Source organism: Nerophis ophidion, linkage group LG11 (assembly GCF_033978795.1).
Source record: "Nerophis ophidion isolate RoL-2023_Sa linkage group LG11, RoL_Noph_v1.0, whole genome shotgun sequence".
NCBI lineage: Eukaryota > Metazoa > Chordata > Actinopteri > Syngnathiformes > Syngnathidae > Nerophis > Nerophis ophidion.
The window spans coordinates 37,567,509-37,690,174 of NC_084621.1; the positions used below are offsets into that span (position 1 = coordinate 37,567,509).

General features: G+C 40.2%; 1 protein-coding gene and 2 long non-coding RNA genes across 4 annotated transcripts; 1 reads left to right on the plus strand and 2 right to left on the minus strand.

Moving 5' to 3' along the window:
- Window positions 1-3,231: 3,231 nt before the first annotated feature.
- On the minus strand, window positions 3,232-112,249 carry osbpl3b (oxysterol binding protein-like 3b). 2 transcript variants are annotated; one of them, XM_061915821.1, is made up of 23 exons: window positions 112,068-112,249; window positions 66,783-66,915; window positions 64,338-64,454; window positions 61,611-61,664; window positions 61,353-61,466; window positions 60,996-61,160; window positions 60,771-60,882; window positions 55,127-55,230; window positions 54,939-55,031; window positions 52,365-52,524; window positions 49,477-49,607; window positions 39,571-39,672; window positions 38,703-38,840; window positions 30,971-31,064; window positions 30,654-30,898; window positions 8,852-8,989; window positions 8,703-8,766; window positions 8,551-8,629; window positions 8,339-8,483; window positions 7,758-7,899; window positions 7,558-7,684; window positions 4,050-4,172; window positions 3,232-3,923 (listed from the first exon to the last, which is right to left on the minus strand). In XM_061915821.1, exons 2-23 carry the CDS (start codon window positions 66,876-66,878, stop codon window positions 3,827-3,829), a joined length of 2,640 nt encoding a protein of 879 aa, XP_061771805.1. In that variant the 5' UTR covers window positions 66,879-66,915; window positions 112,068-112,249; the 3' UTR covers window positions 3,232-3,826. The 2 variants fall into 2 exon arrangements, with proteins under 2 accessions (XP_061771805.1, XP_061771807.1); XM_061915823.1 differs by lacking the exon at window positions 39,571-39,672 and having other exon boundaries at window positions 38,703-38,834.
- Window positions 9,897-19,676, minus strand: LOC133562026 (uncharacterized). Its single transcript, XR_009808819.1, has 8 exons — window positions 19,283-19,676; window positions 15,717-15,792; window positions 14,723-14,800; window positions 14,112-14,189; window positions 13,502-13,579; window positions 12,892-12,969; window positions 10,307-10,336; window positions 9,897-10,148 (listed from the first exon to the last, which is right to left on the minus strand). It is a non-coding gene; the product is annotated as an uncharacterized LOC133562026 (long non-coding RNA).
- On the plus strand, window positions 49,220-51,533 carry LOC133562028 (uncharacterized). Its single transcript, XR_009808820.1, has 2 exons — window positions 49,220-49,516; window positions 51,352-51,533. It is a non-coding gene; the product is annotated as an uncharacterized LOC133562028 (long non-coding RNA).
- Window positions 112,250-122,666: the final 10,417 nt, after the last annotated feature.

Genomic DNA, 122,666 nt, shown 5'->3' on the forward strand with positions numbered 1-122,666 from the left:
TTTGGAATATGTTAAAGGGGTGATATTGGGGCGCGACGGTGCGGAAGAATAATAATAAAGAATAATAATAATAATTAAAGCTGCAAGCAGCGTTGGTCGGGTCCGCCGTTGGCCGCCGCCGCCGCCGCCGTGTCCCGAGTCCCGATCTTAGTCAGACCAACATAGAGGTCTTTGTTTCATGTCTCTACGACATTCCTAACAGAAGTTACAAGCAGTTTTGTCTGGAAAAAGGTGACGGCTTTTTACAAAACTTTTATTTTGAAGGGGTAATTGCCAACTTCCTGTTGATTTTAACCGAAAGATGCCACCTATCAAAATGTAGGTCTAAGTGAGACCTACACAGAGGTTTTTGTTTCATGTCTGTCCGACGTTCCTACCAGAAGTTACAAGCAGTTTTATCCGTTTCCTCTTCCTAGGAGCAGTTTTTCTGTGTTTTTTTCAAAAATTGCAATAGAGCGCAATTTTGAGTTTTAAGGTTTGGTTTTTTCACTAGATCGCAATTTCTGCCAGTCCTGATGTGTGTGCCAAGTTTGGTGAGTTTTGAAGCATTTTAAGGGGGTCACATTAAAGCTCAAAGAGGCAAAAATAGCGTTTTTTGCGAAAATGTTGCTTTGAAAGAGTTTTTGCAAAATTTCTGTTGATTTTGGGTATAGACCTTTTTAATTGGAAATGTAGGTCTTAGTCAGACCTACACAGAGGTTTTTGTTTCATGTCTCTACGACATTCCTAACGGAAGTTACAAGCAGTCTGTTTTTTGTCTCTTCCTATGGGGCGCTAGCTTGCAATTTTAATTTTTGGGGTTTGGTTGCTTAATAAGTTGGTCTGCCGCTCCATACCGATGTGTGTGTCAATTTTGGTGAGTTTTGAAGCATGTTAAGGGGGTCAAATTAGGGTGCGAAGGTGCGAGCGCGCCTTGGGTTGCTGTCCCCGAGCCCCACGGCAGGAGAAGCCTTGCTGCCACTATTTAATGCATTGTGAAAGTAATGCAGTTGTTGTATTGAAGTGAAAATATCAAGCTTCCTGTTGATTTTTGCCAAAGTATGTTAATTATTCAAATGTAGGTCTAGGTCAGACCTACATAGTGGTTTTTGTTTCATGTCTCTACGACATTCCTACCGGAAGTTACAAGCAGTTTTGTCTTTGTTTTCTTCCTAGGAGTAGTTTGTCTGTGTTGTATTCCTAGGGGGCGCTAGAGCACAATTGTGAGTTTTGGGGTTTGGTTTTTTCACTAGGTCGCAATTGTTGCCAGTCCTGATGTGTGTGCCAAGTTTGGTGTGTTTGGAAGCATTTTAAGGGGGTCAAATTACAGCTCAAATAGGCAAAAATGACATTTTTTCGGAAAATTTGCGCAGGGGTTCTTTGAAGGCGCATAAAATCAAAACCATAAAACTTATCACAACTTTGTCCGACCACTTTTTTTAAAAGGGTTCAATCTCTCTCCTGTGCGAGTTTGAAGCCGAAACGACAAACGCACTGGGAGGAGTTTCGATTTGAAAAAGGTGACGTGTTTTTACAAAACTTTTATTTTGAAGGGGTAATTGCCAACTTCCTGTTGATTATTTCTGCTAGCTGTCAATTACTAAAATGTAGGTCTTAATGAGACCTACATAGAAGTTTTTGTTTCATGTCTTTCCGGCATTCCTACCCGAAGTTACAAGCAGTTTTGTCTGTGGTTTCTTCCTGGAAGCAGTTTTTTCTGTGTTTTATTGAAAAATTGCGCTAGAGCACAATTTTGAGAATTTTTTTTTTTTTTTTTCATTAGATCACAATTTCTGCCAGTCCTGATGTGTGTGCCAAGTTTGGTGAGTTTTGAAGCATTTTAAGGGGGTCAAATTGCAGCTCAAAGAGGCAAAAATAGCGTTTTTTGGCGAAAATTTTGCTTTGAAAGGGTTTTGCAAAATTTCTGTTGGTTTTAGGTATAGGAGTTTCTGATGGGGAATTTAGGTCTAGGTCAGTTCTACATAGAGGATTTTGTTTCATGTCTCTACGACATTCCTACCGGAAGTTACAAGCAGTCTGTTTTTTTTTTTTCGTAGGGGGCGCTAGCGCGCATTTTTCATTTTTGGGGTTTGGTTGCTTAATACGTGTTTTTGGCAAGCCTTACCGATGTGTGTGCCAAATTTGGTGAGTTTTGGAGCATGGTCAGTGGGTCAAATTAGGGTTCAAAGTTGCGGAAAAATAATAATAATAATAATAAGAAAACGTTACAGATTCAATAGGGTCCTTGCATGGCAAAGGACATGGATGTCCTTTGCCATTGCAGGGCGGACCCTAATAATAATAAAACGCTACAGATTCAATAGGGTCCTTGCATGGCAAAGGACATGGATGTCCTTTGCCATTGCAGGGCGGACCCTAATAATAAAACACAGCAGATTCAATAGGGTCCTTGCCATGGCAAAGGACAGAGTCCTTTGCTGGCAGTGCGGACCCTAATTAAGCTTAGGACCACTCTAATTGGTATAGATTGGAAAATAGGTATGATTAAATATGCCTTGCTTCTTCCTACTCCTTTTCGAACATGTGAGGAGAAATGTCAATATGTATATTACATGATGTATCATATTGTTTCTGTATGCATGTTCGAAATAAACTTCAACCATAACCATAACCATAACACTGAAAAGCAAAAAAAGTACTTAACTATAGTACACATGCAGGTCATTGTGCAATGATATTTTTTCAAGCTATTACGCAACCTGTGGCATCATGTACACGGCATAACATGCAAAGCTACGCTGTTGTTGCTATTGGAACTTCAATTTCTCAAAGGGCACACACCCTCGATACCAAAGTTCTACCTCATTTTATCTAATCTAATCTAGGAATGATGTTGTTTGGATTTTGGCACAAAGCCAAACAGCCAAACATTTCATATACTGTATTTGACATTTTACAGACTGTGATGAGGTAGCGACTTGTCCAGGGTCTACCGCGCCTTCCGGCTGAATGTAGCTGAGATAGGCTCCAGCGACCCCCCCGCAACCCCAAAAGGGACAAGCGGTAGGAAGTGGATGGATGGATGAACATTTTACAGACATTACACTTGAACAGTCCCCTTTTAAACACTATACAGATTTCTTTATCTATAAATTATTGGATTGTTTGTAGCGTGTTCATTAAGAATGTAAAAGACAAAGAACATCAAAGATTTATGTGTTAAGACATCAGTCCTAAATGTAATACTATTCTTGAGGCTAATTTGAGCAGACACAAGACTCCACCAGAGGGAAGCATTGCAGCATTTATTTGAACTGAGGGAGCACAGTCTGAACCATGATGCACCATTATGCAGGTGTAAACAAGGGTACACCAGATGAGGTGGAAAACAAAAGAATATTTAGCTCCTCATGTTTGCATTATTCACATTGAAAAAAACATATCATTATCATTGGTGTTATAAAATGAAACAAAAAAAGTAACATTCAGCAAGATTTACTTGATGTTCGGATCTCCTTACAAATTATACATCAAAATATGCAACAAATGAATGATGACAGTACACTTGATAAGGCATCAGGTATGTGCAGAATAAAACACTGAATGTTAATCAATGGCATATCAAGGCTACTATATATATCTCTGAGGTAGAGATTGTCTATAAGAAGATGATCTCCCACTTAATATTTATTTTCAATAATGCCAGTTATGAGTTGGACTGGCCACCTTTTTCACATTTCTCCAAATATGAGCTTAAATACAGCAACATTCTCATGGTGCATAACATGTTCACACAACTTCTAGAATAATTTGTTGTTAAGGCAATAGAAATACAAAAAGTCGGCGTTGAATGTGGATTTTTCAGCTGCAAATGCTGTCGGTCATGTCACCACAAAGTAGGGAAATCAATGTGGGCAAAGCCTGGCTCTCTCCTCAAGTCCCAGTATGTGTTGTTGCTCACCCACGTATCATCTTTTGATTTTCTGAAAGGATGCAACAAGAAAAAAACAACAACATCACAAATCAAAGGAAGACATTTTATACAGGTCTTTGTACTGTTACTTATTTTTAAGATCCTAACAATCGCCCATACAACCAAACTAGGCTACCTAAAGAATTTTGGTTGATGTGTGATGCTGCTCTCCTCGAGGACTCGCCGTCTCTCTCTCTGCAGCTGTTCAATCCTTTGCTTCTGCTCCTCAGCAGCCTCTAACTTCCCCTCCTCCAGCAGTCTGTATGTGCAGCACGGACAAAGAAAACATTGGCGCAAATGTCAAAGGTCCAATACAGTATAGAACTTCAGATCAAATCTGCTGAAAGCTGAGCATTGCTTTTTCCTATAGGGAGTTTACATGCACAACAAATTCAAATGATATATTTTTTGGGGTTTGTATGTTGCATTGGATTAGTAATGAACTACCATAATAGAAAACACACTGCTGTCTTAACATTTTATTATTAACACAGTTGTCTTTCCTGAATCTTCACAGGATTAAAATAGACATTCTATTTTAGTCTGGCCTAAATTTTTACTATTCAATGTACAAACCTTAGAAAATTAGCTTCAAGAAATGTACTGAAGCGACTCGTGCAGGTAGAAAATTGATGGATGGAAATCATTAAAACTCTTATGTACTGTACCAGTAAATGTTTTCAGTAAAATTCTCTCAGCTGTTATGCAAGTTTGAAAGTGTACCCCGTCTTCCGCCCGAATGCAGCTGGGATAGGCTCCAGCAGCCCCGCGACCCTGAGCGGGACAAGCGGTAAAAAAATGAATGGATAATAAATGATAAATGGGTTGTACTTGTATAGCGCCTTTCTACCTTCAAGGTACTCAAAGCGCTTTGACACTACTTCCACATTTACCCATTCACACACACACTGATGGAGGGAGCTGCCATGCAAGGCGCCAACCAGCACCTATCAGGAGCAAGGGTGAAGTGTCTTGCTCAGGACACAACGGACGTGACGAGGTTGGTACTAGGTGGGATTTGAACCAGGGGCCCTCGGGTTGCGCACGGCCACTATCCCACTGCGCCACGCCATCCCTGAATGAATAACATCCTTTAAACCCCTAGGGCCTAAATCAGGTAATACCTGTGTTCCTTATTATGATATATTTGTTCAGTTTAAAGGTTAGTGGTCAGAAATTTTAAATTGAGGTTAAGAGGAGGGAGTTTAAAAAAACGTTTTTTTCGATAATTGCAATTTTGATTTTAACATTGTTGGAATAAACATCAAGTATACACACTTTCTCTTAAAGGGTAACATTATCACCAGACCTATGTATGTAAGCGTCAATATATACCTTGATGTTGCAGAAAAAAGACCATATATTTTTTTTACCGATTTACTAACTCTAAATGGGTGAATTTTGGCGAATTAAACGCCTTTCTATTATTCGCTCTCAGAGCGATGAGGTCACAACGTGACGTCACCCAGGTAGTCAATCCGCCATTTTCTCAAACACATTACAAACATCGAGTCTAATCAGCTCTGTTATTTTCAGTTTTTTCGACTGTTTTCCGTACCTTGGAGACATCATACCTTGTTGGTGTGTTGTCGGAGGGTGTAACAACATGATCAGGGACGGATTCAAGTTGACTTACGTGGAGTGTGCATCGATTAGCACGGCATGCTAATCGATGCTAGCATGCTATTTAGGCTAGCTGTATGTACTTTTTTTTTGGTAGATTTGCATCCAGCCTTTCTCTCCACCCACATTTAATGCCAAACAAACACTTCCCAATCGACGGATTTAAGTTGCTCCAGTGTCACAAGATGCGAAAGTCACGATCGTTTGGTCTGCACATTTTACCGGCGATGCTAAGGCAGGATATCCTTGCAGATGCATTTCCAACGATAAAGTCAAAGAAATCACAAAGGTGAGTTTTGTTGATGTTATTGACTTATGTGCTAATCAGACATATTTGGTCACGGCATGACTGCCAGCTAATCGATTCTAACATGCTATTTAGGCTAGCTGTATGTACATTTGTAGCTATATTTGCAACCCCAGCCTTTCTCTCCACCCACATTTAATGCCAAACAAACACTTACCAATCGACAGATTTAAGTTGCTCCAGTGTCACAAGATGCGAAAGTCCCGATCGTTTGGTCTGCACATTTTACCGGCGATGCTAAGGCAGACATGGCACAAAGATGTATGGATATCCTGCAACACTCAATCGAAGGCGATCGCCGAATAGCGTCAATAGCTATTCGCTCAATAGCTTCAGTTTCTTCTTCAATTTTGTTTTCGCTATCTGCCTCCATACTCCAACCATCCGTTTCAATACATGCGTAATCTGTTGAATCGCTTAAGCCGCTGAAATCCGAGTCTGAATCCGAGCTAATGTCGCTATATCTTGCTGTGCTATCCGCCATGTTGGCATCACTAAATGACGTCACAGGAAAATGGACGATGGATTTAAAGATAGCGAAAATCAGGCACTTTAAAGCCTGTATTCGGGATATTCCATGATGGGTAAAATTTTGAAAAAAAATTGAAAAATAAAATAGGCCACTGGGAACTGATTTTTATTGGTTTTAACCCTTCTGAAATTGTGAAAATGTTCCCCTTTAAAAAATTTTTCTTCCCAGTTGACAATATTAAATACTATAACCGCTCGTTTTAAACAGTCTGTAATCTTGGCATATTAATTTTTTTTTTCCATGAAAATCAAATAAATCTCATTCTTGCCAAATGAAAAACAAGAAAATGTTGCTTTGATGTAATTGCGCTTCTTAACCACTAACTGGCACTAAAAAATCCATCCATCCATCCATCTTTCTACCGCTTATTCCCTTTGGGGTCGCGGGGGGCGCTGGTGCCTATCTCAGCTACAGTTGGGCGGAAGGCAGAGTACACCCTGGACAAGTCGCCACCTCATCGCAGGGCCAACACAGATAGACAGACAACATTCACATTCACATTCACACACTAGGGCCATTTTACTGTTGCCAATAAACCTATCCCCAGGTGCATGTCTTTGGACGTGGGAGGAAGCCAGAGTACCCACGCATTCACGGGGAGGACATGCAAACACCACACAGAAAGATCCCGATCCCGAGATTGAACCTAGGACTACTCAGGACCTTCGTATTGTGAGGCAGACGCACTAACCCCTCTGCCACCGTGAAGCCCCACTAGAAAATCAGGAGCATAATTCTCAAAGCTTTGATGAGTGTAAATGAGAATAACTGGCATTTAGCCACTGAAATGCAATGGAAATGTTCTTGGGCAATCAAAATACAACACAGCAGCTATATATAAAATATTTGTGAGAACTCAATAAACTGCATGCCTTTTCTTTTATAGCTAAGTAGGCACTCTAAAAATATGATGTTTTTGTCTACCCTATCTAAATCAACATTATCAATGTATTCAAGGCCATAAAACATACAAAAAACACCCGGGATAATAAAAACTCTATATCAATAAATAAATCTGAAGGTATTAAAATATTTTAAGCGTTGAAAGTAAAATTAAAACAACTAATTAATTGCTGATCCATGACATGAGTGTGTCCCTTTTAGATCCTAAGAGTAAGTATTTATTGTCAATCTTAAGCTTTTGCAAGGGTTAAGGCCAAGTGGTGTGTTTTAGTCTCTCACCTTTGGTCCACACGCAGTCTGGTGTCAGTGGGCGGTAGCAGCGGTTTTAGGGACGTGTCCAGCTCATTGAGCTCGATTGCAAACTTGGTGAAACCATAGTACTGCTCGTGGTCGAGTGGTATTGCATCTGCATATACAAGCATCACATATGGTAACTAATTATGCAAGACATGTTTTGAAATAAAAGAAAGTGGTCATACTTGCTCTCCACACGCATGTGGCTGATGGCGGGTCCCCACAGTAAACCGCCTCGTGCCACTTCCCAAAAAGCCTGTGCACGACGTTACCCTTCTGATCCGTGATGGTTCCTTCAACTTCGTTGACACCTGAGTTCCATTTAGCCTGTGACAAAGATTGAACAACATCCATCAATAGGACATCATTTGGATTCATTCATCATTACTCATATGTTTTTTTTATATTGGTTCCTCTTGCTTGGATGATGTGTTCAATGTGAGGTGAAGAATGATAAATCACCTTTTCCTTGACTCTCACACCGGCTTCAAGGAACCTTTCAAAGGAGAACTCTTAAAGCAATTAACCTTCTCTGCATGCTCAGGAAAGGCTTCCATACATCAAACCTTGAGAACATCCTACTGGCTTCTTACCGGCGTGCAGGTGAAGAACACCTACTGTGTGTAAATGTCATGCAGTCATAAACACACTAATATGGAAGTCTTCAGGTTGGTATGTAGTTCGTAGCAAAGGTCTATTTTGACCTTTTCACAGCACTTATTTCTCATACAGTGAAAAGTGTGAGTAATGTGCAGGCCTGGCCCACCTTAACAAAAGTAATCTTGCAATGGCAAGCGTCGCTGTTTGAGTTTCTGATGGAGATCTCGCCATAGTGCTCGATCCAGCGTTGTCCGCTCAGGATGTTGTGAATGCACGACGTCACCTTGTTCCACTCATAGTGGTCTCCGAACCTGCAGATGTTAAAAAACCCATTGTAAAAAAAGAGTTTTTCGTGCGACACTTTAGTGTGACGCTTACCCAGGCAGAGTTAGGTGTGTGCTGCCTACAGGAACAATCTCCATCGACCTCCCCCAAAACTTGTTCTTGCACCTCACGTCTGTATAATTAAATTAATCAAAATGGACTATTTTCACTTCAAACCACATACAGGTTTATGCTGTGTCACCCACCTTGCCAGAAGATGAAATTTTTAGACTCTGCATGACAAGCTGAGACTGGTGGATGATGGCTAACCTGCAGTAAATAAAAGCATTGCAAAATGGTTTAATTGCATTTTCGTGCAATATGTCGTGAATAAACTTGCTTGATATAACCATACCTGCTCTGCTACAAACCGGAAGCCTTTATCTGGTCGTTCACATTCATACGTTTCTCCTAAGAGTGGGTTGAAAGGTTTCCCACCAGTTCTGCAGTAGCTCGATGCGTAACCTGATACCACAAATGTAGCGATGTAGACCTACGCACACACACACACACACACACACACGCACGCACGCACGCACGCACGCACGCACACACACACACACACACACATACGTGTTTGGGTGACATATGAGGACTTATGACAAAAACGTGACATATGGGGACATGCCTTTCCAATGGTCCTGCAGGCCTGGGAATCAGACGGTTAGTGAACCAGAATTTTAGAAACACAGTGGTCTATTGAGATTTTTGCAACTCTTTTGTTTTTTTCTGAACCTGATTTTTATGGTACATATGAGGACTTGTCAGGTTTAGGTGCCATATGAAGACCAGAGTGTTTAAGATTTCAAGTTTATGTGACATATGACGACCATGACGTCACAGAGTGTTTAAGATTTCAGGTTCATGTGACATATGATGACCATGACATCACAGAGTGTTTAAGATTTCAAGTTTATGTGACATATGACGACCATGACGTCACAGAGTGTTTAAGATTTCAAGTTTATGTGACATATGACGACCATGACGTCACAGAGTGTTTAAGATTTCAGGTTCATGTGACATATGATGACCATGACATCACAGAGTGTTTAAGATTTCAAGTTTATGTGACATATGACGACCATGACGTCACAGAGTGTTTAAGATTTCAAGTTTATGTGACATGTGATGACCATGACGTCACAGAGTGTTAAAGATTTCAGGTTCATGTGACATATGAGGCTAATGACATCAGAGACTTAACAAAACCACCTGAGTTGGTTTAGTTGATGTGTTGTCATTTTAAAAAATCCCAATCCCATGCTACTGTAATCTAAAACCAAGAAGAGTTTAAAAGAAACATGGGTATAAATGTAATTGTCGACTAAGTGTAACTGAATTGTTTTTGTGGATTTTGTCGCTAAGAATTATCTGGAATAAATACAAAACGCTTGCTGTTTATTTTGCTTTTTTAATTGCTGGTAACATACTCAAACTACCACAGAAGATGTGGGAAAACATTTTTTTCCCCTTTTTTTAATATAATTCTGTTATGGATGTAGTACTTGATGGCAAGCCAATCTCTGTCCTGTAGAGCTACTAGTTCTTTATGGAGGCAGGCTTCACAATCTTTTTTACCTGGTACTTTGTTGCCAGTTACAAAATGCAACATGTGTCATTCAACTGCTTCCACTTCTTCCCCTTTGCAGCTGTCATAAAGGAGACAAAATACAATTTCTTACTGAAGGAAAAATGACTATAACACAGTGAAAAGGTGCAAAACGTAATATAATATTCTAGTAAATGATGTGGATTATTTATTTACCCCGCTTTGGAATGGACCAAGTGGAAGAAGCTTGAGACATACCTACTTCCAGCGATTTGTCCTGCTGTCAATCTGAAGGGAAGAATTAGAAAACTGTAAAAGTAAACATTTAACATATTGTGCTTTGTGAAGCAGCGGAGTATATGTGTTGTCTGTCTATTTATCAATAATGCAGACGAGGAGTGTTGGCTGAGTTCTTAACATTTGCTTTCAGAGCCTGCATATCACAACATACAAGATGCCGTCATGGCGACAACCTATACATGCTCCTCACTCCTGTTGCATGCTGGGTAGGGTAGTTCTTTTTTCCCCTGGCTCATAACATTACAATATAGTACCATGTATATGCGTTCAGTTTATCAAAGCACCAAGCAAACAGATATGGTCATAATTATTTTAAGTCCACTACGCAGAATAAACACAACATTATTAATATTGCTACTAAGGATAATTTGATCAAAAATTCCCTAAAACAGCGCACTACCTATAATATAAGTTTTTTAAACATAAGATCCCTGATAAAAAAAAAAATGTTTCTGCTGTTACCTCAGAAATTGCCTGTTCGGATGTTATGATTGTGGCTCAGAGATCTGTATGTAGATTATATTTATTTTCCATAACAAACAAGATAACTTAAATACCCTGGCAGTGGCAATAAGCTTAAATGTTTGTATTTACCTTTTTTGAGTTGATTTTCATAAAATTTGCTATTTAACTGCTACTGTTTAACAAGGACTGATTTAAATTGTGTTTGCACAACAAATGTTTTGGCGCTTTTTTTCATGTGGGACAATATTCCAATAAAGGTGCACTACACACTACTTTTGAATTCATTATTGGGCTTTGCGTATACAATGCAGTTAATCGCGATTAATAAGAGAAATAGTGCGATTAACTTCGATTAAAAATGTTAATCATTGCCCAGCACTAATATATATACAAACCCCGTTTCCATAAAAGTTGGGAAATTGTGTTAGATGTAAATATAAACTGAATACAATGATTTGCAAATCCTTTTCAACCCATATTCAATTGAAAGCATTACAAAGACAACATATTTGATGTTCAAACTCAAACTTTTTTTTTTTTGCAAATAATAATTAACTTTGAATTTCATGGCTGCAATACGTGCCAAAGTAGTTGGGAAAGGGCATGTTCACCACTGTGTTACATCACATTTTCTTTTAACAACACTCAATAAACGTTTGGGAACTGAGGAAACTAATTGTTGAAGCTTTGAAAGTGGAATTCTTTACCATTCTTGCTTGATGTAAAGCTTAAGTTGTCGTGTTTTACGCTTCATAATGCGCTACACATTTTCGATGGGAGACATGTCTGGACTGCAGGCGGGCCAGGAAAGTACCCGCACTCTTTTACTACGAAGACACGCTGTTGTAACACGTGGCTTGGCATTGTTTTGCTGAAATAAGCAGGGGCGCCCATGATAATGTTGCTTGGATGACAACATATGTTGCTCCAAAACCTGTATGGACCATTCAGCATTAATGGTGCCTTCTCAGATGTGTAAGTTACCCATGCTTTGGGCACTAATACACCCCCATACCATCACACATGCTGGCTTTTGAACTTTGCGCCGGATGGTTATTTTCCTCTTTGTTCCGGAGAACACCACGTCCACAATTTCCATATATAATTTGAAATGTGGACTCGTCAGACCACAGAACACTTTTCCACTTTGCATCAGTCCATCCTAGATGAGCTCGGGCCCAGCGAAGCCCGCGGCGTTCCTCTGTCTTGTTGATAAATGGCATTTGCTTTGCATAGTAGAGTTTTAACTTGCATTTACAGATGTAGCGACCAACTGTAGTAACTGACAGTGGTTTTCTGAAGTATTTCTGAGCCCATGTGGTGATATCTTTTACACACTGATGTCGGTTTTTAATGCAGTACATCGCTTACGTGCAGTGATTTCTCCAGATCCTCTGAACCTTTTGATAATTTTACGGACCGTAGATGGTAAAATCCCTAAATTCTTTGCAAAAAAAATGTTTAGCAGTTTTAACATCAAATATGTTGTCTTTGTAGCATATTCAACAGAATTGGGGTTGAAAATTATTTGCAAATCATTGTATCCTGTTTATATGTACATCTAACACAATTTCCCAACTCATATGGAAACGGGGTTTGAATGTATTTATATAAATATAGCCTATTATTTGCGCACTATTTACAAGTTATGTACCAAAAACACGACCACCGAAAAAATACTTTGATCAATGAAAACAGCGCTGCAAAAACCGGCTGTAAACAAGAGGCACTGCATTTTCTGAATTGAAACACTCATTTTAAAGCTTTGACATTAACATTTTAACACACACTAATCTGGTTCAGAAAATATGAGGACCTTATATGAAACACACTTTCTTGGTTCAAACAATATGAGGACATGACGAGTGCTCACATGTAGAATTTATGTTGTTGACTTGTAACATCTCCTGTTTTGCTAAACATGAGTTCCAAACTCCCTACTGACTAACATGGATGTACCCTTACGAAAATGTTGTCATATAAACTGATCTGTGAGAGATTAAAATTAATAAATGTCTTTCAAAATATAGGTTGGGTCAAATTTAGAGCAGATATAGTAAAAATAGACATGTAATAACCTGTTGGAGGGATGAAGTCGGTTTATGGCTGTCATCTGAATCTAGAGAATGTTGAGATAGAACCTCAACAGTTGGTTTCTGCAACAAAACACAAAAATATAATGTCATAACTAATTAATTATAACATTCTCACCACTTTTTGTTGATAAAAATCTGAGCATACAATGCCAGGTAAAGGGTAAAGATTATTACAGAGTTTCAGCTCTTAGACAATTCATTAAGAATGTAAAACACACAAAAATCTGGTTCAGAAAATATGAGGACCTGAATTGAGACACACATTTTAAAGCTTGGACATTAACATTGTAACACACATTTTCTGGTTCAGAAAATATGAGGACCTTATATGAAACACACCTAAGTCTTTCTTGCTTCAAACAATATAAGGACATGACGAGTGCTCACATGTAGAATTTATGTTGTTGACTTGTAACATCTCCTGTTTTGCTAAAAAGGGGTTCTAAACTTTCTACTGACTAACATGGATGTACCCTTGCGAAAAAGTTGTCATATAAACTGATCTGTGAGAGATTAAAATAAATAAATGTCTTTCAAAATATAGGTTGGGTCAAATTTAGAGCAGATATAGTAAAAATAGACATGTAATAACCTGTTGGAGGGATGAAGTCAGTTAATGGCTCACATCTGAATCTGGAGAATGTTGAGATGGAACCTCAACAGTTGGTTTCTGCAACAAAACACAAAAATATAATGTCAGAACTAATTAATTATAACATTATCAGCACTTTTTGTGGATAAAACTCTGAGCATACAATGCCAGATAAATAGTAAAGATTATTACAGAGTTTCAGCTCTTAGACAATTAATTAAGAATATAAAACACACTAAAATCTGGTTCAGAAAATATGAGGACCTGAATTGAGACACACATTTTAAAGCTTGGACATTAACATTGTAACACACACTAATCTGGTTTAGAAAATATGAGGACCTTATATGAAACACACCTAAGTCTTTCTTGGTTCAAACAATATAAGGACATGACGAGGGGTCACATGTAGAATGTATGTTGTTGACTTGTAACATCTCCTGTTTTGCTAAACATGAGTTCCAAACGCCTTACTGACTAACATGGATGTACTCTTACGAAAATGTTGTCATATAAACGATCTGTGAGAGATTAAAATTAATAAATGTCTTTCAAAATATAGGTTGGGTCACATTTAGAGCAGATATAGTAAAAATAGACTTGTAATAACCTGTTGGAGGGATGAAGTCGGTTTATCGCTCACATCTGAATCTGGAGAATGTTGAGATAGAACCCCAACAGTTGGTGTCTGCAACAAAACACAAAAATATAATGTCAGAACTAATTAATTATAACATTAACAACCACTTTTGGTTGATAATATTCTGAGCATATAATTCTACATAAACAGTAAAGATTATTATAGCGTTTTAGCTCTTAGACAATTAATTAAGAATATAAAACACACTAAAATCTGGTTCAGAAAATATGAGGACCTGAATTGAGACACACATTTTAAAGCTTGGACATTAACATTGTAACACACACTAATCTGGTTTAGAAAATATGAGGACCTTATATGAAACACACCTAAGTCTTTCTTGGTTCAAACAATATAAGGACATGACGAGGGGTCACATGTAGAATGTATGTTGTTGACTTGTAACATCTCCTGTTTTGCTAAACATGAGTTCCAAACTCCTTACTGACTAACATGGATGTACTCTTACGAAAATGTTGTCATATAAACGATCTGTGAGAGATTAAAATTAATAAATGTCTTTCAAAATATAGGTTGGGTCACATTTAGAGCAGATATAGTAAAAATAGACTTGTAATAACCTGTTGGAGGGATGAAGTCGGTTTATCGCTCACATCTGAATCTGGAGAATGTTGAGATAGAACCCCAACAGTTGGTGTCTGCAACAAAACACAAAAATATAATGTCAGAACTAATTAATTATAACATTAACAACCACTTTTGGTTGATAATATTCTGAGCATATAATTCTACATAAACAGTAAAGATTATTATAGCGTTTTAGCTCTTAGACTATTATTTAAGAATGTAACATTCACTAAAATGTGGTTCAGAAAATATGAGGACCTGGATTGAAACACTCATTTTAAAGCTTTGAATTAAACATTGTAACACACACTAATGTGGTTCAGAAAAATATGAGGACCTTATATGAAACACACTGAAGTCTTTTTTAGTTCCAACAATATGAGTACATGACAAGTGATCACATATTGAATTCATGTTGCTGACCTGTAACATCTCCTGTTTTGCTAAACATGAGTTGTAAATTCCACAGACTAACATGGATGTACGCTTAAAAAATGTTGTCATATAAACTGATCTGTGAGAGGTTAAAAGGATTAAATGTCTTTTGAAGTATAGGTTGTGTCAAGTTTTTAGCAGATATAGGGCAGCACGGTGGAACAGGGGTAAGTGCATGTGCGTCACAAATCAAAGGTCCTGAGTAGTCCTGAGTTAAATCCTGGGCTCGTGATCTTTCTGTGTGGAGTTTGCATGTTCTCCCCGTGACTGCGTGGGTTCCCTCCGGGTACTCCGGCTTCATCTTACCTCCAAAGACATGCACCTGGGGATAGGTTGATTGGCAACACTAAATTGGCCCTAGTGTGTGAATGTGAGTGTAAATGTTGTCTATTTGTGTTGGCCGTGTAATGAGGTGGCGACTTGTCCAGGGTGTACTCCGCCTTCCGCCCGAATGCAGCTCAGATAGGCTCAAGCACACCCCGCCAACCCAAAAAAGGGACAGGTAGTAGAAAATGGATTGATGGATGGATAGTAAAATAGTCAAGTAATAACCTGTTGGAGGGATGAAGTCGGTTTATCGGTCACATGAGTCTGGAGAATGTTGAGATAGAACATCAACAGTTGGTGTCTGCAACAAAACACATAAAAATAATGTTAGAACTTATTAATTATAACATTATCAGCACTTTTTGTTGTTAACATTATGAGCATATAATGCCAGATAAATAGTAAAGATATTTATAGAGGGTTTCTGTCTCTTGTCCCGCTCATGTCTTGAGATGAACTTCCCTCGGTACTCGACCACAAAAGAACCTTTTTCAATTGATGCAAGAGCAAATACACCATATCCTGATAAAACAGTTTATCAATTAACAATGTTTGGAATATCTGTTTTAAAAAGCAATAATAATAGTCGTTACAAACAGAATTACTCTTTCATAAATGTAAATAATTATTAAATTAAGTACAAACCCCGTTTCCATATGAGTTGGGAAATTGTGTTAGATGTAAATATAAACAGAATACAATGATTTGCAAATCATTTTCAACCCATATTCAGTTGAATATGCTACAAAGACAACATATGTTTGCCTGTGTATCGGCTGGGGACATCTCTGCGATGCTGATCCGCCTCCGCTTGGGATGGTTTCCTGCTGGCTCCGCTGTGAACGGGACTCTCGCTGCTGTGTTGGATCCGCTTTGGACTGGACTCTCGCGACTGTGTTGGATCCATTATGGATTGAACTTTCACAGTATCATGTTAGACCCGCTCGACATCCATTGCTTTCCTCCTCTCTAAGGTTCTCATAGTCATCATTGTCACCGACGTCCCACTGGGTGTGAGTTTTCCTTGCCCTTATGTGGGCCTACCGAGGATGTCGTAGTGGTTTGTGCAGCCCTTTGAGACACTAGTGATTTAGGGCTATATAAGTAAACATTGATTGATTGATTGATATTTGATGTTCAAACTGATAAACATTTTTTTGGTGCAAATAATCATTAACTTTAGAAATTGATGCCAGCAACATGCAACAAACAAGTTGGGAAAGGTGGCAATAAATACTGATAAAGTTAAGAAACGCTCAGCAAACACTTATTTGGGACATCCCACAGGTGTGAAGGCTAATTTGGAACAGGTGGGTGCCATGATTGGCTATAAAAACAGCTTCCCAAAAAATGCTCAGTCTTTCACAGGAAAGGATGGGGCGAGGTACACCCCTTTGTCCACAACTGCGTGAGCAAATAGTCAAACAGTTTAAGAACAACCTTTCTCAAAGTGCAATTGCAAGAAATTTAGGGATTTCAACATCTACGCTCCATGATATCATCAAAAGGTTCAGAGAATCCGGAGAAATCACTCCACGTAAGCAGCATGGCCGGAAACCAACATTGAATAACTGTGACCTTCGATCCCTCAGACGGCACTGTATCAAAAACCGACATCAATCTCTAAAGGATATCACCACATGAGTTCAGGAACACTTCAGAAAACCACTGTCACTAAATACAGTGTGTTGCTATATCTGTAAGTGCAAGTTAAAGCTCTATTATGCAAAGCGAAAGCCAATTATCAACATCCAGAAACGCCGCCGGCTTCTCTGGGCCCAAGATCATCTAAGATGGGCTGATGCAAAGTCGAAAGGTGTTCTGTGGTCTGACGAGCCCACATTTCAAATTATTTTTGGAAATATTGGACACCGTTTCATCCGGACCAAAGGGGAAGCGAACCATCCAGAATGTTATCGACGCAAAGTTCAAAAGCCAGCATCTGTGATGGTATGGGGGTGCATTAGTGCCCAAGGCATGGGTAACTTACACATCTGTAAGTTACCCATCTGTTTGGAACAACATTTGCTGCCATTTAAGCGCCGACTTTTTCATGTACGCCCCTGCTTATTTCAGCAAGACAATGCCAAGCCACATTCAGCACGTGTTCAGCTTCATAAAAAAAGAGTGCAGGTACTTTCCTGGCCGGCCTGCAGTCCTATCAAAAATGTGTGGTGCATTATGAAGCGTAAAATACGACAGAGGAGACTGAAGCTCTACATAAAACAAGAATGGGAAAGAATTCCACCTTCCAAGCTTCAACAATTAGTTTCCTCAGTTCCCAAACGGTTATTGAGTGTTGTTGAAAGAAAAGGTGATGTAACACAGTGGTGAACATGCCCTTTCCCAACTACTTTGGCACGTATTGCAGCCATGAAATTCTAAGTTAATTATTATTTGTAAAAAAAATTATTCCGTTTGGATTTACATCTAACACAATTTCCCAACTCATATGGAAACGGGGTTTGTAATTAATGTGTTACTTGAAAAAGAAAAGTTTTAAATATCTAGCATATGCAGTTGAGAGACATTTCATGAGAGCAGAGTGTGTGTGTGCCTTTAAAAAGCTGTGCCTTTTGCCAAGTGACGTGGGACTTCAGCGCCCAGACACAGCAGAATAGTTCAGCTGTATTTTTTAGCTTAGCAGTGGCAGTTAAGATAGTTCTGTTGAATGTTTTTGTTTGTGTGTGGATGAGGCCTCTTTCTATTTGATATCGTGTTCGTAATTACTTCCGGGGGTTGCTTTCATTAGTAAAAAGATATTACCTGCACTAACCCTTTTGTGCTTCTAACGCTGTCTTGTTGACATACAATCACATCAAAAGTAGCATGCCACATTACATAAAACGCATCGTAACAGCGTTGTAGCGTACATAAAAGTTATTAGCTTACTCGTTACCGGTAAAAGTAACAGCATTAGTAACATCGTTTTCATATACCGCTGTTATACCATCCATCCATCCATCCATCATCTTCCGCTTTTCCGAGGTGGGGTCGCGGTGGCAGCAGCCTAAGCAGGGAAGCCCAGACTTCCCTCTCCCCAGCCACTTCGTCTAGCTCTTCCCGAGGGATCCCGAGGCGTTCCCAGGCCAGCCGGGAGACATAGTTTTCCCAACGTGTCCTGGGTCTTCCCCGTGGCCTCCTACCGGTTGGACGTGCCCTAAACACCTCCCTAGGGAGGCGTTCGGGTGGCATCCTGACCAGATGCCCGAACCACCTCATCTGGCTCCTCTCCATGTGGAGGAGCAGCGGCTTTACTTTGAGTTCCTCCCGGATGGCAGAGCTTCTCACCCTATCTCTAAGGGAGAGCACCCCTACCCGGTGGAGGAAACTTATTTGGGCCGCTTGTACCCGTGATCTTATCCTTCCGGTCATGACCCAAAGCTCATGACCATAGGTGAGGATGGGAACGTAGATCGACCGGTAAATTGAGAGCTTTGCCTTCCGGCTCAGCTCCTTCTTCACCACAACGGATCAATACAACGTCCGCATTACCGAAGACCCCACACCGATCCGCCTGTCGATCTCACGATCCACTCTTCCCCCACTCGTGAACAAGACTCCGAGGGGCCATAGAGGTCGGGTGCATTGTGAGCTGGGCGGCAGCCGAAGGCAGGGCACTTGGCGGTCCGATCCTCGGCTACAGAAGCTAGCTCTTGGGACGTGGAACGCTGTTATTCCAAACACTTCTAATTAAAGCCATATAATACAACCTCTATTAGACAGTAAGGAAATGATCCAAATGAGATGTTGATACAGTTACCATTGATATGTTACATAACAAGACATACCTTTCCAATCATTGATCCACTGGGCCTTAAAACAAGACTTGTCACATCCAGATCAAATAAACTCGGTAGCTTCAGCCTCAGGATTACGTCTCGCTCTTCTTTTGGACACGATGTCTATATCATGTGTTGATGCGCCTAACAAATCCACACATAAAAATGAAAAAAGTCAGTGACACAGAAATAAAACAAAGAACCAAACCCTTCAAAAACTGTTAAATTTAGGATCAGTGCAGACATGAAGCTTCTCAAACAAAGAACTAATGTAACAATATCAGTAACATGCCTACTCCACAGTGCTTATCAGCTTGACATATTTGTATTTGAGAAAAAGTATAAACAATTTGAAGAACTCTAGTCTGTCTTGTTTAAAATTAAGAAAAGGTTTACTAGCATAGTGATCAAGGGTAATGGGTCAAATGCAGAGAATAATTTCACCACACCTAGTGTGTGACAATCACTGCTACTTATAATCTTCCATGCAACTTTAAAAAAAAAAAATTAAATGCCTTGGCCTTGGCCCAGAACTGAAATGCTTAATTTGACCTCATAAAATCAAATCTGATTGCAATTAATAACAACAAACATTTAACTGTTGTTTATAATGAACTATTTTCCTATGTTAAAAAACATTGGTCTATTTAATTACGTTAAACTCCATTTTATGCTCACCTGATTCAACCATGCTGCCGAAGACTGTCAAAGATTGTTTGTGGCCAAGATAGATGTCCCCCTCCGGTGATGCAGGTCCCGGAAGTGATGTTCACTGAGCGCTCTGTTGTGCTCAAAATCGTGTGTGAAGTTTTGTATTTCGATTATAAATGGTCCTTTTGGAAAACCCTTTTTATATATATTCAATATTAAGTGTGATACGTGAGCTGTATAATTTCCATGATGAAAATAGTTAACTAGTGATTTAGCCCTCTGTTAGGAGCAGACATCGTCCAGCGGCCAATCAGGCGGCGCCTAACTGAAAATTGGACCAATCAGACGCCGAGACTCTTCAGAGTGGGCGGAAGTAAACATCTTGAACACCATGTAAAGTGAATACCTCCAAAAACAATCCCCATATTAATCCTAAATTTGCCCCAAAGATAAAAATACCCAAATAATGTGCTATTGTAACCATTTGAAAATATTAAATACTGTGTGTAGTTTGAATTGCATTTGAATTATTGCCTTTGTCTCAATCAAGGTTGAAGGTTGTTTTTTTTTATGCAAAAACCTACATTTCAGGCACATTTAAAGCAATTATTGTGCGGCATTGTATTTTAGTCAACAGAATAGCAAAAAGTCCAATACAGTAAAATACTGAATCAAACAAATTAAATCATCACCATAATCCCTTTATTACTAATTGTCTAGCCCAAATCCTCTCCAGATAAACCAAATTAATAGATAAAACTAACACTAAAAAGGATGAGATCATCAGATCAGTTGAAAATGTGTTGTTATTTGATTCAGAATTCAAGAGTATGTTTATTGCTGTAATGGTTAGATGTTTTTCAAAATGTCGGAGTGTGTGAGTTTCTGACCCACATGACATATGAGGACATATGACATATGAGGACAAGTGTGTGTGTGTGTGTGTCATAATAGCAAAGATGGCCACTAGGGGCAAAATCGAAGGTGACCAAAAAAATTAAACACACTTTCACACACTTTTTCTGAAAATTTGACAAATGAAGACTTTAGAGATTTTTGGTCTGGGAACATGCTGGGAGGGTCTAGAACACGATAGCATTGCGGGAAATATGGGGACATGGAAAATGTCCCCATATTTCAACAGGTCCTCATATGTAAGGTGAAATTTCATAAAAATGTCCCCATATGTCACTTTGACAAACGCACACACACACACACACACACACACACACACACACACACACACACACACACACACACACACACACACACACACACACACACACACACACACACACACACACTGTGTCAAAAGTCTTAGTTAAAAAAGTATATTCCTCAATTAGTACAACTTCATTTTGTGACAACGTTGAAAATGAGTCATTAATGATCAAGTGGGTTCGCTCTATTCACAGTTAGGAAGCTTGATTTTTTTGGAATCCACTGTTTTTTATTATATCAAGACTACTGATAAATTAGTTGAGATTGGGCATTTGCTACTTTGCATATTTGTGGAATTAAAAAATCTTGTATATTTTCCCTTTTCCCTCAAATATTAGGCACAGTTGCGCCCTCTTATTCACCCTAAGTCTGGAGTGATTCATAAATGCACCAGATAAATATCTGCGTTTAATAACTTAAAAAAAAAAAAAAAAAAAAGCCACCGTTGGGCCAAAGAAAGTTGCAAGTGCCAGCACTTTGAAAAAGAAGGTGAGAAACACCTTTGAATTAAAAAAAGAACTCATGGCAAAGTATGAAAGTGGAGTCCGTATTGCTCTCTGCTTTTTCTTGTAATCTACTTTAAAAACAACATCTTGCCTGTAGTCTAGATCAGTGTTTTTCAACCACTGTGCCACGACACTACCGTGAGATACAGTCTGGTGGTCCGTGGGAGATTATCTAATTTCACCTATCCATCCATTTCCTACCGCTTGTCCCTTTTGGGGTCGCGGCGGGTGCTGGAGCCTTTCTCAGCTGCATTCGGGCGGAAGGCGGGGTACAACCTGGACAAGTCGCCACCTTATCCCAGGGCCAACACAGATAGACGGACAACATTCACACTCACATTCACACACTAGGGCCAATTTAGCGTTACCAATCAACCTTTCCCCAGGTGCGTGTTCTTGGCGGTGGGAGGAAGCTGGAGTAACCGGAGGGAACCCACGCAGTCACGGGAAGAACATGCAAACTCCTCACAGAAAGATCCTGAGCCCGGGTTTGAGCTCAGGGCTACTCAGGACCTTTGTATTGTGAAGCACATGCACTAAACCCTGTTCCATCGTGCTGTAATTATAGTCTGCAAATTATGTGTCGTTGAGTGTCGGTAATGTCTAGAGCTCGGCAGAGAACCATGTAATACTCTTCCACATCAGTAGGTGGCAGCCGATAGCTAATTCCTTTGTAGATGTGGGAAACAGCAGGAGGCAGGGTGCAGGTAAAAAGGTGTCTAATGCTTAAACCAAAAATAGACAAAAGGTGTGTGCCCCGAAGAAGAAGCATTGAAGTTGAGGGAAGGCTAAGCAGAACGAAATTAAAACTGAACTGGCTACAAAGTCAACACAAACAGAATGTCGGGCGATAGCAAAGACTTACTGTGGAGCAAAGACGGCGTCCACAATGTACATCCGAACATGGAAGGAAGACATGAAACTGCTACAGGAAAGTATAAAAAAAAAGGAAAAAGCCACCAAAATAGGAGCGCAATACAAGAACTAAAATACTACACACAGGAAAACAGCAAAAAACTCAAAATAAGTCACTGTGTGATGTGACAGGTCGTGACAATACACCTACTTTGAGACAAGAGCTATACTGATGCATGGTTGGTTATGGTTTAAAGTTATCCAACAAGTTAACCGAGTTTTGTTTTTCAATGATTTCTGCTGGTGGTGTGCCTCTGGATTTTTCAACGCAAAAAATGTGCCTTGGTTCAAAAAAGGTTGAAAAACACTGGTCTAATAAATATGTATTAGATACTGTTAGAAAAATTGTATGTAAATTATCAAAAAACTTTCCGCTCTCTGAGTTTCCAATGAACAGATGAGAGCTTTCTTTGTTGCACCAAGCAAAGTCTTGGAAGATTCCGCTGTGTACTGTGGAATGACACGGGAGGGGTTATCTATTGTCCTCAAAGACCTGCCGAAGCTGAATCCAGGACGAGCCCAAGCCTGAGGCATCATCTTCTTTTGTCTTCAATGTGACCGAAAACAATGACTGTTTACATACAGTACACCCCATTTCTGTTAAGACATGTGTTGTTGCGTAAACATTGAATATCTAAATAAAAGAGGAGATGTAAACCTTTTTCGTCAGAACGTGGTGCAGGACTGTACAGAGACTACAGTGGCCATGTCTCTCCTCAGATCTGAGTCTAAATTGAATTCTGTCTCTGTTTGATTCCTTGCTTTTTGTCTTGTTTAATATATGTCATCAGTGTTTGAACCTGACAGATACGCTTTGGTGTAAATTGTGTATTAATGTTGCCCCACAGTCACAACCTACATTTTGAGAATGTCTGCAATAGGGCTGCACAATTCTGTGATGAAACCTCTGCGATTTTTCTCTCCAAAATTGCCAGTGCGATTTGCTTTGCTATTTTCATATTTTTGATGTATGACTGTTTTAAACTGAGAAAATAACAAGTAAAGGAAGACATGTGACTATTCAGAATGTGAATCAAGGTGTCACACATTAGAACAATAATTTACTTAAAAAAATATTTGGTTTTATGCAAACAGACTTAAAGCTTTTGTCTACAACAAGCTCTTAAAGTGAGGAAATAACCGATAAAAACTATGCAGTGTTTATAAAGTAATGTAGTTATAACATAAAATAATGCGAGTAACTATTCAAAATTATAAAAAGTTTTATTTTTCATTATTGTAGAATTGGGAATAAGCGGTAGAAAATGGATGGATGGATGGAGTACTGTATTTGGAAGGTAAATAACTTCCATCCATCCATTTTCTACCGCTTATTCCCTTTTGGGGTCGCGGGGGCGCTGGCGCCTATCTCACCTACAATCGGGCGGAAGGTGGCGTACACCCTGGAAAAGTCGCCATGTCATCGCAGAAGTAAATAACTTATTTTTCCTAAATTGATTAACAAAATAAATAAATGGACTCACATCTCTGTAAGGAAAAATGTAACTTAATTAGCCTTTAAACTAAAAAATAGGTTCTCTTTTTTTGTGGTTTGTTTCCATCAAGTGATCACGACATTTCCCTCGTTCGTCCGTGTTGATAGGTGTATATTGCCTATACGGGTTGAAGCGGAAATTTTACCACAACAGGACATTTTACTTTTTGTTTTATTTTCCTCTTTATTTGGTTACCTTGCAGAACTTCTCACTAGTGGGTTGCGAGCGGAGCGACGATGGCCGTGCTTACCACCAAGACAAAGATTGTACAAACCTTGTTTCCATATGAGTTGGGAAATTGTGTTAGATGTAAATATAAACGGAATGCAATGAATTGCAAATCATTTTCAACCCATATTTAATTGAAAATGCTACAAAGACAACATATTTGATGTTCAAACTGATAAAACATTTTTTTTTGCAAATAATCATTAACTTTAGAATTTGATGCCAGCAACACGTGACAAAGAAGTTGGGAAAGGTGGCAATAAATACTGATAAAGTTGAGAAAATCTCATCAAACACTTATTTGGAACATCCCACAGGTGTGGAGGCTAATTGGGAACAGGTGGGTGCCATGATTGGGTATAAAAGCAGCTTCCATTAAATGCTAAGTAATTCCCAAACAAGGATGGGGCGAAGGTCACCACTTTGTGAGCAAATTGTCGAACAGTTTTAGAACAACATTTCTCAACGAGCTATTGCAAGGAATTTAGGGATTTTACCATCTATGGTCCGTAAAATCATCAAAAGGTTCAGAGAATCTGGAGAAATCATTGCACGTAAGCGATGATATTACTGACTGTTGATCCCTCAGGCGGTACTGCATCAAAAACAGACATCAGTGTGTAAAGGATATCACCACATGGGCTCAAGAACACTTCAGAAAACCACTGTCAGTAACTACAGTTGGTTGCTACATCTGTAAGTGCAAGTTAAAACTCTGCTTTGCAAAGCAAAACCCATTTATCAACAACACCAAGGAACGCCGCTGGCTTCTCTGGGCCCGAGCTCATCGAAGATGGACTGATGCAAAGTGGAAAAGTGTTCTGTGGTCTGACGAGTCCACATTTCAAATTATATTTCGAAACTGTGGATGTGGTGTCCTCCGGAACAAAGAGGAAAATAACTATCAGGATTGTCATAGGCGCGAAGTTCAAAAGCCAGGATCTGTGATGGTATGGGGGTGTATTAGTGCCCAAGGCATGGGTAACTTACGCATTTGTGAAGGCACCATTAATGCTGAATGGTCCATATATGTTTTGGAGCAACATAGGTTGTCTTCCAAGCAAAGTTATCATGGACGCCCCTGCTTATTTCAGCAAGACAATGCCAAGCCACGTTTTACAACAGCGTGGTTTCGTAGTAAAAGAGTGCGGATAATTTCCTGGCCCGCCTGCAGTCCACACCTGTCTCCCATCGAACATGTGTGGCGCATTATGAATCGTAAAATACGACAGCGGAGACCCCGGACTGTTGAAAGACTGAAGCTCTACATAAAACAAGAATGGGAAAGAATTCCACTTTCAAAGCTTCAACAATTAGTTTCCTCAGTTCCCAAACGTTTATTGAGTGTTGTTAAAAGAAAAGTTGATGTAACACAGTGGTGAAGATGCCCTTTCCCAACTACTTCGGCACGTGTTGCAGCCATGAAATTCTAATTTAATTATTATTTGCAAAAAAAACAAAGTTTATGAGTTTGAACATCAAATAGCTTGTCTTTCTAGTGCAGTCAACTGAATATACTGTAGGTTGAAAAGGATTTGCAAATCATTGTATTCCGTTTGGTTTTGTATGAGTAGGTCTTCTTTTGACCTTTTGGAATCGATAACAAAAACAAAAACCAAGGTGATGTTGTACAAGCCAGTACTCACTCTTATTTGATAAGTTAAAGGTCACACGTAAAAAAGAGCATGACCACAGGCACATACTTGGGTTTTTATATTCACCCAAGATATGCTGTTTTGACAACTACAAATATTAGAAAATGTGTTTTTTTAACCATATTGGGCCACCTAAGAATTACAGCACTTTCTCATACTGCCGGATATGGATGGGCGATATGGGCTAGAAGGGGTCTCAAACTTACATCAACAAAATAGGAATTAAGAATAAAAAAGTAAATCATTGTTTGGGCTGTGGAATATATTTAAATTCCACTTGAAATCACTGGCATCTTAAGCCAGTGCATGGAAACATCTCTTAGCACAGAGTAGGTAATTTCTGCTATGTGCGTCATTTCCGCTTCTTTGCTTGCTGCGGTCGGAGGATAATAGTTTTTGCGCTCAATGTTCATGTATTTCATGATGATATGAACACCATGGCATTTGTAGATGGTACAAAGTGCTGGGATAGCGAGCGCAAAGAGGAAGACTGCTACCGCAGTGTTTGTTATCTACTGTGCTGTTGTTGTGAACATAGTCATAGAAAAAAAAAAGCTATTTACATCATATAGAAATACAGTATATGTACTATGGTGCTCATCGTGTGAGGCAATGCAAATAGCACGATGCAAAAAAAAAACAATGACCCACAAATAACAGTGCGAACCTATAATTGGTCTGGGTTACCTGGGGACTAGCATTATTGCCGACAGACAGGTGTCGCTACGGGCGTGCAGACTGAATTAGGCTACATTGAGTTCCTTACTTTTCTTTTTCTATGCCGAGTACGCATCACTTATTATCAATATTGATTATAATTATATTCAGACAAATACACAAGATGGTGGTGTTACAATACCAATTAGACAATACAAGTATTTTCTACTATTGGCTCTAATTTGAAGCCTTTGTTTTCCATCCATCCATTTTCTACTACCGCTTGGAGTCTCGGGGATGCTGGAGCCTATCTCAGCTGCATTCGGGCGGAAGGCGGGGTACACTAGTCGCCACCTCATCAAAGGGCCAACACATATAGACAAACAACATTCACACTAACATTCACACACTAGTGTTGCCAATCAACCTATCCCCAGGTGCATGTCTTTGGAGGTGGGAGTAAGCCGTAGTTTCCGGAGGGAACCCACGCAGTCACGGGGAGAACATGCAAACTCCACACAGAAAGATCTCGAGCTTTGTTGACCTCAAAGCCCTTCGATACTCAGGGACTCATTTCCTGAGTTTGTAACCAATAAGTAAATGGTAAACGGGTATACGTGTATAGCGCTTTTCTGCCTTTAAGGTACTCAAAGCGCTTTGACACTATTTCCACCTTCACCCATTCACACACACGCTCGACATCCATTGCTTTCGTCCTCTCCAAGGTTCTCATAGTCATCATTGTCACCGACGTCCCACTGGGTCATCATTGTCACTGACGTCCCACTGGGTGTGAGTTTTCCTTGCCCTTAAGTGGGCCTACCGAGGATGTGGTAGTGGTTTGTGTTGTGGTTTGTGCAGCCCTTTGAGACACTAGTGATTTAGGGTTATATAAGTGAAGATTGATTGATTGATGGCGGGAGCTGCCATGCAAGGCCCTAACCGCAATCCATCAGGAGCAAGGGTGAAGTGCCTTGCTTAAGGACACAATGGACGTGACGAGGTTGGTAGAAGGTGGGGATTGAACCAGGAACCCTCAGGTTGCTGGCACGGCCACTCTCCCAAGCGCGCCACAAAGACAATTACATTTTTTTTAAATAATACACATTTTCAATGTAACCACTATGGCGTTGACCATATATTGATATATTGTTACTGTCAATATTTGTATAATTTTGCCAACTTCTGTTTACATTAAGCTCTAACATGCGGTTAGCAGTTAGATAGACTATCCTCCCAGTGTGTTTAGTGTAGCATGTTTAGCTATTCCTCGCCTCCAGGGATGATATTTGTAAGTAACATAGTTTATTTTCTTCCTTGGAGGAGAGGATTATTGATCTAGAAGTGGCTTTGCACTGTGGTGGGACATTAGTGGCTACCATTAATGCAACATTACGTTTGAGGACGCATTTGTTCGCTTGTCAGCGTCATATTTGCAGGAAACTGGTAGCATGGATTCACCAACTTGTATTGTCATAATAAAACTTTTCAAAAATCGGCAGCCAAATTTATATCAGTTATATTATGTAATGTCTATGTCGCGCAATCTGCTTCATGTAATTTTTCAAACTTCCCTTTTTAAAAAAAAAAAAATCATAAATTACCAAAGAAACTCTTAACTCAAAGTGTCTGTCATACACAACAGAGTAGATCAACAGAATAGCTCAGATTACATTTCCTAGTCAGGCTTGATGCCAAACATATTCAATCATACTCAATCAATTGCTCCATCAAGTAATAAAGAATAATATAATTCCACTCAAGCCAAAAAGCCGCACTTCCTCAGAATGTGCCCTATTTTCCCATGTGCTTAAGTGTATGAGCGCAACTGTACGGATTCTGGTGTCCCGGTATTCTCTCCCTTCATTTAAGTCTGTCAGAGAGCGCCTACATCCAAGATGTGCACTCTGAGTGGATGGACCTTTAAATGTGGGCGTTACCTGTCAAATCTGGCCTTCCGCGTATTCTCCCAATTACTTAAGTACTGTTTCACTCACACGCCTGTTAGGCTGGAATAAGTTTAAATTACCTTGCACTTGAAGTTTGTAGGCAGTGCATACCACACATAATGCCATGTAAAAACAAACTTCCAGAAAACTATCAAATCGCTTCAATTTACTCACCTGAAAAATTCCATTGAGATGAGGATAAAAGTACCATACATCAAAATGCACATTGCTCAGTGCGACCACAGCGGAAGGGGACCGTGCGTATATCTGCCGTGTTTGAACACCATGGTCAATCCAACTATTTCATCTGGACTGTGAACTATGTGACTATTTAATAGGAAATAAATAAATTATGTAGCGTGTATCAATTGATTTCTTAGATTTTTCTCGATAGTTATATCAAACTGTCACAGTCCTAACACACACCTAGAAACACACAAACAGCTGTCAAGCCTCTGATTTGTCACAGCTCGACAAGCATTTGTACTAAACAGAACTGCACTTTTTGTGGAATTTTGCCTTTCTTTCACAATCATTATTAAACAAATGATGACAACAGAATAGCTCAGATTGAAGAATGTTTCATCTATAGATGACATTCAACCAGGGCGAAGAAGCTGTTTTAGCGTTCATACACCCACTAAATTACCATGACAACAATCTTTCACCTGAAATTCACACAGCGTAGAACATATGGCACCACAACAAAGTCCACTTCATTAGTAATGTGCCAGCCTTCATCAACAATTTAAGCAACTTATATGGGGTAGGCATATCTCCACGCTGGATGGGAGTTTACGACTTAGAAGAACGTGTATAACTTCAAGCACATAAATAAACACTTCAGGGCAAACGAGAGCATAGGGTATCCATCCATCTTCTTCCGCTTATCCGAGGTCGAGTCGCGGGGGCAGCAGCCTAAGCAGGGAAGCCCAGACTTCGATTAGGAGGAGCAGCGGCTTTACTTTGAGCTCCCCCCGGATGGCAGAGCTTCTCACCCTATCTCTAAGGGAGAGCCCCGCCACCCAGCGGAGGAAGCTCATTTCGGCCGCTTGTATCTGTTATCTTGTCCTTTCGGTCATAACTCAAAGCTCATGACCATAGGTGAGGATGGGAACGTAGATCGACCTGTAAATTGAGAGCTTTGCCTTCTGGCTCAGCTCCTTCTTCACCACAACGGATCGATACAGCGTCCGCATTACTGAAGACACCGCACCGATAAGTCCTGACAAACTCACGATCCACTCTTCCCTCACTCGTGAACAAGACTCCTAGGTACTTGAACTCCTCCACCTGGGGCACGGTCTCCTCCCCAACCAGGAGATGGCACTCCACCCTTTTCCGGGCGAGAACCATGGACTCCGACTTGGAGGTGCTGATTTTGATTCCGGTCGCTTCACACTCGGCTGCGAACTGATCCAGTGAGAGCTGAAGATCCCGGCCAGATGAAGCCATCAGGACCACATCATCTACAAAAAGCAGAGACCTAATCCTGCGGACACCAAACCGGCACCCCTCAACACCTTGACTGCTCCTAGAAATTCCGTCCAAAAAAGTTATAAACAGAATCGGTGACAAACGGCAGCCTTGGCAGAGTCCAACCCTCACTGGAAACGTGTCCGACTTACTGCCGGCGATGGGGACCAAACTCTGACACTGATCATACAGGGCGCGAATCGCCACAATCAGCCAGTCCGATACCCCATACTCTTTGAGCATTCCCCACAGGACTTCCCGAGGGACACGGTCGAATGCCTTCTCCAAGTCCACAAAGAACATGTAGACTGGTAGGGCAAACTCCCATGCACCCTCAAGGACCCTGCCGAGAGTATAGAGGTGGTCCAAAGTTCAACAACCAAGATGAAAACCACACTGTTCCTCCTGAATCCGAGATTCGACCATCCGGAATAGGGTACTATAAGTATAAGACACATTTGTTTAGAGACATTCATTCCTCAATTGAATGACTACTCTGAATTAAGTGCACATTTAAAAATAAAAAAACTGAATTAGTTGGCTACAGTACAGTATGTAATAGACAGACCATCTTGCAGTTGGAAGCCAACCCACTGAAGCTAGCACTTCACCCAGTAACACCTCACCATACGTTCCAAGGCGTCCTGCGTGTAGGCGGCCCGGTCCAGCAGCTCGCTGTACTCCAGCTCCTCACACAACCTCTGCAGGGTGTTGAGCGGCTCGTTGAGATGCACCGGCATTGCCACTTTGGACAGGTCTTTGCCGATGTTGTTCCTAAGGATGTTCCACAGGCTGATGGTGCTACTGCTGGGGCTGGGAGAGGACAGACGGGATCTTCGCCGACAAATGACAGCGCCGCCCTCTCCAGAATCTGACAACACGACACATGTGGGACTGTAGTTGGTTTCTTGTTAACCGTTTAAAGTGTTTCCACACTTTTTACCTAAGTTTTGTCCTTCACATTCTGTGTCGTTGCCAAAGTTGTTCATGGAATTGTTGTCACTTATGTCGCTGATGTACGAGTCATCCTCGGATACCTAAAAAAAGATACGTCGTGATAAAAGACAGCAGGTACTGTGTCTTTCAACACACTGTCACTTTATTTAGAGATAGATGTCCCTTAGGACCAGCTAACAATATTAAATCTGAGCTCCAGCTGTATTTTTAGATAAAAGTAATTAACTTCCATTTTTACACTGCTTCCCCTACTGCTGCTGCTATCTGATCAGCCACATGAAAAATAAAAGGGAAGAGAATAAAGTGGCAGAGTTCAGGTTTATTTCATGATGCAGCATTTGAAAAGGCTTCAAAAAGCCGTCTGCACTAAAGGAAAGGATTTAGTTGAGTTAAGAATGTGTTTTCGACGTGACAGTAAATTGTCAAAGCGGGTTTAAACGCACTGCGCAACATGATGACAAAGAATAGGATAGTGCAGCTATATATATATTTTTTTTAGGATGATCCTTGCTGCCCCTCACTTCAAATGTTCTATTGAAAATTAGACAACTTAACATTGAGCATAACTTTACCTTCAATTAAATTAATGTATGTATTGTAGCGTCCCGGAAGAGTTAGTGCTGCAAGGGGTTCTGGGTATTTGTTCTGTTGTGTTTATGTTGTGTTGCGGTGCGGATGTTCTGCCGAAATTGTTTGTCATTCTTGTTTGGTGTGGGTTCACAGGGTGGCGCATGTTTGTGACAGAGTTAAAGTTGTTTGTACGGCCACAATCAGTGTGACATGTATGGTTGTTAACCAAGTGTGCCATGCATTCACTTGTGTGTGTGTGTGTGCCTGAAATTTACGTGATCATTAAACTTGTTAAAGATCATACAGTGTGTCAGCATTTCTTGACATCTTCGAGTCAAGACCTTTGTTAACCCACTCCTACGTTACATTATTATGTTATCAATTAATTTATTATAAATTTACATTTATTTTACTACCTCATATTTTGTTACTTTTTGTTTCTGGTATTGCATATCTACTACATATGCTTACAGTATGTAAATATGTGTGTCTTGGACACATGGTGATGAATTGACAATAAAAACTCTCGAATCCTGAACACCATACAACCCTATGAAGCACTAGGAGGATTATAAAAGTAATATATAAGTATTAAGGGAACTACAAGATCCGTTTAATTGAACTACAACTTTTTAAAAAACTTTATATGCTTTTTATTAAAACTGCACTCTTACAAATGTACTTTTACATTCTCAGGGCGTTCAATCGATCGTAACTGGACTGTTTGGTTGGTTTTAACACTAGAACTCCCAGACAGCAGCCATTTAGATTTTCTACCTATAAAACCCACAGGTCAGCCGATCGGCTGGAAGGCCCTCTTTTTGTTATGTAAACGGTTGCAGTCACATGAGCCATTATGGCCACATTGGTCATTAGCATGGCAGTGCTCCTTGAGTTGAGTTGAGTTTGAGTTTATTTCGAACATGCAAGCATACAACACGATACATCACAATTTCCAGTTTCTCTTTTCAACATGTTCGAAAAGGAGTAGGAAGAAGCAGAGCTTATTTAATCCTACCCCTTTTCTTTTAAATAACAGTTGCTAAAACTTTTGTACACTTCTTGTTCTCAATGTATTCACAATATACTCCACAAGTAATCACAATAAAAATAAATAAATAAATAATTGGTGAAGTAAGTTTTAGTCCATACGATGAGATAAGTAAGATTATTTTGAGAATGAAAGAATGAATGGGTGAATAAATTCAGAATGTTTATCATGGTTCTTCTTTTTTGTACTTTGTACACACTTGAAGTTTGAAGAGTTTCTTGAAGGGGATCATGTTAGTACATTGTTTGATTGCTTTGCTTAATCCATTCCATAATTTAATTCCACATACTGATATACCGATGGTCTTAAGTGTTGTACATGCGTAGAAATGTTTTAAATGACATTTTTCTCTAAGATTATATTTCTCCTCTTTTGTTGAGAAGAATTGTTGTATATTCTTGGGAAGCAGGTTATAGTTTGCTTTGTGTATAATTTTAGCTGTTTGCAATTTCACTATGTTGTGGAATTTCAGTATCTTTGATTCAATAAATAAAGGGTTTGTATATTCTCTATATCCAACATTATGTATTATTCTAACTGATATTTTTTGTAACCTTGTTAGTGAATGAAGTGTACTTTTGTAATTATTTCCCCATATTTCTACACAGTAACTCAGATATGGTAACACTAGTGAGCAGAATAGAATATAAAGTGATTTTTGGTCTAGAACATATTTGGCTTTATTCATTATTGACGTGTTTCTTGTTACTTTATGTTGTATATTTTTTACATGAGATTTCCAGTTCAATTTATCATCAATCATTATACCTAGAAATTTGGTTTCATTTACTCTTTCAATTTCTATTCCGTCTATTTGTATTTGTGTTTGACTTTCTCTTCTACTGTTACCAAATAGCATTATTTTAGTTTTACTGAGATTCAATGATATCTGTTTTTGTTTTGTCAAACTATTTTTTTATTTGTTAATTTCTTCTGTTATTATTTGTATTATCTTCTGTGTTCTCTCTTGAACAAAACGCTGTTGTATAATCCGCAAATAATACTAACTTTAAATCTCTTGTAACTTTACAAATGTCATTTATATAGAGATTGAATAGTTTAGGTCCTAGTATTGATCCCTGAGGTATACCAGAGGATATATTTAGCATTGTAGAAGTGTGTTCGCCTAGCTTCACATATTGTTTCCTGTTCGTTAGATAACTTCTTATCCAGTTTAAGACTAACCCTCTGATGCCATATCGTTCTAGTTTTGTGATTAAAATATTGTGATTAATTGTGTCAAATGCTTTAGTTAGATCCATAAACACTGCTGCCGCACATCTTTACTATCTATTGCATTACTAATTTCTTCTGTAATTTCAATTAAAGCCATTGAAGTTGAAACATTAGCTCCGTATCCATGCTGGTTCTCTTAGAGTATTCTATTTTTATTTATGAAACTCTTTAATCTGTTATTGAACAGTTTTTCAATTATTAAGAGCAAAACAGGCAAAAACAATATACCAATTCTAAAATAAAACAAATCAAATATGTTTCTAGTGTATCACAGTTTGAAAAAAATGTTAATTAAAATAAATAATTATCTTGCACTGATATCAACTTGATGAGCAATTCTGTAAATGACACAGATTTCGCGTGGTTTTTTTTTGTGGTTCTGTTCTTCTACTTTTGTACTTTTCCTATGTGTCTGGTGGGGATGTTGGAAGCCCAGTGTTGTGGGGTCCTGATAACTTCTACATCCTTCTACATATATTACATTTTGCTTCAGCTCATACAAACCCCGTTTCCATATGAGTTGGGAAATTGTGTTAGATGTAAATATAAACAGAATACTATAATTTGCAAATCATTTTCAACCCATATTCAGTGGAATATGCTACAAAGACAACATATTTGATGTTCAAACTGATAAACATTTTTTTTTTTGTTGCAAATAATCATTAACTTTAGAATTTGATGCCAGCAACACGTGACAAAGAAGTTGGGAAAGGTGGCAATAAATACTGATAAAGTTGAGGAATGCTCATCAAACACTTATTTGGAACATCCCACAGGTGTGCAGGCTAATTGGGAACTGGTGGGTGCCATGATTGGGTATAAAAACAGCTTCCATGAAATGCTAAGTAATTCACAAACAAGGGTGGGGCGAGGGTCACCACTTTATAAGCAAATTGTTGAACAGTTTTAGAACATTTCTCAACGAGCTATTGCAAGGAATTTAGGGATTTTACCACCTACGGTCCGTAAAATCATCAAAAGGTTCAGACAATCTGGAGAAATCACTGCACGTAAGCGATGATATTACGGACCTTTGATCCCTCAGGTTGTACTGCACCAAAAGCCGACATCAGTGTGTAAAGGATATCACCACATGGGCTCAGGAATACTTCAGAAAACCACTGTCAGTAACTACAGTTGGTCGCTACATCTGTAAGTACAAGTTAAAACTCTACTTTGCAAAGCAAAGCCCATTTATCAACAACACCCAGAACCGCCGCCGGCTTCGCTGGGCCCGAGCTCATCTAAGATGGACTGATGCAAAGTGGAAAAGTGTTCTATGGTCTGACGAGTCCACATTTCAAATTATATGTGGAAACTATGGATGTGGTGTCCTACGGAACAAAGAGGAAAATAACCATCCGGATTGTTATAGGCGCAAAGTTCTAAAGCCAGCATCTGTGATGGTATGGGGTGCACTAGTGCCTAAGGCATGTGTAACTTACACATATGTGAAGGCACCATTAATGCTGAATGGTCCATACAGGTTTTGGAGCAATATATGTTGTCATCCAAGCAACGTTATCATGGACACCCCTGCTTATTTCAGCAAGACAATGCCAAGCCACGTGTTACAACAGCGTGGCTTCGAAGTAAAAGAGTGCGGGTACTTTCTTGGCCCGCCTGCAGTCCAGACCAGTCTCCTATTAATAATGTGTGGCGCATTATGAAGCATAAAATATGACAGCGGAGACCCCGGACTGTTGAACAGCTGACGCTCTACATAAAAAAGTAATGGGAAAGAATTCCACTTTAAAAGCGTTAACAATTAGTTTCCTAAGTTCCCAAATGTTTATTGAGTGTTGTTAAAAGAAAAGGTGAAGTAACACAGTGGTGAACATGCCCTTTCCCAACTACTCTGGCACGTGTTGCAGCCATGATATTCTAAGTTAATTATTATTTGCAAAAAAAAAAAAAGTTTATGAGTTTGAACATCAAATATCTTGTCTTTGTAGTGCATTCAATTGAATATGGGTTGAAAAGGATTTGCAAATCATTGTATTCCGTTTATATTTACATCCAACACAATTTCCCAACTCATATGGAAACGGAGTTTGTATGTTCTGCCCAGGCTGTCACCTTTGGAAACTCGTGAAAGACAATCAGTCAGTTAGCAGTTCGTATCTCCCCCTCCCCCATTCTATGTCAAGGTGTTTTGAGTGAATTGGCCCAGTGATTGGCCGTTTACATAACAAAAGGAAGGTTCACAGGGGGCCTTCTAGCCAATCGGATGCCCTCTGGAGTTTATAGGTAGAGCAAAAAATCCTGGGAGTTCTAGTGTTAAAAGACGTTTTGCCTCTCATCCACGCAGGCTTCATCCGTTGAGACGCAAACAAGCAATCCTAACTGTCAATGCCAACGACAGTCGTTGAAGTGTAATTTCCCCTCGTTAGCATTGAGGTATTGTGGCTGAACGATTGTGTGAGCGTCACCCTCAGTGACTAGAATGTTTTTAACTCCCGTTTTTTTTTTTTAGGCTAAATTGCAGAGTCTTTTAAGAATGGTTGAAAGGACAGGGTTATATGTGAGAGATTGGTGGTGTCGCAGACCACCCCCTCTATTCAGGGATGGGTTTTTTCCCGGTATTGTCATTCCATATGTATCAGGTCTATATGAGAGACTTTTTAACCAACACAACATCCCGATACACTTCAAACCAGGCAACACTTTGAGACAGAGACTAGTGCATCCTGAAGACCGGACACCCCGCACCCACAAAAACAACCTGGTGTATGCTAACCAGTGTAATGATGAATGCACTGACTCATATATTGGGGAAGCAAAACAACCACTGATCCGCCGCATGGCACAGCATAGACGGGGAAACTCTTCAGGCCAAGACTCAGTTGTCGACCTGCACCTCAGGGAGAAACAGCACTCCTTTGAGAACAAAGGAGTGCTCTGAACAAAGAGGACGGATGGTACAAAAGAGGAGTGAGAGAAGCCATCTATGTCAAAGTTGAAAAACCATCCCTGAACAGAGGAGGTGGTCTGCGACACCCCTGTCTCTCACATACAACAATGTCCTTTCAACCATTTCTAAAAGACTCTGCAATGTAGTCTCCAACAAATAACAGGACTTAGAAACATTCTGTTCACAGATGCTCATTTGAGCCAATTGTTAACAACTGAAACGAATGCTAACGAGGGGTTATTCCGGCTACTTTAGGCAGTTATTGGTCGACCCACAGCGATCATTCTGCCACACAATACATCCGTAGGCATTTTACTTTTATATTAAAACCTTTAATGATTAATTTACTTATGTTAACAGCACATTCTTTAGCATTCAATTTCCTACTGTATAGCGTATTAATATGATGCATTAGTGTTTGAATTATGACTTTATTTGCAGTTTATTAATGTTTAAATACACAATGACAATAAAGTACAGGTACTTCTTTACAGTTAAGCCCAAAATAATTTACAGTCTGGCCAGATTTTGAGTTAAAGTGAATTTTTATTTTGTGATAGACTATCTATCTTTCCGCTAGAAGTTGTCAAGACTAGGACTTGGGCTTGGATAGTTTTCCCAAGGTAAAGGAAAGTTGGCAGGGGCAAGATGTGAATGTAAGTATGTATTTTATTTATTAAACTAACAAACTACAAAAAAGGAAGCAAACAAAAGGCGCTCACAATGGAGGTACAAAACTTGGCTGTGTAAACAAAAACTTGCACTGTGGCATAAATAACAAGAAAACTTACTGTGACAAGGGTATGAGAAAAAGCAGCATGGAAATCATGGGTGCAGGAGGTGATGTTGCCAGGATGAACAACAGAAACAGACAGGCTTAAATAATACTGTGGTGATTAGTGAAAACAGGTGTGAGACATGAGGACAGGGTGTGACATGAGGACAAGGTGAAAACTAACGAGTTGTCATGGTAAAAAAACAAACCAGGAAGTGCAAAAACCGGAACTGAGTGTCCAAAAAACAAAACATAATCACACAGACATGACAGAAGTGACAGTAGGAAATTGTATTAGATATATTTTGCATTTTTATATATTTAAAAAATTTGGAAAAATATTAATATCCCTGATTTTGTGTATTCTAAAATGGTTCTGGTCATTTGTACCGCAATATTAAGCACTTTCTTTTAAAGGTGGAAATCTTCCGGGACCTCATGATTCGATTCAATTTTATTTCCTTGGGTGACAATTTCATTCAGAATCGATTCTCCATTCAACTTGTACTATACTAGTCGGTATAAAAATTCAAATAAAACCTTTTCAAAACAGGTTACAAGTCACAAAAACTTATCTTGGCTGCTGACCTGCGACTAATACTGCTGGCATAAAATAGTTTTTCATTTTATGTACAAAAATCAGAGAATGTTAAGCAATCTAATTAAAGAAAATAGAGCAAGTTCAACTTCAAAACAAGCAATCAGCTTTACATACCTAGGATAGAAATTTAGTGATTGAAAAGACATACAAATACAATACTTATTACATACAATACTAAAAAACCCAAAAAAATATTTTAATAAAAGAAAAAGTACCATTCATAATAATATTAATCATAATAATATTACAGATAGTTGTTTAATGGTATTAAGCCAAAATTTAAACATTTTGTTGAAATAAAAAAAACTATTTAATTTTTTTTCCTATATCCATAATGTTTTAGAATCTATTTAGGAATAAATAAAAACCTTTATTTGAATGTGACTAAATTTTTTGGAGCACCTTTACTTTCTTGTGTCATTTGCAACCCAACATACCCAAACACCAAAATAAATCCACTTTACCTCCAGATTTAGCCAGAATATGACTCATTTAGACCTTAACTGCTGATGAAAGTGCCCTAACTGTTAAACTGATCTGTTTTACTGAATGCTGCTTTGAAATGTACCTCATTTTCAGAGGAACTGTTGGACAACAGAACCTCCTGGGCATCAAAGAACTCGGACAGCGACTCTGCGATTGACGCTCTGCTTTCATTGGACACTTGATGCACCAACGGGCGGGATTCAGATGCAGACTCCTGTTTCTAGGAAACACAACATTTACATCTATAAATACACAAGAGGAAAGGGGTCCATTCACCATTGTCAGAGGCGGTGGGGGACAACAATGTTCGTCACAACACTATGCTGATAATTGCCATATGGTGGAAGCTTAAGGTTATATACGAGGGAGTTACAACATGCTGATAACACTAATGAGCAACAGGTGTGACATAAAGGGCAACAAAGTGTATTGTTTTTGATATCCATGGGTCAACAATGTATTTTGTCGAAGGGTAAAAGCATTTGGATTATATTATGAGTTACTTAACTGCCCAGAACTGTCGCAATCAAAACATTTGGATTATTAATTTCCCAGTAGATAATCAGAAGAGGTGCATGAGTGTTGTGTGTTAAGTACATTTCCAAAGACATTATTAGTTTGATCAGCTCACACTCTGTGATTATGTGAGCCAAGAAGCTCCGTGTGGAGATGACCGCGTGGCTGATTGCCGCGTGAACGCGCTAAACACATGGCGGCTGTGCAAATGATTCACAATGCTGTAATCCACAATGTGTTCTTCGTCACGAGCGAGGGGGCGAGAGGAGAGCAAAGTGGCGTGAATGTGGATGACAATTAAATAAATTATAACATATTCATTCTGTGGGAGGCAAATAAAGACGAAGGTAACAACCATAACAATCATCATGCTGGTGTTGGGGAGCATGGGGATGTGGGGGGCTTGTTAGGCGGCGCTGCATTCCCGCACCCACCTGCACAGGGGCAGTGAGATTTAGGAGTGTGGGCTCTACGATGTGCGAGTCAGCATGAATCTTGCACAGACGCTCTCGCAGCTCTGAGTTCTGGGTTAAAGCCTGGAAGAAATAACTGTTGTCAACATTTGAACCAGGGATGTCGAAACTTTTTCCACTAACGGCTACGTATTCAAAAACAAAATCAAAGGATGGTAAAACCGTTTTGTTGTTTCCAATATTGGAAAAGGTGACCGATCAGCCTAAAGTGGATATGTTGAGAAAATCTAAGTCAAAAAGTCACATATTGAGCAATCTCTTTTTTTCTAAAAAGAAAAACAAGTCTTATCTATGCTGTTTATATATATATATATATATATATATATATATATATTGTATGTTATATTAAAAAAGTATATCTAGCTAATTCTTATGAATGTATTTTTGCCAGAAATCCCTTATTTTTTACAACAAGTGGAAATGTTGGTAATTCCTCCACAGCATATAATAAAATTTGTTTAAAATTAAGAATTCAACTTGTTGCCTAACTTTCCAAATTTAGGAACAGACACAAACATAGAAAATATATCTATTAATAACATTAAGTGTAATGTACTGTATGTCTTACATCTATTACGGGGACGGCGTGGCGAAGTTGGTAGAGTGGCTGTGCCAGCAATCTGAGGGTTACTGGTTCAATCCCCACCTTCTACCATCCTAGTCACGTCCGTTGTGTCCTTGGGCAAGACACTTCACCCTTGCTCCTGATGGGTCCTGGTAATCGCCTTGCATTATAATATTTACTATTTTAGGTAAAACAAGTGTATAGGGGTGTTATATCTAACTATAAAAATGCTCCACTTATGAGTAAGAATTTATACAATTTACTTAACGCGGTTTGGTCTAGAACCAATTAAACTGAAAAAAAAAAGGCTGTATATTGAAAGATACCAGTGATGCTTTTGGAGTCGTTGTTTGGTACTTTAAATTCTTGTGCAGTAATCGATACTAACAAAGGTTGCTGGTTAAAAGGGTGGCGTAAAAATGTAGTTTTCAAATACATTTTAATTAATTAAAATGACTTACTGTAAAAAAAAACAAAAAAACATTTCTAGTCTTATTTATTAACATTATAGCTAGAGATCGCCATAACTTTGTTTTCCAACCATAGGCAAGAAGAAAGTGAGTGTGTAGGACAGTGCTTAGAAGAAGCAGATGATACAAATTGAATTAAAGAAACAAATCATCAAAAACATGACCGAACGTAGATTTGACTTGGCGAAGCAATTCGAGCGTTTAACTGTTGGTCTACACCATATTGACGCAGGAGGAGTCGGAATGCCATTTAAGGATGTCAAAATTATTTCTAGATGGCGGAAATGTATCTATGAGAATGTGGATAAGCTGCTGATGGTGTGTTTGACAGAGAAGCAACTCAAGAAGATACCGCAGAAGTCCGCTCTCCAAGGTAAATACTGTAAATAATACGACATTGCTTCATCAAGCTACTGCAGTTGTTAGTAGTGCAATATTTTATCCGTACAATATTCCGTATCTAAAAGTTTTTGTACTTCTTGAAAGGCATATTATGTGTTTAAATTGTGATGTTTTGGTGGGGGCCAAGCACAGATTAAATAGATTTAAATTAATTTTAATGGGCAAGGTTGATTTGAGATAAAAAGTGTTTTGAGTTAAGAGTTCTGTCACAAAACCCATTAAACTTGTAAGTTGTGGTCCTCTTGTACTTTTTATTTATATTATTTATTTAATTTTATAAAATTGAAAGACATTTGTGGTATTTATTTTTTTATTTCAAGCCCCTTTTGCCTATCCTTCTTCGAGGAATCATGTTATGTTGTTGTAAAAGTATGATCACCTTCTGATTTGTCTAAAAGTTCAGTTTGGAGAAGTTTTTGAGCTTGGACATCATTCTCTACCTTGGCAATTCATTCATTCATTCATTTGACCGAAACGTTTAAATATCTTACTTGTGTTTGACTTGTTCCTGATTCATGGAGGAAAATGTGTGTTCCAACCTGCATATGCTGTCTATTGAAATATTTACTGCATCCAGCATAAAAAATTGCATCTCCTGCAGGTGTCTCAATTTTACCTCATCTTCCATGAACCAGATGGACAAACAAACAAACACTAATGTGCCACCATTTTTGTTAAAATTCTGGTGTTAGTCAGACGTTGGTGGTAATTTGCTACATTTACTCTGTTACTTAAGTAACCTTTTGGATAAAATGCAGTTTTACTGCAACATCCATCCATCCATCCATTTTCTACCGCTTGTTCCCTTTTGGGGTCGCGGGGGGCGCTGGCGCCTATCTCAGCTACAATCGGGCGGAAGGCGGGGTACACCCTGGACAAGTCGCCACCTCATCGCAGGGCCAACACAGATAGACAGACAACATTCACACTCACACACTAGGGCCAATTTAGTGTTGCCAATCAACCTATCCCCAGGTGCATGTCTTTGTCTGCAACATACTTATGACTTTTACTTGAGTATTTTTGCAAAGAAGAAACTCTGCATTTAGCATATTGTATTGAGTTTCATTTTGATCGCTATATTTATGTGTATCATCATTATATTGATTCATAAACTATTGATTAGTGCTTGCAAAGATGTATTTATTTGGCTCATTAGAGAGACTTTTTCCAGCGGTCACGGTCACATTGCTGTTTCATCGATCTAAACGTAAGCACTGGGATGTTTGACTCCATTTCACCAATCAAACAGAGCCTGGCAGTCAAATGACCTCACTCGAACTACACACTGTAAAAAGCGGCATGACCTCAGACGAGGCAGCACAACTCTTCGATGTTTACCTACAAACTACGAAAAGGAACATTTATATTATGCACTGTCATCTATATCAGTACAAATGTTTTTTTCCTCCTTTTAGCCTACAAAATTTCACATCCAACTGGAGGAAACAGGTTGTCGTAAGTTCTAGAAGTTTCTTACGTTTTAGCTGTTATGCTAACATTAGCCCTGTTATAACGAGGGATGGACACCAAAACCCGAAAAAAGAAGCTATCGGTGCATTATTCCAGTGTAAATGAATGCAGACTCTAACACCAGCAACAACAACAACACAGTACTTTTTCAGCATTTTGAGCATCAAACACTACAACTCAAGTAAGTTGTTTTTTGCACATGCTCTATGTTCTATATTGCTGCAACAATTGTGCCAATTTGTTGTAGATTGTATTTCTTATTTTTGAATGTACTAGTAAGTTATCATTTAATTTATGTCACTTAAGTATTTAAATTACCAGTCTGTTCAAATTTAATGACACTGACTTCCAAAGACATGCACCTGGGGATAGGTTGTTTGGCAACACTAAATTGGCCCTAGTTTGTGAATGTGCGTGTGAATGTTGTCTGTCTATCTGTGTTGGCCCTGCGATGAGATGTCGACTTGTCCAGGGTGTATCCCACCTTCCGCCCGATTGTAGCTGAGATAGGCACCAGCGACCCCAAAGGGAATAAGCGGTAGAAAATGGATGGATGAATTCCATTACAAGAAAAACATTTTTACAGATATGTGCAAGTTTAAAATTTTTCAAGTACCAGTTGGGCACCGTTTAAGCATCATTTCAAAGTGCCAATATGGTGCTAGTATTGGCTAAAAAGGAAACGATACTCATCCAGTGCTGTACAGTGCTACTTAATGAAAAAAATTAGGAGCACAATTTGTTTTTGTAGCACTGAATTTTTTTTGTAGCAATACGACATGTCTTAAATATCACAATTTCATTATTAACACTCAAACTGCGTACACAAGTGCCGTTTGTGCACTCATACATAAAAACACAATAAGTCTTCCTGTAACACTCAATAAAACACAAATAACATCCCTATACTGTTCTAGCACTGTCGCTAACACGAGTGTAGACCTGGGCAATATGGATCAAAACTTATATCCCAATATAGTTTGGCCCATAAACTGAACCAAAAATGGAAATATTCGTTGACGTAACTAAATATCTCCACCATGCCTTGATTTTAAATTTTGGAACTGATGGGGATCCCAAGTACACAAAAACAGGTACCAACAAGTAAGAAAAGTAGGTTTTGCATAATAAGATCCCTTTTTGAGAAGTGTTTTGAGATAAGAAAAAAGAAAAAGCCTTGTAAATAATATAGAAAAAGTCAAATATAATCTCCAATCTTCTTTCAAAAACATTTAGCTGGGATCAATTCTTCAGCTAACAAAAACACAAACAAAACATTTGAAATAAACTCCCCTGGTTTAAGAGGACATGTTTAAAGGTCAGCAGCAACATGAACATAATTGACCTTTAGCATTGGTGGTTTTAAAGGTAAACGCTATTATAGGACATACAAACAAAGATGTTTGCCAGGAACATCAACCTGGCAACTGTTTCATGATGCTGTGTGACAGGCTGTGTTGTGAAAATTACTTTTAAAAAGTAATTAATTCTAGTTACTTGATACTTTACAAAAAATGTAATTTAATTACTAACAACATTACTCTTTAATAAATGTAATTAGGTCCCAGGGAAATTAATTAATTTGTTACTTAAAGAAAACTACAAATATCTGGCATAATGAAGCTAAGATACGTTTCATATATATATTTTAATTACAGCAAGGTGGTCTTGCTGCCGGGCCTTAGGCCTGTCGCACCTCCACCGGTGCCTGTGGTGGACTGTGCATGGCAGGGGCGTCCTCTTCCCTGAGCCAGGCCTAAGCCTGACCGCATACCAGAAAAGGTTTTGCTGCAGGGTCTTCAGCTGGGGACCACCTCTCATTGATGTTTTGCCCCTTAAGCCAGAACATCTCCCGGTGGGGGGGCAGTGAACAGGGACGTCTCCCTGACACCCCCTGCAGCAAAACCTACTTAGATGTTGCTCCCCAAGCCTTGTCACGTCGTTTCAGCCAGAGCCAGTGGCTAGCTTTCTCTGCTGCTTCTGAAAGCTCCTTGGTGGATCTGCTCAGGGTGGCTCCACGCAGTCCCAAGTCCCTGAGCAGGCGTGGTGTTGTCCTGCCCACAAAGCCTCTGGCTCCCACCTCCACCGGATAGCGCCTCACACTCCATCCACTTTCTCTACACTCTGTGACCAGGTCTGTGTATTTTGCCTTCTTTCTCTCGTAAGCAGCTTCCAGTCCCTCCTCCCATGGCACTGTCAGCTAAATCAGTACAACTGACTTCACAGCTTCAGACCACAGCACCACATCTGGTCTTAAGGTGGTGCTGCATATCTCCTGTGGGAACTGTAGCTGCCTACCAAGGTCCACTTCCATCTTCCACGCTGCCCCTGGTGTTAACAATTTGGCGGGTGGTCTCTTGCTGGAATGTGTCACAGGTTCCCCCTGCCTTTGGAAGTGGATCCTGCATTGGCGTTCTGCTGGACTCTGGTTGTTTGCCTCCTGCCGACTTTTCTCCAGCACCTCTGCCAGCTTTTTGAGTACTTGGTCGTGCTGCCATCTGAGCCGACTCTGTGTCAGAGCCATTTTGCAGCCTGACAGAACATGCTGAAGTGAGGCATTGATGGTCCTGCAGAGGTCGCAGGATTGTTCTGTGCCAAGCCATTGGTGGAGGTTTTTGGGGCTCGGGAGAGTGTCGTATGTTGCCCTGATGAGGAAACTGAGCTGAGCCTGTGGTAGTTTCCAGAAATCTGCCCAGCTGATTACTCGGCTTGAGACACCCTCCCAAGTTGTCCACCTCCCCTGCTGCCCTTGTGCCACAGACCTTACTCTAAGCTCCTCCTGCTCAATCCTGGTGACCTCAGCAACAACAAGGTCCTTCCTCTCCTTCCTGCCTGCCTTGGACCATAGGATTGGTGGATCAGTCCATCCAAGGCCTGCCTGGCCTGTTTGGACCATGCCCACGACTTCTTGATGTTGCAGTCTCCCTATCGCCTTCTGGACCTCCTCCTTGGCCCTCCACTTCCTTCCAGTCTCGACTCTGGCATTTGCATCCGCCACTGCCCTGTCGGAGGAGTCCCTTAACTCCATCACCAGCCTTGCCTTTTCCTGCCTGTAGTCTTAAATATCACAATTTCATTATTAACATTCAAACTGCGTACACAAGTGCCGTTTGTGCACTCATACATACAAACACAATAAGTCTTCCTGTAACACTCAATAAAACACAAATAACATCCCTATACTGTGCTAGCACTGTCGCTAACACGAGTGTAGGGCTGGGCATTATGGATCAAAACTTATATCCCAATATAGTTTGGCCCATAAACTGAACCAAAAATGGAAATATTCGTTGACGTAACTAAATATCTCCACCATGCCTTGATTTTAAATTTCGGAACTGATGGGGATCCCAAATACACAAAAACAGGTACCAACAAGTAAGAGAAGTAGGTTTTGCATAATAGGATCCCATTTTGAGAAGTGTTTTGAGATAAGAAAAAAGAAAAAGCCTTGTAAATAATATAGAAAAAGTCAAATATAATCTCCAATCTTCTTTCAAAAACATTTAGCTGGGATCAATTCTTCAGCTAACAAAAACGCAAACAAAACATTTGAAATAAACTGCCCTGGTTTAAGAGGACATGTTTAAAGGTCAGCAGCAACATGAACATAATTGACCTTTAGCATTGGTGGTTTTAAAGGTAAACGCTATTATAGGACATACAAACAAAGATGTTTGCCAGGAACATCAACCTGGCAACTGTTTCATGATGCTGTGTGACAGGCTGTGTTGTGAAAATTACTTTTAAAAAGTAATTAATTATAGTTACTTGATACTTTACAAAAAATTTAATTGAATTACTAACAACATTATTCTTTAATAAATGTAATTAGGTCCTAGGGAAATTAATTAATTTGTTACTTAAAGAAAACTACAAATATCTGGCATAATGAAGCTAAGATACGTTTCATATATATATATATATATATATATATATATATATATATATATATATATATATATATATATATATATATATATATATATATATATATATATATATATATATATATATATATATAAAATGGATGGATGGATGACAGCAGTCTGTGTGTCTTTTAAAAGGCGGTACCTGCTGCCTAGTGACGTGTGACATCAACGATGGATGGATTTATTTTTAGGAGTAAAATGGAATAAAGGGGTTAAAATCCCTTTTCGCACACGTGCGACAGGTCTTTTTTTGAGAGTCGCAAGGTCTATTTAGGGACCGAATGTCCCTTTGGGACAGAGGACCCTATTGTATTTCTAAGGTTTTATTATTATTCTTTATTATTATTCCGCCGCCTCTTTGAGCTGTAATCTGACCTCCTTAACATGCTTCAAAACTCACCATACTTGACACACACATCAGGACTGGCAAAAATTGCCATCTAATTAAAAAGTCACAAACCCCAAAACTCTAAATTGCGCTCCTGCGCCCCCTAGGAAAAACCACAGACAAAACTGCTTGTAACTTCCGTTAGGAATGTCATAGAGACATGAAACAAAACCCTCTACGTAGGTCTGACTTAGACCTAGATTTCATACATGGACATCCTTCAGCAAAATTCAACAGGAAGTTGGCAAAAACCCCTTCAAAACAAAAGTTTCCTAAAAAAATTAATTTTTGCCTCTTTGAGATGTAATTTGACCCCCTTAAAATGCTTCAAAACTCACCAAACTGGACACACATCAGGACTGGTGAAAATTGCGCTCTAATAAAAAAACAAACTCCAAAACTCAAAATCGTGCTCTAGCGCCCCCTCAGAATAAAACACAGACAAAACTGCTCTTGGGAAGAAAACACAGACAAAACTGCTTGTAACTTCCGGTAGGACTGTTGTAGAGACATGAAACAAAAACCTCTATGTAGGTCTCACTTAGACTATTATTTCATTCATTGACGTCCTTCAGCAAAAATCAACAGGAAGTTGGCAATCACCCCTTCAAAACAAAAGTTTTGTAAAAACCCGTCACCTTTTTTCAAGCATTATCTCCTCCGAGCGCATTTGTTGTGTCGGTTTCAAACTACCACAGGAGAGGGATTGAACCCTTCTGATTAAAAGGTGACGAAAGAGTTTTAATAACTGCAACGGTTTTGATTTTACGAGCCTTCAAAGAACAGCTGCGCTGATGCTGCTGCGCTGCTGCCGTCTCAAGGTGGCCGCTTAAAAGCAGAAAGCACCAACGTGAGCACGCAATGCAGAGAAGGTAGGTACTGTGCGGGTAAAGATATGTTGACTGGGTGAAAGAAGGAGGCACCAGTGTGACCCCAGGATGTAGGGAAGGTAGGGAATGTGAAGGTAAAGATATGTTGAATTGGTAAAGGCAGGAAACACCAGCAAAAGTTGGGCACGTCCATCGTTGCTTGCAGCTTTAATTTTAGTTGCATTTGCAAATTTGTTGCACCGTACACCTCAGCCATCCCTCGTTATAATATCATAAGTTAGTGTAAAATGTGCATCTTTTGTAATATTTTGTAGTAGGGGTTCTCTGTCTCACACACACGCATGCACGCACGCACTTAAACACACACACACTACAGTTGTAGGGCAAGTGCCATTTAAAATCGCTACTATATAAATCAGAAATTACTCACTAGTTGCACAGTGCTTGAGTACTACTTTTTACCTTTACTCGAGTCATATTACTCCTTAACCTTTTTGCTTGAGGCCCAACTTTTCCAGTGCAGTATATATAATTAAGTAACAGTTTATAACATTGTCAAATAATATGAAAACATGTGTCAATCACAGGGATTATTATTTATTTAACACATAAACTTTAGGTTTAGGTAAGGTTAATTAGAAAAAAAAATACTATCCAAATATACTGCATAAGAAGGGACGAAAAATACATTTACATACAATTATGTTGTGCTAAAATAAAACATTGTCAATACAATTAGAATACAAATTAAAATACAGCTTCACAATTTTAGTCATTTTTTTGCACCTAAAGGTGAACTGCACTTTTGTTAGAATTCATTCACAATCATTATGAAAGACATGACGGCTAATGTCTTATAATAACAATATCACTAATAATTGGTTAATATTTAAGTCACAAAATGTAAATGGAGAATTATTGGAATTTTGTAGATGTTTGTTTTGGCCAGACTAGAGGACCCTCCTTTGGCGCCGCTGTCAATGGACTTTTATTTATGTTTATTTACGTTAGAATGTATTAAAAAAATTACATGTCTCTCATAATAATTTTGAATGATAGGCAAAATTTAAAAAGAAAGTGCAGTTCCTCTTTAAGAAACTTCTCTATGACTTTAGCTCAAGACTTCTTCTGTTTGTTTAAGATTGTCATTACTGCCACAAGTGGTGGAAAAGTATATTACAACTGAAAACTGGTGCGGCTTATACAAACCACAGCTGAGAAACAGACATTTTTTGTCGGCCCTCCATAGGCACTCACAGCCCAGCAATGAGCCAAATTGTTAAGAAATACTTTTCCAAAGTAAAAGTAGGCCTACTTGAGTAAATTTTTTAGCTACGCTAACAAACTCTTTTCATTTTTCATACATGACAAAATTCAGTTATAAGCAGAAAGTGGTTCCAAAATGCACTCTCGTGATTTATAATCAAGTTCTATTTTTTATGCTGTACTGTGACACAATTTGTAAATTTGGGGGGAAATCAGTTCTTGCTTTGTGAAAAATGTTATCACCGGAAGCAGAGGAAACCCACGTTATTGGGTCTATTATTTTCCCTCTGTGTGGTCGCGTAGGTAGACTCTGACTCATCAGGAGGAAAAGCTAACAGACAGCAGGCTATTAATGTGACTTGTGTTGGAGTAGCAAATGGAGAAGTTCCACTGTGTCATCGTGACGATCAATGTTAGCGCAGATAAAAGTGGTTTGTAAGTCACTGCTGATCTCAGTCAGGTGGATGTGTGCACTTCAGCTGGTAAATCCCTCCAGAAGAGTGTGAATGTCTCTCATCATAATGGTTCCCACATACTGTACCGTTGTCAGCGCATTCTTCAAACCGACCACCTGCGGCGAGGTAGGGGGGCAAGTGTCGTGGTCCATGCATTGTTTCAATCGCTCCGTCTCTGACGTTAGTGAGCTCAAGGCGTACTTCAGGGTGGTGTGCACTGCATAGGGGAGATTGCAAATTGGAAGCATTTCACAACAACGATGACTTAGCATGGGTGCTTGACAGAAAAGGGTCCACAAGGGGCAATTTTTCTAATTGCTAAAATACTGTGTAAGGGAGAACTAAAACTTTTCACTTAGTAGCAGCTGGGGAAAATGGAGAAACACAGAAACACGTTTATTTTAAATAACAGTGAGCATTGTTGTTCCCTTTGATGTCAGATAGAGAATTGGGCAAATATTAGATCTGTTGCTTTACTAATGCTATATTGACAATACGTAATAATCAATCAATCTGTGTATTCTCTTTTTTGAATAAAAACAGCTTGAATAGTTTGTGTAACCTCTACTTACACATACAATACACCTGCCTCTTCAAAAGAATAGAATCAGTGGACAAATAAAATATGTTCAAGAAGGCTGGCCCAACCTCCAATGTGTTTGTCTCTTGAATATTTGCCATCAGAAATAATATAAATATATATAATACGAGTCAAACCGTTGTATCATGAAACCTTTTTTTTTAAAGTAACATCTTTGCATAACAAACAGTTATTCAAGTGTAAAAAGAAGTTTGCCACTTCAAATGGTGAACCAATAAAACTAGTGATGTATGGATCGATACCGAAATATCAAAAACACTGATACCAGATCTGTGTGCTCTAATATCAATTCTCAAAACAAAAATATCGTTACTTCACTTATTTAAGATAATGCATACCATTAACAATAACTAAATCATTTAGATATTGTCCAAATGAAACACTATTGGTGGGAACTACTTTTTCTTCCGCTTAGGTAACTACGTACTGCACACTCGCAGTGGCACATCATTCAGGCTCAAATTTGTTTATTTAAGAATACTACTGGCAATCAAAATGAGTCATTCAATATCATAAAACCGCAAGCGTATGTATCATTTTATAGTAGACATTAGGAGACAAAACATGAATAGAAAAAAAAAGATAACACATTCAGTGCAGAATAACGCCATCATTTGTTTCGCCCTGTGATTTTATATCGTTTGAATTTGATTCCCCAAGAGCAGCAACACTTGAAATTTACTACTTTTTACATTTTACCAGATATATTTGCACAAAGTATCAGCGCGGTTTCGCCAATACCAGCCTGAATTTGACTCTGTATTGGATCGGAAAGAAAATCAGTAGTACTGCACATCACTGAATAAAACTGTTTTGCTGTGTCTCAAATTAAATACTTCCATCAGTACACTTCATTATGTAGACTATGTACACTTCGGTCTTAGTTCTTGGGCGCCTCTATTTTATGTAGACATCTTCTGGTGTGTTGCTGTACATGCTCACTATTCGGGGCATTTTGAGCGCTACATCTTGGTACTTACCACTAAGAACTCATGCATTCAAGACAAATGGCCTGATCTACTAAAGTTTTACATGTATTAAAACACGGGAAAAATTGACAGCGCAAGAAAAGCAGATCTGCTAAGCGCCTGGCAGAGGATTGTGTCTGGTAACTGATCAAAATAAAGATGGTCTAAAATCTGTATCATGATGTACTGTATATTGAACTAGCGATACACGATCATATTATTTGGCATATAGAATAGAATAATTTTATAACGAGTTACAAAAGCTCTTAATTTCGCTGCTGACATATGCAGTAGCACATTGTGTCATTTCCACTTGTGTTATTTTCTCAAAACTAATATTAACCCACTTGTTAATTTGCTGTTAATATCTGATTGCTTTCTGTTGTCACCAGGATCGACTTAAACTTAGGGGGGGGTGCCCTGAGGCTGGGAGGATTTTTCAACCACCCCAACCTGAAGAACACATCCCACCCCGGCCCGAAAATACAGCTTGAAAAAATATCATAGTTTCATTCAACAGAACAGCAACAACGCAAAAATATCACCTGTTGAAAAAATAAAGTTGTCAAATGTTTCGATCTACACTTCTGTGAAAACGTAATAAACCATTATTCTTGGCGTTAATACTTTACATTAGTTTTGGGCAATACTACAAATTGTGGTAAAGATCCGATACCAAGTAGTTACAGTTACAGTATTAATCAGACCAATGCTGATACTGATACTTCACATTTTCGAGGTCATTGAATGATTTATTTTTATTGTCACAATTATAATCAGACAAAGACACAGAATGGCGGCATAACAATATCAATTAATATTCAAATGATTTCCTACAATTGGCTCTGATTTAAATCCTTTGTTTATTATCTTAAAGCCCTTGACCTGATACTATACTACTTGGTATCGTTACTGTTGAGTGTTGATGTTTGTATCGATCCATCCACCTTTGTTTACATTCAAGAGCCCTGGCTTGTGGTTCGCGGTTTGCATATCCACCTCCTTTTTGTAGTGTAGCATGTTTAGGTAGACTTTCTCCTCTAGTGATAACGGTTTGCAATGTGGAGTGACATTAGCGGCTATCAAAAATGCTACATTGCGTTAAGGATGTGTTTGTTCGCATTTCGGTTTCAAAATTGTGGGATGCAGCTAGAAGTGTCATCATCATGCATTATTACGAGATAACGATGGTATTAAAAGCTCGATGATCAGCCATATTTATATGAATTACATCTTATATCATACTTATCGCGCAACTCTAGTTCAACTGTAATTACGGTTTTACTCCGTCAAAAGAACTTCCCATAGCAAAGCCAAGCTAAAATATCAATTTACAGTTAGCTTTGTGCAGTAGCCTACTGTTTGTGAAATGATGAGAAGAAAGCTTTTGGAATGTTTGACTCACGGTTAGTGGCGACGCGGCAGAATTCCTCCTGCAGCTTGGCCACGTCAAAAGGAGAATCTACAGATTCCTGGTCAACTTTGTCGTTACACAGTGCAGCAGAGGAGAGGTTTGGGTTAGAAGCATGGAGGCGGACAGAAGCCGAGGAAATGCAGCTGGGAACCTGCAGAAATGACAAATTACGGTTGTCTGTTCGACATTTTCCCACTTGAAGCCGAACCACTGCCAGACGATTGAGACCCTGCTGTTTTAATTGGGAATTAAGTCTTCCTTCATTCATTACCAGATCCGCACCATCTTTCTCTCACGGCTACGTTAGCAGCTACCTCACTGCTCTGCGAGGGCGTGTATGTGACGTATGACATGACAGTATGTGACGTATGTAAGAATGTGCGCCTGCTTGTCTGCGAGAAGGAGACACGGAAAAGAGTGAGGAGAGCCTGAAGTGTACGCCTGCAGCTAAAAGTCCTGCGTGAGAAAGTATACTCGAATATTACGATATAGTCATTTTCTATATCGCACAGAGGCAAACCTGCGATATATCGTATATATCAGGGGTCGACAACCCTCGGCTCCGGAGCCGCATGCGGCTCTTTGGCCACTCTGATGTGGCGCAGCTGCAAATGGCTCAGCTGCATAATTGCCGACCCCCCCGATTGTTTCGGGGGGGGGGTTTATAATCTATGTGAACCAGTAGAAGGATTATTACGTCTGCGAAAGGAGAGCTACACCTTCTGGGCAAGGTGGTGCATCACTGCGCTATCGATCAGTTCCTTTACTCCAGCCGGCAAGAGACATGCGATGGCAACTGAAGCAATAAAGTCCGAAGATTTGACTGCGAGGTTGATAGCTAAATCAGACTCCACTGAATCGAATCATGAACTCTTCGACTATTTGAAGGAAAGCCCTGATCATTATCATTTGTTAGTAGTCAATTCTGATACATTTCCTCAATTACAATCTGTTTAATAAGAGTGTGAGGCATATTTCGGGCTTTAACCTGTAGTGTGATTTTTTCTTGTTAGCTTCCGTCACAAATGAACTAGTAATTGAAGAGATAAAATTCTGGAAATGAATCTAATCTTATAATCACAACACTTTTATTGCAAATGTTGACCAAAAATTGGTCAAGCTAGCAGTAGGGTTAGGTAGGTTAGGAAAATAAATATTTTTATGCATTTGCTTACGCAATTTTGTAACTCCAGTGAATAGCGGTAATCTACCATACACTGTAAAAAAAAAATTCTGTAAAAAAACGGTAATCTACTGGCAGCTATGGCTGCCAAACGAAAACCATAAAATTAAAGTAAAACACTGTAAACCAAATAATGATCAAAAACATTATATTTACAGAAATTTTCATTAAACGTTTCATTAAACGTGAAAAGTGGATACACCTTCTTTGAATGACTATACCGACCTGGCAACATACTATGCAATCTTCACGATTGTGACCCTCGCGAAGTGTTGTACTAATATCGACCGGACAACTTCTTATCACATTTGCTCGTCTATCAGACAATGCAGTGAGCCGGCTATGATACATATTGTACAAGGCTTTGAGTGATATACTACACTGGCTGAAAGACATGCTTGATCAACAGCCATACAGATCACACTGACGGTGGCAGTACAAACAAATTTAACACTGTTACAAATATGCGCCACATTGTGAACCCACATCAAAAAAGAAAGACAAACACATTTCGGGAGAATATCTTCACCGTAACACAAAATAAACACAAAAAACAAATACCCAGAATCCCAAGCAGCGCTACTTTTCCGGGCTACACCCCCGCCACCACCCCACATCACCGCCCCCCTCCGTGCGTCAGTTGAGGTGGGCGGGGTTTGGTGGTTGCGGGGGTGCAGCCCGGAAGAGTAGCGCTGCTTGGCATTCTGAGTATTTGTTCTTTTGTGTTTATTTTGTGTTACGGTGAAGATGTTCTCCCGAAATGTGTTTGTCATTATTTTTTGATGTGGGTTCACAATGTGGCGCATATTTGTAACAGTGTTAAATTTGTTTGTATTGCCACCGTCAGTGTGACTTGTGTGGCTGTTGGCTGTGATCAAGTAAGTCTTGCAGTCACCATCATGTGTCAAATTACAGAGAAAAATGTCAAATTGAGAGTATGAGCCTATACCTCTATATAACAGGCAACTAATATTTTTCAACTTGAATAGAAAAATACACATAAATATTAAAAAAATAAGATTTTCCTTAAAATTACATATGAAACTTTTAGATTGTTAGTATGGACATGGACTTTTATATAACATGCTACATATAAAATGAAAGTTAATTACTGTAATTTTACATGAATTTGAAAGTAATTTGAGAAAACAGAAAATGATATGTATTATTAATATGGTATTTTTCTGTAAAAAATACAAATATACATCGTTTGGTATCACTGGCATATTACTTAAAATGACAGGCGGTTTGTTTATTTACAGATAATGTCTTCAATTCTACAGTTTTATAACCTATTTAAAAAAAATAGAAAAATGACAGTAGAAATTTAGAGTAAATTAACCATAAAAATAGGATTTTTTTTTACAGTGTATTGTATTTACCTGAAGTGTTGTTTTTGCGTCTTTGTTGTAGTTCTTTGTGCGCCATTTCCTCTGAAGTCTCTTTTCCTTTTTGGGGCTGTCAAATGTAGATGCCTAGTGATTTGAGCAGAACACGGGCAACTTATATCACAGAGAAGATATGCTTCATTTATAAAGTAAATATGTCTCAATTATGATGGGCAAACTACCTGGAGAGCCTGGATAGATGGGGCAGAATAGGTACGATGGATGACCTCCATACTTTGAAGGAGGTGGCTTAGCTCTAGTAGATGTGCCTCGCAAACCGACAAGTCTAAAGAGAGGAAGGTGACAAAATATGAATTTGAACACATTTGACATTTAACCATCATAGTAGGGACCACATTCTAAAATTATTTGTTAGTGTTTAGTCGCTATATATATAAGTTTGTAATGTTGTTGATTTGCACTTACATAAGTGTTGGAGGAGCTTTGGAGAAAAAAAACATTCAATACAGAGAATTAGGGTTGGATGGCCCCATGACAACATTAGCATTTATTTCATAGTTCTGAAATAAAATATTACATTATTACAGGTAAAATTCCTTCAAAACAGACACACTAGGGATTTTTTTAAGGAAGTTGAGTCCAGTTCTGTGGGTGACGTCACACCTAGAGGGGGCGGCACATCAAGTCTGGCGATGGAAAGGGGGCATTCCGAATACAGTTATGTCTCTTCCGATTACGCAAAAACAAATTCATACTATGGGACGTGCCTCACAGCAAGAAGGTCCTGGGTTCAATTCCCGTGTTTCTTTGTGGAGTTTGCATTGTCTCCCCGTGACTGTGTGGGTTATCTCCTGGTAGACGTGGACCTGGGTATAGGCTGATTGACGACAGTAAATTGGCCAGTGTGTGAATAGTTGTCTGTTTATCTGTGTTGGCCCTGCGACTTGTCAAGGGTGTACTCCGCCTTCTGCCCGAGTGCAGCTCAGAAAGGCTCCAGCAACCCCTGTGACCGCAAGAGGAACAACCAATAGAAAATGGATGGGTGGAAAATGACAGCTAGATTCATCCATTGGGAGCAAAATGCATAAAGTGAACTTGTGAGTGAAATTCCCGTCATCTATGGACACGATGGGTCTTTAAGTCCTGACTAGTGTTGGGAGTACGAACAGCATTATTGTTTTTTAGTAATTATCAGTAATCTAATTCCCACAATTTTAAACAGTGTCAATGATATTAACAGTGATGACGTTACCAACAGAGGTACATTTACAGTATATCAATGATCTCTGGATGTTGCTTCAATCACCACTGTTCATTACTACTACAACAAGCTAATTCGCATTGTTTGGAAAATTACTTTAAAAAAAAAAAAAAAATTCTAATTACTTGTTACTTTGCTAAAGAAGTAACTGAATTAGAACGATAAATACTCTTTAATGAATAAAATGATAAGGAAATAATCCCTCCGTCCATCTTCTTACGCTTTTCCGAGGTCGGGTCGCGGGGGCAGCAGCCTAAGCAGGGAAGCCCAGACTTCCCTCTCCTCAGCCATTTAATCTAGCTCCTCCCGGGGGATCTCGAGGCGTTCCCAGGCCAGCTAGGAGACAAAGTCTTCCCAACGTGTCCTGGGTCTTCCCCGTGGCCTCCTACTGGTCAGATGTGCCCGAAACACCTCCCTAGGAAGGCGTTCGGGTAGCATCCTGACCAGATGCCCAAACCACCTCATCTGACTACCCTCTATGTGGAAGAGCAGCGGCTTTAGTTTGAGCTCCTCCCGGATGACAGAGCTTCTCACCCTATCTCTAAGGGAGAGTCCCGCCACCCCGCGGAGGAGGCTCATATCGGCCGCTTGGCCTTTCGGTCATAACCCAAAGCTCATGACCATAGGTTAGGATGAGAATGTAGATCGACCGTTATATTTAGAGCTTTGCCTTCCCGCTAAGCTCCTTCTTCACTACGATCGATACAGCGTCCGCATTATTGAAGACGCCGCACCGATCCGCCTTTCGACCTCACGATCCACTCTTCCCTCACTCTTGAACAAGACTCTGAGGTACTTGAACTCCTCCACTTGGGGAAAGATCTCCTCCCCAACATGGAGATGGCACTACACGGTTTTCTCGGCAAGATCCATGGACTCGGACTTGGAGGAGCTGATTCTCATCCCAGTTGCTTCACACTCGGCTGCTAACTGATCCAGTGAGAACTGATGATCTTGGCCAGATGAAGCCACATCATCTGCAAAAAGCAGAGACCTAATCCTACAGCCACAAAACCAGATACCCTCAACGCCCTGACTGCGCCTTGAAATTTTGTCCGCAAAAGTTATGAACAGAATCGGTGACTAAGGGCAGCCTTGGCGGAGTCCAACCCTCACTGGAAACTGGTCCGACTTACTGCCGGCAATGCTGAACAAACTCTGACACTGATCATACAGAGAGCGGACCATCACCATTAGACAGTCCGTTACCCCATACTCTCTGAGCACTCCCCACAGGACATCCAAGGGTACACGGTCAAATGCCTTCTCCAAGTCCACAAAGCACATGTAGACTGGTTGGGCAAACTCCCATGCAACCTCAAGGACTCTACCGAGAGTATAGAGCTGGTCCACAGTTCCACGACCAGGACGAAAACCACACTGTTCCTCCTGAATCCGAGGTTCAACTATCCGGTGTAGCCTCCTCTCCAGTACACCTGAATTGACCTTACCGGGAAGGCTGTGGAGTGTGATCCCACGAAAGTTGGAACACAACCTCCGGTTCCCCTTCTCAAAGAGAGGAACCAGCATCCCAGTCTGCCAATCCAGAATTACCGCCCCCGATGTCCACGCAATGTTGCAGCGTGATGTTGCAGAGTCTTGTCAACCAAGACAGCCCCACAGCATCCAGAGCCTTACGGAACTCCGGGCGGATCTCATCCACCCCCGGGGCCATGCAATCGAGGAGCTTTTTAACTACTAACCCCGTTTCCATATGAGTTGGGAAATTGTGTTAGATGTAAATATAAACGGGATACAATGATTTGCAAATAATTTTCAACCCATATTGAGTTGAATATGCTACAAACACAACATATTTGATGTTCAAACTGATAAACATTTTTTTTTTTTTGCAAATAATCATTAACTTTAGAATTTGATGCCAGCAACACGTGACAAAGAAGTTGGGAAAGGTGGCAATAAATACTGATACAGTTGAGGAATGCTCATCAAACACTTATATTGAACATCCCACAGGTGTGCAGGCTAATTGAGAACAGTTGGGTGCCATGATTGGGTATAAAAGCAGCTTCCATGAAATGCTAAGAAATTCACAAACAAGGATGGGGTGAGGGTCACCAATTTGTAAGCAAATTGTCGAACAGTTTTAGGACAACATTCCTCAGAGAGCTATTGCAAGGGATTTAGGGATTTGACCATCTACGGTCCGTAAAATCATCAAAAGGTTCAAAGAATCCGGAGAAATCACTGCACGTAAGCGATGATATTACGGACCGTTACACACTGATGTCAAAAACCGACATCAGTGTGTAAAGGATATCACCACATGTGCCATGTGCTCAGGAACACTTCATAAAACCACTGTCAGTAACTACAGTTGGTCGCTACATCTGTAAGTGCAAGTTAAAACTGTACTATGCAAAGCCAAACCCATTTATCAACAACACTATGAAACGGCGCTGGCTTTGCTGGGCCCGAGATCATCTAGGATGGACTGATGCAAAGTGGAAAAGGGTTCTGTGGTCTGACGAATCCACATTTCAAATTATATTTGGAAACAGAGGATGTGGTATCTTCCAGAACATAGAGGAAAATAACAATTCGGATTGTTATAGGCGCAAAGTTCAAAAGCCAGCATCTGTGATGGTATGGGGGTGGATTAGTGCCCAAGGCATGGGTAACTTACATATCTGTAAAGGCACCATTAATGCTGAAAGGTCCATACAGTTTTGGAGCAACATATGTTGTCATCCAAGCAACGTTATCATGGACGCCCCTGCTTACTTCAGCAAGACAATGCCAAGCCACGTGTTACAACAGCGGGGCTTCGTAGTAAAAGAGTGCGGGTACTTTCCTGGTCCAACTGCAGTCCAGACCTGTCTCCCATCGAAAATGTGTTGAGCATTATAACGCCTAAAATACGACAGCGGAGATCCCGGACTGTTGAACAACTGAAGCTCTACATGAAACAAGAATGGGAAAGAATTCCACTTTCAAAGCTTCAACAATTAGTTTCCTCAGTTGCCTAACGTTTATTGAGTGTTGTTAAAAGAAAAGGTGATGTAACACAGTGGTGAACATGCCCTTTCCCAACTACTTTGGCACGTGTTGCAGCCATGAAATTCTAAGTTAATTATTATTTGCAAAAAAGAATAAAGTTTATGAGTTTGAACATCAAATAACTTGTTTTGTAGTGCATACAATTGAATATGGGTTGAAAAAGGATTTGCAAATCATTGTATTCCGTTTATATTTACATCTAACACAATTTCCCAACTCATATGGAAACGGGGTTTGTATTAACGTTTGTACCTCGGCAACCTCAGCCCTAGAAATAGAAGAGCCCACCACAGAGTCCCCAGGCACTGCTTCCTCATTGGAAGAGGTGTTGGTAGGATGAAGAGGTCTTCGAAGTATTACCTCCACCGATCCATAACATCCGCAGTCGAGGTCAGCAGAACACCCATCCCCACCATACACTGTGTTGACATTGCACTGCTTCCCTTTCCTGAGGTGGCCAATGGTGGTCCAGAATCGCTTCGAAGCCATCTGGAAGTTATTTTCCATGGCTTCCTCAAAAACTCCTCCCATGTCCGAGTTTTTGCCTCCGCGACCGCTGAAGCCGCACATCGCATGGCCTGTCGGTACCTTTTGCTGCCTCTGGAGTCCCATCCAATTTGAATTAAATCGTCACCCCAAGAATCAGAATCGGATTGTATTGTTAGGTGCCCAAAGATACACGCCCTATGACTGTGTATAACTTTTCGTACTACTGTAATCATCTTTATCAGTTTCTCATACATTGCATAGTCTTAGACAATTTTACCACAGCTAAAAATGCATTATTTTTGGCAAAATCAACACTGACAAAAAAACATTTATAGCTTACCTTATTATATAGCACAACCATGTATTTACTCCTTTTGGCAACAGTTGTCTTAAAACGCAAAGCTTAGCTTTGAATAAACAAAAAGCGACGGTATGTAGACTGGTGAGCATCTCATTTGACAACATCCTTGAAATATAACGGCTGTAATATTGTCCAATGAAGATCATGTATAAACAAGCAGTAACATAAATGCTGCTAAAAGCAGCTGTTTTAAGGCAGTCTTTGAATCAATCAGCAAGTGTGCAGGTGTACCTAATGTGGTGAATGAGTAATCAATGTACTGTTTATGCTGTTTATTATTTTTGACTGTCAGAAAAAGAATTAACCAGGACAAATTTTATGTATATATATATATATATATATATATATATATATATATATATATATATATATATATATATATATATATATATATATATATATATATATATATATTTAAACGGTGTACATTTCCATAAGATAAATGATGAAATTTTATGAGAGAGTGGGGTGTGGTTTCATTTGCAATGTGGGAACGCCTCCAGGATCATACATAGTTGGACACAGACTCAAAAAATGGGTTATAAAAGTGACTGTGGCGCAAAATTCCCGCAGATTTTCACTCATTTCCAATACATATTGTCTTGACCATAGCAAATGTTTTAAATGTAAAATAAAATCATCATAGGTCCCACCAATGGCAGGCCGGCTGGCTTGACACAAAAATAAGAAAAAATTCTAAAACCATTTTGGCAATGAGCTGCTGTTTTGTCACCTTTGAAACACTTATCCATGTCGTCAGACGACTGCAGCCAGGCTGCTACCTTGGCTTGACCGTTGCAGCCGAATGCAGAATACACTGTGGACTGCCTGCGTGAAAGCACACACTGCACAAAGATACCAAAAGGCCAGTGCAATAAGAATTACATCTGTATAATTTTCTAATTTAAAAATAAGACAACACAAGAACAAGTCCTGTGATGAATTCAAATATGTATACCTTTCTAACAGAAGCGCCGTCAGCAAAACCTGGAGAGGTGGGGGAGGGGTAGTGGGGAAAGTGGAAGGACTTGTCACTGGGACACATGGCAATCTCATTTTGTCGATATAGCCGATGGTGACGTAACTTGGACACCCATTCATCAAACAGCTCCTGTGACTTGATCTGCCCAAGGCATGAGCACAAGGACAAGTGAGGTGACACAAACAATGCCTTGTCACACATTCACAAAACAAGGACATTCTGAAGACATATAAGTAACATCCAGCAAGGAAAAGAATGTGAATATTGCATGTTCCTGTACCCAATTTCCCATAAATCAGTGGATGGACGCTATTAACTAGCCTAGCAGTTTACCTTCAGGTGATAGATGTTCTCCTCAGCATCGAGATCGATGCACTTGGCTTTCTTCTTAATGGCCATAACAGAGAGGCCCACATCAATGCAGCCATGAAGCTTCCCTTTCTCAATCTGCAAGTCAAAACATGCAGACTACACTAGATCACAGCTTTAAAAATCACTAAATTGTTTGTGTGATTGAAAGGTAAAAACACACTGAGACTTATTCATGAGTAACTGACAAGGCAACGTCATTTTTAGCCGGTAGACACTCACGTCAGCATTGCACTTGCCGTACTTCAGGATGCCCTTGTCCAGGGAAAAATATCTCTATCGGAACACAGAAGGACAATATGGTAGTAAGATACAACCTTATTAGATGTCAACCTCTAACTTAACTCTCTGTCATAACCATTTCCCTCATCAACATCCCCAACATGACTATAAGTGCTGAAGCTTTTACTTGCACATGTGACTAGTGAGTGCACAAGAACAACATGGGCTCAGACTACATGTCAATACTAAATATATACAGCTCAATTAACCAGCGGGCCATCAGTTAATGCATCTGAGAGGAACACCAGGATGCAGCTCTGAGGCGGCGCATCAACAGGTCATATGCGACTCTTTGGCGGCTAGGATCATAAACTGCGTGCAGAAAGCTTCTCCAGTAGTTAAAAGACAATTTGCAGACTTGTTTAAAATTAAAAAGGTTTGTTTACTTAACCAATATTTTCATCCATCCATCATTTCAGGCAGTCTACCACATGCTTTTAAAAGCTGCGTAAAAGTCACATAAGCATAGATATGTAATGATTTAGAATGAAATGATTAAACTAATTATTTTGTTGCTGTTTAGATAAAATGATCAAAAACTGTGATTGATGACTGCACTTTGATAAACTGACAGACTGACTGGCGCTTGATCGCCAACTTAAATGCTAACATTAAGTTAAGTTAAAGTACCATTAAGTTAAGTTAAAGTACCAATGATTTTCCAAAAGGGCTTCACGGTGGCAGAGGGGTTAGTGCGTCTGCCTCACAATACAAAGTTCCTGCAGTCCTGGGTTCAAATCCAGGCTCGGGATCTTTCTGTGTGGAGTTTGCATGTTCTCCCCGTGAATGTGTGGGTTCCCTCCGGGTACTCCGGCTTCCTCCCACCTCCAAAGACATGCACCTGGGGATAGGTTGATTGGCAACACTAAATTGGCCCTAGTGTGTGAATGTGAGTGTGAATGTTGTCTGTCTATCTGTGTTGGCCCTGTGATAAGGTGGCGACTTGTCCAGGGTGTACCCCGCCTTCCGCCCGATTGTAGCTGAGATAGGCGCCAGCGCCCCCCGCGACCCCAAAAGGGAATAAGCGGTAGAAAATGGATGGATTTTCCAAAAGTTAAAGTTAAGTTAAAGTACCAATGATTGTATCACACACTAGGTGTGGTGAATTTGTCCTCTGCATTTGACCCATCCCCTTGATCACCCCCTGGGAAGTGAGGGGAGCAGTGGGCAGCAGCGGTGCCACGCCCGAGAATCATTTATGGTGATTTAACCCCCAATTCCAACCTTTGATGCTGAGTGCCAAGCAGGGAGGTTATGGGTCCCATTTTTTTTTTTTTATACTCCTTGGTATGACTCGGCCAGGGTTTGAACTCACAACCTACCGATCTCAGGACGGACATTCTAACCACTAGGCCACAAAACTTAGAGACATTAACATATTTCCACATTAAAGAAACAACATACAAAGGGATGGGTACCAAAGCTGGTACTTTTTTGGCACCGACCAAATCCCGACGGTTCTACGAGGCATTGATTTACCTAAATTCCAATGACGCCTTGATACAGTACCTGGGTTGTGCGTGACGTTACACCTGGTTGCTGATTCAGAGCCGACTCAACCAAATTACCTCGAGGTAATGTTGCAATTTTTAATACCAACAAACTAACTGACACAAAAAACGCTTTCAACGTAAGTTAAGTAAGGCTCCACTTTTCCAAAAATGCGGTAGCTTCATGCTAATATACATTGGTTTTGCTATTGACACGCTACTAATTAGCATTAGCGATGTTACATGACCATTTCAACAGACTGAACTGACTAGCCAATACAGAAGCTGTACACTGCTGACAATTAAGGTCTTGGACTTTAATTGAATTGAAATTCAGGAATCGTATAAAAAAACAAGATATAAAAACTGGACTGCAGGTAAATAAGCTCATTTTTAAATGTTGCAAAACATTTTTTTATTTTATTATCATTAATCAAATATTTATCAACACATAGAAAGCACCAAAAATTTGTACCAACTGGAATTGATTCTCAGGTACTGGAAATTGGTACGGTATCAATCCAAATTTATACAACACAATACTGTGTGAAGGAACTAAGATATTCAATCATGCACTTTCAACCTACCAGCTGTGCTCTCTTAGAACAAAGTGATAGTATTATACTCGGAGGTGTTTTTAAGGTGCGTTTAGGACTGCTGAACAGAGTAAGTGCAAAAAGCCCTCCAGAAATAGTAAAAACTTAAAACCGATTCTATTTGTTACGCATTTTTGATTTAAATAAATCTTAAAGTGCTACAATACAAAACAATATATAAACAATAAAAGCTTAGCCATTAAAACAGATTAAATACTAAGATTGAAACACAATCAGTAAAGAATAAGAAACACAAAACATGCAAAATAGTGGCGTTTCTAACAGTGTCTATTTATTATATTGTATTATTGTAGTTATTTAGTGTATGTACAAGTACTTATTGAGCACATTCAACACTACTGCAATAATAATGATAAGTTTGATCATTTTGGTCATGATGACAATGGTATGACATTTTAATATTGTTACATCCCGACTTATACACCTACCAAGCAAATTAATTGCTGCATACAGCCACTTTGTTTGATAATAACTAGAGCCTTAAGATATACTCTGAATGCATGGCTACACAGTGGGAAAAGATATATACTGTATTCAAACATCAAACAGGAGGTGGATACCTTATGCCAGCCCTTGAGGGGCCACTTTCTCTTCTTTAGCACATAACCTTCCTGCTTCTGGGGCTCCAGGGCACCACCCAAGCCTCCACGCATACCCTCCACAAATTCCCAGCTGTCCTGTGGGTGAAATGTAAGCAATTTAATGGACAACAGGGATGAAAACTATTATTGTACACAATAGCTGAACCTATATTTGCCATTGTGATACTTAATAATTCATGTAGATAGTGTATATACTCCCCCCCAATTTTTGTATATATTGTTTTTCACATAACCTGACATGTATACTGTGTATATATACATAATTTATCCTTTTGTTTAACCTATTTTTTATATATATGTTACAGGTTATATATATTTTATTATTGAATGTATCAAATGTGATGAATATTTAATGGACCACAATGGAAACAAGCCTTTTGGCTTTTTGTGCCATCCATTTGCCTTTTTAAACCATAACATTGATTAAATTCTTTAAGATGTCAATAAATATCTCAATCAATCAATCAAATACTAATGTAAATCGGGGCAGTGAGGATTCACATGCAAATGATGACATTGTCATGGCTGTGGTTTGGTGGTCCTAAGAACTTATTTTGAAAACCTCCAGTGTACAAAAATCACCATAAGACAGCAAAAATAACCAGTGGGAGGGAATCTGTCTAAAATAAACAATGAAGGAGGAGTAAAAGGAGACGTTTTCTTTTCGTTTGAGGGTTTGTCATATGCCCCCATGGCAGAGTCACATCGTGAGTCACTTGTCTTCCAGGCCGAAAGTGACAGCAGTGACGTAGATTCAAGGAAAATATGCCAAGTTACACATATAGATGTCTCCAGCCTTGCTGAGTAAACACAGAAACATATACAGGTTACATCATGATAGGCCTGCGAGTATTGAGGAGCTAAACCTGCATGAGCACCTTATTTCATGTTGGTGGTATGACTTGTGGGCAAACAGCAGTTACAATATCCTACTACTTGTATTTACAAATGGAAAAGCTTTTGTGTGCTATGAAAAATGAATGACATACGAATTGGCGCAACAACCGTAACAGTTGGCTCGTGGTGCCAAATTCCTCAGAAGTCTGTGGCAGCAAGGGAGGTGAAGCTGACGTTGCAGATTGGAATAGCACTAAAAGAACGATGCAATATAAAACCTAATTGAGTAGATGGTTCAATAGCAGTAGTGGAAAATTCAGTTTGTGGCCATTCAGTCATTCAATCACTGCTTTCTAAAGGAGGAAGTTAGTTGGGGACTATTATATATAAAAAAAAAGTTTATTGGTACAATTACTTTCATTTTCACAAATGAGTGGTTGGTGTCAAAAGACTGCAATGCTTTCAAAAGGTCATGTAGGTGAGGCAAAGGAAAGATTGAGTGGAATGATTTTCAAGGTAAGTAGAAGGAGTTTATCAACATAATTACCTGAACTGAAACAGCTAAGGTGGATGAGGGTTGGGGTGATGACCGTGTCCATAAGTATGCTCAGTATACCAGAGCGCTCTCGTAGTAGTTGACCAAGTTGAGCGAGGGCTAGAATGTAAATTTTCAACAGAAGGAGACCAAGTATAGAGCCTTGTTGCACACCTTGGTTGATGGGAGCAGCAGTCGAACCAGAGTTATGTTTGCTGATAAATTGACATGCTAATATTGAAAGGGTCCTATTATGCAAAACCAACTTGTCCTACCTGTTCGTATCTTTTTTTGTGTATTTGGGATCACAATAAGTCCTGAGAAATTGGAATCAAACCATGAAGGCATAGCAAAGTATATCTATTAAAAAAATATTGTCTTCCAAACTTGCTTCAAACGAGTCGATTGGAATTTGAGACTTTAGTGACGTATTTTGGGGATATCTCTTTATATGGTTGACGTTTACCCGAATAAATTTGTGCGTGTCCGGAATTTTTTATTCAGTTGTAGTCCAAAGTATTACAGTAACCAATAAGCTCCTTATTTTTCTCTATTCTCCTATAATGGGGCAGTCTGGCTTGTACAGGCATTTCCATGCTAAAGGCCACCAATGTAGCGTATCATTTTAACTTATATTTATCAGTAGACTCGATATGGAAGTGCTAACAACTAAAACATAGGCGTTGCAGTTGATTGGCGTCTGGCCTGGAGGAGGACTTTGACACGTAATTAAGGCTAAGTTCACACTGCAGTGTAGGATGTACAATTTTTTGTTTTTTTTTGGTCAAATCTGACCTTGTTATGTAACCGTTCACATTACAAAAAAATGCAACATCTAATGTGAATACAAACTGACCCACATGCAAACATAGCATCATGACGTCACATGAGCTGTAGTGTTAACGGAAGTAAACAGGGCTTCAATGCAAGTACTGTATATACATGACATAAATAAAGAGAAACACAAACTCTGAATGAACACACAAAAAAAAGAAGCTGTGCATTATGGGCACAATCAAGTTTCATATTACCTGTCGGCTGTCAAGTTTTGATGAGGAGCTGCTGTTGCTTCGTGACAAGTTTGAAATCTTCTGCGACATGGCTGAGATGCGCTCTTCTGAGCCCATTTCACTATACACTATGATTGGAATAGCAGCAACATTCCTGTAAGGCGAGTGAGAAAACAGAAGTGGACACGAGGTCATCGGGGGCGAAGGTGGAAGAAAAAAGATGGCTTTAATATTCAGGGCTTCTAAAAGCTTTTCAGCTGAGTCTCACTGAAAAATACATTAGCTTACTTAGAGTGATTTGTTTTTGTGTCTCCAATATGGGGTGCAATGACGGATCCGAAAATGAAATTGACAAACAAGTTCGGTCGTAAAGTGTTCAACTGCAGTTTAAATTATTCATATTGCACACTTACAGAGAGTGCTAAGCGTTAAAAAATCAAAAGGTCTCAGGCTTTTATAATATTCTTTTGTAATTCTCAAGTGTGCAGAAAGCCATAGGTGCATTTTAGTTGAATTTTAGATTTTGTATTCATTATTAATTTATTATGCATTTAAAGATATGTGCATGTATAATTAGTTGCAGTGTTTCTCATACATTCATTTATATAAAGCGGTCTGCCACAAATACATTTGGTGCTGCCGATTGCCCTCGCTCATAAACAACAGATTATAAGTGGACTGTGTGCGATCGTAACTTATCGTTCCAACTCTGTACAGTAAACAACTTATGTGGTCACATCTATAAAAGCTTGCATACCCACAAAACAAGGGTCAAAAAGTTTCATAAGTTGTTTTCCACGCAAAGTATGTGATCTATAATAACACAACCACTCATTGGAATTAATAGTTTTCGTTTTCTGCAGACTTTTAGGCAGTAGTTCTCACAAAGTTTTAAAGATGTGACACCTGGTCTGACAGAGAATGTGTTGCCAACTTAACAAGGATGTTGCTATATTAAACCTTGTGCAAGGTTAAGATTGACTTTACACACTTACTCTTAGGATCCAAATGGAAACCAGTCATTAAAGTGTAATAAGTTTTTACTTTCAAAATTGAAATTTTATAATTTATTTACATTTTTAAACATTTTCTACATTGGGAAATTCAAAATATATGCAATATTTTCAAAATAAGTTACAGAACCGAATATTTGAGGTTGGGTAATTACAGCCTTCAATATGTCAAAAAGTCATGATAAAGTTGACTTTGAGACAGTAGACAAGTAGACAAAAAAAAGCTAGAATGAGAGCGAAAGCAGGTAAGACTTGGTTGTATTTATTGTCCTTTAATACATACATGCCATGTTATATACAGTTTAACTGCCCAATTTGTATTGCATCTCAGCGGTTTAATAGTAGTTAAACTTGTTAATGCTAATCAAGGCTCTGAGAATTATGTTCATGTTTTTTGCCATTAGCTGGTGATTAAAGAGTGCAATTACACCAAAACTATATATTCTTGTTTTTCAATCAGCAGGAATAAGAATAATTTGTTTTTTTATAGTAATTTAAGGTTACAGGTAATTTAATAATAGCAGTTATAATGGGAGTTTTTAAGAAAAAGTGTGTATAGTTTGTTTACATCCTATTCTAACAAGGTTTTGATCAAAACCACAATGCAATTTCATGGAAAAAAAGTATTTGGAAAACTCCCAAGTGAAATTTCAGACTGATAACCTTCAAACTGAAATATCATATCACATTGGTATGTAATGCACGTTTTGGGCCCTCGGGGTGTACAATGTTTAAGCGTGTATAATTCAGCGTTTCCTGTACATAGTGGCACCCCACCAAGCCGCCATACCTTAAAACTGAGTTTTTTTTGCGTGAAAACAAATTGAAGTAATACATTGTATTAATTTGTATGTATATAGCTAATTATTTGCGAACTATTGACTAGTGATACAACGAAAATCGGGCCGCCAAAAAAGACTTTGATCACCGAAATATCGCTGCTGAAACCGGATGTTGTGATCACGTAGGCAAGACTCACACGAATGTCTACAGCGGATGCTGGATGTATGCAATGTGGACGTACTTTAACATATCCGAGATATACCCGCGACACAGATTTACAACATGAGGACAGTGGCGGCTTTTAGGAAGAGAAAGGCTGCAGCAAACCAAGTGTGACGTCAGGCTCGCTGCAGCGCTCGCTGTTTCTTGCAGACATTGAGCGACAGAAGCAAAAAGTCTGTAAACACGAGCCTCCAATAACACCAGAAAAAGATGCTATATTTATTGCTGATCGTTTCAATAATGAAAATGTCACTAAAATAATTGGAGAGGTCTCTACAAACTTGAAAAATTCTCAACAAAGTACATTGTAGTATACCGGTAAGCAGCGACAATTAAAAATAGAGCAAAATGATAAAATATAAGAAATTAACTATGTAAATACTAATTACTAATAAGTTAACACAGATTTGTTTTTAAATGTATGTAGACATTTATTTAAGCTTGTTTAAAGAAAATACATGCGTCAAAACAGATTATGTTAATTATATGATGACATCATATTGACCTCGGTCCTACATCCCCATCGCATGTTGGCAATTTGGGGAAAACCTTGAAAGTAACCCTTGAGAATCTGAGTACTTTTCTGGTGTTACTGGACACTTTAACACGGAAACACTAATTACTTACCCCCAACCTTTCCATCCCCCGCCACACACACACATTTAGCTTGCAGTTTTGTGGAAAACAATAGATTTTATCTGTGCGTATCCAGAAGATAAAGCCCCAACCATCCATTAATGGAAATGGATTGCTTTCACTGTAGCTGATTGACAGTCCCATACAATGCAATAGCTACTACATAGACATGATGTTGAAAACGTTTTTTATTGAACCAACTGAACCTGGTGTAGACATGCAAATATGCATTTATGTACAATAAACAAACTGAGCGATCAAATTATCTCTTTTGGGGGAAATAGGCAGTGTCACAAAACGCTTCTCTGCATCCTCAAACTGGCAAATTGTCACATGTCAGGATGTCGTGAGGCGTGCCATCAACAGTGGAAAACCACATCATCACTTCACCAGAGTGTAAAAATAATTGGGGCCTTTTCAGGAGATGGTAATCTTCAGTTTACTGCTGCACTTCACACACACTCATTAACAGTATGTTTTTGCAAGGCTTACCATGTCAACATATAAAAACCGCATTCGGTTGTTGCCGTCAGTGGCACAGTAGTGGCTTGTTATCGTAAGGAGGACTTATGAACATCCATTCATTTTCTACCGCTTATTCCTTTTGGGACACAGGCACTAATTGGTTGTTACTCTACCCACTGGGGAACTAACAGCTGTTTGGCCCACTGCTGGTTATAGTGATCAGAGCAGGGAGGAGAAACCTAAACAACACAAAGATGTAGGCCCTGTCTACATTAAGCCAGATAACTCCTTAAACAAATAGTTATTTAGCCTAAGCCCCGTGTCAGCCACACTAACCCAATCGTTTAAGGTTCCCCTACTTGGATAATTTTTTACACGGGTAAGTGCGCAGTCTATTTCTTGAATCTGCGGCTCGACTTATTGATCATTTACAAACTGAGTTCAGAGAGGAAGTTACGTCAGAAAGAATTCGCCCCACACAGGAAGTGACGTCAGAAAGCCACAGCCTGCATCATAATAAGCGGTATCGTAACTTGGAGATAACGACTGGAAAGATGGAGGCGAGTCATCCAGACATGCTTGTGTTTCTCCTTCTTCTACATGTACAATGCTTGAGGAAATCCCACATGAATACCTTAAGAGAAAAAAAACGCACGATTGCAGCTATTTCGGATGCAACACAGCAATGTTGAGCGGCGGTTTTGGATAAGCTCTGGAAGAACGTCAGCCTGGTGTGATATGTTTGTCAAAAAGTGTATGTTGTGTCCAGGTCAGCTGTGATTCTGGGGGGGGGGGGTGAAGAAAAAAAAATAGAAGATTAAAATAAAATTAAAAAATCGGTCTTAGCCTAGGCCCTGGAGAGGGGGTGCAGACTGAGGCCAAGGGAAAAAAAAAACTAAAAAAAACAACAACTCATAGCCATAGTACACATCCCTCTTCCATGTGTGTAAGAGGGAAACATCAAACATCAAAGAACACAGAGGACATTAAAGACATTAAAGCAGCAGATACAACCAGACACTTCTACATACAGCTATGAATAAAAAGTAAAAGAAACATATACACTGTGGTGGCCTCTGCGGTGTTCCGCGCCATTGTCCGCTGGGGAGGAGGGAGCATGGCCAGAGACGGGAGCAGACCCATCAAAGCAACCAAGACAGCCGACTCCACTCTCGGCCAGTGTCCAGTCCGCATGGATGAGCGAGGATACGTCCAAGGTGACTGAGGTGTCCGACACCTGCTCACCCAGCCAAGACACCGCAAAGCCTCTCCGTCCCAGTAGCTCAGTGCTAGCTCCACAGTCCTGTCCCCTCATCCGCATCTCCTCCAGTACATCCAAACAGACTCTAGTGTAGCAGAGACCCTGCAGCTGGTCTCCATGGCCAAAAGGCTCCCGGGAGGCAGATCCAGAAGTCCACAAAAAAAGCACCACAGAGGTCACGAAAGTGCCACACCTTGTCACACAGTCCCAAAGGGTCCCGGACCAAAATGCCAAAAAATATAATAACACATGAAAACAAGAGGGAAACACAAAAGGATGACACAAGAGCACAGAGCTCCTGCGTACAGCAGCCACTACAGCAGCGCCATCTTGGAAAAAATGAGATGAGACGTTCATGAACGAATCAAGTCTTTGGAACGGCTCTTTGCGTAAACAATGAAAATGGATTTGCAGAAATCTGCCCTCCAAATTAAATTCTGTACATTATTATTGCATTACTTCATAAAATTACTGCAGTTCTTAGTTGATTTGGTATACAGGTGAAGCTCCAAAAAAATAAATATCATGTTAAAATTGTTGTTTTTTGACAAGGCCAAGCACCGACTAAATTGATTTTATTTCATTTCAGTGGGTGACGCTGTTTTGCAATACAAGTTTTTCGAGGTATGAGTTGCATCAACAAAACGAATTAAAATTGTATCCCGAGGTAGTACGGTAGCATAAGTATTGGATCGATATTAGTATGATAAGATCTGTATTGTACAGTTCTCTTCTAAGTTTAGTTTCGTAAATATCTGTTTTTTTGTTGTTTTGTTTGTTCTGTTACATTTTTACTATTGTGTGTATGTTGTTATATTGTTTACAGAAAGTCATTTGAAAATGGAGGGCTTTCGGTGCAAAAAGGATTCGCAACTACAAACCCCGTTTCCATATGAGTTGGGAAATGATGTTAGATGTAAATATAAACGGAATACAATGATTTGCAAATCATTATCAACCCATATTCAGTTGAATATGCTACAAAGACAACATAATTGATGTTCAAACTGATATATTTTTTTTTTTTTGCAAATAATCATTAACTTTAGAATTTGATGTCAGAAACACATGACATAGAAGTTGGGAAAGGTGGCAATAAGTACTGATAAAATTGAGGAATGCTCATCAAACACTTATTTGGAACATCCCACAGTTGTGCAGGCTAATTGGGAACAGGTGGGTGCCATGATTGTGTATAAAAACAGGTGCCATGATTGTGTATAAAAACAGTTTCCCAAAAAATGCTCAGTCTTTCACAAGAAAGAATGGGGCGAGGTACACTCCTTTGTCCACAACTGCGTGAGCAAAGAGTCAAACAGTTTAAGAACAACGATTCTCAACGTGCAATTGCAAGGAATTTAGGGATTTCAACATCAATGGTCTACAATATCATCAAAAGATTCAGAGAATCTGGAAAAATCACTCCACATAAGCGGCATGGCCGGAAACCAACATTGAATGAGCGTGACCTTCGATCCCTCGGACGGCACTGTATCAAAAACCGACATCAATCTCTAAAGGATAGCACCACACATGGGTTCAGGAACACTTCAGAAAACCACTGTCACTAAATACAGTTTGTCGCTACATCTGTATGTGCAAGTTAAAGCTCTACAATGCAAAGCGAAAACCATTTATCAACAACATCCAGAAACCCCGCCGGCTTCTCTGGGCCCGAGATCATCTAAGATGGACTGATGCAAAGTGGAAAAGTGTTCTGTGGTCTAATGAGTCCACATATCAAATTGTTTTTGGAAATATTTGACATTGTGTCATCCGGACCAAAGGCAAAGCGAACCATCCAGACTGTTATCGACGCAAAATTCAAAATCCCGCATCTGTGATGGTATGTAGGTACATTAGTGCCCAAGGCATGGGTAACTTACACATCTGTGAAGTCACCATTAATGCTGAAAGGTACATACAGGTTTTGGAACAACATATGCTGCCATCTAAGCGCCGTCTATTTCATGCATGCCCCTGCTTATTTCAGCAAGATAATGCCAAGCCACATTTAGCATGTGTTATAACAGCGTGGCTTCATAAAAAAAGAGTGCGGGTACTTTCCTGGCCCACCTGTAGTCCAGACCTGTCTCCCATCGAAAATGTGTGGATCATTATGAAGCGTAAAATACGACAGCGGAGACCCCGGACTGTTGAACGACTGAAGCTCTACATAAATTTTTTAATAATTTCACAGTATCATGTTAGACCCACTCGACATCCATTGCTTTCGGCCCTTAAAGGGTGGGGGGTTGCCCACATATGCGGTCCTCTCCAAGGTTTCTCATAGTCATCATTGTCACCGAAGTCCCACCGGGAGTGAGTTTTCCTTGCCCTTATGTGTGCTCTACCAAGGATGTCCTAGTGGTTTGTGTTGTGGTTTGTGCAGCCGTTTGAGACACTAGTGATTTAGGGCTATATAAATAATCATTGATTGATTGATTGATTGATTGATAAAACAACAATGGGAATTCATTCTACTTTCAAAGCTTCAACAATTAGTTTCCTCAGTTCCCAAACGTTTATTGAGTGTTGTTAAAAGAAAAGTTGATGTAACACAGTGGTGAACATGTCCTTTCTCAACTACTTCGGCATGTGTTGCAGCCATGAAATTCTAAGTTAATTATTATTTGCAAAAAAAAAAAAAGTTTATGAGTTTGAACATCAATTATCTTGTCTTTGTAGTGCATTCAACTGAATATGGGTTGAAAAGAATTTGCAAATTATTGTATTATGTTAATATTTACATCTAACACAATTTCCCAACTCATATGGAAACAGGGTTTGTATTAACAGGAAATGAACAAGTAGATTATTAAGAGTCTCAAGAGGGATAATATCAGTACAACTGTTGGTGTGTTAGCATTATCACGGTCAGTACGTCACACGTAAAACGAGGATAGATTCATATATTGGTGGTGTCTACACCAAGAGTAATATCAGTATGTGATTGAACTAGAGTGATACGATTTTTTTTTCTCTCAAAATATTTGTTGTTGTTGTTGTTTTCTTAATGTTTACAAACTCAGGGAATAATGCCCGGGACACATGAGGACTTTGAGGGCTAAACCCAAATAATTTAAACAAAGTAGTAGATGTTAGTTTTTGATTGTGTTTAATTATTGTGTACTATTGACTCTGTTTTGCTCAAACAATTGTATGTAATAAAAAAAAAAAGGAACTAGTTAAAATATTGTGTTAATATTGGTAAACCGTTGATAGCACTCACCATAAATATACTGAAAATGTACAGTTAATACATGTGATCAATAACGTTATTGGTATTGGCTGATATGACTCATGGACCATCTGAATATGGCAGCATAAAACCCTGATCAGAACATCCCTAGTTTTTGGTCAATGGTATTAAGTTGGTACCAGATTGATACCAATATTAAGTAACCACATGACCTGCTCAGCAATTGCAAGACTTGTGCTGTATGGCCCTATGTGGAACCTCTTTTAAGCCAAGGTCTCACACGGATACAGTATGTAAAGGCACCAATCAGCAACATCTCGACCTATTGTGCTTATCAATGTGGCAGTTCAGCACAGCACTGCCTCCCTTTCTGCTATGATTTATTCATCCACTTTCTATTGATCACGCCAGCGCTGCGCCAGGTCTGTCACACCATCATCCAAGAGGGAGCCCTTTCATCTCATCCAACATTGCCACTTCCTAGGCTTTCATCAGGGTGACGGTCAAATTAGACGTCAGCGTTTTCCACCTCAAGAGCTTTCACTTAAGGACCTGACAATGATGTGTGGTAACTTGGCAAGAACTACGACACCTGCCCTTGAGCCATAAGGATTGGACATTTTCACCAGCTTTGGCCGCCATGGAAACACCAGCAAGGCAGAAAGAGACTGTAAAAACCTTTGACTACAGTCTGTTTCTTTATTCTGAGACCTTTCAGCAGATCGTACCCAGCTAATGATCTCAGCTTAGATGGCGTAATGTCTTTTTAAGCCGCACTAACTAAATTGACAAAAGCTGAAAGCCCTCTATTACATTCTGCACTGGATGTTGGAGATGTTTCTACGTCCTTCCACTAACTCCACCGTCTGCCAAAGGGACTGACAGGCCCAACAGGCTTTTAGGCATCATTAAGATGTGAGTCACAGGACTAAACATCTCATGGATGAGACCCTGCAGTGAGGAAATGGAGTCATGTTTCCAAAAATGACAGCATTTAAGTGACTAGCAGCACCCGCTGCACTATAATTAAGCAAATATACTTTGGTACTGTATAATCATACTTGATTTCCTTATATCAGCCTCTCCCAGACTTCATACAAAATCATAGCTGTGATAGCAGAGAAAGCATGAATTGGCCTGTAACTTGCAAAATGGGCCCCATTCTGTCTTGTTTGTGCCTAATTGTTTTTTTTTGTTTTTTTTTTACACACTTGAGGTTAAGCATGTTTGTCATTCGTATTCTCCAATCTAGCCTGCGAAAAACAGCCACCTCTAAGTTAGGCAAAATTGCTCAAGTTGTGAATGAAGGCAGGCGGACTTATTACTAATGAGGCAGACTATGCCGTGACTATGCAGCGTATGGAGCATGGAGTTTTACTAACACTTGTAAATGTCAGTAAAAAATCATGGAAAAGACAACATTTTAAATTCGAAAAGTCCCTAACAATCCAAACAGTTCTCGTCATGTAAACGTGTATTTTGTTTGTTTGCACTTGAACACAGCTTCTTTTTTTTGCTGAATGGTAAATGAGTTGTACTTGTATTGCGCTTTTCTACCTTTTTTTTTAAGGAACTCAAAGCGCTTTGACACTATTTCCACATTCACCCATTCACACACACACATTGACACATTCAAACACTGATGGCGGGCGCTGCCATGCACGGCGCTAACCAAGACCCATCAGGAGAAAGGGTGAAGTGTCTTGCTCAAGGACACAACAACGTGACTAGGATGGTAGAAGGTGGAGATTGAACTAGTAACCCTCAGATTGCTGGCACGGCCACTCTCCCAACTTCGCCAGTTGGCCATTCCCAACTTGAATGTGAATTATCAATCAATCAATCAATCAATCAATCAATCAATCAATCAATCAATCAATCAATCAATCAATCAATCAATCAAAGTTTAGTTATATAGCCCTAAATCACGAGTGTCTCAAAGGGCTGCACAAGCCACAATGACATCCTCAGCTTAGATTCCACATCATGGTAAGAAAAAACTAAACCCAATGGGATGACAATGAGAAACCTTGGAGGGGACCGCAGATGTGGGGACCCTCCCTACCCCCTAGGCGACCGGTGCAATGGGTGTCGAGTGGATCTATCATAATAGTGTGAGAGTTATTATAATTATAATCCGTAGATTAAACGGGAACTGCATTTTTATTTTTCAATATTGCCTATCATTCGGAACCCCTGTGTAAGACAATAATAGGCGGTATGGCTCGGTTGGTAGAGTGTCCGTGCCAGCAACTTGAGGGCTGCAGGTTCGATTCCCGCTTCCGCCATCCTAGTCACTGCCGTTGTGTCCTTGGGCAAGACACTTTACCCACGTGCTCCCAGTGCCACCCACACTGGTTTAAATGTAACTTAGATATTGTGTTTCACTATGTAAAGCGCTTTGAGTCACTAGAGAAAAGCGCTATATAAATATGATAATTCAATAATTCAAATATTTTTCTTTTTTTATGCATTCTAATATGTAAAACACGGTAACTACAAGTGGCTAACAATATAGCCAATGGGAGTAATCTATTCCACTCATAAAGTCCTCTAAAAAACATCCAAAAACCAACAACAATACTCCATTTATAACTTTTGACCTGGAAATGAACAAATATTAGCAATATTTTAACTATAACTGCTAATACCGAGGAACTACTTTTGATCACAGAGAGGTAACTCGCTTATGCAGCTACAGTATTGAAATAGTAAGCTGCTGCATCGCCTCTGAGTTGGTAAATGTGAATTGTAAATTATAAATCATGCCTCTCACTTAGGGGTGTAACGGTAAATGTATTTGTATTGAACCATTTTGGTACGGCGGTTCCGGTTCAAGTTTCAACACGAACATATGAAGTAGCCGCCTAAGCTAAAGTCTTAACAAGCTGCTCCGCTCCATTCTGCCTCTGTCTCCTACACAGCACGCAGCATTGTCCCACCCACACAACCATCTGATTGGTTACATACATAGCGGTAACAGCCAATCAGCAGTGCGTATTCAGAGCGGTAACAACCAATCAGCAGTGCGTTTTCAGAGCCCATGTAGTCAGCGCTTCAGCGTCGAGCAGATAGGTGTTTAGCAAGTGAGCAGCGGAATCTCCCCAAATTATAATAAACACCTCCCAGTCAACGTTCTAGAAACTGCAGCTCAGCTCGCTCGCAGTCCTGGGTTGAGGTGAAGGCTAATTAACTTTTAGCGTAACGTTAGCTCATTTTGCGGTGTGTGTGTTAGCTCATTGTGCGGTGTGTATGCTATTGATATAATAATGTAACTGCATCACTAAGCCTACATGAACTCCATGGTGTTCAGGGATGAATAGTCTCTCCTATTGCTATTGTGCTATTTTTTTCAGCTATAGTTACATTAATCATTAGTAATGTAGCAGCCTAGTTTGAATGGCAGGGTCCCTGCTATCACATGTTGATAAAAATATAACATTTACATAATAAAAATCAACTACAGGCTTCCCAAATGCTGTAATAAATCAAGCATGATGAGTTGACTTGAAACTGTTAAATGTTGCACTTTTTATATGTAGAAGAAAAGTTTTGTCATTTTATTTAATCTGAGCAACAAGTTGAGGCAGTTTAATGTTGATTAACGCGGGCAGAATTATTCTAGTGTTCCCAATGTTAAAAGGACAAAGCCATTGTTTACAAAATTGGTAAATAAATAACCAAAAAATTAATATTTTGTTGTTTTCTTACTGTACCGAAAATGAACCGAAACGTAACCTCTAAACCTAGGTACGTACCGAACTAAAATTTTTGTGTACCGTTACACCCCAAAACTTTTTTTTATTATATCAACATAAAAAACACAATATACACTTACAATTAGTGCACCAACCACAAAAACCTCCCTTTTCCATGACAAAAACGTACCTTTTTCATGACAAAGAAAAAAAAAAAAAAAAGGACCCCCCCCTGGGCCGCAGGACAAATTATTAAGCGTTGACCGGTTTGCGGATACAAAAAGGTTGGGGACCACTGATGTAGACCACAAGGAAGTGTTTTAAATGTAGAAAAAAAAAAAACATAATATGATGCCTTTAGGGCAGCACGGTGACAGAGGGGTTAGTGCGTCTGTTCACAATACAAAGGGCCTAAATAGTCTTAGGTTCAATTCCTGGCTCGGGATCTTTCTGTGTGGAGTTTGCATGTCCTCCCCGTGACTGCGTGGGTTCCCTCCGGGTACTCCCGCTTCCTCCCACTTCCAGAGACATGCACCTGGAGATAGGTTGATTGGCAACACTAAATTGGCCCTAGTGTGTGAATGTGAGTGTGAATGTTGTCTGTCTATCTGTGTTGGCCCTGCGATGAGGTGGCGACTTGTCCAGGGTGTACTCCGCCTTCCGCCCGATTGTAGCTGAAACAGGCACCAGCGCCCCCCGTGACTCAAAGGGAATAAGCGATAGAAAATGGATGGATGGATGGATGGATGATGCCTGTAAGGCTTTTTACACCCACAGCGTGCAGTTGCGCACCTTTTTTCATGTAAGCACCTGGTAGGATACGGTTCTTAGAGAATCTGATGTGTGGCGACATCAGCAATTCCCAATTGCCATTAAAATAATAAAAAAATAAAAAAAACTTCTGATTTTTGGTATTTTCTACATAGTTAAGGGAATTTTGTGTCCTGTCAATCCCAGTTTAAACAATCTTTGCTCACACTGTGTAAAACCCCTGTGTATTGATTAAAGAATGTCTTTTAATCGGATTACGTTATGAATCCGTACCATGTGCGACATAACAGCTTGAAAGAAAATCAATGGTGATTAAATCATCGCCACACTACTGCTGGAAGCGCAGATGTCTAAAACTTTCAATCGCTTCAACCTTGACGTGAATAAATGTGAGGCAGCGTTGTGTGAACACCTTATCACTGCATGCACAGACCCCGTCTTTGACAGGTCATCTTTCTGCAAACAAAGCTCCCCCTATTGTTGTTAATTGTTGTTCGTCTTCGCCGTGCTGATGGCCACACATTCATCGGGATAAAGTCACAAGCCTCCGCTTAATTTAGTGTGACTTTTCTCTTGCAAGATGTGCCCTAAGGCCAGCTAACAGTGATCCTTCTCGTCGCAATGCAATCTTTAAAAACAGTCTTGCACTCATAGCCACCATGGTAAATTCACTGCATTCAATAAAAGCAACACCTTCTAAGAATAATAGCACAGTGACTTTGAAAGACAATCTATATTTCTCAAAAGGACAGAGATGCAAAAAGACGAGAAAAAGGTATTGACACAGTAATTAGTTTTTTTTCATGACACAACATATTTTAGTTCCACTTTTTTCCCCTTATTGTGTCATATTTTCTTGTTGTGTGCCAGCAAAGCTATATTACAATGCTTTATATCTATTGCTCTTCCTAAGTTCAGATGGTGTAAGAAGCAGATACTCTTCAACCAGAGATAAACGCACTTCATATTACAAAAAGAAAAGGAACAGCTTTAATGAGGTTGCATCTGGGCTGAAGTGTAGCTCAGGGAAACACGGGCGATTTCAAAGGCCGACAAGTAATTCTCATTTTCTCTGTCAAAGGTGAACACAGTGGGCAAATTGCCTTTTCATTAAAACCAGGGCAATTAGGTTGGTCTAAAAAAATATGCATATTTTCAATTCCGCTTTTCAGAGTAAAAGAAAGAATGCCAGCTTAAGTCAACATCGACATATACGGTCGACTGCTTTTCATGACATGAGATTTCAGAGCCAAAGGGGTCCTTTCTATGAAAAACGTATCTGTTTATGTTGAAATGAGTTGTAGAGTCTTTGAGTTTTTACTTGCCCGGATCTGAGTGTAGATTTGGGGATGCCGTTGTGAGTTTGTGAGGCCCTTTGAGACACTAGTTTTTTGGGCTATGCATTAGAAACAAACACTTTTATTCACCAACTTTTCGGTTTATAAACCTTTAGATTGCGCCGAGTATGCCTCAGTGTGTGAACCCCTAATTCATTCATTAATTTGTGTGCCGCTGGAAGCCTTAGGGGGCTCCCATTTTGATGACATCCTTTTCTGCGCAGTACAAAACACACAGGTCACAACCATTTTGCAGAGGCAGGCCACTTCTCAGTGCTTTGGCGTCTCAGTGTTTCTTTTCTCGCCATTTACCAAGTTTTGTCTATTTTGCTTGGTCAATATGGGTTTAAAATGGACACAAACCAACCTGAAAAGGAGGAGGGAATTGCTGTGGACTTAAGAGATAGGAGTGAACCCCTTTAAGAAGACAACTCACTAAAATCCAACCACCATCATTAAAGTTGTATATACATGATGTAAGTATATATGTAATGTAGTAACCGGCACATTTATAATAACATTTATCGTTTACTTATTTAGCTCATTTTAAGTATACACGGCACATTAATTTAAAAAACGCATCACAACGTTGGCTTTTTTCCCAACTTCATCACTAATGACTACTTTTGCAGACTTCATGAGAGCCGACAAACATCATAAAACATGTCTTACTGTACAACGTCTGCTGTCATTAGAATGTAGATTACTAGGATGTTCATATACTCCCATTTATATAAAGAATGACCATAATCTTCACAAAAAGGGGGAGGGGGGGCAAAACGTCTTTTCGTGTCATTCTCGCCATTCCTGGGTCTAAATTGGCCGTCAAAGTGTACCAACTTGTCAGATTATATCCTTGTTCTACGCACTGTCTGCAGGTTAACTATCACAACATCAACGCAACAGTAACTCGGTCAAAGCTAATATTTTAAAATTACTCATACTGTACTGAATTACTGTTACAATTCAAGACGGGAGAACAGGAGCAATACCGCTCACTCTACCACGACTTTTGTTGTAGACCATGGACAAGCTTGTTTTCCAATTTAAATGGCAGAATACCTGTATAATGCACTTTAATCGTTGTCCTGGGCAAACTGATGAGTTAATTGCACAATTTAACAATCCAAAATGCCAGATTTGCCATTTTTTGAGCTATACCACAAAGAAAGACATATATATATATATATATATATATATATATATATATATATATATATATATATATATATATATATATATATATATATATATATATATATAAATGATAAATGGGTTGTACTTGTATAGCGCTTTTCTACATTCAAGGTACTCAAAGTGCTTTGACACTACTTCCACATTTACCCATTCACACACTGATGGAGGGAGCTGCCATGCAAGGCGCCAACCAGCACCCATCAGGAGCAATGGTGAAGTGTCTTGCTCAGGACACAACGGACGTGACGAGGTTGGTACTAGGTGGGATTTGAACCAGGGACCCTCGGGTTGCGCACGGCCACTCTACCACTGCGCCACGCCGTCCAATATATATATATATATATATATATATATATATATATATATGTATATATATATATATATATATATATATATATATATATATATATATATATATATATATACATATATATATACTGTATATTTATATACATATATGTATATAAATATACAGTACATATATATATAAATATACAGTATATATACATATACTGTATATTTATATATTATATATATATATATATATATATATATATATATATATATATATATATATATATATATATACATATATACATACACACACATATATACATACACATATATATATATATATATATATACATATATATATAGTTGTATTAATTATAGCCATGGCCAAAAACTAGAATTACTATATAAATAAATGGGTTGTACTTCTATAGTGCTTTTCTACCTTCAAGGTATTCAAAGCGCTTTGACACTACTTCCACAATTACCCATTCACACACACACATTCACACACTGATGGAGGGAGCTGCCATGCAAGGCGCAAACCATCAACCATCAACCATCAGGAGCAAGTGTGAAGTGTCTTGCTCAGGAAACAACTGACATGATGAGGTTGGTACTAGGTGGGGATTGAACCAGGGACCCTCGGGTTGCGCACGGCCACTCTACCACTGCGCCGCGCCGTCCCTATACATATATATGAATGTCTTTAGTTGGGTACAATTGTTGCAAGGTCATCCTTTAGTATGCATGGTTGTACCTTTAAAGAAAAAGCCATAGAGATGGTAATGCTTGGCCAAGATCTGCTTAAGGCATGGTCGTCTTAGGCTGCCAAAGTCAGTGGGAGAAAATCCAAACAACAGACTTACGCTGCTTAAAATCTTTAGTAATCTTACAATTTCAGCAGTTTAAAATGAGCTTTAAATCACCACCTTAAAGCCTGAACAGCTATGGTGAAAATAAGAAAATATGCTTTCATTCATGCTGTCAGAAATACGAGACACACATGCTTACTTGACATCCTGTTAATTAACCACATCCTCAACCATAGACACACACACACACACACACACACACACACACACACACACACACACACACACACACACACACACACACACACACACACGCACACACACTCGCACACACACACACAAAACACACACACACACACACACACACACACACACACACACACCTTAGTGGCCCTTGTCTCCGTACTATAGTGTGCAGTGGGGGGGAGGGTTGGGGGCGCGTGTATAATATATCCAAGAGTCACGGATGCACGGCATTATGGGTAATCCCTATGCTGCGTTTATAATGTGCCACAGAGCCAATACTCTCCAAAAATGTGTTTGTTATTCTTATTTGGTGTGGGTTCACAGAGTGCGGCGCATATTAATAAGAGTGTTAAAACTGTTTTATATCACAACCATTAGTGTGATCTGTACGGCTGTGGAACAAGAACCCTGGTTTACACATAGTACAGGCAAAAAAAAAACTTCTCCGCCATTTTGAAAATAATGGCAGGGGAAGCGTCACTTGAGACATCACGAATTTGACCCGGTGGTAGAAGTAAGCATGCGCTTATTAATTTGGTGAGCAATTTATGTCCGGCAGTAATTCAAAGAAGGCACATATTACATACCCGGAGGCTATTCAAGGAAATACAGTAAGTATATTTAATGAGTAATACTTTCACAAGATGTGAATGTAAGTTCATAAACTGTCAAAAGAAATGCAACAATGCAATATTCAATGTTGACAGTTAGATTTTTTGTGGACAAGTTCCATAAATATTGATGTTAAAGATTTCTTTTTATGTGAAGAAATATTTAGAATTAAGTTCATGAATCCAGATGGATCTCTATTACAATCCCCAAAGAGGGCACTTTAAGTTAATGATTACTTCTATGTGTGGAAATGTTTATTTATAATTGAATCACTTGTTTATTTTTCAACAAGTTTTTAGTTATTTTTATATCTTTATTTCCAAATAGTTCAAGAAAGACCACTACAAATGAGCAATATTTTGCAATGTTATACAATTTAATAAATCAGAAACTGATGGCATTGTGCTGTATTTTACTTCTTTATCTTTTTTTTTTGCAACCAAAAATGCTTTGGTCTGATTAGGGGGTACTTAGGGGGGGACGGCGTGGCGCAGTGGGGAGAGTGGCCGTGCGCAACCCGAGCGTCCCTGGTTCAATTCCCACCTAGTACCAACCTCGTCACGTCCGTTGTGTCCTGAGCAAGACACTTCACCCTTGCTCCTGATGGGTGCTGGTTGGCGCCTTGCATGGCAGCTCCCTCCATCAGTGTGTGAATGTGTGTGTGAATGGGTAAATGTGGAAGTAGTGTCAAAGCGCTTTGAGTACCTTGAAGGTAGAAAAGCGCTATACAAGTACAACCCATTTATCATTTATTTATTTACTTTAATTAAAAAAATGTTCACTGGAAATAAATTGAGAACCACTGCTATAGTGCATACATGTGGGATTGTAACAGCCTCACAACTCAACAGCAGCTCATTAGAACTCTGAGGAGAGTCAGAACTTTCGTGAGCCGAGAGCAATCAAGAACATGAACGTGCTGAGTTGGTGCAAAGTGCTCTTCATTAAGTGCAAGACTGGAAACGTCACAGAAAGTCGGATTCCATCCAAATACAACAAAACAATAACTGTCGTTTTAATGACGCCTTGCTGTCGTCATCTATTGACATTTTGATAAAAGGGTGTTGAGCGTGAGAAAAGAGGACACAGTCGCTGAATGAGATATGATAGGAGAATGTTAAGTCATTTCCTTGGCCTTGAATTGTAGACACAACTGTCAACCACAACGTTAGGTACACCATACAGCACTGATCTAAGCAAGTACCGGTAACTACAGTATGTACAAACCCTGTTTCCAAATGAGTTGGGAAATTTTGTTAATTGTAAATATAAACGGAATACAAAGAATTGCAAATCGTTTTCAACCCATATTCAGTTGAATGCACTACAAAGACAAGATGTTTGATGTTCAAACTCATAAACTTCATATTTTTTTTCCAAATAATAATTAATTTAGAATTTCATGGCTGCAACACGTGCCAAAGTAGTTGGGAAAGGGCATGTTCACCACTGTGTTACATCACCTTTTCTTTTAACAACACTCAATAAAAGTTTGGGAACTGATGAAACTAATTTTTGAAGCTTTGAAAGTGTAATTCTTTACCATTCTTGTTTTATGTAGAGCTTCAGTCGTTCAACAGTCCGGGGTCTCCGCTGTCGTATTTTACGCTTCATAATGCGCCACAAATTTTCGATGGGAGACAGGTCTGAACAGCAGGCGGGCCAAGAAAGTACCCGCACTTTTTTACTACGAAACCACGCTGTTGTAACACGTGGCTTGGCATTGTCTTGCTGAAATAAGCAGGGGCGTCCATGTTAACGTTGCTTGGATGACAACATATGTTGCTCCAAAACCTGTACGGACCTTTCAGCATCAATGGTGTCTTCACAGATGTGTGTTACCCATGCCTTGGGCACTAATACACCCCCATACCATCACAGATGCTGGCTGTTGAACTTTGCGTCTATAACAATCCGAATGGTTATTCTCCTCTTTGTTCTGGAGGACACCACGTCCTCTGTTTCCATATATAATTTGAAATGTGGACTCGTCGGACAACAGAACACTTTTCCACTTTGCATCAGTCCATCTTAGATGAGCTCGTGCCCAGCGAAGCCGGCGACGTTTCGGGGTGTTGTTGATAAATGGCTTTGGCTTTGCATAGTAGAGTTTTAACTTGCACTTACAAATGTAGCGACCAACTGTAGTTACTGATAGTGGTTTTATGAAGTGTTCCTGAGCCCATGTCGTGATATCCTTTACACACTGATGTCAGTTTTTGATGCAGTACTGCCTGAGGAGTCAAAGGTCCGTAATGTCATCGCTTACGTGCAGTGATTTCTCCAGATTCTCTGAAACTTTTGATGATTTTACGGACCGTGGTTGGTAAAATCCCAAAATTCCTTGCAAGAGGTCGTTGAGAAATGTTGTTCTAAAACTGTTCGACAATTTGCTTACAAAGTGGTGACCCTTGCCCCATCCTTGATTGTGAATTACTTAGCATTTCATTGAAGCTGCTTTTAAACCCAATCATGGCACCCAACTGTTCCCAAATAACCTGCACACCTGTGGGATGTTCCATATAAGTGTTTGATGAGCATTCCTCAACGTTATCAGTATTTATTGCCACCTTTCCAAACTTCTTTGTCATGTGTTGCTGGCATCAAATTGTAAAGTTAATGATTATTTTCCCCCAAAAAAAGTTTATCAGTTTGTACATCAAATATGTTGTCTTTGTAGCATATTCAACTGAATATGGGTTGAAAATGGTTTGCAAATCATTGTATTACGTTTATATTTACATCTAACACAATTTCCCAACTCATATAGCAACGGGGTTTGTACTTCTTCACTACAATGACAATACACTTTTTATTCTGGTGGCTAACACATGTAAAAAAATGGTGCATTTTGGGAGTTTGATAGGAAGCATCAAGGTTAATAATGCCATGCTTTTATTTTGACGCTTACATTGCACAGAACTGGAAGTCACTGTGTGTACATTTGAATGAAGTGTCAAAGTCCGACTCGTTGCATAAACACTAAATGTTAGATGTATTCAACAGGGGGTCCCTGGCCCCCAGGAGTTCTGCAGAGTTAGCTAGTGATTAGCATTCTAGTTTCCTGCTAGCAATTAGTGCACCAGTTGCCAGCTATCATTTAGAACATATTTTTTCAGCTAGCAAAGTTGACACCAGTTCCCAACGTAACACAAATAAATAACAATAATGTTTGGGGGAATGATTACATACATACACACACATACACATATATAAACATACACATACATACATACATAAGCCGGCGGGGCAGCAATTCAGCCCCGGAACCCACCGTCCACCGAGAATCAACCAATCCCTTTCTGCTCCCACAGGTCTGGTCACGTGCCGTCCCCACACCCCCCCAGGGACAACACCCGAAAGCCTGCAAATCAAAACCTACAGCGCCAACCTGAAACAGACGGACACAGACCCCACCCGACAGGAAGCTAACTTGCGTGACATCACGCAAACCGGAAGCTAAACAACTAACCACCCAAAGCACATCCATAAAAAAACACCCCAAAACGTTCACAAACCAAAATGAAAGAAGACAAACACATCCAAATACACAGACACAAACACCACAGCCCCCATTAAGACAAAACAGCACCCGATGTCCCATTCGCCAAGAAAGCACACCGCACGGCCACTCAACCCAGCCACCCAAAAAAAACCCAGGTAAAAGGCTGCAGTATGTGCACAACCAACCCCCGAGTACACCAAATAACACCACAACAAAAACGACAACTGCGACCACCCCACCCACAACAACTCTATCCGAACCATTCATGCCATTGCCCCGACCGCGTATACCTGAGGGTCCCACACTCCCTCCCCAACCGAGACAAAACTCACCCCAATGCTCCTGGCCGTGATCTTCACCCAGGCACAAAACGCCACCCACAGAAGGAGCACGCTCACCCTCACACCATCAGCTCGGTTCCTGCACAAGATTGGCAGGCCACCAAACTGTAGACCACGTAGCTTACGCCAGTCAAAAAGGCGAAGAGGGGCGCACCGCATCCCCCACCCCATCCCACCCATGCATGTCATGTGGGAATGTATGAGGGGCCTACTGTGAAGTTAAAATTAGGAGGTCAGCCTTCACAGCCGACCTCTAGTCAGTATTGATGTGTGGGCTGTAGCGTGAAGGAGATACAGTATGTATGCGAGAGGAGGCTTATGATGCGATTAAATTTGGGAAATGATGGGTCTCTCCCATGCCGAGCCCCCCCAAACCTTAAGTGTCTAAGATGCAGTTACAATTGAGGGATGGAGGAGCAGGGACAAATCAGGAAGACTGGAGCTCCATAGAGGCATCCTCATCCCCCTCAAAGTCCAGTTGTGTGTGCTGTGAGTTGGAAAAGCGGACCGCCAGCCCATGCTGGAGGCAACCGAGACGAATGGCCAGGAGGCCAGCCCCCACAACCCAGTCCCCCACATCCAAACAAAAACCACAAAGACTTCCACAAACACTGATAGAGGAGTAGAATAAAAAACCACATCTCAAGTTATTGTATTTGATTGATTCATCAATTCATATAGCTGCAACAACAAAAGACTTCCTAGTTTGTTAAAGTGGAATGTGTCACGCTCAGGACGCATGGTGATGCGCATTTTAGTTCTCCCCAGGGATGCAAAGGACACTCCGGACGACAACGTAAAGGTAAGATGATTTAATAACTAAGACACAGGACTAAACGGAGAGAAATAAACAAGAGAACAGCGTGCCGAACGCACGGGAAGCTAATGCTAAAACTTAGCATAGACTCAGGAAACAAAAGAACCGCGTGCCAAACGCACGGTAAGCTAAGGCTAACACTTACCACACAGACTGGAACCAGAAACATAAACGTGACTGTTGCTTACTGCAAACAATGGACCCAGACAGACTGATGGGAGGAGGCAGGCTTAAATTAAAAAAGTAAAGTCAGGAGCAAGGGCAGGTGAAAACAATGAGTAACCATGGAAACAAACAGAGGTGCACAAACCTGAACCGAAAGAGTCCAAAACAAACAGAAAACACAAAAAGACTCAAAAATCTAAATCAAAATATGACCCGGGCAGCGGATCATAACGGGACCCCCCCTAAAGGGACAGATTCCAGATGTCCCCATGGGGAAAAAAAACTTAACACCCCCTCAACTATAAGACAGCTCAAGAGTCAAGGGAGGGCGAAGGAAGGACATGGCGGAGGGTCGCCAGGCCACGTGTCCCCGAATCCACCGGGGACAAGTCAGGTGGCGGCGGGTAATGGAACGCCGCTGCCGCAATTGTCGAGGCGGGCGACCTCGAAAAGGCCACAACGGTGGCCGCCGAGAAGGTAGGCGTTAGTGGCGCCAGAAGTTGAGCAGCCGGAGAGTTCTCAGACAAAGTTTTGGGTGTGGCTGCTGTTTGCGCCACTGGCGTCCATGCGCTGACCTCCGAGAGGGCCGCCTGCAGGCCCTTGCAGACCAGCTCGAGGTTGCAGAGACGTCGTCTTTTAAACAGAAGGCGGCGCCATCGTCGCCGTGGAAGAAGAAGGCGGATTCGTCGTCGCCGTGAAAGCAGAATGGGGCGCCGTCATCGTCGTGAAAGCAGAATGCGGCGCCGTCATGGAAGCAGGAGGCGGAGTCGTCGTCGTCGTGGAAGCAGGAGGCGGAGTCGTCGGCGTGGAAGCAGGAGGCGGCGTCGTCGTCGTGGAAGCAGGAGGCGGAGCCATCGTTGCCATGGAAGCAGGTGCTGGTGTGGGCTCCAGCCTTGGAGCAGGTGCTGGTGTGGGCTCCAGCCTTGGAGGAGGTGCTGGTGTTGGCTCCAGCCTTGGAGCGGTTGCTGGTGTGGGCTCCAGACTTGGAGCGGGTGCTTGTGTGGGCTCCATACTTGGAGCGGGTGCTGGTGTGGAAACCAGACTTGGGTCAGGTGCTGGTGTGGAAACCAGACTTGGGTCGGGTGCTGGTGTGGAAACCAGACTTGGAGCGGGTGCTGGTGTGGAAACCAGACTTGGGTCAGGTGCTGGTGTGGAAACCAGACTTGGAGCGGGTGCTGGTGTGGAAACCAGACTTGGGTCGGGTGCTGGCGTGGAAACCAGACTTGGGTCGGTTGCTGGTGTGGAAACCAGACTTGGGTCAGGTGCTGGTGTGGAAACCAGACTTGGGTCAGGTGCTGGTGTGGAAACCAGACTTGGGTCAGGTGCTGGTGTAGAAACCAGACTTGGGTCAGGTGCTGGTGTGGAAACCAGACTTGGAGCAGGTGCTGGTGTGGAAACCAGACTTGGAGCAGGTGCTGGTCGAAACACTAGTGGTAGTGGCCGCGCCAGAGGTTGTGGCTTGGCGGGCCGAAAAACTGGTGGAGGTGGCCGCGCCGGAGGTTGCGGCTTGGCGGGCCGAAAGACTGGTGGTGGTGGCCGCGCCGGAGGTTGCGGCTTGCTGGGCGCACCTGTGCTCCCAGCTCCCAGCACTAGACCCCCCTCAAGAAGCGGATACCAGACGTGCTCCCTGTGGTCTGGAATCGTTTTTGAGGGAGGGTGGGGGTGGGTCAGGAGGTGGGTAGACTCCTCCCCACTCGAAAAAAGTCTATTTATCCCCCCACTTTAGACTGGGTGGGAGCAATCATCACTGGGGGAGGAGCCAAAGTCACTGGGGGCGGGGCTTGGAAAACAGAAGGCGACTGGGACTGAAAAAATCCTAATCTAGAAAAAAGCTTTTCATAAGGATTTTTTCTAGAAATAAAGTCTCTAGTAGGTGGCTGACAAAGGGATTAAGCACAATCTAAAAAAAAATCTTGGTGTATGACGTCATCACTAGTGGGCGGGATGATGTCTTCACAAGGAAGCGGCGAAATGTTTACAGCGCCGGTTTCCCTCTGGCTCAGCACCCAGTCGGGAGATTGTTTGGAAAAATAATGACGGGGATTACCAAACCTTAGAGGGGAAGACTGGACATTTTCTAGCATGCTGCCGCCCGGAGGAGGCGTCTTCGGGAGCGATGCGTCCTGACGGCAAGGGGAAGACTCCTTGTGGTCCAATGCGGGGGAACGAGAAGCTGGGTCCATTCTGTCACGCTCAGGACGCATGGTGATGCACGTTTTAGTTCCCCCCGGGGATGCAAAGGACACTCCGGACGACAACGTAAAGGTAAGACGATTTAATAACTAAGACACAGTACTAAACGGACAGAAATAAACAAAAGAACAGCGTGCCGAACGCACGGGAAGCTAATGCTAGCAATTACCACAGAGTCAGGAAACACAAGAACAGCTAAGGCTAACACTTAGCACACAAACTGGAACCAGAACCATAAACGTGACCGTTGCTTACCGCAAACAATGGACCCAGACAGACTGATGGGATGAGGCAGGCTTGCATAAAGAAAGTAATCACAACACAGGTGCGCGTCAGGAGCAAACGGCAGGTGAAAACAATGAGTAACCATGGAAACAAACAGAGGCGCACAAACCGGAACAGAAAGAGTCCAAAATAAACAGAAAACGGAAAAAGATTCAAAAATCTAAATCCAAATATGATCCGGGCAGCGGATCATAACAGAATGATGAATAGATTATGAAAATCTCTTTTTACTGTGAGAAATTAGTCAATGCAGCCTGAAATACTTCAAAGTGTTTCGTCTGACAATACTGCGATTCCATTGTTTTTTTGTCCTCATCTTTTTTACATTTGGTCAATACATCACATAAAATTGTGTGTAATGTAAATATAACAATGCCAATGGTAAAGTTTGCATTTCTAATTACCTTAATTCTATATAGACTGCTACTGAACATCTAGCAGCAATTAGCTCAGTTTAAAACCTTACTTCTCAGTGTTTATGGTATTATACAGAAAATGTTTCGGTAAAAGGCTGTTTAATATGTATTCTGCTATTATTTATAATCTGCATTAGCTGTGTGGGTTTAGCCAAACAGTGTGGTGATGTGAGTTGTTGTGCTTCTTGTTCTCTAACCAAAGCTAAGAGGAGATTATTTAGAAAGAGGATAACAGGACAAAAACGGAATAATTCACTTAAGGTAAAATGTTTTCTTTTGAATATGTCTTACTCCCATTTAAAAACTATTTGTGGTGTCAACTGAATTTGTATAGTGTTCATATCCTTATGCAAAAAAAGACCTCATACCTTGTTGTAAAATACCTTTTTACTTTCTCCAAGTTTTAAAAATTTCTTGGCAGTTTTTCCCTCTCTGTAGAAAGACAGCAGCGACAAGCACCTGCTAGCTCACATAGCAAGAATACTGATGTCACGCTTACTTTAAGACATTACACAGGCTGCAGAAAGACAAGGCATATAATAAATGTTTCTGCAAACGTTATATTACCAACATGCCGACAACAGAGTGTTTACAATTCCATCCAGTTTATGACGGATAATATTAATATTAATATTTATCTTGTGTTTTTTTATAATTTCGTCATGACTGTTAGGGCTGTGCTTTCTTTGACCGTGAGTCACTGAGCTAATCCAAGCAACCCTCATTAGCGTTTATCATAGTCGGGATTCCTGATAGTTTATCCTGTCATGTAAGACGAGTAAAATGATAAATGATAAATGGGTTGTACTTGTATAGCGCTTTTCTACCTTCAAAGAACTCAAAGCGCTTTGACACTACCTCCACATTTACCCATTCACACACACATTCACACACTGATGGAGGGAGCTGCCATGCAAGGCGCTAATCAGCACCCATCAGGAGCAAGGGTGAAGTGTCTTGCTCAGGACACAACGGACGTGACGAGGTTGGTACTAGGTGGGGATTGAACCAGGGACCCTCGAGTAGAAGGGCACATGATATGAAATAAACTTAATTAGTTAGACGTCATTGTTCAAATTGACTGAATAAAATGTGACAGGTTTGAACTTTATTTATTTATTTTACTGGGTTTGCTAGTGTTGCTTTTTAGTTGTGTCATTGGATTTGCGGTTTCATGTTTTGGACACTCGGGTGAAGAGAAGGGCTGAAATTTCACCTTGTGGTGAGTTGGCTCCAAAGGCGGGGAAGATGCCGGTCAGACTTGGCAGGCCCAAACGCATTGTAAAGGTCTGCTGGGAACATTTGGCAGAGTTTCCTGTCAGGAGAATTTTGAACATATCACGAGGAAGGCGCTGGAGATTGAGTCCGAGTGGACCATGTTCCGTACCTCTACTGTCGACGAGGCAGCCGATCAGAGCTGTGCCCGTTAGGTGGTTGGTGGACACCAGCGATGAGGGATGCCGTCAAGCTGAAGATGGAGTCCTACTGTGTCCTTTTGGCTCATGGGACCCCGGAGGCAGCGGACACGTATCGACAAGCCAAACGGCGCGCTTCTTTGGTGGTCGCAAAGGCAAAAACTCAAACATAGGAGGAGTTTGGCGGATCCATGGAAAACGACTTCTAGACGAATTCGAAGCAATTTTGGACGACAATACGCCGCCTAAGAAGGGAAAAGCAGTGCACTATCAACAATGTCCGTGTGTGGTGAGGATAGTGTGCTGCTGACCTCAACTGCAGATGTTGTGGATCGGTGAAGGGAATACTTCAAAGACCTCCTCAATCTGACCAACACGCCTTCCTATGAGGAAGAGGTGCCTGGGGACTCTGTGATGGGCTCTCCTATTTCTGGTGCTGAGGCTGCCAAGGTAGTTAAAAACTCCTCGGTGGCAAGGCCCCGGGGGTGGATGAGATCGGCCCGAAGTTCATTAACGCCCTGGATGTTGTGGGGCTGTCTTGGTTGACAAGACTCTGCAGCATTGGGTGGACATTGGGGGCAGTGTCTCTGGATTGGCGGACCTGGGTGGAGGTTCCTTTCTTTAAGAAGGGGAACCGGAGGGTGTGTTCTAACTATTGTGGGATCACACTCCTCAGGTCTATTCAGGTGCACTGGAGAAGCCTCAGATTCAGGAGGAGCAGTGTGGTTTTGTCCTGGTCGTAGAACTGTGAACCAACTCTCACACTCAGTGTTCTTGAGGGTGCATGGGAGTTTGCTCAACCAGTCTCCATGTGCTTTGTGGACTTGGGGAAGTCCTTCGACCGTCTCCCTCGGGAAGTTATATGGGGAGTGCTAAGAGAATATGGGGTATTGGACCGTCGATTGTGGCCGTCCGCTCCCTGTATGATCAGTGTCAGAGCTTGGCAGAAAGTCAGATCTGTTTCCAGTTAGGGTTGGACTCCGCCAGGGGTGCCCTTTGTCACCAATTCTGTTAATAACTTTTATAGACAACATTTTCTAGGCGCAGGCAGGGCTTTGACGGGATCCGGTTTGGTGGCTGTAGGATTACATCATCTGCTTTTTGCAGATGATGTGGTCGTAATGGCTTCATCTGGCCATGATCTTCAGCTTTCACTGGATTGGTTCGCAGCTGACTGTAAAGCGACTGGGATGAAAATCAGCACCTCCAAGTCTGATTCAATAGTTTTCGCTCGGAAAAGGGTGGAGTGCCATCTCTGGGTTTGGGAGAATGTTTTGCCTCAAGTGGAGGAGTTCAAGTACCTCAGAGTCTTGTTCACAAGTGAGGGAGGAGTGGATTGTGAGATTGACTGGTGGATCGGTGCGGCATCTGCAGTGATGTGAACCCTGTAACGATCCGTCGAAGAACAACCTGAGCCAGAAAACAAAGCTCTCAATTTACCGGTCCATCTACGTTTCCATCCTCATCTATAGTCATGAGCTTTGAGTTATGACCAAAAGGAAAAAGATCACGGGTACACGCGGCCGAAATGAATTTCCTCCGTCGGATGGAGGGTCTCTCACTGAGACATAGGGTGAGAAGCTCTGTCATTCGGGAGGAGCTCAAAGTAAAGCTGCTGCTCTGTAACACAATAAGGGGAGCCAGATGTGTTGGTTTAGGCATCTGGTCAGGATGCCCCCGACGCCTCCGTGGGGAGGTGTTTAGGGCACATCAAACTGGTAGGAGGCATCGCGGAAGACCCAGGACGCGTTGGGGAGCCTAACTCTCCTGGCTGGCCTCGGAACACCTCAGGAGAGGGAAGTGTGGGCTTCCCTGCTTAGGATGCTGCCCCCGCGACCCAACCTCGGATAAGCGGAAGAAGATAGATGGATGGATTGCTAGTGTTTCCTCCACAGCGCTCTTATTTTCAGTTGTATTTCCTGTTTGTCTTCGACACTCCTCTGGCCTAAGCACTGTCTCCCTCACCTCTCCCTGATTGGTAATCTGGGCACGCCTGTTTCAGGTTGCCAATCAGGCTTCTTTATAAGCCAATCTGCCCTGCACACATTGTTACTTGTTGTTTTGCATGTGCATGTAATTGCATGTTCCCTGTACACTTCCCAACTGCCCAATTCCTACCTTGTTTTTGACAATAAGAAGATTCCTACCTGAACGCAATATTCTGTCTCTGTGTCATTAGGTTCAAGACAGACGAAACGTAACACAAGACCATGTAAAGGGTGTACATTATTCAAACCTTTTTAGAGCGCTGCCGTTTAAAAATATGCTGAACACTGTAAATAATTCAGGTTTGAAAATTCAGATATTCCTTAAAAAAAAATAAAAATAAAAATTAAAAAAAAAATCTTCTCTGCATGTGCATCAAAAAGATCTGAGAGCTCTGCCTCTGTTAAAAATGTAATGTTGGTTTGCGGTAGAGTATGTTTGAGCCTCCTTCTGGCTCTCTGACGCCTGGAGGGACCTGCAGACTGGCGCAGCAAGCTGCTATTAAAAATGTCAGCATGTCACTATTATGAGCGGACTGAGAAACAATCATGCAGGAAAAAATTGCATAATACGTCTTTTAATGACGATAATAAATAATCTGTTATGTCAAGTCAACAGCGGGACTTAACTGTTGCTTTATACATGACACTAAATAAGTGCAATCTACAAAGTTTCCTTGTGTGAATTATGCATCCGAGATGACACAAAAGGTGGCAACACCTGCCATATCGATGAGAACTCAGCAGTTGTATTTATCTCTTGCACTATTCACCTTTTGCTTCTTTTTTTTTTTTTCTACGTATAACATGCCGCTAATGTGAGTCATATACAGCTCTACAAAGCAGTGACAAAAATAAATACTATTTATTGATCAGTTTAAACTAATTAACAGTAGGGGTGTAACGGTACACAAAAATTTCGGTTCGGTACATACCTCGGTTTAGAGGTCACGGTTCGGTTCATTTTCGGTACAGTAAGAAAACAAACAAATATACATTTTTTTGGTTATTTATTTACCAAATTTGTAAACAATGGCTTTATCCTTTTAACATTGGGAACACTATAATAATTCTGCCCACGTTAATCCACATTAAACTGCCTCAAGTTGTTGCTTTGATTAAATAAAATGACAAAACCTTTCTTCTACATATAAAAAGTGCAACATTAAACAGTTTCAAGTCAACTCATCATGCTTGATTTATTACAGCATTTGGGAAGCCGGTAGTTGACTTTTATTATGTAAATGTTGTAGCTGAGATAGGCGCCAGCGCCCCCCGCGACCCCAAAAGGGAATAAGCAGTAGAAAATGGATAGATGGATGGATGTTATATTTTTGTCAACATGTGATAGCAAGGACTCTGCCATTCAAAACTAGGCTGCTACATTACGTATGATTAATGTAACTATAGCTGAAAAATAGTACAATTGCAATAGGAGAGACTATTTATCCCTGAAATCTATGGAGTTCATGTTAGTTCATGTGAAATAACAGACAGACAGGGCTTTGCTGGCCCTAACACGGGCACACACACACACACCAACACACGCACACGCACGCACACACATACACGCACGCAAACACACGCACACACAGCAAAATGAGCTAACGTAACGCTAAAAGCTAATTAGCCTTCACATCACCTCAAGCCAGAACTGTGAGCGAGCTGAACTGCAGTTTAAGTTTCTAGAATGTCAACGGGCTCATAGTGATGTTTGTAATAGTTGTGACTGGAAAGTCTTTTTTATCATTTGGGGAGTGTATGATGTCCGCTGTTAAACACATGTCTGCTCGACAATGAAGCCTTTACAACATGCGTTCTGAATACGCACTGTGTATTGGCTGTTACATTGCTCTGAATACACACTGCTGATTGGCTTTGTATGTAACCAATCAGATGGTTGTGTGGGCGGGACAATGCTGGGTGCTCACTGCTCGGACAGAGGCAGAAAGCAGAGCAGCTTGTTAAGACTTTAGAATACAAACTCGTTCGATACACCCTCGTACCGAACCGAAACCCCCGTACCGAAACGGTTCAATACATATACACGTACCGTTACACCCCTAATTAACAGTGTACAATAAATCCACAGGGACTTATGTCAAGTAGTTCAATGTGCACAACAAAGTAAGGCCTGATCTACTAAAGGTTTGTGTGTTTATTCATCCCGATTCCAAGTCGATTCCCAATTTTTAAAAACTGATGGAAAAATAAAACAATTTTTAGGCAATCTCTATGCAACCAGAACCCGCTTCTCTAACCTGAAAAAGTTACATTATAATTATTAAACCAAAAAATACATTGCGAAAATCGTTTGAATTGAAAATCGATTCTGGATCAAATCGCACCCTAGGAATTGGATTTAATTGTTAGGTGCCCAAAGATTTACACCTCAAGATGCCAATATCCATATTCCTTACTGATACCGATATTCATCGGTATCTTTTCAGTACTATAGTATATGTAATTGGTATTAATAAAGATGTGAAAAAAATCAAATGTATTACCATTTTTATTAGCCAATATCATGTAACATCTCACAGTAGGTAGTTTTTTTTCGCCAACACCTGCTTTTTAAGTCTTACACATGTCAACTATGTTTGCACTGCAAGGTGCCATACAGTTCTTATGTCATCATTTCGTAAAGACCACACAGATCCATCAGTGTGTTTCTATAATATTATTATGTATGGCATTCATGTGCAAAGCACAACCCTTTTACATGATATATAATATAAAATAATCACATATGCTGTAAACCAATACAATCAATCAGCACGTTAGTTGGGTGGGCTTTTAAGCAAGGTGTGTTTTGGTGCCAGGCAAAGGCGGTGCCATCAAGTGACGTCACACGACGACTAAAGACCTGTCAGCTGATGTTATCTCGTTTCATAGCAAATTCATGGATTATTAGATTACCTTCCATATCAGTGCTATACGCTTAGCTTTTTCACCAGTTGCACTGGTGCTACCATATGAAAAAAATCAGTAGTACATAATTTTTTTGTAGCACAGAAGTTTTTTTTGTAGGAATATGAAATGTCTTAAATATCACAATTTCATTTTTAATACTCAAACAATGTACACATGTGCCCTCAGACGTATGTATCCAATATCATCCAATGTCTTACTGCAACACTCAATTCAAAATAGACAACATCCCTAAACTAACACAAATGTCGTGGATCAAAAATTATATCCTGATTATGTTTGGCCCATAAACTAACCCACAAATGGAAATAATAATTGACATAACTCAATATTTCCACGATGACTTGTTTTTCAATTTCCAGGACTGATTGGGATCCCAAATACACAAAAACAGGTATAACAAGTAGGAAAAATGGGTTTTGCATAACAGGATCCCAACTTAAGACGTGTTTTGTGATAAGAAAAAATAAAAAGCTTTGAAAATGATATAAGAAAGTAAAATGTAATATCTAATCTTTTTTTTTTAAAACTTTCAGCTATGCTCAACTCTTAAGTTAACAAAAACACACAAAAAACACAATTCTAAATAAAGTGCCATAGTTTAAGAGGACATTTAAATAAATGTAGAGGGGCAACATCTTAAAAATAATAGAACATAAAAAAATTGGATGAAAAATTACAAAGTCCATGAACTAAAAGCTTTTCTAAAAAATGAAGTCTTCAAATGTTTTTTTAAAAGAGTCGATACAGTCAAGCTCACGGAAGCACTGGTGCAAGTCCTTCCAGAGTCTGGGGGCTAGAGCCTGCAATGCCAGGTCTCTCAGGGTTTTAAATGAGGTTTTGGGGTCTTTAGGAGACCCTGGCCGAGCGATAGTGGCAGTAAGTAAGTAAAGCACGTTCACTTCAGACTGACACTAACTCTTTTTAGCGTATGTGACTTTGAGGGAACTTTAAGGAGGAAATATTGTTGTGTTACAAACTTTGGTGTGGTGTTGCTTTCTTATTTGTGAATAATCCAAGCTAATTATCAGATTTCACCCAAGTCTAGTTTTTTGCGTTGCAGCAGTGAACCTGAAAGTGAAATGTGACAGCAGGTCATAATTCCGAAAGTCATCTGGATTAAAAAAAAAAAAATACCGATAGCCATTTCATTTGTCCGGAATCTTGTCGGTCTTCCAGGACTGACCCAATTAGAAACCGATGCATCCCTTATGCAGAACTTATGCTGATTAGCAGAAGGGCCACAATACTGGGAAGAAATGACGCACAATGTGATTTATCAAGACTAAAACAGTTCTGCAGTCGCTAGTTTGTGTCTTTACTTAGAAATGTAAGTGCAAACTGACACAGTTAAACACATGGCTGTGAGAAAGGAGGCAACCGCTCTGCAAAGACAGCTGGATAAACAATCCTTTGTCATACGTGTGGGTGTCAACATGTATTTGAACTGTCATTAATAAAAAATATAGATATGTCTATTCTATTCAGCAATATAATTTTAATATTTTTTTGTTTTATTATATATTTTTAGATATGGTGTTTTTTTATAATGTTGTTTATTTTTTAATTTGGGAAATATTAAAATGCTACCTTTATGAAAAAATGTCTTGCAATATGCGTTTTCTTGAGTCTCTGTTGTACAAATTGTGATTCTATATTGCAGAAAAGGTGTAACAGATTATGGATGTGAGCTGTTTGTTTAACAACATTGCAAAGCCCCACATGTTGGACAGCGTGATCGCGAGGAAAATGGGGCAAAAATTCTCATTTAAATAGGGCAGTCTGCACCATTTTTGAACTTGTCATCAATTGTACACGCAGTCTTAGTAGATCATCCGCAACACACCCACCAAGAGTACACTCAATTGTATACTTTGCTCACCAACAAAGCACATATTTTCTTCTTGTCAGACACAAGAGTAGAACCCCCACCCCCAGGAGCAGAGAGATTAATTTGTCCCACACCCCAAAAAATATATAGCGACTATAGTTGTGCTTTGATATTGAAAGCATAACACAGTGACATTTGAGAATGTTTTCTTCAAAATTGCTTGTTTTTAACGTCTTATCGTTAGTTTACGTTCATAATTAGAAACCATGTCTTATGAGTTAAGTCATCTGAGGCGTCGTTGATTCAGTCCCAACTAGTTAACGATATAAAGAACAACATGAAATTTAATATGAGTAGGGAAGTAACGATATGTAAATTTTATTTCACCGTTATCGTGACCAAAATTAGGGTTATCACTATTAAGTTGAATGAGCTCAAAAAGTATTTGTACACACACTTTCAACCAGCTTTTTTTCTATCTTTTTTAAAAATAACTGAAATAAATAGACACTGTTATTTTGCATGTATTTATTGTGCTTCACTGATAGTGTTTCAGTCGTAGTATTTTATCTGTTTTAATGGCTAAGCTTTTTATTGTTTTAAATATTGGTTTGTACGGTTTGACATCAAGATTTAATTTTATTAAAAGTGCACAACAAATAAAATCTATGGTTCAATATTTATTGTTTCTGGTGGGGGTTGTGGCGTCCTTCTAAGTTTGGTGGTCCTCAAACGAATTGAAAAACACTGTTCTAAGAGAGCCCAGCTTGAAAATTCAATGTGCTTAGTGTTGATATAAGTTTAGATTGGGGTATATGTTTTTTCAATAGGGAAATACACTGATAACTCTTGTTTTCATGGCAGTATTTAAGCTAGCAAGCTGGCGCCAGTCAGTCTGTGAGTTCAAACATGGTTTTTCGATAATTCAAATTTACAACAGTAGTACTAACCATCGGGAGTTTTACTGTGTTTATCATTATTACCGTTTGTCGTTACATCCCTACTTCCAATAGAATAAGGCATGTCCCTTATCTGAGTTTCTGCAATATCTTTTTTCAATAATTTATCGTTACCTTTATCCTGATCTCACAATCATTGACTTTTACTCCAACCCCCCCTGGAAAACTTAAGTTGTGTGTGACGCTGCACACAAACATAATTGTATCCCCAATGACAAATGATGTCATTATGGGAGTCCAAATAAAGGTAAGCCTGGTAAATTCATCACGACACACCTTAAAACAAGTTGTAATGTATGTTTCCACTGATTCTGATAGTGGATTTTATTATAAACAACTCCACGGGGGTCGACAATTTGTGCCAAAAAAAAGAGAACTTCCTGGCAGAATGCTGTGCCCGGCGGTCATTAAAGGAGGAAGCTGAGTGTTGGCACGGTCCCCAGCGGATAAATAACTTGAATTGTAAATTTCCAAGGAAATGAAACATGGTGTCTACAAACACATCATCCTAAACACACTGATTGTGCCAGATTGCACACTTTTGAACTAAATTTGCTTTGAGCGCATGCCGTCAACTCCACAGTTGCTTGGTTGTCACAGCTTTGGCACTGCTGTGTTTTTAAACACAACACCAAAGAGGAAGCAAATACACAGCTGGATCAGTGTTACGCATAAAATCGTTCAAGACTGCAGTGGAGCAAAAAAAACAAAACACTGAATTGGGTTAACACTTAGGGGTCTTGAACTGCTGCAAAGTAGGGTTGTACAATATAAAAAAAAACATTTCCATATGGGTTGGGAAATTGTGTTAGATGTAAATATAAACGGAATACAATGATTTGCAAATCCTTTTCAACTCATATTCAGTTGAATATGCTACCAATACAACATATTTGATGTACAAATTGATAAACTATTTTTTTTTGCAAATAATCATTAACTTTAGAATTTGATGCCACCAACACGTGACAAAGTAGTCGGGAAAGGTGGCAATAAATACTGATAAGTTGAGGAATGCTCATCAAACACTTATTTGGAACATCCCACAGGTGTGCAGGCTAATTGGGAACAGGTGGGTGCCATTATTGGGTATAAAAGCAGCTTCCATGAAATGCTAAGTAATTCACAAACAAGGATGGGGCGAGGGTCACAAATTTGTAAGCAAATTGTCGAACAGTTTTAGAACAACATTTCTCAACAAGCTATTGCAAGGAATTTAGGGATTTTACCATCTACGTTTTGTAAAATCATCAAAAGGTTCAGACAATCTGGAGAAATCACTGCACGTAAGCGATGACATTACGGACCTTTGATCCCTCAGGCGGTACTGCATCAAAAACCGACATCAGTGTGTAAAGGATATCACCACATGGGCTCAGGAACACTTAATAAAACCACTGTCAGTAACTACAGTTGGTCGCTGCATCTGTAAATGCAAGTTAAAACTATACTATGTGAAGCAAAACCCATTTATCAACAACACCCAGAAACGCCTGGGCCCGAGCTCATCTAAGATGGACTGATGCAAAGTGGAAAAGTGTTCTGTGGTCTGACGAGTCCACATTTCAAATTATATTTGGAAACTCTGGACGTGGTGTCCTCCGGAACAAAGAAGAAAATAACCATCCGGATTGTTAAAGGCGCAAAGTTCAAAAGCCAGCATCTGTGATGCTATGGAGGTGTATTAGTGCCCAAGGCATGGGTAACTTACACATCTGTGAAGGCACCATTAATGCTGAAAGGTCCATACAGGTTTTGGAGCAACATATGTTGTCATCCAAGCAACGTTATCATGGACACCCCTGCTTATTTTAGCAAGACAATGCCAACCCACATGTTACAACAGCGTGGTTTCGTAGTAAAAAAGTGCGGGTACTTTCCTGGCCCGCCTGCAGTCCAGACCTGTCTCCTATGGAAAATGTGTGGCGCATTATGAAGCGTAAAATACGACAGCGGAGACCCCGGACTGTTGAACGACTGAAGCTCTACTTAAAACAAAAATGGGAAAGAATTCCACTTTCAAAGCTTCAACAATTAGTTTCCTCAGTTCCCAAACGTTTATTGAGTGTTGTTAAAAGAAAAGGTGATGTAACACAGTGGCGAACATGCTTTTTCCCAACTACTTTGGCACGTCTTGCAGCCATGAAATTCTAAGTTAATTATTATTTGCAAAAAACAAAAATTAAGTTGATGAGTTTGGACATCAAATATCTTGTCTTTGTAGTGCATTCAATTGAATATGGGTTTAAAAGGATTTGCAAATCATTGTATTCTGTTTATATTTAATATAACACAATTTCCCAACTCATATGGAAACGGGGTTTGTAGATGATATACGATATAATCTTGGCTGACGATAGAACTTTAATAATATCGTGTAGGGCTGGGCGATATGGCTTATTTTTTTTAATATCTCAATATTTTTAGGCCATGTCGCAATACACGATATAGATCTCGGTATTTTGCCTTGGCCTTGAATTAAAACTTGATACATATAATTACACCAGTAGGATAATTCTATGTGTCTAAATTAAAACATTCTTGTTCTACTGCATTAATATATGCTCATTTTAAAATTTCATGCAGAGAAGGAAATCACAACTAAGTAAATTGACCAAAACTGTATTTATTAAACAGTTATTAAGCAGTGGCACAAACATTCACGTCATTTCCAAAACAGAAAGTGCATGATTGTCAGAGACATTTTAAAAAAAGCTATTCATGCACTTTTGTGCATGATGTCACGAAAAAGACATATCAAAACAACACAAAATTAAAGTGCACTTTTTGTACAGAACACCACTACATAGTTTAAAACAAATACAGTGCACTTTTGTGCATGATGTCACACAAGATATTTCAATAACTGTCAAATAAAAATGAGCTACATAATAGAAACTCAAATAGTGTTCGTCCTTCACTATGTGGTACGTTACTGCGGACATTATCTCCTTTTGTTGTTGGCTATACGGTCTTGATCTGGAAATGGTTGCCTAGGCATTTTGATTGTGTGGGCGTGTGGCACCGAATGGAGATGTTAACATGTGGAGTAATCACTCTTCATTCTGTAGCAGGTGACTTTTCAAATAATGCTCCATATTAGCAGTAATACTACTTTTTGTAGCAACGCTTGTCCCCCACACTTGACAAATTAAAGTTGTCTGTTCAACATATTTCCACTTGAAGCCAAACCACCGCCAGACAATGGACAACCTGCTGTTTTACTTGGGAATTAATTCTTCATTTGTTACGAGATTCGCACCTTCTCTCTCTGTATTACCACTCGCACGGCTCCGCTAGCATCACAGTTAACGTTACCCATGCTGCTACCTGTCTGCTCCGTGAGGGCGTATACGTATGTGACATATGTAAGAAGGTGCGCTTGCTGTCTGAGAGAAGGAGAGACAACAGAGTGGTCTGGGAGAAGGAGAGACAAGAAAGAGTGGGAAGAGCCTGTAGTGTAATAACAGCAGCTAAAAGCAACTGCGTGAGAACGTATACTCGAATATCACGATATAGTCATTTTCTATATCGCACAGAGACAAACCCGCGATATATCGAGTAAATCGATATATCGCAAAGCCCTAGTCTCGTGACAATGCATGTTGATGACACATTCTATATCAACAGTGACACGCGAACAACGCATCCTCAATGCACTGTAGTGTCCTCGCTAGCGGCTAATGTCCCACCACAGTGCAATGCTGCTTTTAAATCAGTAAACCTCACAAAAAGTGAACCCTCTAACAGCCTTTGGAAGCGATAGACGAACAAAACAAACACGAACGCACTTGGCAATTTTATTTATCGATTCGCTGGGGTTTGTTTGTTAGTCTGTGGGTTAGCAACATAGCTTAAAAAGTTATGGGTGGATTTGCATTAAACTTTCAGGAAATGTCAGAAATGGGATAGGGAAAAAGGGATTCGATTTTGGCGGTGATCCAGATCATCATTTGGATTCACAATTTTTTTTTTTTAAAGATTAAATACTATTTGGAGACAGTCTCGTGTAGGTCTCTTTTCTAGGCGCTTTTGCAGTTCTACAATAATGTAGTAGTACCTCAAGCTACAAGCTTAATTGGTACTGTGATGGGGCTCTTAACTTAAAACACTTGTATCTCAAATGAAGGTCTTCTATTGGAATTAATTGAAATCTAATTAATTGGTGGTGCCTGCTCAACCTCCAAAACATTTTAACATGTATTGTGCCTTTTAAAAAAAACAAAAAAACTTTTAGATAAGAAAAATTGTATAAAAAACAACACAATAGAGTGTACTAATAACAATAGGGGTGTAACGGTACGTGTATTTGTATTGAACCGTTTCGGTACGGGGGTTTCGGTTCGGCACGCGGGCGTACCGGACGAGTTTGTAAGCAAAAGTCTTCACAAGCTGCTCTTCTTTCTGCCTCTGTCTGAGCAGCAAGCATTGTCCCGCCCACACAACCATCTGATTGGTTACATACAAAGCCAATCAGCAGTGCGTATTCAGAGCGATGTAGTCCATGCTTCAGCGTCGAGCAGATATTCGTTTAGCAGGGGAGCAGCGAACTCTCCCCAAATTATAAAAAACACTTCCCAGTCACAACTATTACAATCATCACTATGAGCCCGTTGACCTTCTGGAAACTTAAACTGCAGCTCAGCTAGCTCACATTTCTGGCTTGAGATGAAGGCTAATTAGCTTTTAGCGTAACGTTAGCTCATTTTGTGGTGTTTGTGAGTGTGTGTGTGTGTGTGCGCGTGTGCGTGTGTGCGCGCATGTGTGTGTGTGTGTGTGTGTGTTAGGGGCAGCAAAGCCCTGTCTGTTATTTTATTGAACTCCATGATGTTCAGGGATTAATAATCTCACCTATTGCTTTTGTACTATTTTTTCAGCTATAGTTACATTAATCATTAGTAGCAGCCTAGTTTTGAATGGCAGGGTCCCTGCTATCACATGTTGATAAAAATATAACATTTACATAATAAAGTCAACTACAGGCTTCCCAAATGCTGTAATAAATAAAGCTTGATGAGTTGACTTGAAACTGTTTAATGTTGCACTTTTTATATTTAGAAGAAAGGTTTTGTAATTTTATTTAATCACAGCAACAACTTGAGGTAGTTTAATGTGGATTAACGTGGGCAGAATTATTATAGTGTTCCCAATGTTAAAAGGATAAAGCCATTCTTTACAAATTTGGTAAATAGATAACCAAAAAATGCATATTTTGTTGATTTCTTACTGGACTGAAAATGAACCGAACTGTGACTTCTAAACCGAGGTATGTACCGAACCAAAATTTTTGTGTACCGTTTCACTCCTAAATAACAACTAAAGTAGTTTTATGATATAAATTAATCACCTTGGAGAGTGGACGTCTACGGTACCTATACTTACAGCTCCCTCTCCGCCAAACACACCATCAGCAGCTTTTAAATAATTTAATGGATAAATGTCCATTGTTTGGATATTATTTGAACATTTGCGGCTGTCGATAGATTCATTCTGCTTCAGTATGGTGCAGACTAGCACTTGTAGGCTCAAATTGCTTCACAAAGTCTGTTTTTGATTATTTCTTTCTTTAATTCAATTAATATCCTCCAGTTCTTCTTCACAGCACTGTCCTTCATACTCACTTTCTTCCATCTCATGGTTGGAAAATCAATAAATCAATTAAAGATTGTTTATACAGCCCTTAATCACAAACCACTACAACAAAATGATGTCCATCTCTAGCTGTAAACTAATCCTAGCGATTAAGACTAGATGTTTTGGTCAGATCGTATGGGGTTCACTGTAACCTTTGCTACACTGACTAATGGCGAGGATGTTAATAACAAAAATGTTCGCTGGCAACCTAAAGCATGCCGGGATATGTGTGTGCGTGTGTGTGTGTGTGTGTGTGTGTGAGTGTGTGTGTGTGTGTGCGTGCATGCGTGCGTGTGTGTGTGTGTATGAGACCCCAGGTAAATGCCTTATCAGTATCATGCTTCAAACCCTTCTTCGAAAGGCTGTGCACTACAAAACGTGCTCATTGTAACCATTAATTCTGACTTCCTCACAGAAAAGAAAAAACAGCACAAATTGTTTGACTCATTTTTGTTTAGTTGCTTAATGTTTTTTATATATTGTGTTAATGTAGCTGATCAATTTGAATTTATCATTATTTATTGGGTTTATCAAAAAAATGTCAGTATCTAATACAGTTTAAATAACTTTTTTTTTTATTTCAGGCTAATTGATGCACTTCAAATATTTTCTTTTACAGACTAAAAACAATGTTCATAAGGTTTTTATTTATTGTAATTTGATCTATATATTTTTTTTGTTTTCTTTCATGTTAATAAGGATACAATACTATGCAAAGGTGTACTTACAACATTTTTATAGACAAACGATACCCGCAGCAGAATCGGGGGGAGGGGGGTACAAAATGTTTTCTTTTTCCCAAGGGGTTGTACCAGAAAATAATTGAGAAGCACTACGCTATGAAAGCATTGCCTCTATTGTCGCTGTGTTGTGCTATATACTTTTTCATGCATTCCAAAATCATTATTCATGTAGAAAAATAAATTCTAGTGTTGAGGATAGACACCAAAAATAACTCCACCTCTTAATCTTCAGCAGCCACTAATCTTCTCCACCGGAATTAATTGCTAAAGACCAAATGAAGTTAGAGAATGGGTGCTAATCTCTAATTCCTCATGAGAGTAAACCTTACTTTTAAATACACATCTTGTCTAAAGAACCCTTTCGAAATAGACAAACCAGTTCTGCATCATTCGAGGCTGAAACTGGCTTCACGTTAAATCCTGCATCAATAAGGACCATACATGCTGTGTGAAGTTGGTCCCACTCACATTGTAAATTTTGAAATAGCACTGCTATTCGTTTCGGCTGTTAGGATGTTTATGTTATTCCGAAATACATTTTCTGACTAGCGACATCAGCAAGCCCACACACCTTGTCAAAATCTACCCAAACTTTTCTCATTTGTTTGTATTGCAAATTATTTGTATCTACTATATAGTTTTTATATTATTAACATTTGATATTTTGTGTGTTATTGCTTTCTTATTCATAACTGGCTCCCCAACCGTGCCCAAATATCCTCAGACTTATTCTATTTGACAGTGCTGGTTTGTGCTGCAAATTTTTTTGTCTATGTTAATGTTTTATTAAGTTTTAACCAGCACCCCCACCTTGTCAAAATCTCCCTAAATCAGTCCCAACTGTTTGGGCTGCAAACCTTTTTTTGTCGTGTTTATTGTGTTATTATTCCTTACCAGCCCCTCAGACCTGTCTGAATCTCCCCAAACTTGTCCCAAATGTTTTGCACTATGTTTGTGCTAAACCATTTTGTCTGTCTAACTATTATAATTTTTGTGTTATTAGCATTTTACGTTTTTTATGTTATTACCACTTAATTAATTTATAACAGGCCTATGTCAAAATCTCGCCAAACGTTTTCCATTGGTTTGTTGTGCAATTTTTTGGGATAGCTATTTTAGTGTTCATGTTGTTAACTATTATAGTTTGTATGTAATTAACTGGGGCAGCACAGTGGAACAGGGGTTAGTTTGTGTGCCTCACAAAAGGAAGGTCTTGGGTTCAATACAGGGCTCAGGATCTTTCTGTGTGGAGTTTGCATGTCCTCCCCGTGACTGCGTGGGTTCCCTCCGGGTACTCAGGCTTCCTCCCACCTCCAAAGACATGCACCTGGGTATAGGTTGATTGGCAACACTAAATTGGCCCTAGTGTGTGAATGTGAGTGTGAATGTTGTCTGAGGTGGCGACTTATCCAGGGTGTACACTGCCTTCTGCCTGAATGCATCTGAGACAGGCTCCAGCACCACCTGCGACCCCGACAGGGAAAAGCGGTAGAAAATGGATCGATGGATGGATGTCATTAACTATTACAGGTTTATGATATAAATGTTTTATAATTAAAAATTAAACATTTATTAAAAACTGTCCCAATCATTTGCGCTACAGTATGTTTGTTCTGATTTGTGCGGAATTTTTGTTGTCTATTATCGTTTTATTGTTGCTAACGTTTCATGGTTTGCACGTCATTATTGAAGTGCAAATCATTATCTCTACAAAAAGGGACAGAGCCGCCTCTACTTCCTCAGGAGGCTAGGATCCTTCAATGTCTGGACAAAGATGATGAAGATGTTCTACGAGTCGGTGGTGGCGGGCGCCTTATTGTACGCCGTGGCCTGCTGGGACAGCGGGCCGAGAGCGAGGGACGCAAACAGGCTGGACAAGCTGGTAAAGAAGGCCAGTAACGTGGTGGAAGTGGAGTTAGACTCTCTGGTGGTGGTGTCAGAGAGGAGAAGTATAGCAAAGCTCCCAGCCATTATGGACAACACCTCCCACCCACTACACTCGGACCTGGCGGAGAGAATGAGCACGTTCACATTCATACCGACAGCCATCTGACTGTACAGTGCATATTAGGGGTGTGGGAAAAATCGATTCGAATTTGAATCGCCATTCTCACGTTGTGCGGTTCAGAATCGATTATCTTTTTTTTTTTAAATCAATTTTTTTTTTGTTTGTTATCAATCCAACAAAACAATACACAGCAATACCATAACAATGCAATCCAATTCCAAAACCAGACCTGACCCAGCAACACTCAGAACTGTAATAAACAGCGCAATTGAGAGGGGACACAAACACGACACAGAACAAAACCAAAAGTAGTGAAACAAAAATGAATATTATCAACAACAGTATCAATATTAGTTATAATTTCAGCATAGCAGTGATAAAAATCCCTCATTGACATTATCATTAGATATTTATAAAAAAAAAAAAAAAAGAACAATAGTGTCACAGTGGCTTACACTTGCATCGCATCTCATAAGCTTGACAACACACATTGTCCAATATTTTCACAAAGATAAAATAAGTCATATTTTTGGTTTGTTTCCTAGTTAAAACACATTTACATTATTGCAATCAGTTGATAAACCATTGTCCTTTACAATTATAAAAACTTAAAAAAAAAAATCTACTACTCTGCTAGCATGTCAGCAGACTGGGGTAGATGCTGCTGAAATGTATTGAATGAATACAGAATTGTTTTGAATCGGAAAAATATCGTTTTTGAATCAAGAATCGCGTTGAATCGAAAAAATGTATTTATAATCGAATCACAACCCCAAGAATCGATATTGAATCGAATCGTGGGACACCCAAAGATTCGCAGCCCTAGTGCATATGTTCCTTCTTGACTGCACTTAAATGTAGAATCTATGTAGGGCTGGGCGATATATCGATATACTCGATATATCGCGGGTTTGTCTCTGTGCGATATACAAAATGACTATACAGTGATATTCAAGTATGCGTTGTCACGCAGTTGCTTTTAGCTGCGGGCATTAAATTGCATGCGTTTCCACCTCTTTCTTGTCTCTCCTTCTCACAGAGACTTAAAACAAGCGCACCTTCTGACATACGTCACATACTGTCACGTGTGCAACGTCACACGCCCTCCCCGAGCAGAGAGGTAGCGACATGGGTAACATTAGCTGTGATGCTAACAGTGTGTTGCGAGTGGTAATACGAGAGAAAGAAGATGTGAATCTGGTAACAAATGAAGGAAGAATTAACTCCAAAGAAAAACAGCACAGGGTTCATCGTCTGGCGGTGGTTTGGCTTCAAGCGGGAACATGTTAAACATTTATATAGCAGAAGTGTTGCTACCAAAAGTAGCAGGCAGCACTGCTAATTTGTAGCATCATTTGAAAAGCCACCCTGCTAGAGAATGAAGAGTGCTTCAAACTGTGCATGTCAACTTCTCCGTTGGGTGCCACACCTACAAAATGCCAAAGCAGCTATTTCCACATCAACACCGTAGAACAGTGGTCCCCAACCACCGGGCGACAAGAAATTAAAAAAAAAAGAAAAAACATTTTTGTTTTGGTTTTTCTATCCATCCATTTTCTACCGCTTATTCCCTTTTTTGGGGTCGCGGGGGGCGCTGGCGCCTATCTCAGCTACACTCGGGCGGAAGGCGGGGTACACCCTGGACAAGTCGCCACCTCATCGCAGTTTTTGTTTTTTCAAATTATTAAATCAACATAAAAAACACAATATATACATTATATATCAATATAGATCAATACAGTCTGCAAGGATACAGTCCGTAAGCACACACGATTGTATTTCTTTATGAAACCCCCCCCTGGTCCGTGGGACAAATTTTCAAGGGTTGACCGGTCCGCAGCTACACAAAGGTTGGGGACCACTGCCGCAGAACATATACTATTTGATATGCAGCTCTTTTTTAATGTGACACTTATTGGAATATATTGTGTGACATCATGCACAAAAGTGCACTTCATTTGTTTTTAACTATTGTAGTGGCGTTCTGTACAAAAAGTACACTTTAATTTAGTGTTGTTTTGATATGTCATCTTAGGGACATCATGCTCAAAATTGGACTAATAGCTTGTTTTAAAATGTCTCTGACAATCTTGCACTTTCTGTTTTGAAATGATATGAATGTTTGTGCCACTGCTTAATAACTGTTTAATAAATACACTTTTGGTCAATTGACTTAGTTGTGATTTCCCTCTCTGCATGAAAGTTTAAAATGAGCATATATTAATGCAGTATGAACAAGAATGTTTAAATTTAGACACATAGAATCATCATACTGCTGTGACTATATGTTTCAAATTTTAATTCAAGGCTAAGGCAAAATATCGAGATATATATCATGTAGCAAGACATGGCCTAAAATATCGAGATATTAAAAAAAGGCTGTATCGCCCAGCCCAAAATATATGTATAATATGTTTATATTATTCACATGTGAATAGTGCTGTATAGTATTTATTCTCTATTGTGAGCGAACTGTGGTGCTGAATTTGCCCCAGGGATCAATAAAGTACTTTCTATTCTATTCTATTCTATTCTATGAACGTGTTATAATTCATAACCACACCTGCCCCTTGTCAAATTCTCTCCAAACTCATCCCAATCGTTTGCACCATGTTTGTGCTGGAAAAAATGTTTCTATACTTTTTATGTTATGTGGCTGGTTATGATTGAATAATAAAAACTATAACAATTAGACGAAAAATGTTTGCAGCACAAACCAGCACAAACGTATGGGACAAGTTAGGGGCGATTTTGAGGCGGTATAGCTCGGTTGGTAGCGCAGCCGTGCCAGCAACTTGAGGGTTCCAGGTTTGATCCCTGCTTCCGCCATCCTATTCACTGCTGTTGTGTCCTTGGGCAAGAAACTTTACCCACCTGCTCTCAGTGCCACCCACACAGGTTTACATGTAACTTAGATATTGTGTTTCACTATGTAAAGCGCTTTGAGTCACTAGAGAAAAGCGCTATATAAATATAATGGATGACGTCACTAGTAAGAAACTGTGTTTTGAAATAAGGTATGGCAGTGGTATTTTGATATTTGCAATTATAAGGCAGCCAGCAACTTCACACAGGTATATCATGTAAACAGCACCTGACCAGCACCACCTGAAAGGCCTCACTGTTCAACTTTACAACCCCCCAAAAACATAACATTCCAGCATCTGAGTACGTCAGCCAGGGCAACACTGATCTGTCTGTTCTGACTTTAAAAGTTGTGTAGAGCGTTTAAAAATGATGCCGTGTGCACATGACTAATCCAAAGAGACGTGAAATATGTCTTTACTTTCGCCCCAGCTGTAGTACCAGTAGTGCCTGTGACGTCATACTCACTTCACTGGGCATCTCAGCGCGACCACTCTCTTTAATTAACAGCGCTTTACTCGAAGCTTCGGTGTGATGTGGTGAAAAGGCGTGCGGCGTGTCTGCTAAATGACACAATAATCAACTTTGTGCTTGTCTTTTTTAAACCGGAAGCAATGCCGCGAAATAAGAAGAAAAGAAGAAAAAAAGAGGATACAGTACTCACCTTGACAGTTACAGATGCGATTTTCAGGTGATAACGTTTTCGGAATTATTAATTAATTGCGTTTTTAAGAGCGATAGACAGCCATTGGAGAAATAAAATTGGAATAATTACAACCGACTCACTCGTGAAGCGTGACTCGCACATATAAACCGAGCTTCTACTCATTTAAAAAAACAAAACAAAAAACCCTTCATTTGCCCACTGCCCCGTGCAGCCAATTAGAGATAGGAACTACAGTGACGTCATAGAGGCGGGGCTTGTGGCTGGACTCGTTGGTGTTTTATCGTGACGTATTTTGGGGACTCCCAATGAAGGTTATGATACACGGCAACTAAAGCTGTCCACTCGCTAAATCGGTGAAAATATTCATGTACTTATTCTTACTACGTGGGCTTGTTAACGAGGAAAGGCACATAACAAAAACGAGCGAGCTGGACGTATGAAAGTGGGACGCTAATATGAAGTTATATTGCCCTCTGCAGTCCACACTGCGGAATCGCAGATGCTGGATGCCCTTGAATGGAAAAAGTATCCCGTAATTTTAGTTTATAAATGTAGTCCCACTTTTGATGAGTTACCCTGTATTGCAGTGGTTCTCAACCTTTCTTCAGTGATGTACCCCCTGTGAACATTTTTTTAATTCAAGTACCCCCTAATCAGAGCAAAGCATTTTTGGTTGAAAAAAATAGATAAAGAAGTAAAATACAGCACTATGTTATCAGTTTCTGATTTATTAAGTTGTATAACAGTGCAAAATATTGCTCATTTGTAGTGGTCCTTCTTGAACTATTTGGATAAAAATATGTATAAAAATAACTTAAAACTTGTTAAAAAATAAACAAGTGATTCAATTATAAAAAAAGATTTCTACACATAGGAGTAATCATCAACTTAAAGTGCCCTCTTTGGGGATTGTAATAGAGATCCATATGGATTCATGAACTTAATTCTAAACATTTCTTCACAAAAAAAGAAATTTTTAACATCAATATTTATGGAACATGTCCACAAAAAATCTAACTGTCTACACTGAACATTGCACTGTTGCATTTCTTTTCACAGTTTATGAACTTACATTCATATTTTGTTGAAGTATTATTCAATAAATATATTTATCAAGCATTTTTGAATTGTTGCTATTTTTAGAATGTTTTCAAAAAATCTCACGTACCCCTTGGCATACCTTCAAGTACCCCCTGGGGTACGCGTACCCCCTTTTGAGAACCACTGCTGTATTGTATTGTAAATGTGTTCATGTTCGAAATAAACTAAGAAAGAAATAAAGACACTCCAAATGCTGACTTTCAATCATTAAACAGCAAATGGCCACATCATTAGGTACACCTAATTAAATGCAACACAAGTGCTGTATATTGAATTTCTAATTTTGCAATGATAACGACGTGAGAAAGAAAAGTCATGGTGGGACAGATGTTTAGTATTGTGGTTCCAGTACATACTGCACATTTTTAGTGACTTTAGAAACAGTTTTAATAAAAAAACAAACAAACAAAACAATAGTCTAATACAATGATATCCAAAGTACGGCCATTTGAGGTCCACAGCCAATTTTCTAACTTTGAAATATTTTGGGGCAAATTTTCTATGACATAAAGGGAATCATACAAACCATAACACAATAATGAACAATTTTAAATCAACAAATTGATCCTGATTTGATCTACAGATTTAAGTGTTGGAAAAAAATAAACAATGTAGGACTTATTTTTAACACTTATGAGTGGGACCCTTCTGGATCTCAAATAATTTTTGTGGGATTTTCCTTGGTTGAATACAATAATGCATCAAAAGCAATGTTGTTATGAATTACTGATCTATTTACAGCTCAAATTGCTTGACATTGAATATTCTACTTTGACAATTTTGGGGGGCAAATGTTGCATATTGTGGGTTTTTGCTACTAAAAGAACAAGTGAAGTGAAATACATTTATATAGCACTTTTCTCTAGTGACTCACAGTGCTTTACATAATGAAACTCATTATCTAAGTTACATTTAAACCAGTGCGGGTGGCACTGGGAGCAGGTGGGTGAAGTGTCTTGCCCAAGGACACAACGGCAGTGACGAGGATGGTGCGGGAATCAAACTTGAAACCCTCACGATGGTGGGAAAAATGTTTCCTTTGACAAAAAACCGGCACAAAATATTATCTTTATATCGACAGATAGATCCGAAGTTGATCTAGAGCAGGGGTGTCAAAGTCAAGGCCCTCAGGCCAGATCCGGCCCACGAATGAATTATCTATTAGAAATTAGTATTAGAAACGGCCCACAGGCCACAGCCGCCTTCTGCTGTTTTGCACGCACCAATACTCCATTAGTGTTGACGCTAAAAATTTTCAAAATGGTCAGTCATAAAAATGGGGTCATGGGGACCACATCAAATTATTACAATGGGGTCCCACAGTAAATTTTTGGGGTCTCACTTTTGTGTAACCGTTTTGAAAACAAATGATAGGTGTATGCCTTATGCTGTCATATCTCAGACTCTATTTCAGGGGTCACCAACATTTTTGAAACCAAGAGCTACTTCTTGGGTACTGATTAATGCGAAAGGCTACCAGTTTGATACACACTTAAAAAAAATTGCCAGAAATAGCCAATTTGCTCAATTTAGCTGTAAAAAATACATAAATAAATAAATAAATTAAAAAAATAAAAAATAAAATATATATACACACACATATATATATATATATATATATATATATACATACATACATACATACATATATATATATATATATATACATACATACATACATACATACATATATATATATATATATATATATATATATATATATATATATATACATACATACATACATACATACATACATACATACATATATATATACATATATATATATATTTGTATATATATGTATATATGTATGTATATATATATATATATATATATACATATATATATATATATATATACATATATATATATATATATATATATATATATATATATATATATATATATATATATATATATATATATATATATATATATATATATATATATATATATGAAAATGGGTATTTCTGTCCGTCATTCCATCATACATTTTTTTTCCTTTTACGGAAGGTTTTTTGTAGAGAATAAATTATGAAAAAAACACTTAATTGAATGTTTTAAAAGAGGAGAAAACAGGAAAAAAAATGAAAATTTAATTTTGAAACATAGTTTATCTTCAATTCCGACTCTTTAAAATTATAAAATTCAACCGAAAAAATTTGAATCTTTTTGCAAAAATTAAAAAAAGATTTTTTGGAACATCATTAGTAATTTTTCCTGATTAAGATTATTTTAGAATTTTGATGACATGTTTTAAATAGGTTAAAATCCAATCTGCATTTTGTTAGAATATATAACAAATTGGACCAAGCTATATTTCTAACAGAGACAAATCATTATTTCTTCTAGATTTTCCAGAAATTCAAAAGCCTTTGAAATAAGATTTAAATTTGATTCTAAAGATTTTCTAGATTTCCCAGAATATTTTTTATTTCATTTTAATCATAATAAGTTTGAAGAAATATTTCACAAATATTCTTCATCGAAAAAACAGAAGCTAAAATGAAGAATTAAATTAAAATGTATTTATTATTCTTTACAATACAAAAATAAATTTACTTGAACATTGATTTAAATTGTCAGGAAAGAAGAGGAAGGAATTTAAAAGGTAAGAAGGTATATGTGTTTAAAAATCCTAAAATCATTTTTAAGGTTGTATTTTTTCTCCAAAATTGTCTTTCTGACCGTAAGAAGAAGCAAAGTAAAAAAAGAAATGAATTTATTTGAACAAGTCAAGATCAAGGCCTTAAAATATTTTCTTGGATTCTCAAATTCTATTTGAGTTTTGTCTCTCTTAGAATTAAAAATGTCGAGCAAAGCGAGATCAGCTTGCTAGAATTTAAAAAAGAGGAAAAAATAGAGGCAGCTCACTGGTATGTGCTGCTATTTGAGCTATTTTTAGAACAGGACAACGGGCTACTCATCTGGTCCTTATGGGCTACCTGGTGCCCGCGGGCACCGCGTTGGTGACCCCTGCTCTATGTTGTTTTTTGGAAAAAGGTTGTCATAAACATTGGTTAATTCATTTAAAAAAATACTACAAAAGAAAACACATATTTATGGATATGTAAATGTATTCAGTTATAAACATTCATTCACTTTCTTCTTTCCTTCATGGATCTAAACTTTATTGCTGCCAGCATTTTTTTCTATATTTTTATTGTAATATTATCAGAATGTGTTTGTTGTATTTTTGGCCAACGTAAGACAAAGAAAACAATCCGAAGTTGTCTTCTATTTCTTGGTTTTAATGCCATGATTGTAATAGTCCGGCCCACATGTGTAGAGATTTTCCTACATGCGGTCCCTGAGCTAAAATGAGTTTGGCACCCCTGAGCTAGAGATTCAAGCATTGAAAAAAATAAATAATAAATGAAACATTTTTTAAGTTTTTATAACTTAGAGTCTTCCCTTCCAAGTTCCTTCGACCAAACTTGAGGAGAGTCCTACATGTTAAAAAAATGTATATACAGTGGGGCAAAAAAGTATTTAGTCAGTCCTTGTCTGTGAAAGTTCTCCCACTTAAAATGACAGAGGTCCGTAATTTTCATCATAGGTACACTTCAACTGTGAGAGACAGAATGTGAAAAAAAAATCCAGGAATTCATATTGTAGGAATTTTAAATAATTTATTTGTAAATTATGGTGGAAAATAAGTAGTTGGTCACTTCAAACAAGGAAGATCTCTGTCTCTCATAGACCTGTAACTTCTTCTTTAAGAAGCTCTTCTGTCCTCCACTCGTTACCTGTATTAATGGGACTTGTTTGAACTTGTTATCTGTATAAAAGACACCTGTCCACAGCATCAAACAGTCAGAATCCAAACTTCACTATGGCCAAGACCAAAGAGCTGTCGAAGGACACCAGGAAAATAATTGTCGACCTGCACCAGACTGGGAAGAGTGAATCTACAATAAGCAAGCAGCTTGGTGTGAAAAAATCAACTGTGGGAGCAATTATCAGAAAATGGAAGACATGCAAGACCACTGATAGTCTCCCTCGATCTGGGGCTCCACGCAAAATCTCATCCCGTGGGGTCAAAATGATCATGAGAACGGTGAGCAAAAATCCCAGAACCACACGGGGGGACCTGGTGAATGACCTACAGAGAGCTGGGACCAAAGTAACAAAGGTTACCATCAGTACCACACTACGCCGACAGGTAATCAAATCCTGCAGTGCCAGACGTGTCCCCCTGCTTAAGCCAGTGCATGTCTAAGCCCGTCTGAAGTTTGCCAGAGAGCACATGGGAGAATGTCATGTGGTCAGATGAAACCAAAATATAACTTTTTGGTATAAACTCAACTCGTCATGTTTGGAGGAAGAAGAATACTGAGTTGCATCCCAAGAACACCATACCAACTGTGAAGCATGGGGGTGGAAACATCATGCTTTGGGGCTGTTTTTCTACTAAGGGGACAGGACGATTGATCCATGTTAAGGAAAGAATGAATGGGGCCATGTATCGTGAGATTTTGAGCCAAAATCTCCTTCCATCAGTGAGAGCTTTGAATGGTTGACCAAATACTTATTTTCCACCATAATTTACAAAAAAAATATTTAAAATTCCTACAATGTGAATTCCTGGATTTTTTTTTCACATTCTGTCTCTCACAGTTGAAGTGTACCTTTGATGAAAATGACAAACCTCTGTCATCATTTTAAGAGGGAGAACTTGCACAATCGGTGGCTGACCAAATACTTTTTTGCTCCACTGTATTGTAATGGTTTTGAAAATAAAAATATCAAGATGGTGAGAATTCAGATATCATAGACACATATGTATTCAGACAAAGGGTGGCAACAGTTTCGGGCAAAAAGCAAACAAATTGATGTCTAAAAAGTTTGAGCCTCATAGATGCTGCAACCTCGGACTGTTTTGTGTTTTGTTCTGAAAGCACATAATGTTACACCACTCAAAGCTGAAGCTCGGAGGCCTCAAGGACTTTGTGTCACAAAGCAGCGATTTTCGCAGTGTCAGTTTGAAAGCAGCAGAATATACGGCAGTGTGTGTGTAGCGTGCACAAACATTTTTTCTTTCCCCGATCAGAATGTTAGGATACAAGGTTACTGCAGCAGGAATTAGTTGTATGAAGACGAACACTGCAGTCAGCTAAGGCCACTGGAAACCTTATGTAAGATAGTGTTGTTTTCATTTGCTTCGAACATATTTTTGTGGCCCTAAACAAGTTTTGTTTGTGGCCCCTTTTGAGAGAATATTTTCTGTCTTTTGAGAAAAATGGAAAGCCTTAGAAATGACTCGCTCTGGCCTTGGTTCTGCTCGAAGAAGACAAACACAATGAATGTACCATGCATGTGGAGGGGCGTGGTCGACGTGTCCCCTGCAGGAGCCGGCTGTGAAGCGACGACAGATGAGGAGATTTCTCAGCTGGAACGACTTGTCTAATCACCTGTCTCTTTATCAGGAGCGCTGGAGACCATGAAGGAGGAGAGACGCTCGAAAAAGAAACCATTGACTAAACATTGCTGAAAATCAGCCAGCACGAGAAAGTGCCACATTGGCGCCCAACCAAGAGAACAAAGAAGAAAAAAAAAAAGAAAAAAAAAGAAGAAGGAAGAAAAATGACGGCTCCAACTCCACTGGAGGCCCTTGGGAGGTATCAGCGGCAAGCCAGCAGCAAACGCAGGTACTGCAGGCACTAATGGACAAAGCAGGGGGGTCACCAAGCGCTGGAACGAAGGCCTCCATGCAGCGCATGGCGGAGGCCGAAGATCCGCAAGCTTATGTCGATATCTTTTAGGCCACAGCAGCAGCGTGCGGCTGGCCGCAAGAAGAGTGGGGGGTGAGGCTATTGCCGCTCCTAGCGGGGGATGCGCAGCGAGCGGCGCTCAGCCTACCGGCAGCGGCCCGGGTTCAATTTCAACAGCTGAAAAGAGCAATCCTGGACCGGATCGGCAGCACTGCAGAGGACCATGGGCGCCGATTCCGGTCACTGAAATTGGGACCAGAGGACCGGCCATTTGCTCTCGGGCAGCAGCTCCGGGATATGGCCACAAGATGGCTCAAGCCAAGGGAAGCAGACAGCCTTATGTTCGAGCTCATCCTGCTGGAGCAGTTCCTGGAAGCCATCCCGGCACGTACCTCGGCGTAAGTGAGGTACCACCGGCCACAGTGCCTGACCGAAGCGGTAAACCTGGCGGGGCATCACCTGGCGGTCCACCGCGATGCGCGGAGAGAGGTGACCCCAAGACCATCAGAGAGACCCACACCGGCCCCGCGCAGACGATCCGCACCGCCGGAAGCAGCGGCGCCATTGGAGCCCCGTTCCCGACCGGCAGGGGCTACGCCGACCCACGAGCATGTTCCAGCATCAGACATCCCCACCACACACAAGAAAAACCCACACACCACCAGTATCATCACAAAGAGGGGTTGAGGGGATATAATTGTGCCTCTGCTCCTCTCTTTCCGGCTACCGGCGCTGCTGATGGGGGACTTTCCCTGCAGACGGCACCTAGAGCACCAGGGCAGGTGTGTTGGAGGTGCGGACAACCGGGTCACAAGAGGCGGGAGTGCTCCGTAATGGAGGTGGGCCAAGTGATACAGGTTGCCGGGCCTCCAGCACCCTCCCCCGATCCAGGGGAGACGTATTGCGGTAAGGGTACAAGGGAGTACATACCGGGCAATGGTGGATTCGGGTTGAAAACAGTGCACGATCCACCAGAACCTGGTTCGACCCGGGGCGTTGAGGAATGCGACACAAGGGCGAATAAGGTGAATACATGGGGATGTGCACACGTACTCTATTTTGCCTGTAGAAATCTGGTGTAAGGGACAAAAGCATAGAGTGAAGATTGCTGTAAGCACGCACCTTACGCACCCCATGATTTTAGGAATAAATTGGCCGGGGTTTAACCATCTAGTGGGACAATGTGTGGGGATGCGTTCACGGACTGTACGACAGGGGAGTATCCGCGCAGTACTCAGTGGCAATGCGGGTCCACCCGACACTGCCGAGCGGGAACCGGCGGGAGCTTGGCGTGAACCCCCCACTGGCCCCCCCCATTGGCAACCCACGGAGGATTTTCCCCTTGAGCAGTCCCGTGATGAAACTCTGCGCGCAGCCTGGGACCAGGTGATTACATCGACGGTCAGCTGGTGCGCCCGGGGAAAACGCGGGCATTCCCCCATTTTGCCATTATTAGAGATAGGTCATACCGAGTGAGCCGTGAGGGCAAGGAACACACCCAGTTGTTGGTGCCAAAACCCCGTCGGGAAATGGGTTTCCAGGCAGGGCATTACAATCCCCTCGCAGGCCACATGGGGTACGATAAAACACTTAATCGGGTCATGGTCCAGTTCTATTGGCCAGGCATCCGGGCAGACATACGCCGATGGTGTGCTGCCTGCCCGGATTGCCAGGTGGTTAACCCGGCGGCCAGCCCAAAGGCCCCTTTGCGCCCATTAATGCTCATGGAGGTCCCATTCGACAGATTTGGAATGGACCTCATCGGACCATTTCACCCGAGCACACAGGGATATTGCTTTGTGTTAGTCCTGGTGGATTACGCAACCCGCTATCCCGAAGCAGTGACGCTGCGCTCCATCTCTGCCAAGAGTGTAGCACAAGCACTGTTTCAGGTCATCTCCCGAGTTGGAATCCCGAAAGAGATTCTGACTGACCAGGGCACGTCCTTTATGTCACGCACGATAAAGGAACTATATGGATTACTGGGAATTAAGTCCATCCGCACCAGTGTCTACCATCCGCAAACGGATGGACTGCTGGAGAGATTAAATTAAAACACTGAAAACCATGATCCGTAAGTTTGTACATGAGGACAAACCTAATTGGGATAAATGGCTGGATCCCTTAATGTTTGCGATGCGGGAGGGACCCCAGACCTCCATCGGCTTTGCGCCTTTCGAGTTGTTATACGGCAGGAGGCCGCGCGGCGTGCTGGACCTTATTAAAAAAAGCTGGGAGGAGGATTCCAGCCGCAGTAAAAATGAGATCCAATACGTTTTGGACATGCGAGCAAATCTCCACACTTGTCACGCAAAAATTTGCTTTGCGCCCAACAACGGCAACAGCGCACGTATAACCGGGGGCCCCAGCTTAGAAAATTTTCACCGGGAGAGAAAGTACTTGTACTACTCCCAACCTCCAGGTCAAAATTACTAACCAAGTGGCGAGGACCTTTTGAGGTCAGACGGCAGACAAATGAGGTGGATTACAAGGTCCGGCGTTCGGACCGGGGTGGAGACACGCAAATTTACCATGTGAACCTACTGAAAGCATGGAGGGAGGCAGAGCCTGGTGATGGTATTGAAGGAGGAGGTGGAGCTGGGGCCCGAGATCCCGCGCTCCGCCTTTTCCCCTCCTCTCCCTTGTGACGACCAGCTCACATTGGCACAAAGAGCGGAGGTTGCTGAATTACAGCGGCGCTATTCGGATGTGCTCTCCATGCGGCCCGGTCACACGGATCTCATCCGCCATCATATTGAGACCAGCCCGGGGGTTACGGTGCGGTCTCGACCCTACAGGCTTCCCGAGCACAAACGCAAAGTGGTGCGGGAAGAATTAAAAACCATGCTGGAGTTGGGGGTAATAGAAGAATCCCACAGTGCGTAGTGTAGCCCTTTAGTTCTAGTAGGGAAGAAAGATGGGTCTGTATGCTTCTTTGTGGATTACCGCAAGGTGAATGAGGTGTCACGTTTTGACGCGTACCCAATGCCACGGGTCGAAGAGCTCCTGGATCGGCTAGGCACTGCTCGTTTTTTTACGACACTGGATTTAACCAAGGGCTACTGGCAGATTCCCTTATCACCAGAGTCCAGGGGAAAAAACGACCTTCTCCATTCCGGAAGGCTTATACCAATTCGTGACACTCCCGTTTGGTTTGTTCGGTGCGCCTGCCACGTTCCAGCGCCTCATGGACCGGGTGCTGCGACCCCACGCTGCATACGCGGCTGCCTACCTAAATGATGTCATCATTCAGAGTAGCAGCTGGGAAAATCACCTGCGGCGAGTTGGGGCGGTGAGGACTCGAGCCAACCCGGTGAAGTGCGCGGTTGGCCAGAGGGAAGTACAGTATCAGGGGTACCACTTGGGGGTGGTGGCTAGGTGCGACCGCAGGTCGACAAAACGGCGGCAATCGCGACCTGTCCACCCCCCAAGACAAAAAAAAGCGGTGAAGCGGTTTTTACCAACGGTTTATTCCCCGGTTCGCGGACCTGACCAGCCCACTGACCGACCTCACCCGAAAGGGTGCGCCATAGCTGGTCCAGTGGATGGAGCAGTGCCAGCGAGTGTTCGAACAGGTAAAATCTGCACTCTGCGAGGAGCCGGTGCTGGGGATGCCTGACTTCACCATCCCTTTCTGTCTGCAAGCGGACGCGTCGGAGCGGGGGTTGGGGGCGGTGCTGTCCCAACGGGTGGGGGGTATCGACCGCCCCATCCTGTACATCAGCCGGAAACTCCCGGACCAGGAGGCGAGGTACAGTACGGTGGAGAAAGAGTGCCT

Excerpts from the sequence above, each read along its gene's own strand:
- osbpl3b (XM_061915821.1), bottom strand. The coding sequence starts at position 66,878 with ATGGGCTCAGAAGAGCGCATCTCAGCCATGTCGCAGAAGATTTCAAAC. Across the intron at positions 7,900-8,338 it reads GCAAGATTACTTTTGTTAAG|GCTAAATGGAACTCAGGTGT; the intron begins GTGGGCCAGGCC and ends TCTTTGTCACAG. Across the intron at positions 7,685-7,757 it reads CACATGCGTGTGGAGAGCAA|ATGCAATACCACTCGACCAC; the intron begins GTATGACCACTT and ends TTGTATATGCAG.